This window comes from Podarcis vaucheri (assembly GCF_965113315.1).
Source record: "Podarcis vaucheri genome assembly, chromosome: 5".
In the NCBI taxonomy this organism is placed as follows: Eukaryota; Metazoa; Chordata; class Lepidosauria; order Squamata; family Lacertidae; genus Podarcis; species Podarcis vaucheri.
Window position 1 is genome coordinate 5,435,023 of NC_138763.1, and position 141,741 is coordinate 5,576,763.

The following is a 141,741-nucleotide window of genomic DNA, read 5'->3' on the forward strand; positions in this document are numbered from 1 at the left end:
GTTTGATTAAGCTCTGCTCTGGTGCCAAGCGCAAGTTGGCAGCCCTCCCTGCAGCGCCCTGGCTAATTGTTTTGCAGTCCTTGGCAAGGGGCCCCTGGTCCTGCCACCTGGCTGGGAACGAGGGACGCTGGGCGTAAGGCAAAGGGGGCTACTCATGCGCACGCAGAGATCCCTAATCCTTCCGAGGAGATGCTTCTGCAAAGTAAGGCAGAACCAAAGGGTGGAGCAATAGGACTGTCTCTTGCCAGAAGAGAAAATTCCCAGGACCTTCAACTCACATGCTGCCTGTGGCCCACAGCTGCATTTCACACGGCCCCCAGTGTCATCAGCTCCAGAGAAAGGAAGACCCTGCTTCCCCCCCCCCCCGAGAACTACTGCATGCACTGAGCTGTGGTCCTTCCCTGAAGAATCCACAGGGACATAGGAAGCTGCCTTGTACATACTGATGGAGTTATACCCCTGCGCCCCTTGTTGACCTTTGCCATCCACACAAAACTAAATGGGGCTTAGCACTATAATCTTTGGCACCGGCCTTTTTGCACATTCCTGCCTGGGTAGTGCTTGTCAGGTATTCTAAGATAGACTGCCTCTGTGTAGAGAGGTTCTGTTTAGTTACCAAATACCTTCAGATCAGGGATGCGGGTGGCACTGTGGGTTAAACCACAGAGCCTAGGACTTGCCGATCAGAAGGTCGGCGGTTCAAATCCCCGCGACAGGGTGAGCTCCTGTTGCTTGGTCCCTGCTCCTGCCCACCTAGCAGTTCAAAAGCACATCAAAGTGCAAGTAGATAAATAGGTACTGCTCCAGCGGGAAGGTAAATGGTGTTTCCGTGCACTGCTCTGGTTCGCCAGAAACGGCTTAGTCATGCTGGCCACATGACCCAGAGGCTGTACGCCGGCTCCCTCGGCCAATAAAGCGAGATGAGTGCCTCAACCCCAAAGTCTGCCACGACTGGACCTAATGGTCAGGGGTCCCTTTACCTTTTACCTTTTACCTTCAGATCACCTTCTGTGAACTTCCTGCTTTCCTAGACCAGAAGGGGTGGCTTTCAGGGACATCTCAGCCTTTTCGAATCAATCACTTGCCAGCCAGCTAACCTGCTGCCCTTCTTCTTCTTCTTCTTCCTTGTCGCTCAAGGTCATTACTGTTTTCACCTTGGTGGAGGTCGTCCTGAGGTCCGACACCGTCCCCTTGAAGTACAGTGCGGTGCTGAAGAGGCCTCGCGGCGAGGAGTGACCGGCTCCCACGTCCGGAGATGGATTGTGCCCAGCTGACACTGCCAAAGCAACATCCCAAAGGGCCTCATCCTACAGTGACTCTCTCTCCTGGGGAAAGTCGGGCTGTGGGCCTCTCGTTATCAATTTTTGCGAACGGGTTTTGTTTTATGTCTGGATTTTAACCCAAGCCAGCAGCCACGGGGACGGCAGCCCTCCAGGCATCCCCAGCTGCTGCAGGGACCCCTCGGCTCCTGGCTTTTTAGACCCTCCTTTTCTTAAACAAGCCCCTTGCAAAGGATACAGAGGAGCTGAGAGCAGCCCGTGGTGGGATTCCTGTGCCTTAAGGCATTCCTTGCTTCTGTGTTTGTGGCTGTGGCCATGCGGGCATAATAAAAAAAAAACCACCTTGGCCAACAACACCCGTGTGTGCGTCTGTGTGTGTGCAGGTTTCCGTCGTCCTGATTTCGCTGGCATTTTCTCATTTGACATTTCAACACGAGAGGAAGTTCCGAAACGGTTGTGAAGCAGCAACGGTGCTGTTATCTTCCTCTTTCAATTCCACACACCCATCTCCATCCTCTGCAAAAACAGCACCGTCGCTTGGGAGAGAAACGATGGGGACAAACAATAAATCTGGTTGTGTGTGTTTTAGCCAGTTGAATCAGGGCTGGTGAGTGTGGAAGGGGGACTAAAAGAAGACTGGGAATTTTGGAAGAGGGCTGGAACTCTCCCTACCACCACTGCCGCCCAGAGAAGAAAACCTGCTAGGAATTGGGGAAATCAGCAAATGGAGAAAACAAGTTCTTACATTTGGATGAAAGTAGAACTCATTGTCCCCAAAGTAAATAGAAAAGATTCAAAAATTTGGGGAAGTGGCAGAATTTAAATTAAATAGGAATAAAACCCAACTATTAGTCAAAAATTTGAAGGAAGAAGAAAAAAAAGGATTTAGAGCAAAATATTGAGATAGAAGTCCATAAAAAGGTTGAGTATTTAGGGATATGGCAAACATCAAGAAATCTCTTTTGGGGGAGGGGGGAGGGAAAAATGGGGGGGGGATGAAGATGATGTATTTTTGATAAATTGTTATTTTGAAACTCCTAATAAGAAAAATAATTTTTTAAAAAGAAAGCAGAACACGTTGTAGGAGGAGAACCTTCTGGGATCACAGACCCCATAGAACTGCAGACCTGGAAGGGACCCCAACGGTCATCTAGTCCAGCCCCCTGCAATGCAGGAATCGTTTTGCCCTACGTGGAGTTCGAACCCATGACCCCGAGAAGAAGCTAAATGCCAATGGGATGGGGGGGGGTGCAGTCAGCCAAGGGGCCACCATCACTTTGTATGCAGTAAAAAAAGCAGCGTAAACTGTTTGCAGTCGGAGGCAAGCGAAAACCGCACCTATTTTGTGTGAGAGGAAAGGCGGGGGTGTCCTGCTTGCTCAGTTCAAGGAATGTGCTTCATGCTTGCTGCAGAGATTAGGGTATAGTCAGGACACACTTCCCCACCTCAAATATTCTGAAAATATTGCAACACTTTTCTTACCCTTGGTTAAACTCATTTACTTTATCTGTATTAATTATGTCATCTGTGTTTTGATCCTGACTGGGACAGGTCACAGCTAGGGCTGGGCGACCCCTGGTTTTCAACAGTGTGATATATCACCAGCTAAACATTGTGGTATACCGATATCACCATGTCTGAAATAAGGATGGAGCTGGTGTGTGTGTCCGTGTGAAACTGCAGAAAAGCAGAATTTAGCTCCCTGTGCGTCAGCTGAGTTAAATCCTGCTTTTTGCAGGGTCTGGGGATGCCCAGTGCAAACTGGATTGGACTCCCTGTGCATTAGCTGGTGATCAATCCTCTACAGTCACGTCTCCACTTGCCAGGAGAAACATTATGGTTTCAAAACCAAGCCAATTTGCCCCCTTCTCAATTCCCCCTCCTTCTGCTTTAGTGGCTTAACATTCAGCCAAATGAAGAGTTCTGCTGGACTCAAAAGCTCGCTCCCTATTTTGTAACGTTTTTCTGGTTGCCCGTAATAATGAGACTTCAAAGTTTTTCAGGGTAGAAAGTGGCAGTTCAACTCTCCAGCTTGCATGCTGATGCCATCTTCCTCTTCCCCTGCTTAGCTTCTCTCTAAGAAAAACTTTATTCAGCTAGAAAACAGCACCCCAGGAGATGACGACGTTCCTGTTATGAAATATAAATGGTGGAGCTCCAGCCATACCCCTGGTCCTCAACCCAACGCACCTGGGAATATTGCTCCTTTAATTCTCCTCTGTCCTCTCTCCATAAGGCGCCCTGAGACAGCTCCCTGTCAGGCCTCAGTAGTAGCATTGCAGGATTTGCAGACTGTGAGTCTCCCTGCTTCCTAGCTGACACAAAGACATATGCAACCTAGAGGCTGTTTGTTTTTATTGACATCCCGTGGTGTTCACAGCTGGCACTGCCCGGGCACAGACTTGCTTTGCTTCAGCAAGAGGGCTGCAGGAGGTGCGTTCGGACCACACCCTGCACCGAGGAGACCATTGTTTGCAACAGCAGAAAGACTGGAATAAGCTGCCATCAAATTTGTGCAGCAACTTGCCACGATGACCTTCTCTGGGGAGCTGCCACTGCTTCTTGCTTCCTTCCTCAAAGTACAACCCAAGGAAAGTCCCATCCAGATACTGGTAATTGTGAGCCTGCCGGATTGGGTCAATAGCCCACCTAGTCCAGTATCCTGTTCTCACAGTGGCCAACCAGAAGTCTGCGAGAAACCAGGGAGCAGAACATGGGCACAGGAGTTCTCTCTCCCCTGCTGCGGTTTGGAAAGGAAATAACATCCCAACAAAAAGGAAATGGTTAAGTAAACTATGTGAGTATCTGGAGTCAGCAGAATTGACAGATGTAATAAGGCTTAAATCTATAATAATAATAATAATAATAATAATAATAATAATAATAATAATAATATATTATTTATACCCCGCCCATCTGGCTGAGTTTCCCCAGCCGCTCTGGGCGGCTCCCAATCAATGTTAAAAACAGTACAGCGTTACATATTAAAAACTTCCCTGAACAGGGCTGCCTTCGGATGTCTTCTGAATGTCAGGTAATTGTTTATCTCTTTGACATCTGATGGGAGGGCGTTCCACAGGGCGGGCGCCACTACCGAGAAGGCCCTCTGTCTGGTTCCCTGTAGCCTCACTTCTCACAATGAGGGAACCGCCAGAAGGCCCTCAGAGCTGGACCTCAGTGTCCAGGCTGAATAATGGGGGTGGAGACGCTCCTTCAGGTATACAGGACTGAGGCCGTTTAGGGCTTTAAAGGTCAGCACCAACACTTTGAATTGTGCTCGGAAACCTACTGGGAAACATACGTACAGAAACAATGGGAATGCTTAAATGAATATTTACACGAACGGATCAAACACGAAAATTTGGTTGTGCTTAGACTAACCTTGTGAAGAATACAAAGAATACAAAGATTAGTCGGACTATGAAAGAATTTAAGGAAAGGAAGTGACTGAAGAACAGATGTAAAGGTGCATTAGATAACCAAGAGACGTGTGGTGAATGTGGTGGAAGTCTTTTATAATATTTTAACTAGGATTTATATATCGTAATGTTTGAAGTACGAATTTGGAATAATTGATTATGAAAAGTATTTTTTTCTTCATTATTTTTCTTGTTTCTTTCTTTTATCTTTTGTCTTTCTTCTTTTCTAGTCTGCATTCTGGAAAATAGTGTAGATGAAGGTTTTAATGTATGGTTATGTATTGTTTCTATTTTTTCCTTTTCATTTTTTTGTAACATTTAATTAAATTTAAAAATAAAAATAAAAAAAGAATTTGCCTCATTATTTCTTAAAGCCAGTCCAACACGGCTTCCTGTGGGAGTGAGTTCCACAGTTTAACTATGCACTGTGTGAACTACAGCTCCCATCAACCCAAGCCAGTTGTCAGGGATGGGAGTTGTAGTCCAAAACAACTGCCGGGCACCACATTGGCTGCCTTTGGTGTGATGCATCTTACAGCCCCTTTAACCCCCTCAACTGTTCTTGGTTTCCAGACCTCCCCCAAACTGGCCGCCTCCAGATGTTTTGGACTACAATTCCCATCGGTCCCAGCTGGAACGGCTGATGGGAGTTGTAGTCCATTACATCTGGATGGGAGGCCAGCAGGTAGGTGATGCCTGGTTGAGATGGTGGAGGGAGGCTTTGCTTTACATTTCTGTTAGACTAAATCTGCCAAGCTGGTGCCCTGCAAATGTCAGCCCTCTCAAGCCCTGGACCAGCTACTTTCCAAGGCGGCTGCTCCCCCCCATCAGCTGCTGTCAACTACAACTCCCATGAGCTCCGGCCAGCATAGCTCTGCTAGATGGTGCTGGTGGGAATCGTAGTCTGAAGCATCTGGCAGGCACCAGCTGGGGGGCGGCTGATGCACTCTGGCAGGCAGAGGCCCCCCAGGGTCCCAGACTCTTTCCTGCCCCTCAGGAGATGCCAGGAATCAGACCCTGTGCATGCCAGGCGTGTGCATTTCACTGAGCTACATTCCACCCTGTACTTTGGACTTGTCTGGATTCCCCTTGACTTGTAAACTCCAATGTATTTGTATGTGTTTTTCAAATTCCATTGTTTGACATGCTCAGACACCGTTTTGCATTGCCCTTCTGATTTTAAGCGAGTAAATGCAACATTGGGCAGGAAGGGAACGTGCATCCTGGGCAATTTCCAGTCGTCAGCAGACCAGACCAGACCAGATCTTCCCAGTTCTATGGAAGGAAGCAGGACTCGGTTTTTCCATGCGTGTTGACTTCCCAAAGTGTCCTTGCCACTCAGTTCAGCGGAAGCAGCTAAGGAGGCAGGCATGAGCTTTGCAGTGACCTCTGGGGCAGCCTTTGTGTCCTAGAGGACCCTAACCGCCTGACTCTCCACTGGCCGGGCCCACAGGAGGAAGACTCCCTATCTCTTTGCAGAAACCTGCAAGTGGCTGCGTGGTCTCCTCAACAGGGCCATAGCCTTTGATTTCCTTCCGGAGCTGGTGTTCAGAAGAGGTGTCCGGGAGGAGCCCTGGAGCCTACAGATAGGCTGGCCGATTCAGCAGAAAAATGCTCTCCCCACCGCAGACTTGAAAGGCTGTGATGAAACTGTGTTGTGGGCAGATACCGGTACTTCTCTCGGGACAGGGGATGGGACGTCATCTTCATTTCCTTTCCCACCCCTCCCAGCCTTTTGGCCCCGTGCCCCCCTGGGTCCAAAGGTGAGAGGAGGAGCATAAAAACCCCAGAGCCTCAGAAGCTGCGGTCTTTCATCAGGGACTCTTTCCATCTTTGGCTTGGCTGCAGGATGAAGCCCCTGGCTACCCTCAGGATCCAGGTTTTCTTCTGCTTCTGTGCCTGCCTCTCTGCCACATCCTTAGGTGAGAAACAAAGCTATCTCTTGTTGTTTCACAGCTTGAGAGAGGGTCTTCTGGACCCAAATCGGCCACCAGCCCAAGTTTCTGGAAAAGAGGGTTGTTGTGTGTTTATTTGTGTGGGTTTTTTTTTTAGAGAGAGAGAGAGAGAGAATATAGGAAGCTGCCTTATACAATTTCAGATCTGTAGGTCCCTCTAGATCAGTGTTGTCGGCACTGACTGGCAGCAGCTTGCCAGGATTTCAGCCAGGGAGTCTTTCTCGACCCTACCTGGAGAAGCCAGGGATTGAACCTGCGACCTTCTACATGCAAGGCAGGCACTCTGCCACTGTGCTATGGCCCTCCTCTGCTTCACTTGGAGATAAACTTCACCTAAGTCAGTGGGTGCTTGATCTGACGAGAGCAGAGAGTCTTCTGTAGACATTCAAAGCCCAACCATGGAAAGGGCTGTACTGTAATGTAAGCATTCAAGCTGGCTTTGTTTTCTGCACAGCGGTGATGCTCTGGCTAGGACGGAGGGGAGTGTGCCATGTTCTGGGGAGCTGCATGCCTGCTTTTAGGGATCCTGACTTCTAACCCCCCGAGCAAAGGAACCAGCTTCTGCTTTCAATAACAGCCCAAGGAAAGTACCCTTCTGGGCTTGTGCAGAGTGTTTCCCCAGGAACTGCCTTCTCTTAAAAAATGAAGCAAGCTTAAGGGGTCCTAGCTGGTTTTATACAGCTTGTCCTGTTGCATTTGAATGTCTGAGGACTTGATGTTGTTTTTAATAGTGCTTATTACTGCTTTGCCGTTTGTACGCTTGGAAGGATTTGGGTCCTGCTCCCCAGGTAGCTGTTAGGGCAGGTCAGCCACTGGAAGAGCAGGATACCGTATGGGACGGGCCTCTGGCCTGATCCAGCTGCAAGGCTCACCTAGCATTCTTAAGGAAAGGTAGTGATGCTGCTTACGAGAAGAACGGGAGCACAGGTCCAAATTCAGAGGTACGACTTGATCTACACGGTTTCTTACTTTGCAGAAAGTCTGTGTCCCGCTTTGCTCTGTTGCCAACCTTTGCTAAGCAGGGAGGGTGAGGGCAGGCAAGTATTCTGAGCATCCTTCAAAACGGAGGAAAGTTGTGTTAGTCCAAATCATAAAGCAAGAATGTAAAACCCAGCCCATATAATCATCATCATCATAAAATGGGCTGAGATCAGCAGGTGAACTCACAAGGTTCTCCCCACTCTGGGTTTTACTTTTGCAGAATTTGTGCTGTTTCTTTCTCAGAGAAGTTGCATCAATGCACAGAGCGTGTCCTGGAAACAAATTGCCCACTTCCTTCCAGTTGGTATCTTATGGTCTGGTCTGGTCTTGCTTAAAGAGGATGTTGGGCAAGATTTGCAAGGCATTGCTGCTGCAGCCGAGAGCAGAGACTACCATTGTCACTCTCCCTGCACCTCCGCTGAGATGGCTTCTGTGTTATCTTCTGCAAATATCCACAAGAGGGTTGTGGAACAAACTGGGCCAAACGAGATTGTGCAGGAAATCAGTCAGTTGCTTCCAACACAATGCAAAGCTGCAAAGAACAGCTGACCCTCAAGAAAAGAAGTGTGTGGTGAGGGAACCAGCAGTCTGAGAGGACAACCCTGGTTGAGCCTCTTGCGCTTTGACCGAGGCTCAGTTTGGGGGAAGCAAAATGTCATGGATGTGCGATGAGTGGGATCCTTATGTCCTTATGCACGCTGATCTGCTTCAGGTTCTGGGGACGTTGGCACAAACAAGGTCACCCCAAAGTTGGTAGGTGGAAGTCAGAGGCAAAGAACTGGAGTTTGGGGGGCACCTGGCTGCATAGAAAAGGGATTGCGGGCAAGCAGAGCTTCCCTTGTTCATTCATGCTCCCCCCTTTGTTGTTGTTTAGTTGTGTCCGACTCTTCGTGACCCCCTGGACCAGAGCACGCCAGGCCCTCCTGTCTTCCACTGCCTCTTGCAGTTTGGTCAAACTCATGCTGATAGATTCGAGAACACTGTCCCACCATCTCGTCCTCTGTCGTCCCCTTCTCCTTGTGCCCTCCATCTTTCCCAACATCAGGATCTTTTCCAGGGAGTCTTCTCTTCTCATGACAGCAGGTGGCCAAAGTATTGGAGCCTCAGCTTCAGGATCTGTCCTTCCAGTGAGCACTCAGGGCTGATTTCCTTCAGAATGGAGAGGTTGGATCTTCTTGCAGTCCATGGGACTCTCAAGAGTCTCCTGCTCCACCATAGTTTGCCTGAGTGTTCTATGCCAGCTGCACCAGGAAAGTGGGCAGAGAAGCAGGACTTCCTGAGGGATCTGAAATCTGGTGTGTGTGTGTGTGTGTGTGTGTGTGTAGGAAAAGAAAGGGAAGGAATATGATTCTCTCTCTCCCCGCCCCCGAACTTTCTTTATGGATGATGAAGTTTTAATAACTGTCGTTTTAATTATTGGGTATTCAACATGGTTTTATTGCATTTTAGGCTGCTATCTGTCCTTCGGTGAGGGAGAATGGGACAGAAATTGTCATAAAAAATAAATAAGTTATGCCCACACTCCCCTCCCCTGGATGAATGAGTCTGTGCATATCAGGCAATTTTTATAAGCAACAAATGAGGATGCTCTGCCTATTTGATTCCTTTGCCAATCGCACAGCTCTCCTAAGCGAAGAGGCTCAGTCATTTAAAAGGCAAACCCCTGATCAACGGGTGATTAATGAGCATGCAAGGGTTGTGAATGGGCATGGTCTGTTTTGCTAGGGACCAGGCGGTTGTTGCCTGTGACCTTTGCTCCTTGTGAGGTCAGGTCCCAACTGGATCTGTTGATCCCATGCAGCCTTGCTGATAAGAATTCCCTGGGACGGGCAATTCACAAGCCCCCTGCCTCCAAACACAGGAAGCAAAGGCTGATGCGGCAATTTTAGAATCTCATTTCCTAAGGCTTCACAAGAACATCAGGTCACAAAGATGGTGGTAGCCGTCCTTCCTTCTGAGTTCCTGGCATCTGGTGGTAGACTGCCAACATCTGTGGAAGGTCGCTATCATACTCTAGCCACCGCTAGCTCACCGCTGTCCCAAGACTGGGTGAGGAATGTCAATTGGGGTGCTCTGGTCTTTGAAGAGGCCATTTCCTTTGGGGAAATTGCCTCAGGGGGCTTATCATGTCCTTGGCAAATGAGCTGCTCCTTCCCAAATGTATACACAGCTCCGAGCTTCAAAGTGGGAGAGCAGCAGCAGCAGCAGACTTTTGCAATCTTTTGTAATGTGACGCCCAGGAATCTTCTCAATTATGGATCTTCTCAGTTTTGTGCCTCCTGGGCTTCGCACTCTGGTGGTGGCATTGCCCTCGCCACCCTAAACCCAGTGCTGGGGGAGAGGGATATCCCTGGTGTCCCAGTGCCAAGGAGATAAGACTCATGGATGGTTGTTGAAGTGTGGGATTTGGGAAGCAAATACATGTGGGCAGGAGCTGGAGAGGAATAGAGACATTTCTGAAAGAGTCTTCCCTAAGAGCTCTTGCGCTTCTTCAGGTCCACTTTCAGCTTCAAAATTTCTTAAGAAATAATAAAATAATAATAATAATAATAATAATAATAATAATTTATTTAGACCCCACCCATCTGGCTGAGTTTCCCCAGCCACTCTGGGCAGCTCCCAATCGAGTGTTAATTCAGCATTCAAAATTAAAAACTTCCCTAAACAGGGCTGCCTTCAGATGTCTTTTAAAGATAAGATAGCTGCTTATTTCCTTCACATCTGGTGGGAGGGCATTCCACAGGGTAGGTGCCACCACCGAGAAGGCCCTCTGCCTGGTTCCCTGTAACCTTGGTTTCGCAATGAGGGAACTGCCAGAAGGCCCTCAGAGCTGGACCTCAGTGTCCAGGCTGAACAATGGGGATGGAGACGCCCCTTCAGATTCCACAGTTGAATGCCTTAGGCCAGGCCTGAGGAACCTGTGCCCAGATGTGAGGGGATCTATCTCAGCCAGAATGGCCAATGGCCAGGGGTGGTGGCAGCTGGAGTCCAAGAATATCTGGAGAGCCACAACGTGCTTCACCCCTGTGTTAGGCAGAAGCTGAGTTTTCACTCAGACCAGCCAACACAAAGGCATACAGAGCAGTAACTTTCTCCTCCCCTGGTTCTTCTAGAAGAGGAAAAGGACCCAGAATATTGGAACATGAAAGCCAAGCAGACCCTGGAATCAGCACTCAAGTTGACACCCATGAACCACCGAGCAAAGAACGTCATTCTCTTCCTAGGAGACGGTGAGTTTGCACATGGGTGTACAAGGCTGCGCACTCAGAGTGGGTCTGGGGGCAGATTTATAGGTGCACACAACTATGGGGCCTGGGTGGGTCTCCAAATCTGTGAAGCGAAAGCCAGTACAGTTAGAGTTATGGACTAAGACCCCGGAGACCAGGGTTCCAATCCCCGCTCGGCCATGAAGCTCCCTGAGTGATCTTTGCCTCCCTGAGTGATCTTTGCCGAATCACTGCCTCTCCCCTGAGCTGCTGTGAGGATAAAAGGGGGGGGGGAAGTGTGAATGCCACATGGAGCTCCTCAGAGGTGGGAGAGAAATGCAATACTAAGGCCCCCCTTTCACACAACTGTTAAGTTTGCAGGAGCCACATTCTAGTTTGCATCTGCCTACCAGAAACCCTCCAACATTTCTCTGATGAAAATAGGGATGTCCTATTCCATTAATAATAATTTTACTATTTATACCCCGTCCATCTGACAAGATGCTCCAGCCTCTGGGCAGCTTCCAACATATGTAAAAACATAACAGAACATTAAAAATAAAACAAAAAACTAAAACCCTTCCCTAAACAGGACTGCCTTCAGATGGTTTGGGGGTCAAATATCCTCCAATATTTATCCGATGACAATAGGGAAAAGCAGGATACTCTAGGATCAAACCAGAAACCAGGACCGCTTCTGTAAATCTGGGACTGTCCCTGGAAAATAGGACTCTTGGAGGGTCTGCTGCCACCCCAATTTCTCTCTCTCTCTCTCTCTCTCTCTCTCTCTCTCTCTCTCTCTCACACACACACACACACACACACACACACAAAATTCTACTGTATATTCTTCAAAGTTGTTTATCTGTTTGCTGTGCCCCTGGACACTTCTTTAGCTGTTGTAACCAAACTTTGTGCAACGCTCCCTGAGTTCAAGCAGCAAGTTTTCATCTCTGTTTGGACACAATTGGACCCCGCTTGAGTCAAAAAGGCGCACCGAACCTCTTGCTCAGCATTTGCCTTTGCATGCAGAAGATGCCCAGGTGGCATCTCCAGGTGGAGTTCGGAGAGACTCCCTGCCCGAAATCTCGGAGAGCTGCTGCCAGCCAGTGCAGACAATACTGAGCTAGATGGAGCAAGGGTCTGACTGGGTATAAGGCAGCCTCTTGTGTCCCTGTGATTCAAGACCCTGGCCCAGTGCTGGAGTTCCAAAGGGAGCATTTCCCTGGTCTCTGCTTCCTTTGGCTCCGCACTGCCAGCAAAGGTCTACCAGGCAGCAGTCCAGCCCTCTCTTCCTCCTCTCTAAGGTGAGGCCCAGCCTCCCTCCTGCCACTCTCCAGCTCCCCTTCATGAAGCTGATTTACACCCTTTGGCCGCTGCCTCTGGCGCCGTCAGAGAGCCGTCTCCGCATAACTCAACCCAGAGTTTGCGCAAAGTGGATTTTGGCAGGCGGAGGAGCAGCCGCAGACCTCGCCAAGACCCACTCATCATCATCCCTCGCAGGTGGGAGGCTCTCTGGGTCACTGCAGGCCATTGACTGCCAGGTCGTTCCGCCCTCTGGCAGCTTATCTTAGGGACTGGTGGCGGGATGGGGGAGACTTCTGGATCGGAGGAGGGAGGCGGGGAGAGCCAAGCGCTGCGGAGACCCAAAGCTCCCAGTGGCCGAAGCGCTTTTGTGCAGAAGCGAAAGGCTGTGCAGAGGGCACTGTTTCCTGCACATTTCTTGTAGGGAAGCATATAACCCCCAACTTCTTCTGCATGCCTCCAGGTTATCTGAGGCCATCTCAGGAGCATCCCAAGAGGAGGCTGGCCCCTCCAGAACCTCTTTTCCAGGGACAGTCCTGGATTTACAGAAGCCGTCCTGGTTTCTCTTTTGATCCCGGAATGTCCCGCTTTCCCTTAGGACGTCCCTTTTCTTATCGGAGTTATGCAACCCCTGAGCCAAGGAGATAAGTAACTATGCAACCTTTAGAAGACATAGGAAGACAGCCGTGTTTAGGGAAGCTTTTTAACGTGTAATGTTTTATAAGGTTTTTATATATGTTAGAAGCCACCCAGAGTGGCTGGGGCAACACAGTCAGATGGGGAGGGGCACAAATACTATTATTATTATTGTTATTATTATACAGTACATCCCTATTTTCATCAGAGAGATGTTGAAGGGTATTCCCCTCTACCCACGTTGGGGCTGGTGGGTGGAGAATGAGACATTTATTGAGCTGTTTAAAAAAAATATAAAAAAATAAAGTACAGATTTCAATGTCCAGCGGTTTGACAAAACTCTCAGCGACAAAAAGACACGTAGTGGATTTTCTTCAATTAAATGCACTAGCCGCGATGTTTTAAGACAGTTTTTACTTGCTGGAAAACCACAAAAGTGGAATCCACGGCGCTATAAATTGCACAGGCTTATTATAGAGGTGTTTCCTTGTCTTAGCTCTGCACGTACAGTAGAAATTAATCCCCGCAGTAAGGAAAAGGTAGCTAAGCAGCAGTGTTATCAGAAGAGCAACAGTAATATCAGTGACACAGGCTTTGAGGAGGAGTGAGGCCCTAGAGTCATCTGTCAGTGTCAGCAAATTCCTACAAACGTCTTGCCAGACATCTTGACTCTTACGACACCCTTGCAGCCAGGAGTCTCTTCACACTTATGTTTAATGCCCTGTGAGCTATCTTTCAATGTATTCAATCTGTAGGTTTATATGTCACAGCTGCCGATGGTGACCCTTAGTATTTCACAAAGGGATTCAAGGATTTCACATGTATTCTTGTAACCCTTAACACCAACCCTGTAATGTGGGCCAGGATTATCCCATTCACCCCCACATTTCTGCGATTGAGGGTTTCTTGCCTAAAGTCACCTAGCAGGTTCATAGCACAGGTGAGATCTGGAAAAGGAAACTGCTGATCCTTAGCTCAGCCCCTTAGTGGTGATGCTTTTATTTAAAAATAAATAAGAAACTGAGTCTGGCTCTCAATCCATTTACCCTTGCATTTAGCACAGTGCCTGGTTCTGCTAAAACCGATTCATTTTAATGCTTGGCACTCACTGCTACAAACCACATCAAAGTTACAAAAATCATAGAACTGTAGAGTTGGAAGGGACCCCAAGGGTCAGCTAGTCCAACCCCCCTGCAAGGCAAGAATCTCAGCTAAAGCGTCCCTGACAGATGGCCATCCAACCTCTGCTTAAAAACCTCCAAGGGAGTCAACTTCCTTCTGAAGGAGATAGTAAATAATGGACCAGCTAAGCAAGACCATGGTCTTGCTTAATGCAATAGTGTTTATTTATACCATCAGGGCTGCAAGCTTTAATTAGTAGATTAATCAACTTAAGTTGCAGTTGATTAACTGGCGGAGGCTAGTGTCATTAAGGAGGGTGAAAGTTAATGATGTGCTTCTGTAACAGGGGGAAATATGAAATATGTCCCTTTCTTTCCGGCAAGGACAAAGGCCACATTCGCTCCATACATTTAAAGCACCGTAGTACCATTTCTGCACCCTTAGCAAACTATAGCTCCCAGGATCCTTTGGGAGAAACCACGACTGCTTAAACGGGTACCAGAATAAATAAAAAAATTCTTTCCAGTAGCACCTTAAAGACCAACTGTGTTGGTCTTTAAGGTGCTACTGGAAGGAATTTTTTTATTTTGACTATGGCAGACCAACACGGCTACCTATCTGTAACGGGTACCAGAATAGTAGGAAGTAGGCCCTGTGGAAGAATGTGCCTCCTGTTGATCTCTCCAAAGGCAGGCGCTGAACCTGTTCCACCCGTTTGTTGAGCCCCTTGACAACTCTTCTAATGACCCTCCTTCTGCCCTTTCAGGCATGGGCGTGCCCACCATCACAGCCGCCCGAATCTACAAGGGCCAGCTGGCCGGAGGCTCCGGGGAAGAGAGCGTGCTGGCAATGGAGAGATTCCCCTACGTCGCCTTGTCCAAGGTGGGAGCCTGTGCCAAGGAAGAGAGTGCCGCTGCACGCTGCTGTGTTCGCCCTCACCCAGTTCAGGGATAGGAAGTTCCCAGCCTGCCTATTTCCCAAGGCTTCCCTCCCATCAAGCCTTTACCTGGGATTTTCTCCCAGGTAAGTGTGCCTAGGAATTGCAACCTTAACTCACATAATCATAGGGCTGCTGAGTTGGAAGGGACCCCATGGGTCATCTAGCCCAGCCCTCTGCAATGCAGGAATCTCAGCTCCAGCATCCCTGACAGATGGCTACCCAGCCTCTGCTTAAAAGCCTCCAAGGAAGGAGAGTCCACCTCCTTCCAAGGTCACACCTGGAGTGTGGCCACACCCTGACCACACCTGGAGTCCTGTGTCCAGTTCTGGGCTCCACAATTTAAAGAGGATGTTGATAAGCTTGAAGGTGTGCAGAGGAGGGTGACCAAGATGGTCAGGAAACCAAGCCTGATGAGGAACGGTTGAAGCAGCTGGGTATGTTTAGCCTGGAAAAGAGCAGACTGGGAGGAGATAGGATAGTCATCTTCAAATATCTAAGGAGCTGTCAGATGAAAGAAGGAAGGAGCTTGTTTTCTCCTGCTCCACAAGGTAGGACTCGAATCCATGGCTTCAAGTTACAAGAAAGGAGATTCTGACTAAACATCAGGAATAACCTTCTGACAGTAATACAGTGGTACCTACGGTTACATACGCTTCAGGTTACATACGCTTCAGGTTACATATGCTTCAGGTTACAGACTCCGCTAACTCAGAAATAGTGAGCCAACAGTGTGATGCGGCAGCTAAAAAAGCCAATGCAATTCTGGGCTGCATCAATAGGAGTATAGCATCTAGATCAAGGGAAGTAATAGTGCCACTGTATTCTGTTCTGGTCAGACCTCACCTGGAGTACTGTGTCCAGTTCTGGGCACCACAGTTCAAGAAGGACACTGACAAACTGGACGTGTCCAGAGGAGGGCAACCAAAATGGTCAAAGGCCTGGAAACGATGCCTTATGAGGAACGGCTAAGGGAGCTGGGCATGTATAGCCTGGAGAAGAGGAGGTTAAGGGGTGATATGATAGCCATGTTCAAATATATAAAAGGATGTCACATAGAGGAGGTAGAAAGGTTGTTTTCTGCTGCTCCAGAGAAGCGGACACGGAGCAATGGATCCAAACTACAAGAAAGAAGATTCCACCTAAACATTAGGAAGAACTTCCTGACAGTAAGAGCTGTTTGACAGTGGAATTTGCTGCCAAGGAGTGTGGTGGAGTCTCCTACTTTGGAGGTCTTTAAGCAGAGGCTTGACAACCATATGTCAGGAGTGCTCTGATGGTGTTTCCTGCTTGGCAGGGGGTTGGACTCGATGGCCCTTGTGGTCTCTTCCAACTCTATGATTCTATGATTCTAGTGCTTCAGGTTAAGTACTTTGCTTCAGCATGAGAACAGAAATTGTGCTCCGGCGGTGCGGCAGCAGCGGGAGGCCCCATTAGCTAAAGTAGGTTAAGAACAGTTTCAGGTTAAGTATAGACCTCCGGAACGAATTAAGTACTTAGCCCGAGGTACCACTGTAACTGTTCTACATTGGAAGAGACTCCCACAAGATCTGGTGGGTTTTCCTTCCTTGGCATTTTTAAAGCAGAGGTTGGATGGACACCTGTCATGTCCAATCTAGTTGAGATTCCTGCATTGCAGGGGGTTGGACTAGATGACCCTCAAGGTCCCTTCCCACTATGATTCTATGATCCAATGAACAGTCATGGAGCATCCTGGGAATTGTAGTTTGTTAAGGGTGCTGGCCTAATTGAGCTGCCATTCCCAGCATCCTTAACAAAGAAATATCCTCCCGGACAGCTGCTAAACATCCCTTTCCTGTAACATTTCTCAGGATGAGCTCCTGGCCCCTTGCTACACGGCCGCCTGCCAGTCTTGTGCCAGGCCTCCCTGAATCGCAGCATCTCTCCATTTCTATCGGCAGACGTACAATGTGGACCGGCAGGTGCCTGACAGCGCTGGAACCGCCACTGCCTACCTGTGCGGGGTGAAGGCCAATGCTAAAACCCTGGGCCTGAGTGCTCGTGCCACCTTGGGCCAATGCAACACCACCTTTGGCAACGAAGTCCACTCTGTGCTGCATCGGGCAACATTGTCAGGTAGGAGCTGAGGGAAAGAGGGAGACATTGTGGGTCAGATGGAGGAGCATTGACAAAGATCAGCCTTCCTCCAGGGCTGGAAGCTCCTTCTCCATGTAGAAGTTGTTGTTATTATTATTGTTATTGTTATTATTATTATTATTACCTGCCCATCTGGGGTAAAATAAAAGCCACTCTGTGCGGCTCCCAACAGAATATTCGAAACACCATAAAACATGGGGGAGAGAAATTTGATTTGATTTCCCAAATACAGGAACCAAAAAGCAACTGCCCGCTAAAACCTGCATTTCTCTGAATTTTGCAATGTACCATATTTTTCGTTCTATAGGACGCACATTTTCCCCTCCAAAAATTAAGGGGAAATGTGTGTGCATCCTATAGAGCGAATGCAGGCTGCGTCGCTAAGCCCAAAGCCAGAACAGGAAGACGGAGCACTGCGGAGCGCTCTGTCTCGCTGCTCTAGCTTGGGGACGGCTGCGCGCAAACCTCTGCAGGGCAGCGGGGCGCTGCGCTCCAAAGGCTTCAGGGATCTTTGAGGCTGGCAGTGGGGGAAAGCAGCGCATCCTCTCACCGCCAGCCCCACAAGCTCTGGTGAATGTACCTTGAACGCACCTTGTTTTAGAGGGGGAGAACAAGAAAAAATTTTTTCCCCCTGTTCTCCCCCTCCTATGGTCCGGTGTGTCCAATGGAGCGGAAAAATGCAGTAGCTCTTCACGCAAAAAAGCGTGTATATTATTGGAAAGCAGGCATAAACTCCTCCCCGCTGGAGTGCTGGTCCAACCCGCTGCTTATTTAGCTTTCCCATTTCCACGCCTTTCCCAATGACCCTCCTATGAAGGAGACAGATGACAAGTGTCTCTTTTAAAGGCATGTTGGGTCACATGGCAGGACTACTCCCTGCCACTTTAAACCCCTCAAAGGTTATCTCTCCTTGGTGTCTGACTGTCAGGAGTGCATGTAGGAGCCGGGCCCTGTGACCAGTAGGGCTTTGCAGGGCTGGGACCTTCCTAAGTTTGTTCTCTAGAGGCGAGATGCAGCTGCACAGGTGAGGCCAATTGGTTACTCACAGCACCTGGTGGCAAGAGCTGGGAAGCGATATAAGGTCAGCATTTCCCTTTGGCTCTTTGCCACAGCAACACATTTCCTGCCTTGCTGCGTTTGGCTCCTTGACTCCTTGCTTCCTGACCCTCGGACCCTTGGCTTCTTGACTCCTGGCTCTCTGACCCTCAGACTCTTGGCTTCCTGACTCCTGTTCCTGCTCCCACTCCACCATCTTGCCCTGGTCCTGATGTCCCCAGCCGGCAGTGGCGTAGCGTGGGGGGTGCAGGGGGGGCCGGCCGCACCGGGCGCAACATCTGGGGGGGGGCGCTCGCTCACACTCGCAGCTCTCTGCCCCTACCTGGCTCACTCACTCTCTCTCACTGCAGTGCTGGCTGTGCGAATCCGATCCGAGCCGCTGGGTCACCGCCCACTGTGGAGGGGGTGGGTGCCAGGCGTGCGATGCGGAGAGAGAGCGAGGGACTATCTGGGGGAGGGACAGTGCAGCGGCCGCCCAGCGCAGCGCTGAGCGCGGGAGAGAACCACACCAGACCAGACCAGGCAGCAGCAAGAAGAAGCTGGCAGCGGCGGCAGGTTAGGGGGCGCAAATTACTTGCCTTGCCCCGGGTGCTGACAACCCACGCTACGCCGCTGCCAGACGGGCCTTTGATCGCCCGTGAACCGGACCGTGACACTGACCCAGTGCATACTGGCATGCCAATGGATACATTGCTCTTTCCAAAATGGCAGTTTAGAAGTGTAAAATTGTAGAGTTGGAAGGGACCTGTAGAGTCATCTAGTCCAACCCCCTGCAATGTAGGAATCTCAGCTACGGCATCCATGGCAGATGGCCATCTGACCTCTGCTGATCAACCTCCAAGGAAGGAGAGTCCACCACCTCCCAAGGGAGACGGCTCTGCTGTTGAGGTGGGGTGAAGCGACTGCCTCAGGCGGCCGAAGCACAAGAGATGGGGGCCCAACCGGCAGCAGTGGGAATGGTGGGGAGGGTGGAGGGGGAGCCCCATTCCTATCCCCCTCTTTCCAATCCTGCCTCCCACATGCCCTCTCCTCCTCACAGGGAAGTCTGTGGGGATCGTGACCACCACCCGTGTGCAGCATGCCTCTCCGGCTGCCGCCTATGCCCACTCGGCCAGCCGCGAGTGGTACGGCGACGTCAACATGTCGAAGGAGGCCGCCAGCCAAGGCTGCAAGGACATCGCCTACCAGCTGGTGCACAACACAGACATCAACGTGAGTGGCTGCACAAGGCAGGGCGGGGAGACCCATTCAGGGGCCTGGCCGGAGGAATCATAGAATCATAGAATTGTAGAGCTGGAAGGGACCCTAAGGGTTCATGTAATAATAATAATAATAATTAATAAATATACTCGGAGTCGAGAGTGGATTTCATGCTCTTTATTCAGCTCATAGTGGTGAGGAGGAATGGAAGTTCCCCCAAAACATCTGCTTTATATACATTATTTACACAATGGGCCCCATGTGATTGGCTAATTCCGGGATTCTCCTGTAGGCCAATCAGGTTGTGGATTCACTTCCACCAGGAGCTGGATTGGGTGGCTCCTGTGGACCAATCAGACTGCTGCATTCTGGATCCTATTGTTTTAGGACCAATCAGACTGTTGCATTCTGAATCCTATTGTTCTAGGACCAATCAGACTGTTGCATTCTGAATCCTATTGTTCTGGGACCAATCAGACTGCTGCATTTTGGATCCTATTCAACCCAGTCACTCTGGGCGGCTTCCAACAAAGATTTAAAATACATCAAAATGTCACACATTAAAAACATCCCTGAACAGGGCTGCCTTCTAAATGCCAGGTAGTTGTTTATCTCTTTGACATCTGATGGGAGGGCGTTCCACAGGGCTGGTGCCACTACCGAGAAGGCCCTTCTCCAACCCCCTGCAATGCGGGATGAAAATTCTGAAGAAAAATAACTCTGTGACTATGAAATGCAGTAGAGGTATGAGGTGGTCAGAACCCTCCGAACTTGAAGCATGGGAAATCCCGTTAAAATTTTTATAATTTCGCAGATTATTTGGATTATTTTATATGTATAATTTGGAATATTTAATGTGATTTGATTGGATTGTTAGAATGGAAAATTTAATAAAAATGAATTTTAAAAAAAGAAAAAGAAAAATAACTGGCGAGGTGGCGATGCTCTCTGAACAGTGACGGTGCCTTATTCACATTGGCAGGTGATTCTCGGAGGAGGGCGGAAATTCATGCTGCCTAGGAACATGAGTGACCCAGAGCATCCGAAACAGAATGGGACCAGGAAGGATGGCCTGAACCTCATTGAAATGTGGTTGACCAACAGGATGGTAATGGGAATTGGGGAAGGGCTGGGAGTCCAGTGGGATGGAGTGGGGGGCAGGGGGAGGGGAGAAAACCCTGGTTGTGGCTTAGAGAAAACATTCACTCCTCCTCTACTTGAACTCTTTCCATTTCAAGCCTGTAACCCAGAACTACTGCCTGCTTTCTTCTTCCTCCCTCCCAATCTCGTTTTCCTTTTGTGCTGTTCCTTTTAGAGTTTAAGCCTGAAGGCAGAATCTGTCTTATTGCTGATCTTTGTAAGCCACTCTGGGAGCCTTTGTTGGGTTGAAGAATAGGGCAAACATGCTTTAAATGGTAATCCTAACAATGGAAATATATCCACTTATTGTACCTGTATAATGCAGCCTCCCTCGCCCTCTAGATGTTCTGGACTGCAGCTCATATCAGTGGGAGTTGTAATTCAAGACATTAAGAGGGCCCCTGGTGCGGGAAGGCTGGTGTAATGAATATGCTGTTGATTCCTGGCATTTATGAACCCCATATTTGTTTCTAGGGAGCTCAGTATGTCTGGAATAGAACAGGCCTGGCCTCCGTCAATGAAAACACTACCAACCATCTTATGGGTAAGAGTACTAGGGGGGTTTCCTGTTTCTCTCCTACTGGTCAGAGGAAGGGGGCTAACTTTTCCTGATTCCTGACACCCTGCAAGGGAATGTGAACTGTGCAGGGGGAGATTGTGTTTGGACACAGATAAACAGCAGACAAAATGAGCCACTAAGGTGGAATCTAGACACATATAAAAAAACGCTGGGAAAATGCTTTTTTAAAAAAAGTTTTGAAAAATACATTGAAGTTGCCGTTAGCTCACCATTGCCATCTAGTGTCACATTTGTATAATGCACATGAAACACACTTAAAATGTTATATTTGCAGCTGCATAGCTGAGTCCTAACTGAGTGTACTCTGCCTTTATTCAGCATTTTATGCCTGCTTGCCCCTTAGGAACATTACTTTTCAAATGTTTTTAATATCTGATGTTTTATTATGTTTTTATATGTGCTGGAAGCCTCCCAGAGTGGCTGTGGAATCCCAGCCAGGTGGGCAGGGTGTACAGTCGTACCTTGTTTTGCGACCGGGATTCGTTCCAGACCCCCGGCCACTAGCAGAAATGGATGCAGGGCAAAGTGCCGAGTCTGAGCAAGCGCGCAAAGTGGTTTGTGCTTCTGCGCATGCTCAAAGCGTGATTTAGCGCTTCTGCGCATGTGTGAGCGGCAAACCCGGAAGTAACCCGTTCCGGTACTTCTGGGTTTGCTGTGGACGCTTGCCAGAATGGGCGCTAGACAAGGCAGATGTTCGCGGAGGTATTACTGTAAATGATAATAATATTATTATCATTATTATTACTTTAGGGTTTCACACCCCCAAAATTATTTGTAAGAAAGAAAAGGTGAGTCATAGGAGAAATGATAGATAAAACTTTGCATGGTATGGAGAAAGTGGGGGAGCTTTTCTCCCTTCCCCATAATATGGGGACTCTTGGACAATGAAGCTGAATGTTGGAATTATTATTATTATTATTATTATTATTATTATTATTATTATTATATAACAAAACATTAAACATTAAAAACTTCCCTATACAGGGCTGCCTTCTGTGTAGTTCTTTATCTCCTTAACATCTGATAGGAGAGCGTTCTACAGGGCAGGCACCACCACCGAGAAGGCCTGGTTCCATGTAACTTCACCTCTCGCAGCGAGTGAATCGCCAGAAGGCCCTCGGAGCTGGACCTCAGTCCACAACCCATAGGGCTTGTCCACACTCCCACTTGTCCTGTGCTGAGAAAGCAGAGGTCCAGTGTTTCCCCTGGCCGTTTTCCTCTGGAAATCTTTAGCACTAAATCAAAACAAACACCAATCTGGAGAAAACCCAATTGGCATTTGCTACGATTCAGTGGTAAACAGCAGATTTTCCCGGGGGGTGGGGGGGAGTGGTGGGACAAGCTGAATCTTGATTGAGCCCATTGAACTATGGAACTCCCTGCCACAAGATGCAGTGATGCGGTAACTCAGATGGTTTCAAAAGCGGATTCGTCAGATTTATGCAGTGTAAGGCTATCAATGGCTACTAGCCACAAGGGAAATGTCCAAGCCCACTGTTGGAGGCAGAATCTGCCTGAATGTCAGGAGCTGGGAATCGCAAGGGTGGAGAGAATTGCTGTTTGTGCTCAGGTCCTGCCTGAAGGCTTCCCAAAGGCGTCCTTTCATTAATTTCCCACTCAATCAACATTAAACTGAAATTTCCTTGAGGCAGGGAATCATCTCTCTCTCTCTCTCTGCACTTGTTACTCTGCCTAATAAATGTCTCTCTGCAGCCGCCATCCCCATTAACACCCACTCTCAAAAAAGAACAAAAAACCGCAGAGCAATTTTTCCAACCTAATTCATGGGCATTAGTAGCCAGGGGTGAGGAGAAGCCATGGACCATCTCAAAGGGGCTGCCCCATCCCTAATGTAAAATAATAGCAATAGTATTATTATTATTAATATTAATAATAATTTGCATTTATTTTAATTTTATTAAATTTGCATACTACTCTCCATCTGAAAATCCCAGAGTGAAGGAGCCCAGGAAAGGAGTGCCAGCTTGGTCCCACGACGGTGGGTACCCAGGGCTGTGGGTGCCATGCAGAGTGCATGGCCCAGAAATTTGTGGGTGCTCGGCCCTTTCATGGGGAATTTTGTGGCAACCAGGACCCCAAGGAGTTGGCACCTATGGCCCAGGGTGACAAATGCACCATATATATATATTCTTAAAATGGTGAGCAACAATCACCTTCTCACAGCCCATGTTTGAAGGGTTTCCAGGAACATTGTCTTTCTCCCATCAAAATGCCTGGGTAAACAGGAATGTTTTTAGATTCCTCCCAAGACTCGATCATGAGAGGGACAGGTGCTCTTCACCCAGGGAAGGAAGTGCACAAACGGGGAGCCACCACCGAAAAGGCCCCGCCGGGATCAAATGCCAACTGGGCCCACGCCCCAATCTGAATAGCCAATGATAATGAAAACATAATCTTCCCTTATCTCGGTCAGGCTCCTGCCACAGCGACACTCACTTTCTCTGATCCAATCCGCTAGGTCTCTTTGAGCCGCACGACATGGCGTACGAGCTGGACCGAGACAACAACACGGACCCCTCCATTGTGGAGATGACGGAGAAGGCCATACGGATCCTGCGCAGGAACCCCAACGGCTTCTTCCTCTTTGTGGAAGATGAGTATCTTCGTTCTCCGTCTTGAAAGGGGCAGCAGAGAACCCCGGGGGATGATATGGCGACCGCTGTGCTCTGGGAGGGAACTGGCACTGGCTCCCGTCTGAACCGAGGAGGGACTGGCAGGCCTCGCGTTGGCTAGGGCAGTGAACCTGCGCAACTCTGGCTTGCAGCTTGAGGCTGACGTGACTGGGTGGTTCTCTGAACAAACAAAATGGTTCCCTCCGCTTAGAAAATGAGCACCTCAGGCAGGTTATGCTAGAGACAGGAGCTGCCAATCTGTGGGCACGTTTTTTGAATTTTGAGAGAGTGCTCGGGCAGGCAGTCACAAAATGGTTGTCACGGAGGGCCTGTGGAATAGTACAAAGTGGCAGCTGTGAGGCAGGGCAGAACTCAAGATGGTCGCCATGCAGAGCATGTGGTAGAACACAAGATGGCCGCCATATAGAGCAGGTGGCATAGCACAAGATGGCCGCCATATAGAGCAGGTGGCATAGCACAAGATGGCCGCCATGTGTCAGAACAGAAGATGGCAGCCATACAGAACTGAACATGGGGCAGAACACAAAACTAGAGAAACAACCAGCCTGGCCACCTTATGCTTACTATGGGATGTCAGATATTTCCTGCTGGTCCTGACATGCAGAGTTCACACCCTGCTGCTCCTGCTGCCTAATAGCAACGGGGAACATTGTTTGATACCAGGAAATATACCACACCGCTCTCATTCCACTTCGTAGGTTACCTGCACATTTTACCTCCTAACTTTCTTTCTGGGAGAGCTAGAGGATCACTTTTTGAAAATGAACGCTCAGAGACGGTGTTATGTACTGAGTTGAATAGGATCCAAACTGCAGCAGTATGATTGGTCCTAGAACAATAGGATTCAGAATGCAGCAGTCTGATTGGTCCAAGAACAATGCAGCAGTATGATTGGTTGGCAGGAACCACCCATTCATGCTCCAGATATAAGTGAATCCACAACCTGATTGGCTTACAGTAGAATTCCGGAATTAGCCAATCATGTGCAGCCCATTGTGTAAATAATGTATATAAAGCAGATACTGTGAGGGGACTTTCATTCATTCCTCCTCACCACTATGAGCTGAATAAAGAGCATGAAATCACTTTGTGACTCTGAGTATATTTCAGACCGGGTCACCTGCTCTGGGTGGGGCAGCACTGGAAGCCTTGACGGGTGCCAGGGTGCCCATGAGCGCTGGCTTGGCGACACCTGGGCTGGAACCTTTCTCCCTCACACCCTATTTTTCATGTTTGGGGGAATGTTTGGTCATGAGCTTGAAACAGTGTGGTTGGTGTCTCTTGCGGGGAGAAAAAGGTCTTGATCTGTTGCCTTTTTCTCCTTTACGAGGCAGGATTGACCACGGGCATCACAAGGGCAGAGCCAAGCTGGCCCTGAGCGAGACTGTGATGATGGACCGGGCCGTGGAGAGAGCCGTGGAGCTGACCGACGCCTCAGAGACTCTCATGGTGGTCACAGCTGACCACTCGCACGTCTTCACCTTAGGCGGCAACACACCACGGGGCAACAACATCTTTGGTGAGAATAAGTTCCCAGGCTCTTTGAAGAGCAAGATTTTGCTCCCTATCTCAGAGGCAAGGGGCAATGCAGAGAAGCTTTCCCACCTCTTCTGGAAGTCTTAGTCTCAAAATACTCTGAGCCACCAGGCTGAGAAGTCATAGAATTCAACGGATTGAGGTTGAATCCTTACAAGACAGAAGTACTGTTTTTGGGGGACAGGGGGTGGGCAGGTGTGGAGGACTCCCTGGTCCTGGATGGGGCAACTGTGCCCCTGAAGGACCAGGTGTGCAGCCTGGGAGTCATTTTGGACTCACAGCTGTCCATGGAGGCACAGGTCAGTTCTGTATCCAGGGCAGCTGTCTACCAGATCCACCTGGTACGCAGGATGAGACCCTCCCTGCCTGCATACTGTCTCCCCAGAGTGGTGCATGCTCTGATTATCTCCCGCTTGGACTACTGCAATGCGCTCTAAGTGGGGCTACCTTTGAAGGTGACTCAGAAACTGCAATTAATCCAGAATGCGGCAGCTAGACTGGTGACTGGGAGAGGCGACCGAGACCACATAACACAGGTCTTGAAAGACCTACATTGGCTCCCAGTACGTTTCTGAGCACAATTCAAAGTGTTGGTGCTGACCTTTAAAGCCCTAAACAGCCTCGGTCCTGTATACCTGAAGGAGCGTCTCCACCCGCATTGTTCTGCCTGGACACTGAGGTCCTCCTGCGAGGACCTTCTGGCGGTTCCCTCACTGCGAGAAGTGAGGTTACAGGGAACCAGGCAGAGGGCCTTCTCGGTGGTGGCGCCCACCCTGTGGAACGCCCTCTCAGCAGATGTCAAGGCAATAAACAACTATTTTACTTTTAAAAGACAACTGTAGGTGGCCCTGTTTAGGGAAGTTTTTAATGTTTGATGTTTTATTGTGTTTTTAATATTCAGTTGGAAGCTGCCCAGAGTGGCTGGGGAAACCCAGCCAGATGGGCAGGGTATAAATAATAAATTATTATTAATTATTATAGAATCGTACAACTGTAGAGTTGAAAGGGATCCCACGGTCATCTTGTCCAACCCCCTGCAATGCAAGAATTCTCGTTGGTGCGAACCGCACTAGGAATCGCATCGTTTCTGAGAAACAGAACTGCCCTTTTTAAAACTTGAAAGCAAATTTCTAGCCCATATGGTTTCCCAGGAGGGGAAAAAAATTCCCAGAACGGCACCGTTTCTGTTAAACCTTTTCAGCTAATGACTTGTGTAAGGGATTGAATTTTAGCACACAGATAAGAACGTAAGGAAGGAGGCGAAAGGCCCCTCCAGCACAATTCCCAGGGTAGTCTGAGAATCATAGAATCATAGAAGTGTAGGGGTCCCCAACGGTCATCTAGTCCAACCCCCTGCAATTCAGGAATCTCAACTAAAGTTTCCGTGACAGATGGCCATCCAACCTCCAAGGAAGGACAGTCTGCCACCTGCTATGGCAGTCTGTTCCATAGTTAAATGGCTTTTAGCATTAAAAAATTCTTCCTGGTGTTTAATCAGAATCTCCCTTCTCTAGAGCAGGAGAAAGCAATAAACCCCTCTTCACAGGGAACTTGGGAAATTGTAGCTCTATGAGGGGGAGTAGGGGTATCCTAACAACTGTTAGCACCCTTAATGAACTACAGGTCCCAGAATTCCATGGGGGAAGCCACCATGGCTGTTTAATGCGGTTCGAATCCTCACAACGGGGTAAGCTCCCGTTGCTCGGTCCCTGCTCCTGCCAACCTAGCAGTTCAAAAGCACATCAAAGTGCAAGTAGATAAATAGGTACCGCTCCGGCGGGAAGGTAAACGGCGTTTCCGTGCGCTGCTCTGGTTCTCCAGAAACGGCTTAGTCATGCTGGCCTCATGACCCGGAAGATGTCTGCGGACAAACGCCGGCTCCCTCGGCCAGTAAAGCGAGATGAGCGCCACAACCCCAGAGTCAACCGCAACTGGACCTAATGGTCAGGGGTCCCTTTACTTTTTCCTCAGATCTGGAAGCCTCTCCTTCTGAGGAAGGAGAGTTGACTAAGATTAGCTAAACCAGGACATTTGCATTTAAAAAAAAAATGGTGAGGGACAAACAGATAAATCAGGTGCCATCCAGGACTTTTGGATTACAACTCACATTAACCCAGCACCATACAGCTGTTGGTAATTGTAGTTGTTACCGGAAAAATCCGAGGGCTCCCTTGGACAAAAACAAAGACACCAACCAGGATAACTTGGAGCAAAACAGCAGCCTGTAGGCTTGGCCTTTATTGAACTGTCGCAACAGGGTGTTCCCCTCACTTGCAGGAGAGAGGAAAGACCCTGAAAGATGGTGTGCAAGCCCTTATAAAAACTTTTGAAATTCCCATCCTCTAGCTCAAGCCCACCCCCAGAAACATCATGCATACATCACAGAAAGGAGGGGCTGAGGGAGGAGTTGTGGTGGTAACCTGAGTGTCCTGTCCCCTGGCTGGTTCCTCCTTTCCCCCTCCCCATGAGTCACTTCCAGTAGACAAAGGGGAGTTGGCAGTTTCCTGCCCCCAGAGGGAAGATCTGATCATTGTCCTTTGTTTCAGTCCATGCTGATTCCACTCCCATATGCAAGTTCTTTGTGATCTTGATTGTCTTCTGTCTGGGATCATCAGGGTTGACATAGCAACTGGGCAGGGCTCCTGTGGATGTGCTGGGATGGTGAAGGGATTATGGCTGACCAGAACCAAGCCACCCCCCTTTGATAGTCCTTGTCAAATGGAGTAAAATAAAAATGGAACAGTGCAAATCCGATGTATGGTTGATTTTCTATGAATTTATAACAGAAGTGTGGCATATGTAGTGTGTGAGTGTGTGTGAAGTTTGTACAAACAGAATGATTGGGGTGGGGGGTGGGTTCCTGCTACATAGTTCAAAACATCTGGGGGCACCTGGTTTGGGGTGGGGGCTGAAATAAATGCACATTTATTTATCCGGCCAGCCTGAGACCCTCCTCCCATTGATTCCACTCTGCTGTAAGTGTGTCTGACTTTGGTCAGGTCAGAGCCAGCCCTGAGCATCGTCTGTGTTTCTCCACAGGCCTGGCACCCAAGCAAGCGAAAGACAAGCGGGCATTCACCAGTATCCTCTATGGGAACGGACCTGGATACAAGCTCAGGAATGGCAGCCGCCCAGATGTCAGCTCCGAGGCTATCGGTACGCAGAGCTTTTGGATGCGGAGCTCAGCAGAACCACCTCCGCTTATGGACTGAGGGGCTGCAAAAAGAGGGGGCAGCCTGGGAAGTGGGGTGCCGATGAAAGCAGGGGTGTGCAAGGCGGGTGTGCAAGGATAGGAAGGGTGGTAGTGTCATAGCAGGGCAGAAGCTGAAAAAGGTTTGTAGAAGTTAAGACGTGTGGGGCGGGGAAGATGCAACTGATTAACATGGGGGCGGTCTGTGTGCGAGGGGAGATGCGACAAAGGAGGGGGGAGAAGAGAAAACAAGTGCAGAATGGGAGAAGCTGGGACTCCTCCTTGACTGGGAAGACAAGAAAAGGGTTTGGTAGCAAGCTGAAAATGCAGGTGAAAGCAGATTCCGCCTGCCAGCATATACAGAGAAAACATGGATCCCACTACTGACACCAGTGTTTCAGAGGTTGCACGCCACCCCCAATCTCTGCTGAGCAGTGTACAAGATTCCAGGGGATTCCAGGTGTCTACCTGTGGTCGTGTTTCCATTGGGAATTCAGGCACGTCAGAGACTGTAGTGTTTTAAGATATATGGTTTATTTTACACCTATCTACACCTGGAGGGGGTGTGGAACATTATACCACAAGAGTGTCTCTCATTGCCCCTCTCATAGCTTCAGCAAGCTTGGGTCCAAAGCAGCAGTCAGTCATGGCTCCCGGTCTCTCGGTTCAGACTCTTCCACCCATGAAGTTCTGCTCACGTCCTTTTTTTTTTTTTGTTCCCAGAAACTCCTTTAGATTTCAAAAGGACACATTTTCCTGTGACAGAACCGGTGTGGGTGGGGGGGACAGTTCTTTGGCCCGTAATGCCTCAGTAACTGGCTTGCCATTGTTCCTTAATGGCTCTGCACTTCGCTAGCCTGGTCAGGCTGGTTTGCAGAAGCTAGTCCTGGGTTTCCCAAACTTAGCCCTCCAGCTGTTTTTGGACTACAACGCCCATCATCCCTAGCTAGCAGGACCAGTGTTATATCTGCATTTGCCAACACCATTTCTTGCATTGGCTGATTGTGGATTCAGACATGGATCATTCTATCGCACCTTCCCTCTGAGGACTGACCCACAGCCTGAGTTCCTGCATGCAACCATCCCTGCCCCACGGTGCTTTGCCCAGTGGCAGATTGTTCTCCAAGTTCCTTTGTCCTAGAGAGGCCATCATTGCTTACTGTTTTGAATTCCATTTGCGCTATTATTTTCCTTAGCGGGTCATTCAAAGAAAGCTTTTGATAGGGTAGGGGATGAGCTTATGCAACCCAGGGGCTGGTGGCCCACAGAGATGTGGGTGCCACTACAGTGGCGTAGCGTGGGGGTGTTGGAAGGCCATTGCCCTGTGTGCATTTTCGGGGGGGGGTGCAACGAGGCGCCCCCACTATAGCTCCCTCATCGAGGGAAGCCGCAGCCGGGCTGGCCTTCAGGGTTGGGGCATGGGCATGGCAGGTGCTCAGATGAATGAGCTCCATCAGCCCTGACCCCATGAAGTGTTGCGGCCAAGGGAGCTTGTTTCTCCTTTGGTGCATGGGGGTACTGCGGTGGGCTCCTTCACCCTCCATGCCCCACTCCCGGTAAGCCCCATCTCAGTGCCCCCTGGGCGCCACGGGCTCACACAGTGCCACCAAGGCACTGTCCAAAAGTCTAGACTGACCTCCTGCCTCTCGCCCATCCAGAGGACAAGGACTACCGGCAGCAGGCAGCTGTGCCCCTGGACATCGAGACCCACGGCGGAGAGGACGTGGCCATCATGGCACAGGGACCCTTGGCCCATCTCTTCCACGGCATCCAAGAGCAGAACTACATCGCCCATGTCCTGGCCTACGCAGGCTGCATCAAGCCATATGACAGGCACCCCGACTGCCCTGAGCAGGTCCGGACTGAAGGTTTTGGATCACCTGGACTGGGTGTCTCACATCGCCCCTCCTCGCTACCCCTCCTTGCACTCTGGGCCTGCCTTTTCTTGCTGATGATGTGACACTGAAAGACACACACACACACACACACACTCACTACTGGAAAGCTCGTCTTCAAAATACCTCTCTGGGCATCACCTGGGAGGTTGCTAGTGTTCCCGGACATTCCCAAAGGGACATCAGTCTTGTTCATTCATTTGTTTGGCTTCATTGCATACAACTGTATATTAATGGATGGTGATGCTCTCCTTAGCCTCAGCTTTCAAAGAATAAAGCATGATGTTGTTTTCTTTATACCTGTAATATTATCATTATTATTACCTTTATTGTCAAGGTTACCTGTGTACAAGGAAAATAACCGAGCCTCCCTCTCCCCCACACAAACACTCAATCTCATTGCACTCTGTGTGCTTGTTGCACTATATTATTTTCCGTTCAGCAGCCTAACAGCCCATGGATACAGTTACAGATAGGTAGCCGTGTTGGTCTGCCATAGTCAAAATAAAAAAATTCCTTCCAGTAGCACCTTAAAGACCAACTAAGTTAGTTCTTGGTATGAGCTTTCGTGTGCATGCACACTTCTTCAGATACACTGAAACAGAAGTTGCCAGATCCTTCTATATAGTGAGAAGGTGGGGAGGGGTATTACTCAGAAGGGTGGTGGGAATGGGAGATTAGACCTATTACAGACCTATTACAGTCGTTAAGAGTCGTCAACAGGCTCATCTCAGCTATCTGCCAATCTCCCATTCCCACCACCCTTCTGAGTAATACCCCTCCCCACCTTCTCACTATATAGAAGGATCTGGCAACTTCTGTTTCAGTGTATCTGAAGAAGTGTGCATGCACACCAAAGCTCATACCAAGAACTAACTTAGTTGGTCTTTAAGGTGCTACTGGAAGGAATTTTTTTATTTAGCCCATGGATAGAAACTGTTTTTTAACCTGTTGGTACTTCTATATCTCCTGCCCGAGGGTAGAAGATTAAAGGTTGTATAAGGTTGCAAGCTTTCACTTCCTGCAGTTCAGAGCTAAGGTGATGGAGCAGATGGAGCAAAGCCACAGCCTGAGACATTGGGCGGGGTGGGGGGTGGGGGGTGGGGGGAGTGCCAGAGGTCAGAGTTTACTTATCAGTAAGGATGGTGGAATCAGTTTGCATTTCAAGGAGAACTCACCAAATTTGCACTTTCCGAAGAATACATTAGGTGGAGCGCAACCTTGCTTTGAAATTCGCCCTCCTCCAAGGGGCCAAGGCAGTTCCATATTTGAGTGATGGATACAAGAATGCATAGGATGTTTAGCACAAAGTGTGCATACAAATGCATATATCAGTGAAGACAACAAACAGAAGCACTTTATATCTGGGGAAATGGCTTTGCAAAAATGTACAATTAGGGGAGATTTGTTCTAAAGTGCTGATGAATTTTTGAGGCCTATTTAAAAAAAAAAACCTGAAGGGAAGTTAGGATTGGAAAGAGAAACGGACAGATTCAAGCATCCCTCCAAAAGGACCGGCCCTTTTGCTGGGCATAGCAAGGGTGTCCATGGGTCCTTCTTCGGCCAGAAGACAGTCCTCTGTTGGAAGACATCCTCTACTGGAGGGGGCGCAACGGCCCTCTCTCTCTCTGGCATTGCTGCGCCAGCACACTGGTTCCCTTTCCCTCAGGTAAAATCCCTAATGGAGAATGAATCACGAGCGACAGTGGGTCTTTCTTTTGGGAAAACAGGTTGCAAACAAACTTTATTATAATAGAGGTAAACAAGGAGTTTTGGTTCTACTTCCACAGAAATGTAACAAACTGAGGTTATTCACGGCGCAGTGCTGTTGCTTTTTATTAAAACGTATACTGCCTCAAGTTATAGGCTGCATGCTGTTCAGGCTTAAGGTCAATTTCTTTTACACATTTTCCATAGATCAGACTTCTTCACACACACTTCAGGAACGTAGGATTTTAACTGGACTGTTTCCTTACAGACTCCCCAAATCCTCCTTGGCCTCGGAATCACTGAAGTGTAGGCGGGTCCCCACAAGGCAACAGCAAGAACGTATTGAACTACATGACTGGGAAACAGGGGCAAAGCAACTGCTTATATACATTCCTGGAAGCCCGGGCCACTCCCACTCCCAACATGATTGGCTGTCTAAACCAGTGTTTTTCAACCACTGTTCCGCGGCACACTAGTGTGCCGCGAGATGTTGCCTGGTGTGCCGTGGGAAAAATTGAAAAATTCGAAAGATTTTTTTTATTTAAAAAAGTCAAATTTTTGCCCACTAGGCGGGCGCCGGACTGTGTCCACCCTATTTTCCATCCGTCCTGGGTGGGGATCAGATCGGATGGGATCAGATGAGAGCGGACAGGCGGTGCGCTCTCATCCGATTCCCCATAGAGAGCAGCGGGGCTCTGACATCTCCCTCTCCGCACACAGTGGTGGTGTGCCTCGTGATTTTTTTCATGAAACAAGTGTGCCTTTGCCCAAAAAAAGTTGAAAAACACTGGTCTAAACTTTCGAGCTGCGAATCATGACTCCGAGTTCAAGGGCCAATGGCAGAGGCCCAAATCCTGAAATGTTCTGTGATTGGACATCATTTATCGAATCAGAACGCAGACACTCAGAATCCTTAGTCCAGACTCAAGCTCAGACAAACACTGACCACTGAATACATAACAATCACTACTGCCCTTCCCTGTCAGAGTACAGTAGTACCTCTGGTTGCGAACGGGATCCATTCCGGAGACCCGTTTGCAACCTGAAAAGAACGTAACATGTGTCTGCATTTGTGCGGGTCACAATTTGCTGCTTCTGCGCATGCGTGTGACGTCATTTTGCGTGTCTGCGCATTGCGCATACACAAGCAGCGAAACCTGGAAGTAACCTGTTCTGTTACTTCTGGGGCGCCGTGGGACGCAACCTGAAGCAAACGTAACATGAGGTATGACTGTATTCCCTCTGAGGATCCTTTTTCCTGTGAACACCGTGTGGGAGTGTGTCTTGACTATTTTTTAAAGGCGTTCTGCAATTCAGAACCTGAGAGCATATACTCTCGGTTCTCCTCAGCTCTACCAACTGTCAAAACGAACTCTCCTGACAGAAATCCCCCTCAGAGACCCCATGAATCGCTCTCATACAGTCACTCACTTCCCTTGTTATGTGCTGAGTTGAATCGGATCCAAAATGCAGCAGTCTGATTGGTCCTAGAACAATAGGATTCAGAATGCAGCAGTCTGATTGGTCCACAGGAGCCACCCAATCCAGCTCCAGGTAGAAGTGAATCCACAACCTGATTGGCCTACAGGAGAATCCCGGAAATAGCCAATCACATGGGGCCCATTGTGTAAATAATGTATATAAAGCAGACATTCTGGGGGAACTTCAATTCCTCCTCACCACTCTGAGCTGAATAAAGAGCATGAAATCCACTCTTGAGTATATTTCACCTCTCCAACTGCCTCCCTTGGAACTCTGGCCAATCAGGAGCTCTTGCTAGTTAACTGTTTGCTGGCGGGGGGGGGGGGACACACACTTGGTGACTCAACCTGCTCAGTAAACAAACTTTTCTGTTGGAGGGGGTGTCAAAGTCAATTTCAAAGATTAAAGAACCTTAAGAAGGGTAAGTGGGGGTGGGGCAAGGGAGAGGCTTGAAATGGCTGGCCCACCAGTACTGGCAAGACAAGATGGGGGAGAATCTTAAAAGTTTGGAAGGAGGAAAGACAAGTTACCTTGGCCAACAGGAGCTAATAGGAGATATTAAAGGTAAAGGTAAAGGGACCCCTGACCATTAGGTCCAGTCGTGACCGACTCTGGGGTTGCGGCGCTCATCTCGCTTTACTGGCCGAGGGAGCCAGCGTACAGCTTCCGGGTCATGTGGCCAGCGTGACTAAGCCGCTTCTGGCGAACCAGAGCGGCGCACGGAAACGCTGTTTACCTTCCTGCTGGAGCGGTACCTATTTATCTACTTGCACTTTGACGTGCTTTCGAACTGCTAGGTTCAAGATATTAGGAGCATCTATAACAGAAGGCACAGGAAGGAACCGGCCTGGGTGAAAGCAGGAAAGTTTAGGCAGAGCCCCAAAAGAGTGAGAACAAGACAATGAAAAGAAACAATGGAAGAGGAGAAACCGTTGGGGGCAGAGAGAAAGCACTCTTAAAAAGTGAGGACTGGAGACTTGAAACTGGTGTGGAGGTTGATCTTCTGCCAAAAGCCTTGGAACCGGCTTGATGACCGCACCATTGCACATTTCCTGTTGCCAGCAGCAGTTGTGAAATTCCCCAGGGTGGGGTCTGGTGAAGGGAGGAATCCGGGTGCCACTAATGATGGTTTGCAGCTGTCCAAGTGTCCAAAGGTCTCCCTGGGTTTAGTCTTATAAGTCACAGAGCTTCCTGAAATCTCTCCCGCTCGCCCTGAAACAGCTCCGCTCCATTTGCAGCAATGTGGCTCTCCGGACTGGCTCTCTGCCTGGGGCTGGCATTCGCCGGTGCCATCATCCCAGGTAATGTGGCAGGGTTGAGAGGCTTGCGTCTGCCCCTCATCCACTCTACTGGGTTGGTACCAGAGCTTAGGGAGATGGACATGGCTAGGGTGAAGAAAGATTAGGGTGCTCGGGTCATGCCCAGAGTCTCCAAAATGGCAAGGAGGAGGGCAACCAAAATGGTCAAAGGCCTGGAAACGATGCCTTATGAGGAACGGCTAAGGGAGCTGGGCATGTTTAGCCTGGAGAAGAGGAGGTTAAGGGGTGATATGATAGCCATGTTCAAATATATAAAAGGATGTCACATAGAGGAGGGAGAAAGGTTGTTTTCTGCTGCTCCAGAGAAGCGGACACGGAGCAATGGATCCAAACTACAAGAAAGAAGATTCCACCTAAACATTAGGAAGAACTTCCTGACAGTAAGAGCTGTTCGACAGTGGAATTTGCTGCCAAGGAGTGTGGTGGAGTCTCCTACTTTGGAGGTCTTTAAGCAGAGGCTTGACAACCATATGTCAGGAGTGCTCTGATGGTGTTTCCTGCTTGGCAGGGGGTTGGACTCGATGGCCCTTGTGGTCTCTTCCAACTCTATGATTCTATGATTCTATGATTCTATGATTCTATTCTCCTGGAGTGTCCTCAGAATGGGAAGGTTGGATGTATCAAGAGAAATCTCTCCACCTGGGATTTGTGAGGAAAGTTGCCCCAGCTGAATAATTGCCTGGTGTCTACTGTGAAGTTCAGGGGCGCTGAGCGACTTTGGAGTGGGTCTCTTTTGTAGATAAATTTTTAATGTTTTCATCATGTAGTTCTTTTTCCAACAATCCTTATTATCACATTATAATCCCTTTGACTCTGCCGAGTCCTGACTTCCTCCCAATCACTGGTATATACATCACATACTTTTTCTGTATATTATTATCATAACTCTACTGTTTTACATTGAAGGTGTTATTCCACTCCTGCTAGCGTCTTAATATTTTTGTTGTTCTCCTTTATATATTCAATAAATTTGTTCCAATTGTCATTGTATCTCTGGTCCTCTTGGTCCCCGATCCTTCCTGTCAATTTGGCAAGTTCTGCAAACTCTATCATCTTCACCTGCCACTCCTGGATGCTTGGTAAATCTTGTGTTTTCCATCTTTGGGCCAGTAAAGTTCTTGCGGCGACTGTGGCGTACATGTACAAATTCTGGTCTTTTATTTTAATTTCTCTTCCCACCAGTGGGTCTGTTTTGTTGCAGTTCCCATCTGCTATGGAAACCCCTGAAAGATGACCCAAAGTCATTGAAATACATCAGAGTGGACTCACCTTCCTTGTAGGTTTTTAAGCAGAGGTTGGATGTCCATCTGTCACGGATGCTTTAGCTGTGATTCCTGCATTGCAGGGGATTGGACACTGAGGTCCAGCTCCGAGGGCCTAGTGGCGGTTCCCTGCCTGCAAGAAGTGAGGTTACAGGGAACCGGGCAGAGGGCCTTCTCGGTGGTGGCGCCCGCCCTGTGGTGGCGCCCGCCCTGTGGAACGCCCTCCCATCAGATATCAAGGAAATAAACAACTATCTGAATTTTAGAAGAAATCTGAAGGCAGTCCTGTTTAGGGAAGTTCTTAATGTTTGATATTTTATTGTGTTTTGAAAATTCTGTTGGGAGCCACCTAGAATAGCTGGGGAAACCCAGTCAGATGGGCGGGGTACCACCACCAATAATAATAATAATAATAATAATAATAATAATAATAAAAAACAATCATTAGATGACCCTCTGGGTCCCAGGTCTACAATCCTGATTCAATGAACTTATGTAATCACTGTATACAGATCAGCATATTTCACCCCTTCCGATAAAACATAAAGGGTTCTCCGTTTTCTTAAAGTATTCTTCCATCGCTTCCCTTCCCCAATCAGTATGTGCAATGTCGTTTATCATGTCGTTTATCTGGTCGTTCATTAATAGTAGTGATACACTTGGCTTCTCTCCAATATGTTGCATATCAAGTTCCACTTGTCGAGGGTTTACAGATAAATAATTTCCTTATCCGATACTGGGATATTCTGCTGAATGTCTGTTGAAAAAGAGGATGGGTTGTAAAATTGAAGCAACAAGGTGTTTATCTATTGTAACATTTCATTTTCAACTTCAAACATTGCATTTTCAACTTCAAACCAATAAGTCTGTGTTACTGAGCATATCTATGGGAGCATGGGGGAAAAAACATATTTTATTTTAAACATTTCCATACTGCCCTCCAGTTGAGAAAGTCTCAGGGCGGTGTGCCAAAATATAATAATAGTGAAGATATTAACACTGCAAAATAAAACTGTGGAAGTACCTATTAAAATTGGTGGAGGGGACACTCTTGCGCCAATGGTTCTGACTCAGAACAAGACAGCTTCCTGTGTTTAAAAATATGTCTCTCTAATTATTACGCACAGCTAAATCAGCTTATGTGTCTACCTTTCTATCTAAGAGTTCTTACTTTGCAGTTATGCTCCCAGCCACAGAAATAACTGAGACAATTGCACATTCCTTCCTTGGTTTCTCCTGCCTCCCATCCCCTCAGGTGTATTGAATTTTGAATTGTAAGCTCCTTGGGGCAGGGGCCTCTTGTACTCTGCACCTTATAAGTGTCATGTGCACTGATTGCACTGGATAAGTGATAAAGAAAGCCAATTAAATTTCACTCTCTATAATCATCCTAAAATAGACACTTGTTTTGGCTGCCAGGCAAAACATCTTGAGTGTAATAAAATTTATCAAGGTTCAATAGTGATTGCCTGGATGAATCGGTCCAAAGTCTACGGCTCCATTTGGAGCAGGTGTTTGAAGTTGAAATAAGCAAGTTCTATACCTGGAGCAAGTTCTCCATTCACTGTGTTTGTTTTTAGTATTTGGTTGAAAGAAAAATGTAGGCATGGTAAAATAAAAAGGAGAATTCCCTGGTTGCCTAGATCAAGGCTAGGGGCAAGTACCCTTTGGTGAGAGAGCCCCAGCAGAAATTTAAAATCACAAAACAGGCAGCAAAGTAAAGCGTGGAAATGTAGGCTGCTCAACCTTTAAAATATCCCCTTCTAAAGTTGCTTCCAGAGTTCCTCTTCCCTTAGCATAGAAAGAGACCACACATTTGGTAAGTTAAAAATGGTTTACTTACAAACTCTTCAAAGGTCAGATTCATGTGCTTTTCCATACAGCAGCAAGAAAAGACAGGCGGTATAGCTTTGGTTCCAAAATGGTAAATGTTTCTCAATTATTTGTACAGAAACACAAAGATGGCTTGCTGAAGCCACACAGTCGAAGCTTGGAGCATCCAGCTTAGACCTCTTTACTGGTAGGGTTTGTATGGTGGAAGAGTAGGAAGTGGGAGAACAGAGTTTGGTAAACCAAGGTGAGGGGAAGCGATCAAGCTAAGCCTGGCAGGACAGCTTACTTTATGGTCTTAACCCCTTCATGCAATAATGAGACTTGAGCGTGTTGGTTATATGAGGCTGATTTATCCCACACACTGTTCATTCCTGGTTCTCCAGGCCTGACACTCCTCTTTTCCTGGGGATTTGATATGCAATCTCTCCCTCACCAGTTAATTGCAGGTTGCACGTGATTACTAAGTTTGCTTCCAGGCTGCCAGTATTTTGCAGGAGGAATACGAGCACATACTAGACATTAAGGTCTGTGCAGTTAAAGTGGCTCTGCTTTCCTAGGGCAACAAATCCACTTTTTAAACAACAGCAAACTTTTTGCAGTTTGGAAACTGACAAGCAAGCAGGTTGTGCTGAAAAGTGTGTGGTCAACAAACGTTGATCCAGTTCCGGGCACCCTAGTTCAAGAATGATATTGACAATCTGGAATGTGTGCAGAGGAGAGCAACCAAGATGATCAAGGATCTGGAAATCAAGCCATATGAAGAGCAGTTGAGGGAACTGGGTATGTTCTGTCCGGATATGAGGAGTCTGAGAGGAGATATGATAGCCATCTTCAAATATCTAAAGGGCTGTCACATGGAAGAAGGAGCAAGCTTGTTTCTGCGGCTCCAGAGGGTAGGACCCCAACCAATGGATTTAAATTGCGAAGAGGACAGTAAGAGCTGCTTGACAGTGGAACAGACCCCCTTGGAAGGTGGTGGACTCTCCTTTTTAAGCAGATGTTGGATGGCCATCTCTTGTGGATGATCTAGCTGGGATTACTGCATTGCAGGGGGTTGGATTAGATGACCCTCAGGAATCCCCTCCAATTCTATGATTCTATGCTTCTATGAATGGGAAGGTATATATCCTCCCTGCAGACAAATCAATACTAACCAATCTATCCTTCATATAGGCTTTGTGGAAGCAGATCAGGATGAAGTTCAATAAACCAGTCATCTGGGGGAGCCATAAGAAAGGTTTGCACTTCCTGTTTGCCAACCCTAATTCCTGGTTGTTGTTTTCTGTTCCTCAAGCTCAAGAGGAGAAGCCCTCCTTCTGGAATGAGCAGGCTCTCAAGGCCATTGAGCAAGCCCTGAACCTCCGTCCCCGGCACTACAAAGCTAAGAACCTCATCCTCTTCCTGGGAGATGGTAAGTGGGCAAAACGCTTGGGTTGCGCTCCCCTGTCTGTGTAACATGAGCGAGAATAAATTCTTCCTTCTGTGCATGCAGAACTAAGCGCACACAGAACAATGTGAGCCCCAGTGTAGAACCAAGTCAGCACTCCCAAGACGAGGCTTCCCCAACCTGATGCTTTGCTGATGTTGTTGGGCTCCAAAATGCCTGGAGGGGACCAGTTTGGGAACAGTGGTGTAGCATGGGTTGCCAGATCCCGGGGCAACACGGAAGGAGAGAAACAGACAGAGTACGCTTGCCCATTCAACTGCCTAATGCAGTGATTGCCAAACTTGGCCCTCCAGCTGTTTTGGGAATACACTTCCCATCATCCCTGACCACTGGTCCTGTTAGCTAGGGATGATGGGAAGCGTAGTCCCAAAACAGCTGGAGGGCCAAGTTTGGCTATCACTGGCCTAATGGCTTCTGTGTCACCCAGGAGATCATAGCCACAGAGATAAGAAAAGAAAAATCATTCCGTTGTCTGGAGAGGTCACTTCCTGGTTCTAGGAGAAGCTGTTTTCAACGGAGCCCAGTGACGGAAGCACGCAGCTGTATTGAGGCCGCACCAGGTGTTGGGATTTTGCGCCCCTAACAATTTTGTGCCCAGGGCAACTGCCCCGTGGCCTTCCCCCACATGTTACGCCACTGGTTGGGAAGGCTGCATAGTCAAACAAGCTCCTTTCCCTGAGCCTTGCGTTTCCAAGAACCGGCCCCAAGGATGCGGAAGCTTGCTTTCCTCTCCAGGTTGTGTTTGATGCTGATAAACTGATTTGGACAGGAGTCCTATATCAAGGGAAATGCTATCTGTGCATTAATGGCTCTCATTAACTGGCATTAAATGTTCAGAAGGTGTGTGCCATAATGATTTGCTGGTAGTGTTGTCAATAGTCTTCTTTGGACTCTTGACGTGCTTGACGTGCACAATTCAAGGAAACTCTGGTTCCAAAGTCAGGAAGGAAACAATTCCGGAGGCTGCGAAGATTATGGGAACTGGTGGTTATGCAAATTAAGTGAGATAAATTAATAACGTAAGAAGATCAGGCCAAAGTCCCACCTATTTCAACAATCATTTCTCACACTGGCCAACCTATGGCAAGCAGGCCATGAGTGCAACGTCAATGTGTCACTCTTTTTTTATAATAATAATTTTTATTAATTTTCAAGTACAATCCAATAATAGCCTCATTATAACAATACCAAAGTATAATACAATTACTAATACCAATCATTCAAATACTGAATTATATAATTTAGGTGCCGCCACCCCCACCCCCCCGCATGCTAGAATTGATAGTTTGATTATTTTCTTTATTTCTGCTTTCCAAAATCTTATTAATTTCAATTTCATATCGGTCAAAGTAATAATCTCTTATAGAACAACTGCAATATTAATATCTTCTATTCGTATTGACACATTAAGTGATGTATAGAACTACCAGTGAGGCACTCTAACTATAGCCTTGTTCTTCCTGTGTGTGGCAATTATTCTGTCCGTGGTGTTTCTTCCTGTCCTTGTAAAATGTTATGTCTATCTTTTCCTGTTTGTTGCTGTTATCTGTCATGCCTTGGGCGAAGCTGATATCCCATTATCGTTTCAGAAATTTCTCCGTTGCTCTGTCCCGTGCTTTGTTGTTTTGCAACTTTAACAACAGCTGCAAAAATCACTCTGTCCCAATAAATAGCCTGTCACTCACGTTCCCCAGCTTTGTTTCCCGTGAATTTGCTAAGGAGAGCCTGCAGGGTCAAGAAAAAAGTCCCATCTAGTACAGTATCTTGTTCTCACTATGGTCAGCCACACACTCCAATGGGGAGCCTGCAGTCAGAACCTGAGTGCAACCTCTTTGCCTCTGGTCAAAAACTGGGGTGCAAGCAGTGGTGGACCTACATTTGGGGCCTCCTGAACTGTCACAGGGGCCCCTTCACAGCCAGCAATGAGCTCTGGGTGACCTCTGTCATCTTCTTCAATTGGGTTGTTCCATGACAGATCTCCACAAATTTCCCACGAGTTTGCGTTTTTTGGGATCCACCTGAGGACTTGTGTGAACTCATCGTTATTCCTCTTTGTTATGACCTCTGTTTAAAAGGGGAGGGAAGCATCAGCCGCAGCAGAACAGCCAACTTAAACGCAACACTCCACCTTTACAACAGCTGTGCTTCTGACTCTGAAACCTTGTTGAAATATATACCAAAAACAAATTAATCAATTTGAGTCATGCAACTCAAATTGGGAACTCAGCTATGTAAAAAAACAAAAACAAAAAACCCCCAGCATTTTGAATGTGTTATAAATATGCAACAGCAGATGGCAATGAAGAGCAAAAAAAAAAAAAAAAAAAAATTCTTTGTGATTTTCCATAGTGGTTTTTTCCTTTTGTTATAAAGGTTTAATTTCTGGCTTATTTATAGCATTTTATTCCTGTGTATAGATCCACCCTGGGTCTACTAGACCCTACTTTTTTAAGCAATGTAGACTAAAGCCGTTTCTGGGGCCCTCTGGGATTGGGGGCCCTGGGGTATACGCGTCGTTAGTTTCATAGATGATCCAAAGCACCAATCCTTCTTTCAAACCATCTTTCCTTCTGCTGCCTTAAACTGGGTTATTTTTTGTTTTGGTGAAGTCAGGGAGTGTGAAATACCCTATTTTTTACTCCATAAGACGCACCTGACTGTAAGACGCACCTAGTTTTTAGAGGAGGAAAACAAGAAAAAAATATATTCTGAACAAAACAGTGGATGTGTGATTTTTGTGGTTCATGCTGTGGCCACACACATGTGATCTGACGGTGAATTTGGCTGACCCAATGCAAAAATCCTGAGGATCCATGTGGATCTGTGCTTTGTAACCATGTTTTTGCGCCATTGTGGCCCCAGGAAACAGTGGATGCGTGATTTTTTTGGTGCAGGCTGTAGCCATGGACATGCTATGTGATCTGATGGTGAATTTGGGGTGACCCAATGTAAAAATCCTGAGGATCCATGGGCTTTTACCTCCCCCCCTCCCAGGCAGCCTCCTCTAGGTCCCTTATCCCTCTTCCGATCCCACCGATCAGCTGTTTCCTTTCAACACTCCCTTCCCTCTTGTTTGCCTTAGTGGCAGTTTTTTGCTCCTCCTTTTCTTCTAATTTCTCTCCTTATTGCTTTAGTCTTCCTGTTTCCCCCCCTTTGCAAGTTTGCTGTCTTTACCTCCCCCCGCCCAGGTAGCCTCCTTTATCTCTAGCATCCCTTATCTCTCTCCCCAATTCATGCTTTTCACCCCTGGGCAATTTGGCTCCAGGGACCACGCATTCTCTCCATAAGGCACACAGACATTTCCCCATACTTTTTAGGAAGAAAAAAAGTGTGTCTTATGGAGCGAAAAATACAGTAGATGTTGTTTCTCTGGGAGGAAACTGCTCTGGGAACACTGTGGATTGAAAGGCATAAGAGGTGTTTGTGTCAGGATCCTGTGGGTTGCAAACCTTCTCACTCTGTCTCCCTGTCAGGCATGGGCCTCCCCACCATCACCGCCACCCGCATCCTGAAGGGAGAGATGATGAAGCAGCTGAGCCCCCAGTTGCCTCTGGCGATGGACGCCTTCCCTTACGTGGCTCTTTCCAAGGTGCCTTCCATCTGCGCTTGTCCCTGCAGTTCCGGGGGGGGGGGGGGCAAATGGCTTTCCGGGAATCGTGCCTTCCTTTCCGCTGAGAAGGTTCTTTTTCTCTATTTGAGGCCAATCAGGCAGTAATTCAGCAGGTGAAGCCTGTACTGACTGCACCTTCTTTGGGCGAGGCTCGTAGCTCAAGCTCACACCTTGCATGCATGCAACTGCCAAGTGCAGTCTTAACATAGCTGTCAACTTACAGATTTGAAAATAAGGGACCAGCAGCCTCGAAAATAAGGGATCAGGAGCCAAAATAAGGGATTTTCCAGGCACAGGTATGTTCAACTTCTGAGCCCCTCCGAGCCAAAGGCAGAAAGCCCAGCCAGCAGCCAAACGAAGCCTCAAGCGGTGGTTCCCACAGCGCAGCAACCCAGCAAAGGGGACGCAGCAAGGAAAACCACCGTCACCACTCTGCTGGGAAGCGTTGAACAAAGGCGAGTCCCCAGGCAACGCGGCCGATTTGATTGGCACAAGGCATGCAAGCTCCACCCCCAGTCGTTCTTAGACTCCTTATTGGGTGAGCAACGCAGCCAAGCAACACAGTTGGAGCCTCCCTCCTCCCTGGCCGGCAGGGAGGGAGGGAGAGGAGCTGCTTCCTTTGAAACCCGGGAAATTTAAGGGACATCATCAATAAGGGACAGCAGCAGGACACGGCGCTGGGATAAGGGACTTTCCCGCCAAATAAGAGACGGTTGACAGCTATGAGTCTTAAGCAAGTTGGTTTGGGGAGCATTGCTGGAAGAGAGCCATTAAAGGACCTGTGGCAGCTATATCACATTTTCCCATTCATTGGCCATGGAAAAGCATTACATGACTGAATTTTCACCTGCTGTCAAGTGTTGTCTGCAATGACTGGTAATCTCTCTCCAGGGGTTGAGAGAGGGGTTCTTTACTGGAGATGCTGAGGATGGAAGCTGGGACCTTCCTCCTCTCCTGCAAAGCAGATTCTCTGTCCCTGAGCTACAGCCTTAGTCAAGGTGTGGTTGAGGAACCACAGAGAACCCAAAATCAATGCAAGTGGGGCAAGTGTGGGAGACATTTCCCTTGGGTCTTCAAGTGCGGAGACTCACACCCAATTCCTAATTAGGTTGTATTCAGTAATGCATTACCAGACGGAGTCCTAAGAGTCTGCCAGAGCTTACCAGTGCACACACACTATACAGTGGTACCTCGGGTTAAGTACTTAATTCGTTCCGGAGGTCCATTCTTAACCTGAAACTGTTCTTAACCTGAAGCACCACTTTAGCTAATGGGGCCTCCTGCTGCTGCTGCGCTGCCAGAGCACGATTTCTGTTCTTATCCTGAAGCAAAGTTCTTAACCTGAAGCACTATTTCTGGGTTAGCGGAGTCTGTAACCTGAAGCATATGTAACCCGAGGTACCACTGGTAGTGGAAAAACATGTCACCTTGGCTGTCTCATCCTCTTCCAACCACCTTACGGCCACCCCATCACCCCACAATTTCTCATCCTTGGAAAACTTACTCAACCCACTTTTTCAAACTCTACGTGCAAAACCCTCCATGCACCTTACCTCAGTTGTTTTTCAATTTGATGGTCAGCTGTTAGCTTCCAGCCATGTGGTTTTGCCATGTTCTTGCGTACGTGACACTGTTCTCGCTGGCAGAAATGCCACAAGCAATTTTCTCACGTCCTGTTCACGGGCTGCGGGAAACGGCTGCCTATCGTTCCCTTACCCCAACGGTAGGGCCGGCCTCCCAACAGCTCAGTGGAGGGTGTGAGAGGGAAGCCTTTAAGCTTCTCCTTTGGTTTTGGCAGACGTACAACGTGGACCGGCAAGTGCCCGACAGTGCTGGCACCGCCACCGCCTACCTCTGTGGGGTGAAGGGCAACTACAAAACTATTGGGCTGAACGCCGCTGCCCGGGTTAGCCAGTGTAATACAACAGCTGGCAACGAAGTCGTGTCTGTGATGCAGAGAGCCCATGCAGCTGGTAAGATGGAGGGCACAGATGGAGAAACAGAGTCTCATTCGCACGAGGGGTGGGATTAAAGCACTTTTATTTCCTCACAAAGAACCCTGGGAACTGTAGCTACTAGCAGGCACTGGGAGTAAACTACAGTTCCCAGGATTCTTTGGGGGAAGCCATGTACCTTCAATGTATGTTGTGTCCAACACCCGGCCTGCTAGGTCTTCTTGATGCTTTAAGATAAATGTTTTGAGTCAGGATAAGGCCCCTGGGTCAGAGCCTTCTTGGGTCTGGAGGTGGAGCAGAGCAGTTTGTGGCAGATCTATTTGCCCAAGACGTACAGCTAAAAAGAACATCAGAGGATGTGGGGTTCAGGGGTTGATGGAATCAATTTGCCAGCCCATGGTGGTTGGCAACCATTTTTGTAGCCATCTGGGTGGTTTGTCTGACTAAAGCTCTCTGATGCTTGTAAGGAGTCACAACACCTCCAGGCCACCAGGGGGCAGCACCCCAACACTTGGTTACAGAAATGTTTTTGTGTGTGTGCCCCCCCCCAACTTAAAGTAAAGGGTAAAGGGACCCCTGACCATTAGGTCCAGTCGTGACCAACTCTGGGGTTGCGGCGCTCATCTCGCTTTGTTGTCCAAGGGAGCCGGCGTACAGCTTCCGGGTCATGTGGCCAGCATGACTAAGCTGCTTCTGGCGAACCAGAGCAGCGCACGGAAACGCCGTTTACCTTCCCACCGGAGTGGTACCTATTTATCTACTTGCACTTTGACATCCTTTTGAACTGCTAGGTGGGCAGGAACAGGGACTGTGCAACGGGAGCTCACCCTGCTGCAGGGATTTGAACCACCGACCTTCTGATTGGCAAGCCGTAGGCTCTGTGGTTTAACCCACAGCGCCACCCGCGTCCCTCCCCCCCAACTTAGTTACGTCTTATTGGGCTCAGGGCTTGCCCTCACACTTGCAAACCCTTAATCCCAGAGATGTAGATGGTAAGCATGGTCCTTTCATACTTAGGGGAGGCACTCAGTACATGCCCAGAAGCATTGTCTTCTCCTTCCTCCAAGTTTCTGATCAAAGATGAAACCCCAGTTCAATCTCTTGCCTGGCCCAGACAGTCCGTCTTGCAGACAATCTCTCTCTCTCTCTCTGCCTAATTTCAGGAAAGTCTGTGGGGATTGTGACCACCACACGAGTCCAGCATGCATCGCCCTCCGGGAATTATGCCCACGTGGTGAACCGGAACTGGTACTCGGATGCCGACATGCCCGCCTCAGCAATTTCAGAAGGCTGCAAGGACATCGCTCAGCAACTTGTTAAAAACGTCAACCTGACGGTGGGTTGTGGAGAGGGGCAGCAAACCTCCACCTTTCTGGGCCTGCAATCCACTCCTGCCCTCTCTGCTCTGTTATCCTGCTTAGGGTAAGCTGTGGGGCAGCTTTTGTCAACCTGGTGCCCTCTCCCCACTTGCGACTCCCTGCAGCTGTAACACTGCATTCTTCCTTCCTGCCTGGGTGTCTCCCTCTTCCCCATCACGCTTCCAAGCTGACCACACATTCTGAACTTACATTTTGTACTTTTGTAACTTAGATAGTAGTTATAAACCCGCCCTTCCATTTTTCTGCCATAACTGCTGCTTCAAGACCTAGGTTATGTAAGTAAATAGTACTTTTACTTCTTCACAAAACAATGTTGTTTTGAATGGGAGACACCAGGGAAACCCACCCTGTGTTAAAAAAAGCATCCTGGATTATTGCTTCCAGAAGGTTAAATCAACCTTGTTTTAGCTTCCAAGTTTAAGCTGCAAAACATGGTATTCTGTTGATCTCACCCACTTGAGCAAGGAAGGATAATAACTATATCATATATCCTCTCCCCGTGCCTGTATAAATCCATTCCTACAGTGCACCTCTCGAGGTGTCCTTGCCCTGAGTCCCTTCAAACCTGGGAAATCTCCAGCCAAGATGGCTCCCCTGAGTGCTTGTTTTCGCTTGTGTGCACATTCACACAACCCTTCGTACGACATGTGACTTTCTTGACAGGTGATCCTGGGTGGCGGTCGGAAGTACATGACTCCAGCGGGCACTCAGGACCCCGAGTACAACACCAACTCCAGCAAGGGCATTCGCCAGGATGGCAAGAACCTCATCACAGAGTGGCTTAACTCCTCGCCGGTAAGTTTATTGCACCAAAATGCTTTTGCTTTCAGAATTGTGGACTTGACACTAGGATGGTGTAATAAACAGAAATCTGCCCTTATTCCCTTATGGGGGACACAAGAGCCCTTATAGAGTCCTTTGTAGGTTCTCCATCAGTCGGAGAAAAGAACAGAGGCCAACCAGAGAATACTGAGAAGCAAAGCAGCTCATAAGCCTGATCTTTATTGAACTGTTGCAACAGGGTGCTCCCCTCACACGCAGGAAAGGAGGAGGACCCCGAACAAAGGTGTGCCCGCCCTTATGTAGACATTTTAAATTGCCTGCCTTGGAGTCCAAGACCACCCCCAGAAACATCATACCTACATCACAGAAGGGGTGTGGCTAGATCAACCCCCCGCCCAATCACATCATACCTACATCACAGAAAGGGCGGTCTACAGCAGAAATCTGAGTTGTTTATCTCCTGTCATTGTTTATCTCCTGTCTGGCAGGTTACCTGTTAATGCTTACCCTGGGGAGCCTGGCTAGTCCTTTGTAGTAACAAATACCCAGTTCCTGAGCCAGGCCACAGGCATTCCCCATTCATACACACCCCATTCATACACAGATATACCCTTAAGACAGGATTTGTGAAGGAAAAGACAATTTTCCTTTGACCTTGCAGAGAAAACATTTGGTCAGATTGGGAGCCAAAATGGCTCCAGGACTGCCCTCCTGCGCTGCTTCAGACATGTGGTTCACATATTTATGTACATGTTTGCTTGGTACATTTATGAACATTTATTATATACATAAGACCTTAATTTATTTATTTCAATGGGAAGCAGGTGTGTACGTGTTGTGCAACATCATTTGCAATGTACTTTGGCTGTGCACACATTGTACACCTCTGGAGCACGTTTCCCCTCGCAAAGATTTTCGGGCACCGTAGGGTTACAATTCTCAGCAGCCCTTATGAAATTGCAGCTCATGCAATTCTTTGAAGGATAAAATGTCTCTGATGTTTTAGCTGAGATTCCTGCGTTGAGGGGGTTGGACTAGATGACCCTCGAGGTCCCTTCCAACTATGATTCTTTGAGATAAGAGGTCAATGCTGGGTGTGTCCAAAGGGGGTCTTGTTATTTAGTCTGTGGGTCTCATTGGGCCACACAACCAGCCATCAGGGGAGGGACTGCAGCTCAGAAGAAGATTTGTGCTCATGCTTAAATTCTAAAGATGCCGGGTTCAAATCTTGGCACCTCCAGTTAAAAGGAGCACATGACAGAGAGCTCTTTCTGCTTCAGCGTTTGGAGAGCGGCTGCCAGTCATGTGGAGAGAATTTCCCCTTGTGGGTTCAAGTATGGAAGCTCACACCCAATTCCCAACTAGTCAGGCTTTATTCAGCAGTTCATTTCTGGACGGAGTTATAACACTCTGCGAGAGCTTGGAATACTCTCTGTGTAGGAAAAATATAGGAAAAATATCTGTGTAGGAAAGAGCCAGTGTGGTGTAGTGGTTAAGAGTGGTGGACTCGTAATCTGGGGGACCGGGTTCATGTCTCTGCTCCTCCAAATGCAGCTGCTGGGTGACCTTGGGCCAGTCACACTTCTTTGAAGTCTCTCAGCCCCACTCACCTCACAGAGTGTTTGTTGTAGGGGAGGAAGGGAAAGGAGAATGTTAGCTGCTTTGAGACTCCTTCGGGTAGTGATAAAGTGGGATATCAAATCCAAATATGCAATCTTTGCTATTTCATTCTCTCCCCATCCACCTTCTGCCACCCCGTCACCCCACAATCTCTTATCCAACCACAATCCTTGGAAACACTTACTCAGCTCAGTCTTTTTTACTGTATGCGCAGAGCCTTTCTTGTGCCTTATCTGGAGCTGTTTTTCACTTCAACAGCCAGCCGTTATGGAACTCCAAAAGTGGCTCTTACCAGTCTTCTGGTTAGGTCATGTTTCTGCATAAGTGATGCTGGCCTAACTGATAATGGGTTTAACAAAAACCCCACCTCATAGAGGGGACAGTATTGGTGTAGACAGGCAAATATTCTCCAAAAGGAAACACATTTTAATCTCTGGTGGATATGGCAAGCTACGTTGGGCCTGAGAGGCGTAGAAAATATCCCCTCAATTCTTTGTGTTTCTTCCTAGGGCACCAAGTACGTCTGGAACCGAACACAGCTCCTGAGTGCTGCAGACGACCCAGCTGTGAGCCGCCTCATGGGTAACGGGTTCAAATCCCCATTTGCCTCCCAGTTTCTTCATCCATGGTATCTTAGGCAGCTTACAGCTTTAAAGCACATTATTTCCCTCAAAGGGTTATGGGCAATGTAGTTCACCCCTCGCAGAGTGACAATTCCCAGCAACCCTTAACAAACTACAGTGCCCAGAATTCTTTGAGAAAAAGAATATGCTTTGAATGTGCTTCAAAGGCACACACAGCCTTATTCAGCCCTGTGTTGAAATGCATATCACTCACCGCACTTCCCAGTTACAGCGATTAGAAGCGTTTTTCTCAGAATGCGTTTAAGACCGGTTTATACACACAGGAGAATCAAGCAGAAATCCTGGACCGAACTGCTTTGGGCTGCAGATTTCCCTGTGTCTCTCTTCACGTGTGAATGTTTCCTCATGTAGGGAGTGAGGGACATGTGTAAAATTCCAGGAGTGAGAGTTTTGTGGCACAGCCTTCAGACCAGCACTTCTCTCCTCTCACGAGTCCCACCTGCACCCAAAATGGTGCCTTCTGGGAAAAGCTGTAACCCTGGGGTGGGGAGCCATTTTCAGCCCCGGAGACAAGCTGCTGGGACCTGTCAATCACCTGACAGCACGACAACTTCAGAGCTCCCGAGGGCTCCTTTGCAGCCATCTCTTTTCCTGCCCCACACCTGGCTTCACATATGATGCCCAGGTGGATGTAAAGGTACCCACCCTGCCCGTCAGGGCCAGTCGTGACCGACTCTAGGGTTGCACGCTCATCTCGCTCAAGAGGCCGGGAGCCGGCACTGTCCGAAGACACTTCCGGGTCATGTGGCCAGTGTGACGAAGCTGCATCTGGCAAGCCAGCACCAGCACCGCACACGGAAACGCCGTTTACCTTCCCGCTATAAAGTGGTCCCTATTTATCTACTTGCACTTTGATGTGCTTTCGAACTGCTAGATGGGACCGAACGACGGGAGGTCACCCCGCCGTGGGGATTCGAACCTCCGACCTTTCGATCAGCAAGTCCTAGGCTCTGTGATTTAACCCACAGCGCCACCCGCGTCCCCAGGTGGATGTAGCTTGGAGAAAATTGTTCCGCTGAGAGTCCATCAAGGCTGCGAACAGCGGGACTGCTGTGGCGTCCAGTCCGCTTCCACTGCGCCAACCTGCTTCTCCCGGCTACAGCAGAGAATCTTGCGCAGTGGTGTCCCTTTGTGGAAGGAATCTCAGCCATGCAGTAAAACTCTCGAACAATGGCTTCCTCTATTCTATGATGCGTTCATTGTACAGCAGCAAAATGACAACAGCCAGGGGAAAGCGAAGACACGATGCTTCTCCTGTCGCAGCCGAAACAGAAAGTAAAAATGTTCACATAATAAAGATGCGAACACACCCCAGTGACAGGACGCCATTTCCCTTGAGCTGTTAATCCTGTAAACTCTGGGTATCCTCACAAAAGCAGCCTCACAGGTCAAAACAGGACCCTGGATAGTTCTTATTTAAGCCAAGAGGCCAGAGGTTGCTCACCTCTGCTGTAGCACTTGGTTCTGCCAGATTGTGTGAACTGTGGCTTGGAGCGGGCTAGGAACGCATTCTTTCTTCTGACAAATCCTCTGTCTTGGGCTGGTTGGATGCAGAGGAATGGTGGGAGGAACCAGCTGGGGAATCCCCAGGGGAAGAAGACTCAGAACCCGGGGAGTGGTGGTGGGATGACACTGAGTGGACAGACGGAGAAGAGGGAGAGGAGTGGGAAGAAGAGGTGTCGGAAGCTGAAGAGGTAACAGGGCTCAGTGAGCTGGGAGAGTTTGTGGCAGAGAGCAGTCCAGAATCGGAGGCAGAGGCTGAAGCAGAAGAGGCCAAGAGGCAGAGATGAGTCAGGCTGCTGAAGGGTCCCAGGTGTCTCCTACTCGTCCTGTGACAAGCTCCCCTCTTGCCTGGTCTCCCAGAACTAGGAGAGGCATGAAAAGGGCGGAGGAGAAAATAGCGTCACACAGGTGAAGTCTCAGATTGCTTGGGGAAAACCCTGGAGAGGACTTAGACAACTGTAGGAAGGCAGGAGCCTTCAGTCTTGGCAACTGCTTCATGGGCCCCCAGACCCACGGGGATGAGCTGCTGTGCTCATTAGGCCTGACACTCAGCCAAGTCTGCAGAGATCATGTTACTGCTAATAAAGACATAACTCCAACTTTGAATGGTGCGATTTACTGCCAGCTGACTCTTGGTCTTCCTCTCACGCTTCACGCCTCAAAACAGTCCTTTCTCCCATGATGCACTTAGAACAGGCTGTTGTTCTCTCTGTCATCCCCAGGCCTCTTTGAACCTGGCGACATGAAATACGAGCTGGTCCGCAACAATCAGACTGACCCATCTCTGGCGGAGATGACTGAGGTCGCCTTAAAGATCCTCAGCCGCAACCCCAAGGGATTCTACCTCTTTGTTGAAGATAAGTTGGGGCATCTTCTGGGCTGCGTTGACCAGGGTTTGAGTAGAAAGCAGACTGGGATCTTGTAGTTAAAAATTTGTAAACATCTGAGTGAAAGGGGGATCCATTAGCTGGGGCGATTGCAGGTGTTTTCCCTGATCTCTCTCCTTCTAAGTTGCCCTTTTCTCCGCACGAGGCAAGATTGACCTGGGACACCACAACGGCATTGCCAAGCAGGCTCTCACTGAGGCAGTGGAGTTCGACAAAGCTGTCCAGCGGGCAGGGGAGCTGACGCAAGAAGCCGACACCTTGACCGTGGTGACCGCTGACCATTCCCACGTCTTTGGCTTTGGCGGCTACACGCTGAGAGGCTCCTCCATCTTCGGTATGGGGCTGGTGATGAACCCGTCGGTTCTGGTGGGCTCAGCTGGAAGTGGGGGGGGGGAGAGCCGTAGATCAGGGTTAGAACACCTGCCTTGAATGTAGAAGGTCCTGTAGGATCTTCACATAGGACTGAAGAAGCCCATTCTGAAGCCCTGGAGAGCCACTGCCTGCCAGTGCAGACAATGCAGAGCTACATGGACCGTTGGCCTGACTTAGGATTGTAGAATTGGAAGGGACCCTGAGAGTCATCTAGTCCAGCCCTCTGCCGTGGGGATATCTCAGCTAAAGCATCCACAACAGATGATCATCTAATCTCTGCTTTAAAAGGAAACAGAGCCCACAACCTCCCAAGGGAGTCGGCTAAGGAACGGCTAAGGGAGCTGGGCATGTTTAGCCTGGAGAAGAGGAGGTTAAGGGGTGATATGATAGCCATGTTCAAATATAGAAAAGAGGAGGGAGAAAGGTTGTTTTCTGCTGCTCCAGAGAAGCGGACACAGAGCAATGGATCCAAACTACAAGAAAGAAGATTCCACCTAAACATTAGGAAGAACTTCCTGACAGTAAGAGCTGTTTGACAGTGGAATTTGCTGCCAAGGAGTGTGGTGGAGTCTCCTCCTTTGGAGGTCTTTAAGCAGAGGCTTGACAACCATATGTCAGGAGTGCTCTGATGGTGTTTCCTGCTTGGCAGGGGGTTGGACTCGAGGGCCCTTGTGGTCTCTTCCAACTCTATGATTCTATGGTTCTATGAGTCTGTTCCACCATTGGTCCTCTCCTCATGTCTTCCTGATGTTTAGTTGGAATCTCCTTTCTTGTAACATGAAGGCCCTTGGTTCAAGTCCTACCCTCCAGAGCAGGAGAAAATAAGCTTGTTCCCTCTTCCACGTCACAGCCCTTGAGATATTTGAAGATGGCTCTCAGATCTCCTCTCAGTCTCCTCTCTTCCAGGCTAAACATAAGGCAGCTGTCTGTTTTCCAAAGGTCTTCAGAACTGTGGTCCAAACCTCAGCCGCTGGAAGAATGTGGTGGTAACAAGGCAGTGAGGATGCACAGCCTCTTGGGCTGCGTCCAGAAAGGTCATGGCTTAGAGAGCAAAGCCTGTGTTTCGCCTGCCAAAGGTCCCAGGTTCAATACCTGGCATCCCCAGTTAGAAAAAAGAAGATGTTTTCTAGTAGAGTTGAGAAATACTTCTGTAGATCTTGGAGCACCTCTGCTCGCTCAGAGTATTGAACTAGATGAACTAACAGGCTGAGTGGCCCTCCAGGGATAAAAGCATAGAATCGTCAAGTTGGAAGGGACCCCTGAGGGTCATCTAGCACAACCCCCTGCAATGCAGGAATCTTAGCTAAAGGATCCATGACAGACAGACCTCTGCTTTAAAACCTCCAGGGAAGGAGAGTCCACAAGCTCTGTCTGGCCCTCGTCACCACCCTCTCCTTGGGTCATGCCTTTCAGTGGCTTTGCTTCACACCATGGGTGTTTTTGCCCGGCTGGGATGTGCCCTTGAACTCAGACCATGCCTCTTGCTTGTCTGGATGGGGGTTAGGGAGGGGTGCGTGCGAGTGTGTGTAGAAAGCAGCCTCCCACACAAAGGCAGAATGGGCATGCCCTGCTCCGCCCACTTTTGCCATTGGCCCTTGGCCCCACTGGAATTCGGCCCTTGGGAGCTTGCCCAGAAAGGAAACCGGCCCTTGGCCTGGAAAGAAGATTCCTCACTGTCCACTATGCTCCCTCCACAGGCTTGGCCCCTGCATTAGCAGCAGACAGGAAGGCGTACACATCCATCGTGTATGGGAACGGGCCGGGCTACCAGATCACCAGCCAGGGCCGCCCCAATTTGACCGAAGAAGAGAGCGGTAAGAGGGATGGCGCTGCTGAATTGGGGAGGCCTGGGGAGGGGGTGGCTGGACAGGGCGTGTGGTCAACATTCAAGGCTAGTTTGACTCTATGGCAGGGATTCCAAGGCCACAGCAGACGTCACCCATGGGTGTTAATTGAGACGGCAGTGGTTGTGGTGTTTAACCCTCCCTATGCCATTTTCTGGGACGCGGGTGGCGCTGTGGGTTAAACCACAGAGCCTAGGACTTGCTGATCAGAAGGTCGGCGGTTCGAATCCCCGCAACAGGGTGAGCTCCCGTTGCTCGGTCCCTGCTCCTGCCAACCTAGCAGTTCGAAAAGACGTCAAAGTGCAAGTAGATAAATAGGTACCGCTCCAGCGGGAAGGTAAACGGTGTTTCTGTGCACTGCTCTGGTTCGCCAGAAGCGGCTGAGTCATGCTGGCCACATGACCCGGAAGCTGTACGCCGGCTCCCTTGGCCAATAAAGCAAGATGAGCTCCGCAACCCCAGAGTCGGTCACGACTGGACCTAATGGTCAGGGGTCCCTTTACCCTTACCTTTATGCCATTTTCCAGATCTGAGGTTCAAACGCCTCCACCCACTTATCGTTGCACCAATCCACATTAAAGCTTAACCCTCCACTCCATACTTGCTTTAAAGTAATACCCACCCATCCCCCAAAACTAAGGGAGATCCTGTTACTGATCTTCCACAATATGTGTGGCCTGGACCCTAAGCCTGTCCAGTGTCCTTCGCAGTCTTAGGCAGTAATACTTCTGAAAACCAGTTGCTGGAAGCCACAGGCATTTCCACCAGGCATCTGGCTGGCCTCTGTGAGGGGCCCCTGGCCTGATCATGCAGCCTCTTCTTATGTTCTTCCATTCCTCTCCGTAGAGCGTGACGACTACCACCAGCAAGCTGCGGTGCCCCTTGACTCGGAAACCCATGGGGGCGAGGACGTGGCCATCTTGGCAAAGGGCCCCATGGCTCACCTATTCCACGGGGTGCAGGAGCAGACGTTTGTTGCCCATGTCATGGCCTACGCTGCTGGCATAGAACCATACCAGGAGAATGGCCTGGACTTTAACTCTGCCAGGTTGACAAAACCCACCTTGGTGACTCTTCTCTTGGCCTCCTTGTTCCTTTGGGCCTGTTAATCCTCCCTTGGACAACAACTCGGGGATACATCTCTCTCCTCTTTCTCTCCTCTGGACAGTGCTTCCAACTCTGATGCCACATAGAATGCACCCTCTAGAGCTTTGCTTCTTAAGCTAAACAAGAGTTCTCCAACCTGCAGAAGGCTGAATCAATGAGTGTCTTCCATCTTGTTCCACCAAAAGTGGGGTTGGCAGTTCCAGTCATGGTGTGAACATGCAGGAGCACAAGCAGGGGGTATCCCTCATTTCAAGGAAACATGAATTCCACTTCTGACACCAGTGTTGCACACTACCCCCCAATCTCTGAGCAGTGTGAGATCCCAGTGATTCCAGGTGCTTAGGAGTCGGAATGAGGAACAGCGGAGACTGTGGTGCCTCAAAAGAGGGTGACGTGCTCAACTTCAGACCTGAGAGCTGCTCTCCTACCAAGACCTGAACGGTGGGTGGTAGTGCACCAAAAGCATGCTGCCATGAATGCCACAGGGAGGCCATGCCCAGCTTCTAGAATGCCAAGCAATGCTCAAACCCTGCCGTGCCCCAATCCTCCGTTTCTCGTAATCATTGTTACTAGCATTGATAGGTAGAGGCTGGAGCAGTGTGTGTGTGTGTGTGTGTGTGTGTGTGTGGTGCAGTTTGAAAGGAGAGGTTCCTTGGGCAGCTGACAGGCTCCTTCCCATCAGCTGATTCTTCACTCCATGCCAGTCATCATGGAGATGTGACGTGATGCTTCCTAACCCAACCATCACACTTCCACCTGGATTTGCCATGTCTGACTGGGAATGGTCTCTTAAATAACCACCTGTGCTCCAGATCAGGACTGCAAGGGAGCTGCCAGGGACCATAATGAGGAGGGCTGCACTGAGGAATATGGTGGGAGCTACCCTCTTGGTGTGGTGTAGTGGTTAAGAGCGGTGGACTCGTAATCTGGTGAACTGGGTTCGATTCCCCGCTCCTCCACATGCTGGCTGACCTTGGGCTAGTCACACTTCGCTGAAGTCTCTCAGCCCCACTCACCTCACAGAGTGTTTGTTGTGGGGGAGGAAGGGAAAGGAGATTGTGAGCCGCTTTGAGACTCCTTCAGGTAGTGATAAAGTGGGATATCAAATCCAAACTCTACTTCTTCTTCTTCTCTCCCCTTGATCCTGAATCTTCCCAGGAGCAGGAGGACAGTATAGATTTGGAACAGTGGTTTGCAGAGGGGCTTAGTTCAGAAGGCAGAAGCTGGGAAATACTGGATGGGGAACAGCTAGCAGAAGAAACACTAGAAGAGAGAGAGTTAACAGATTCATGGTCTCTGGATAGTATCCACCCCCTTCCCCCAAAGTCCTGGAGAGCTCAGAAAGTGTCAGAACAGAAAACACAGAGGCTCCAAGCTCAGATTACAAGACGTAGAAGTGATGTAGTTTAATAGGGACGGATCAGGGAGTGAACTTAATTGGGAGCACCACCATTCTAGTCAGATGCTTTTTTTTGTCCCTTGTTGTGTTTATTAAAGAAACTAACTGGTAAGAACTCTCTTTTGTTTGATCTGCTCATTTATGGCCACGGGGGGAGGAAGCGGATTCCCTGAAGCCTGACAGGAGCACAGAGATCGGCTGTTTTGGTTTCTGATTGGCTGCGCCTCCATCTTGGAATTCTTCCTCCCAGAGAATCTGAGACCAAGCATCTTCTGGAAGTGACATAAGTGATAAGGCTCTCCGTGGCCACTAACCTCAATGGCTGTGTTCTGTCTCCACTGTTGGAGGGAGCAATTTTTTGTATACAAGTTGCTGGAAACCAGAGGAGGGGAGAGTGCTATTGGGCTGATCCTGCGTGCACTTCTGATGTTTCTAATTTTAATTCAATTCTGCTGATTCATTAAATTAAATTAAAGGATGAGGTAGCATAGATAGCAGGTTGGCGTCTCCTCCAAGCCCTTGGGAAAGGGAGGGTTGCAAGAAGCCCAACGAATAAATCACACCCCTTTGCCCATGCAGACAAAACAGCTCTGGCCTTTTAATTCGACATGATCAGCAGCAGAAAAATACAGCGCGACATTTTCTGTACAAAGAGCCACTTAGCCCTACAGCCCAGACAGCGCCACCTGCTGGCTAGGAGTGTATGTGAAGGGTTTGGGAGATTGGGGTGGGGTGGGGGGTGCGGTTGGCCACACAGCTGACCATGCCAGCCTGCCTCCAGACTCTCACTGTTTTGCAGACAGGAGTCGATCGCGTATCGGCAAACTCAGGTTGCATTTGGGCTGGCCTCCTTCCACAATGAATCTGTCGCCACTTAAAAAATAGATTGACCTTTTTTTGCAGCAAGGAGAAATGTGCTGGAACGTATGGGATAGCAATTGCTTGACGCGATCCTGTATAACCTCCCTGCAAACAGATCAAAATAAAGGCTCGACGGAACGGGGGTGCCGTATAACCTCCCTGCGACTTTTGTGCAGGCAGTTCAGGATGAGTGCTTGCCTAGAAATCACTCTGGTCCTCCCCCTTCCCCAAATATCTACATGGCCTGCATTCCCTGGTGTGCTTTTGCGCAGGGGAGAAGGGGACAGGTGGCGCATGGCATGCCAGGGTGGGCAGCCTGGGGCAGGTGGGTGTCCCTGAGCCACAGCTGCCCCTTGCCAGACCTACTGACCATTTTAGAGAAGGCCCGGATCAATATTTCCAGCACCCAAGGAGAGTTTGGGAAGGAGCTGGGCTTGAGAGGAGATCTGGAGCTTTGAGGGGAAATTAGGAGGCACCTTGGTTTGGCCTCGTCCGCCATCTTGTTTTGTTTTGTTCTCCCAGATTTGGTTGGAGAAACAGGCCTCATGTTTGCCACCTCCATCTGGCTTGGCTGTAGTGTCCTCTCTTGGGTGGCCTTGCCTGAGTTTGGCTGTTCCTCTCCCAACAAGCAGCGACACAGGTGTGCACAGAGGTCTGTGTGAGGTCTTGGGGAGATTTCTGCAGGAGTCGGTCCATCCCCACCTCCCAAAATAATGGCCCTTGTCTGTCGGTGTGCATGTTGGTCCCTGAGAACGGGGCCAGCTCGGAGCAACAGGGTGTGTTTGTGTTTGTGAGTGTGTGTTCCCCTCATTTTTCTCTGTCCAGCCGGTGGGCAACGAGGTTTAGAGTGGTGGCGACTGAGCCCGGCGAGCGTTTCGGCAAACGCCAGGGGTGGGTTGGAGCGGGCGGCTCTTTCACCAGACGGAGCATTTGTGAGCCGGGTTCATGGGCGAGTTCTTGGGGCAGTGGAAGACCCGGCCGAACTCCTCGAACTGCGAGACGCTGCCCAGGACCCTACAGGGGAGAGGGAAAGAAGAGAGGAATGACGCTATGGCAGCCGCGAAAGCCTGAGAAGGATTGTTGTATAAAACGAGAAGCGTGGGACTGCACCTAAGATGCCTCCCCTGTTTTGCAACCCTTGATTCCTCACGTGGAGGCTGGCTGCAGGGGCTTGGTAGAAAGAGGGAAGCACTTTTCACATGCTCAGATTCACTCTTTGCTCCTTCTTCAGTGTGGTGTAGTGGTTAAGAGCGGTAGTCTCGTAATCTGGGGAACCGGGTTTGAGTCTCCGCTCCTCCACATGCAGCTGCTGGGTGACCTTGGGCCAGTCATACTTCTTTGAAGTCTCTCAGCCCCACTCACCTCACAGAGTGTTTGTTGTGGGGGAGGAAGGGAAAGGAGAATGTTAGCCGCTTTGAGACTCCTTAAAGGGAGTGAAAGGCGGGATATCAAATCCAAACTCCTCCTCCTCCTCCTTCTCAAGATCTGGTGGCTGCACCCTGACCGCTGAGAGGGAACTGTTTCAGATTTAAGTCCCTGGCAGCTCCAAAGGATTAGAATCATAGAATCAAAGAAGATTTGGAAGGGACCCAAAGGGCCATCTAATCTATCCTATCTAATCTAAATTTATCATTAATTTATTTCCATTTATTCTCCAGCTTCCATCTGACTCAGGTATGAAATCTCTCCTAGGCCTTCACCCCTCTCTGTGTGTGTCATTCCCCAAAGCAGTGCATCTCTCAAATCAGAATCCAAAACACGCCCATTTCCCTGGCTGAAGCTGCTGACCTGAAGGTTTCTCCTGCCTCGTTCAACATGCAAACACACCATGTCCCAAATTCGGATATTGGCCTGCCTGCTCTTAGAGCAGGCACCCCCAAACTTGGCCCTCCAGCTGTTTTGAGACTACAACTCCCATCATCCCTAGCTAACAGGACCAGTGGTCAGGGATGATGGGAATTGTAGTCCCAAAACAGCTGGAGGGCTGAGTTTGGGGATGCCTGTCTTAGAGGAAAGGCTGGTCTACCAGGGATGCCCCCAGCATGGCAGGGGAAATTTGCTGAGCAGTCAAGCAAGGAGACCACATAAGGCGACCGTCAACCGTGGGTTGGCAAGCAAGGCTCTCGGAACACGAGAGTGTCCATGTTTTATTTATTTTGTATCAACAATCTGTGCTCTACTTAATCTCAGCAATGTACAAGAGCCATAATACAGTAGGCATAAAAATGAGTCAAAACTACAAATTCAGAACTCAGTTTTTAAAAAGCCTGCTGGAGATGGAAAGAAGTAAAAGTCCCTAGAATGGCAGAACAAGTTGATGGACTATGCCGAAATAGCAAAAATGACCAGAAGACTCAGAAATCAGGAAGACCAGAATTTTAATACGGAATGGGGAAAATATATGATCTATCTTAAAAACCATTGTAAGCAGCTAAAATCGTTAGTGGGATTGGAATAACACCTGTAGTTTAATGGTGAATTTTGGACATAATGGAGATGCAAAAGATTTGGATTATTATAGAAGATGCAGGAGGAAATGATTAACAATAGGAGCCACAGAGGAGGAAAGCCCAGGAGATTCTGTGGAATCTTGTTTCTATATTGTAAATTGTTATGTTATTGTAAAATTTTCATTTGAAAACCCCAAATAAATAGATTTATTTTTTTAAAAGCCTGCTGGAATGAAATGAAAGTCTTTAGGGAGTGCCGGACGTTCAACAGAGAGGGGACTTGCCTGATCTCAACAAGAAGGGAGTTTCACAAAATTGGGCCCACAATACAAAACACAGAACTCCTGGTAGATATGACCCATTCATCCAAGCAGGGATTCCTGCAAAAACCTCAGAGGTCGAGCAGGAATATATGGGATGGGATGGTCCCTGGGTTGTTCTGGACCCTAGCTGTCAAGGACCTTGTAAATTACCACATTTTTCACCCCATAAGATGCACCTGACCATAAGACGCACCTAGTTTTTAGAAAATATTCTGCGCAGAGCATGTAAGTGGCTCTCGCTTTTCTTGCTTTAAAGCAAGCAAAGTGAGAGCTGCTTACATGGCTTCTCTCCTGCTTTGCACAGCTCTCACTTTCTTGCCCATCCCTCCTCCCGCCTCGCTGTAAAAGAGGAGGAGACACCGGGACAGGTGCTTTGCTTGCTTTACAGCGAGGAGGGAGGGATGGGCAAGAAAGTGAGAGCTGCACAAAGTAGGACAGAAGCCATGTAAGCGGCTCTTGCTTTGCTTGCTCCCGTCCGTCCCTCCTCCCACTTCACTGTGAAGCCAGCAGAGCAAGCTGCGCAGCTATCACTCTCGCTGAAGCCAGCAGTGCAAGAGCGATAGCTGCTGGCTTCACAGCAAGTGATGGACGGGAGCCATGGCTCCGGCTGTGGAGGCATCCCTCAGCTCATGACTGCAGTGGTAGCCAAGGGATCCCTCTGCTGCCCAGTGCATTCGCCCCATAAGACGCACAGACATCTCCCCTTACTTTTTAGGAGGAAAAAAGTGCGTCTTATGGAGTGAAAAATACGGTAATGAAAGCACCTTGAACCTGGTTCCATAGCTTATGGTCAGCCAGTGCAAGCCAAACCCAAACGGCATCCCTTAGCCGGCCCTTCTCCTTCCTGTCCCCTCCTCTTGCACACAAACACGTATACGCACACCCCCCCAGGTACCTGTAGTGTTCAGGGGCGTGTTTGTCGGTCAGCACCTGCAGGTAGATGGATTGCGAGCGCCGTTTGATGCACCAGTTCTGCAGGGAGAAGAAGCGAGAAGTGGGAGACTGAATCTGTCAGAGATTGGGGAGGGAAGGTCCAGTCTGTGGCTGCAAGGTGAGGCTGCCTGGGAGGGCCCAGGGCTCTTAGCCAGTGTCTCAAGCCTCTTTGCCTTAGAGACCAGGCAGCCCGCTCCAGCCCTCCACCGGAAACGCCTTTGTGTGGCACAATGGTGGCAGCAGCAAGGGTCTCTGGCCAATGTTAGGAAAGGCAGAAACAGGTACGCATGGATCGCTCCCCCCCCCCTTTGCTATGGAAATGATTTATTTTGTTCTTCATTTGTTAAAAAATGCATTTGCTTTTGATCCCTCTTCCCTTCCTGTCTTCCTTCTTAGCTTTTTGCTGCTGTCTGGGGCAATAGCAGAATTGGATGGCAGCCGTTTCACGTTGCCAGAATGACCTCAAGCTAAAGGTCATTAAAGCTCTCTCTCTCTCTCTCTCTCACACACACACACACACACACACACACACACACACACACACACCCCACTCCCATTTCAGTCTCCAGAGGCTGAAAACTAGAACAGTTAACTGTTTAAGCTCTTTGCAAAAGCTCTTTGCAAAAGCGCACTTTTCACTTTTGCAAAAGCTCTTTGCAAAAGTGCTCTTTGATGCAGCCTTCTCTCCTTTAAACATCACACCTGTCAAATTTGGCTCACAAGATTGATCCTGATAAGGATCTGGGCCACCCCTCCTGTAAGCTGCTGAGTATAACCTTTCCTTCACCAGCCTGGATCTCTGCCAGATGGCTTGGACTCCTGGCAGGGGCTGATGGGAGTTATAGTCCAGAGCATCTGCTTGGGAGCCAGGATGCTGAAGGGCGCATTAGTGAGTTGAGAATGCTTTGGAGACGCCTCAGTCTGATGAGACAGGGCAGCAGCGTTCGCTCAAGCCTTTGGGGTCTGATCCAGGAACCCCAAGGAATCATTCCCCGGGCACGCAGACCTTACCTGGGCAAAAGCAATGAAGAAAAGTTGTTCGTGGGTGTATTTGAGAGGGTGGAGAGGGTTCTCGGGACCGTTTTCCCGCACCCACTTCTGATAGGCCTGCAAGAGAAAGTCTTGCTCAGCTAAATGAGGTGGCCACTCCCCAACCCTCCCTGCAGGACCCTCCCCAAAGGTGAAATTGCTAAACGGCCTCGGTCCAGTATACCTGGAGCACCGTCTCCACCCCCATTGTTCTGCCCAGACACTGAGGTCCAGCACCAAGGGCCTTCTGGCGGTTCCCTCACTGCGAGAAGCCAAGTTACAGGGAACCAGGCAGAGGGCCTTCTGGGTAGTGGCACCCGCCCTGTGGAACGCCCTCCCATCAGATGTCAAAGAGAAAAACAACTACCAGGCTTTTAGAAGACATCTGAAGGCAGCCCTGTTTAGGGAAGCTTTTAATGTTTAATAGATTATTGTATTTTAATATTCTGTTGGAAGCAGCCCAGAGTGGCTGGGGTATAAATAAATTATTAATTATTAATTATTAATTATTATTATTATTATTATTATTATTATTATTATTATTATTATTATTAAAGTACCCAAAGGGCAGAGCTTTTGAGTCCTAGTTTCTCCCCCCTGTGTTTTTAAGGCATTCTTATTTGTTGTCTGTAAGACGCCTTGAGTCCCTGACAGGGGAAAAAGCAGGGTATAAAAATCTTAACAATTGTGTTTCTTATACAAACACGGACCTTCGGTGCCATCTGTATCTGCAAACGTCTGGCTCTTTTAAGACTCTTTGCTGTTATTTCTTATCCAGTATAATTTAGTAGCAATTTGCCATAATGGTTGAGAGTGAAATTCTGTTTCATAATTACCTGCCTAAGTTTTGAGAGTTAATTTTATTGCATACGTTTACATTCTAATGGACCATTGAGTATTCCTTCATTAGGTAGAAGTTGTTTTGTTTTATAGTCCTTTTTTTTACTATGGGTTATTTGTTTAGGATTGCTGGAAAATTTGCGATCTCTGTGTGCATTTTGCAGTTTCTTCAGCAATGCAGAAAGGCGGGATAAAAATCAAAAGTGAGATGAAACCGCGGTGGGGTGGAGTGCTGTGCATAGACTGCTCTCCCATGAATCATATAATTCTCTTTTAAAGCCCTCAAATTTGGTGGCCATCACAGCCTACTGTGGGAGGGAGTTCCACAGTTAACTAGGCACTGTGTGAAAAGCACTCTTGCACGGGTCTGTCAGCCAAACTGAGCTTGGGAAGATGTCAGGCAGACACCATGTTGGGTGGACTTTGCACATGTGACTGGGAACTCCTCTTCCCTCGGGGGGGGGGACTTACATAGTAGGCGAGCTTAAGTCCCCCCATATCAGCAATGTTCTCCCCAAGGGTATGCTTCCCATTCACCTGTAAGAGAGACAGACAGACAGACAGACAGACAGACAGACAGACAGACAGCTGAGTTAGGACTGGAAATGCTTCCTTTCCACCATCCCACAAAACCCCAGTATTGAGAACAGAGGTCCTCAAACTTGTTTCTCTGGGCAGCACCAATTTTTTATCGATAAGGAAAACACTGGGAAACAAGAAGAATCAAATTCTAGCAGTGCTTAATTGATAGCACAGAACGCAACTGCTTTATAATAGGATCATGAGACGCCCAGAAAGTATAAAACAATGCAGCAACATAAGAACACAAACTATTCCCAAAATATAATTCTTACATATGCACCTGAAATATGTACAGTCATACCTCATGTTACGTCCGCTTCACGTTACGTTCTTTCAGGTTATGTCCCGCGGTGACCCGGAAGTACTGGAAAGGGTTACTTCCGAGTTTCGCCGCTCGTGCATGTGCAGACGCGCAAAATGACGTCACACGCATGCGCAGAAGCGGCGAATCGCAACCCGCACGTGTGCAGATGCGCTGCTGCGGGTTGCGTTCTTTTCATGTTGCGAACGGGCCTCCAGAGCGGATCCCGTTCGCAACCAGAGGTAACACTGTATATGAACTCAATGGGAGGTGTGAGCTTGTCTTTGCTGGGTAATCTCGTTTATATCTGGTCTAATTTGAGACAAACAAACTCTCATCTCATCAACAGAAAGAAACCTTTCTCTTTCCTGGTCTTTCTCATTTGTCAGAGTTGAAAATCCCTGTTTCTTTGCCCTCGAATCTCCTCACCACTCTTGTCAACCTCTCCTGCCTCACCCTTTGAAAACGCCTCGCCCAACCCCTGTTCCTCCCTCCTTACACTTCACCCAACACTATGTGTTCATATAAAGGCTTGAGTGCCTCTGCGCAGGGCTTGAGTGTGCTCCCACACATCCCCAAAGTTGGATTGCCACCTTTTTAGTGCCTGGGGCTCCCCTGCCTTTAACAGCTGGGCGTTGGGCAAACATTCAATTGCCCCTTTCCAGGGCTGGCATCCAGTGCTGATTGCTGGGTGACCTAGATGTGACGTCTAGTTCAGCAGATGCAGCCACTTTGGAAATTAACAGCTGGCACCAAGATGCCAACTTCCAAATGCCATGGTAACTGTAGAACTTTGTTCTGCCACTGACACGGTACGATATGATACAATAATCTTTATTGTCATTGTCCCATACAGAACAACTGGGCATTTGCTTCTTACTCAAAAGCCTGTCTATATGATGTTGTTGTTGTTTAGTCGTTTAGTCGTGTCCGACTCTTTGTGACCCCCTGGACCAGAGCACGCCAGGCACTCCTGTCTTCCACTGCCTCCTGCAGTTTGGTCAGACTCATGCTGGTAGCTTCGAGAACACTGTCCAACCATCTCGTCCTCTGTCGTCCCCTTCTCCTTGTGCCCTCCATCTTTCCCAACATCAGGGTCTTTTCCAGGGAGTCTTCTCTTCTCATGAGGTGGCCAAAGTATTGGAGCCTCAGCTTCAGGATCTGTCCTTCCAGGGAGCACTCAGAATGGAGAGGTTTGATCTTCTTGCAGTCCATGGGATTCTCAAGAGTCTCCTCCAGCACCAGAATTCAAAAGCTTCAATTCTTCGGCGATCAGCCTTCTTTATGGTCCAGCTCTCACTTCCATACATCACTACTGGGAAAACCATGGCTTTAACTTATATGATAGTAGGCCAAAATACAGGTCTGCCCTCCTTCAGGGGTGGCGTAACCCTTCCTCTTGCCCATTGACTTATAATTTGCCACTGCCGCCTCCTATAGCCTGGCAAATAGAAGGAAGGTACTATGGGCACAATCCCTATTCATCTATTCTGTTGTCACTCCGCCTTTTCTCTAAGGTGCTGAGGGTGACTGGCATACGCACCTGTCTCCCCCCCTCCATCTTATCCTCACAACAACCCTGTGAGGTAGGCCAGACGGAGAGGTCCTGACGGGCCCAAGGTCATCCAGTTTAGCTCCATGGCTGAGTGGGGATTTGAACTCAGGTCTCCCAGGTTCTAGTCTGATATTGTAATCATTACAGGCTCTCCAGTGGACTCCAGACTTTTGACTCTCCCAAGAGGACACGCCTGGTTACAGCGATCAGAGCTGTAATAAATTTGTTCCTCGAATTCTCCTCTGCAAATTTTCATTATCATTAATTTAATTGATTGTATTAAAAATACAATTTTTAAGTGGGTCCCATCAAATTAAGTGGGTCCCATCAAATATTCTCTAGTTATGTGAACGCATGCCCAATATTTGTTGTTCATTTTCAGAATATTTGATATCCACCTACTGATAACATTATTTGATAGCCATGCTGTGATAGTATTGAATATCGAACTGGATTTGAGTGATGATGCACAACGCCATTCAGAATTTTGACAGCTTCTGGAGTGGGGGGGGGGGTGTTTCAGATTTGATGCCTGCCTTAAATAACAAGCCGATATTTGGATATTGTGGGGAAATGTCACAGTCAAAGGGCAAATGCAGATGCGAGGTCCCAAAATTTCATCTTTTAAAAACATGGACAGTGGAGCTGAAAATTTGGGCATTTCCCACATATTTGCAAACACTGGTTTCGGGTTCTACAGCAGACTCTTTGCAAAGGAGCTCTCCCCCTTTGCATGGCACACCCCGGCTCACCCTCTGGTTGTAGACCGTGAAGTTGTCGTACAAGTTAACGATGCATTCTGCCTTCTTAAGAAACTTGCTGTAGGATGAGTCGGTCCACCAGTGCATCAGGTTGCCATGGCGATCGTATTGGCCTCCTGCAAAGCGGGACAGATAAGGGTCAGTCACAAGGGTGACCTCAGAGATTTTGCTGCTATAGGGGGGAGAGGCTGCAGTTCTATTGCGGTTTGACTGCAGGAGTGTTCACATGTTATAAGCACTCCTGCGGGTTATCCACACGCAACGTTCAATGAGTGTATGCTTTGTGTGCCTGTGCACACGAGAGCCAAGCTGTGTGCATCCACAAAGTGTTCATTCTTTCAAAGAAAACCCTTGTACGTGTGTAGAGAGAGCTTGTACCTGGGTTCAGTGTAACGTGAGAACAAGCATCAAGAACACTCAAGTGTTTATGGAAATAATTCATTGATCGGCCGGGTGTTTGCCAAGGGAGGGGGAGCTCAGATAAGGCTTAGAACAGACCTAGCCATGGGACATAAACATATTTTTCAATATTAAGAATATAAGATGTCGTTGGGTCCAGGGGTCCATGATGGATGTATTCAAACTTAAGTTGAAAAAATGAGGAGGCAAGGATCAACAGCTACTTCATACAGGGCTCATATTTATGAGTGAGGGAAAGGGTTTTGTGTTTTGGGGGTGCATGCCTGTTCTGTGCCCCATTGTGCAGATGGAAGAATGAAAATGGATGGCCTCTGGTAAACATTTGCAGTCTCTGTGGGAGCAGCTGCAAGGCCTCCCTTCAAACCAGGCCAGGACCGGCCCTACTATGAGGCAAAGTGAAGCAACCGCCTCAGGTGGCTGATTATCAGGGGTGGGGGGCAGGCCGCATTGGCGAGGTGTTTCAAGGACAAACCTGTGGGTTTCCCACCATGATCCTTCTACGCCAGGGTTTCCCAAACTTGGGTCTCCAGCTGTTTTTGGACTACAACTCCCATCATCCCTAGCTAGCAGGACTAGTGGCCAGGGATGATGGGAGTTGTAGTTGTAGACCCAAGCTTGGGAAACCCTGTTCTAAGCTAACCTGCTTCCCTCAGGTGTGAGAGGATGGTGCCGACCCACCATTTATTAAAAATCATTTATGAAACCATTTAATGCTTTAAAAAATCTCTAGGAGGCCCACCAGCAATACTGAAGTAATATTAAGCCGCCCGTCTGCTTGGCTTCCATAAACTGAATTGAATTGGAAGCTGAACGTTTCTGCCTCAAGCAGCAAAATGTATCAGGCTGGCCTGGTTATTAGGTTTTGGGACGGTTCGGGGAGATGATTATCAGGCCCCGAAATAGGTTTGGGGAAGGGAGGGGGAAGGGGGAGCTCACCCCAGTCATCGTAACCGTGTGTCAGCTCATGTCCAATAATCGTTCCAATCCCGCCGTAATTCAGGGACCTGTAGGTGGGAGATAAAACGTCGGGGGCTATGGGGTGGCAGTGAAACAGGGGGTTGGAGGGTTGGGGAACAGGTGAGAGCCCAGATTCCACCAACAGATGGAGAATTTTAGGCTGGAAATCCGCGAGGGGCTAGAGGGGCATGATCCAGGTCAGCACTGTCTTCTGAATCTGCCCCAGGCTAATAATAATAATAATAATAATAATAATAATAATAATAATAATAATAAGTGACTCTGGGCAGCTTCCAACAAAACGTTAAAATACAGTGCTCTGTTAAACATTAAAAGCTTCCCTAAGCAGGGCTGCCTTCAGATGTCTTCCGAAAGTCTGGTAGTTGTTTTTCTCTTTGACATCTGGTGGGAGGGCGTTCCACAGGGTGGGTGCCACCACCGAGAAGGCCCTCTGCCTGGTTCCCTGTAACCTCACTTCTCGCAATGAGGGAACTGCCAGAAGGCCCTCGGCGCTGGATCTCAGTGTCCGGGCTGAACGATGGGGGTACTTTCTCTTCAGAACAAACGTGGCCACTTTCCAGCACATTTTTTCGAAGAGCACCTTTTTACAGTTCATTCACCCTCCCAGAAATGTGTGGTGAAATAAGCAGAGCCCCAGCGTTCCTATGAAGGAAGGGATTCCTTTCCAGGGACGGGCCATCATCTCCACAAAACGTGGCCTAAGAGAACAGAAGGGTTGGACTGAAACCCGCCAGCCCACAATTTTTCAGCCATGGGCTGCCTAGACGTTGTAGGACTACAAGTCCCATCATCCCTGACCACTGCTTAAGCTGGCAGGGGATGATGGGAGTTGTAGTCCAATGGAGTCTAGAGACACAGGGTTCAAGAGTGCTGCTCTAGCCTGAATCGCCACCAGCAGAACCACACACAAAGCGCCCATTTCCCTCCCAGAAGCCCATGGTGCGCTCCCAGTGTGCGGAAAAAGCACTTACTGTGGAAACTCTGGGTCATACAGTGTGGGCTGAAGAATTCCAGCTGGGAACACTGAGGAGAAATGAGACAAAGATGGTAAGGGAACAGAAATGCTCAGCAAATATGGAGCCTTCGAGAAGCTGCCCTGCAGAACGGCAGACGGCAAATATCTTGCGAGGGGAAAAGCTCTGCGTTGATGGTGACTGCATAGGTCATGTAGGTATGGAGCGACCTTGCCAAATAAGAGTAGGATTCCTAACCCCAGTGGAAAGCAAGATTTGTTGGCTGCTGTGCTGAGCTTTTGAGATTCAGTCTATAGCAGTCTAACTATGGAGCCTGCTTGGGTGGCATTTCAGGGGAACGGTGCTCATCAGTCCATAGCAGGGCCGTGGCAATGCAAATTCCTGGCTCTCGCGCCTGCAACAGGCGAAGGAAGGAGGGGGGATGAATGCCACTGTGCGACTTCCCTTTCCCATGAGCTATCCAATCCCACGAGAGATCCAGAAATGCAGATGTGTCTCTTCTCCTGGGCATTGTCGGCCAATTGGTGCCAAAGAAGGACAGAACTTTTTTATGTATGCTACAATAGCAGCAAGAATACTCATTGCAAAGTATTGGAAGACACAAGATCTACCCACTCTGGAAGAATGGCAGATGAAAGTGATGGACTACATGGAATTGGCGGAAATGACTGGTAGAATCCGGGACCAGGGAGAAGAGATGGTGAAAGAGGACTGGAAGAAATTTAAAGACTATTTACAGAAATATTGTAAAATTAATGAATGCTAGAAGGATGTTGGATAGAAACTAAGGGGTTTCCAGCTGTAATGCTTTAGGAGATACGAAAAAAAAAGGTTTACAAATGGGTAAAAGCTTAATGGTAAGGATTTGCTGAACTAACAAATTGAAGTGGAATACAAAGAAGGGAGGTATGAGGAGGTCTGGGGAAATAAGTGTAAGGAAGATATGTTATGGAAAATTATTTTTTTTAAACTGTTTTTATGTTGTAATTTGTATTTTGTTTCTTTTTATTTTTCATTTTCATTGTTATTTTTTAAAAAACTTTAATAAATATCTTTTGGGGAAAAACAAAAACAGAAATGCAGATGTGTCCATACCCATTTGGTTCTTGTTGGGAAGGTAGTAAGCGTTCAGTGCCTGGGGGGGCAGCAGCCACCTGCAACGAGAAAGCACACCTTGATCAAGAGAGGTCTGTTGCAGCACAAGGTGAGGCCAATAACTGTTAGATGCAGAAGACAACATCTGTCCGCACAGGAATGAGATGGGGTCTCTTATGTCCTCCAGAAGGCAGAGAACACACTGAATTTCTTTTCTATTACTAGAGGTGAGTCAAGGAAGGGGCAGGAAGTATCAGTGCTGGGGCTGCTAAGGGATGGGAGACTTGCCAGCCTCCAGATATTGTTGGACTCCAGTTCCCATCAGTCCCCACCAGCATGACCAGTGCTTGGGAATGGTGGGGCTTGTAATCCAACAACAGGTTCCCCAACCCTGTGCTAAGGGAGCAGGAAGCAGGTGCTCCAAGGGTTCCTGTAGCAGCTGTCGGAAACAGCTACAGGAATTCGGAGGCTTCTGCCCGCATGGAAATTCATGAACCAGTCCTCACAAAATCACTTCCTTCATTCTCAGAGCAGTGTTTCCCAAACATGGGTCTCCAGCTGTTTTTGGACTACAACTCCCATCATCCCTGACCACTGGTCCTGATTGCAAGGGGTGATGGGAGTTGTAGTCCAAAAACAGCTGGAGACCCAAGTTTGGGAAACCCTGTTCTCAGAGCAAGCCATCAATCTTGGAGGAACTCAACACCTGCTTGTATGTTGCGTGAAGAACACTGGCTGGTTCAAACATACTTTTCAACAGCGGGTTTGGTTCAAAGGAGGCAACATCCCTGCGCTGTTACTGCCAGCCACTAGAGGTTGCTCAAGCCTGGGGAAATGAACAGACAAAGAAAGGGAAGAAAGAGGAAGCAGGTTGGGGGAGACTGGGGTGTGTGTGACTCCCAGGCTGTCCCTGTTTCCAAGAGGGATTCCATCATCACGTACCAAGAAATTCCGATTGCACAATTGAGATGGATCTGACACTCCTGTGCAGCAAACACACTTCAAAAAAGAAAGAAAAGCCGGAAAGACAGAGATAGGAAAATACACAGAAAGTGTGGGATGATGCTTGATGCAACAGTGTCTGACCTCCCCACAAGCAATCAGTAGCTCAATCAGTAACAAATGTCTATGACATTGAAATGAATCGCAGGGGTTCTAGCAACAAGGTAAAATGTAAGATTGGATCAATAATAGATAAATTAACAGGATATGAATTTGCTGAATTAATTTGTAAAAGGGATACAAGAACGGGAGATGTGAGGAAGTCGGGAAAATAAGTTAACTGAAGATGAGAAATTAAGAAAGAGGGAAATTATGTTTCTTTTTACTATATGTGTTTTTTTCTTTTTTCGTGTTTAATGTTTGTATTTTTGTATTTTGTAATCTGTATGTTGTGATTTTGTATTTTCTCTGTTTTTGTATTGTTTCTGAATTTTCTTTTATTGTCAAAACTTAATAAAGTATTTATATATAAAAAAACAACAAATGTCTAACCTCCCTGCAAACAAATCAGGACCAATGCTGGAAGTACCACCAAATTCAGACCTCCACAGTAGCTTTCGTGAGAATTTATGTGCAATATTTCTAGGCTCTCCCTGCTTGGGATAACTCAGGGTGCAGGCTCTCCGCAAGCCGGCCTGAGCCACGCGCTTCCTTTCAAAAGGAGGGATACCTACGCCGACTTGTCCACTTCCTGCCGGATCTTCTTCACTGACAGCTTAATGCTGAATTTGATGCTGTTGAGGATGTTCTTGAAGTAGGTTTTCTCGTGGACCTCAAACTGTGGAAGGAGACAAGTGAAATTAGGCTCAAGGGTTTGGGGGAGGGTTGTAGCTCAGCGATACATGCCAAAAGGTCCCAGGTTCAAGACCCTTGTTGCAAACCCCAGAGAGAAGCAAGCTGCTCATGTAGGCAGGACTGAGCACGGTGGGGAACCACTCAAAAAAATAAAATAAAAAAGAGGGCACAAAAGTGCATAAAATGTGCATATGCTCACCTCCATGCACACATGAGTTTAGGACTAATTATTACGATTCAAATAGAAATACACCTCACCATAGCAGGAAAGGTTGTAACCAGGTGAGCTGTATTCACCTGCAAAGGGCTCGTCCACACTTGACCCATGCCTAGAAAGTATGATTCCAAGAGGTTTTCCATTTGTCTCATGTTTTCTAGGCATGGGTCTGAGAGGTTTTGCCACTTCCCCCTGGAAAGCCTGCTCTTTAGTGCTAAATCAAAACAAATGGCAATCCTCAAAAAGAAAAAGACTGCCGTTCATTCCAATTCAGCTTGCATTAATGTGGAATTTGTGGCAATGTTTCAAAGTTATTCACAGCTTTGCTTTTGGGAACGTAAAAGCAGCAACAATCTGATTGTAGGATATGGCTTCACAACCTATAACAATTATACTAAAAGCAATGATCCTTCAACGTCAGCTTCGTTGGACTGGTCATGTTGTGTGGATGCCTGATTATAGTCTTCCAAAGCAACTACTCTATTCTGAACTTAAAAATGGAAAGCGTAATGCTGGTGGTCAACAAAAGAGGTTTAAAGACTGTCTCAAGGCAAATCTTTAAAAATGTAGTATAAACACCAACAATTGGGAAACACTTGCCTGCAAGTGCTCCCATTGGAGAACAGCCTTTACCAAAGGTGTTGTGGGCTTTGAAGACACTCGAACTCAGGACGCAAGGGAGAAATGTGCTAAGACGAAGGTACGCTTGGCAAACCCTCACCGTGATCAACTCCCGCCCGGAAACCAATGTCCCCACTGTGGAAGGACGTGTGGATCCAGAATTGGCCTCCACAGTCACTTACGGACTCATTATTAAAACAGTGTTTATGGAAGACAATCTTACTTGGCTACGAGTGATCGCCAAAGAGGAAGAAGACTAAAAGCATAAAGGTTAAGCAGTGTTAGGTACACCGAATGATTAATGTTTCTAACTGTTTTATTCACAATAAATTTTGGCAAGTATCAGAGGGATGACTGAGTTTGCATTTTGCCAGTGAGTTGGCTAGTGCAGGTTTAGATGGTTGTCAGACATACAATAAAGATATTATTATTTTGATGAAGCAAACTTCATATTACCCTTGGCTCAACTGTTCACTAATCTTGGCAGCTGATCCAGTGCCAGTTTGCCACAAGCTGCTCGTACAGGGAGTTGTTTTTAGTGGGTATGTTGCAGGAACGCCCCCCCCCAATCATTCAGTTTGTACAAACTTCACACACACTCACACTCACACACTACATACGCTATGCTTCTGTTATAAATTCATAGAAAAGCAACCATACATCGGATTTGTACTGTTCCACTTTTATTTTACTCCATGAAGGAAGGAATACAAAATGGGGAAGGTTTGATACAGGCCACCATAATCCCTTGAGCATCCCAGCACATCCACAGGAGCCCTGCCCAGTTGCTATGCCAACCCTGATGGTCCTAGACAGAAGACAATCAAGATCACAAAGAACTTGCATATGGGAGTGGATTCAGCATGGACTGGAACAAAGGACAATGATCAGATCTTCCCTCTGGGGGCAGGAAACTGGAAACTCCCCTTTGTCACCTGGAAAGTACTCATGGGGAGGGGGAAAGGGGGAACCAGCCAGGTGACAGGACACTCAGGTTACCACCACAACTCCTCCCTCAACCCCTCCTTTCTGTGATGTATGCATGATGTTTCTGGGGGTGGTCTTGATCTACAGGGTGGGAAGTTTTTATAAGGCCTTGCACACCATTTTTCTGTGTCTTTCCTCTCTCCTGCAAATGAGGGGAGTACCCTGTTGCAACAGTTCAATGAAGGCCAAGCCTACAAGCTGCTGTTTTTACTCTGGCTGCTCCAATTTACTCTGGTTGGTGTCTTTACTTTTTGTCCAAGGGAGCCCTCGGATTTTTCCGTTAACAGCTATTACACCTTGCATCAGAAATGACCTGTAACAGTCACTGGAAACCACTGAGTTAAGGAGCAAAAATAACATTTACTTTGGGTTTACTTATATGGTAATGTTCATAAGTGTAGCAACCAAGCACGTACAAAGATCAGCACAGGAAGACCGACCTGGAACCATTTTGATTCCTAAACTGAGCAAATATTTTCTCTGCAAGGTCAAAGTGGGAAACCTCCCCACTGTCTCTTTCCTCACAAATCCTGTCTTAAGGGCACATTTAAGATATGAATAGGGTGTGAGCCTGTGACACCGCCCAGGAACTAAGTATTTATCATTACAAAAGACTGGCCAGGCTACCCAGGCAATCCAATCAAATAACCTGCCAGACAGGAGATAAACAAAGACAGGAGAAAAACAACATTCAAATTTCTGTTTTAAGACCGCCTTTTCTATGATGTAGGTGTGATGTATCTGAGGGGTGGTCTTAGGTTACACCCCTTCTGTGATGTATGTATGATGTTTCTGGGGGTGGTCTTGATCTACAGGGTGGCGATTCCCAAGTCTTTATAAGGCCTTGCACGCCATTGTTCTGGGTTCCTCCTCCTTTCCTGCGTGTGAGGGGAGCACCCTGTTGCAACAGATCAATAAAGATCAGGCTTACTAGCTGCTTTGCTTCTCAATATTCTCTGGTTGGCCTCTGTTATTCTCTCCTACCAATAGGGAACCTATGTAAGGACGCTATATGGGCTCTTGGATACCCCATAAGGGAAAAGGGCAATTTTTATTTACGACACCTGCAACCCATTGGCACAGGCTTTGTGACCCACTTGTGTTTTACAGGACTGTTTCCTGTAAAATAGGACACACAACCACATTACCTAGGCCAGGTGAGCTAATGTTGCAGCTCCCTGTTTTTATTTATTGCATGCTGCCCTTCAGTTTATAATTACAAAGGTGGCTTCATATGATGAGAACAACAAATCCATTACAAAACACACACACACACACAAAAACCATTAGAAAAATGCAAGGGGGGGGGGGACCCAGTAATCAACAAAACAGCAGGATAAATAGAAGCCGCTTCTTAAAACTCCTCTGATGTTAAAAGTCTAGGGAAATCAAAAAGGTCTTTGCCTAGTGCTGAAAACACATCAATGTAAGTGTTAGGTGATCTCCCTTGGGGAAAGAATTCCATAAACAGGAAGGCTCTTTCCTCACTTACCACCGGCTGTTATTTAAACACAGGTGATTAATCAACTGAAAACTCTTTAGTTGATTAATTGGTTGGGCTGCCACTCTCTACCCAGGGAGGTTCTCACCCCACCCCAGGAAGCGTGGGCATTGGGCTCCTGGCATACTTGCCTCGTATTCCTTGTCAATCGCTTCTGGGTTGAGCAGGAAGTCTGGGTAGCCGATCATCACCATCATGTGCTGCAACTGCAAGAGAAGCAGGACTCAGATACCTGAGAGGCAAGACAGCTTGAGTGGCCTGCACAAGACAATCCTCAAGAACCCGTGAGCCGGATCAGCAATGCTGGGGAACCCACTGCTACCTAAAAGCCAGTTCCCCAATGCACTTGCACCTTCAAAAGGCAGATCATAATAATAATAATAATAATTAATAATTTATTATTTATACCCCGCCCATCTGGCTGGGCCTCCCCAGCCACTCTGGGCGGCTTCCATAAAAACCAAAAATACAGTAAAATATCACACGTTAAAAACTTCCCTGAACAGGGCTGCCTTAAGATGTCTTCTGAATGTCAGGTAGTTGTTTATCGCTTTGACATCTGCTGGAAGGGCGTTCCACAGGGCGGGCGCCACTACCGAGAAGGCCCTCTGCCTGGTTCCCTGTAGCTTTGCTTCTCGCAATGAGGGAACCGCCAGAAGGCCCTCGGCGCTGGACCTCAGTGTCCGGGCAGAATGATGGGGGTGGAGACGCTCCTTCAGGTATACTGATCAGAGCTTAAAGTGAGGTCCCTAGAGATTCCACCTCTCTTCCTCCCTGGTGGTGGAGGACAATAGCCCAGACCTATTAAGAGTGGTGGACTAGGACCTGGGAGACCAGAGTCCAAATCTCCACTCAGCCATGAAGCTCGCTGGATGACCTTGACCCTCTGAACCATTCCTCATCAGGCTTGCTTCCCAGACCCTTGACCATCTTGGTCACCCTCCTCTGCACACCTTCCAGCTTGTCAACCTCCCTCTTAATCTGTGGTGCCCAGAACTGGACACAATATTCCAGCTGTGGTCTGACCAAGGCAGAATAGAGCAGTACTAGGACTTTCCTTGACCTGGACACTAGACTTCTGTTGATTCGCTTTTTTCACTGCTGCATTGCACTGTGGACTCCTGCTAAGCCTGTGGTCCACCAAGGCCCCTGGATCCTTTTCGCATGTACTGCTAGCGAGCCAGGTGTCCCCCATCTTACATTTGTGCATCTGGTTCTTCCCTTCCAACTGTACAATTCTATGATTCTAACCCGACCTATCTCACAGGGCTGCTGTGGGGATCAGTGAGTAGGAAGACCATGTATGCTCCTTGGAGAAAATGGTGGGACATAAATTCAATGAATAAATAAAAATAAGAGGGTTATAGGAGGTCTGGAGCTGAGTGGAGCATCTGTTTTGCATGCAGAAGGTTTCAGGTTCAATCCTCACCATCTCCTGATATGGCTGGGAGAGGAACCTTGCCTGAAGACCTGGAGAGCCACTGCCAGTCAGTGTAGACTAGCATGAAGCTAGATAGACAGACCCATGGGTGTGGCTCAGTAGAAGGCAGCTCCCAGAGTGCCTACAATTTGAGGCACACCGTGCCAAACGCATCCCCACGGCCATAGCCAGGTTGCTTGAAGGACCACCTTGTCTCTTACACACCGGCCAGATCATCGCCCGGAGAAGCCTTCCTGACTGTGATGGCCTGGGACTCGGACTCGGAACAAGAGGGTTCTCAGACTGCACCAGATCCTTTGCCTCAGGCATCATCTGAACTATGTCTGGGGCCTGATCCTGAAGAGCCCCAGTCTGCACAGGTTCCCCTGCAACAAACACCAGCTGGGCCGAGTCAGGGGCCTGAGCCTGCCCTGGCTCCAGATGTGGGGATGACCTCATTGCCTCCAGCTGGGCCATCACTTACATCTGCTCCACTACCGGTTGGGTCAGGGGAGGCTGAGGTGGCCTCTGGGTCTAGTCACCCACCGACGTCTCCCGAGCTGCAGAGACGAAGGTCTGAGAGAAGTAGAGACCTGAGTACTCGCAGGAGGAGTGCTCACCTTCAGGTGAAACAGGGAGGTGAGTCACCGGGGGATCAGGACTGGCCACTACCCCGACAAAGATGAAAGGCTGCTGGTCCCCGCCCCAGGTTGCGGGAGCAAGATTGCTATATGCTAGATCCTGCCTGAGATCCTGTACCTGTCCTTGCCTGGTTTCCTGCCTTGACCCTGTTGGACTGACTCCTAGCGGAACCCTTGGACCTGGACTGGACCTGGACTGCGTTTCTCAGGTTACCCCCGGGGCCAGCACACTGACTGCCCCAATGTCACATCATCTTCATTTCATTTCTAGGCACACCAAGGCTGCTTGGTGTGCAACACCACCAGTAATTTGGAGCACATTCCCAATGAGATCAAACAGGCACCTGCCATGTTGATATTCCGTCAACAGCCATGAAAATGTTTTCGTTCCACCAAGTGTTTTTAGGGAATTAATTTGAATCAGCGTCAGTTATTTGTTCTCCTTTGGTGATTTTATACTTGTATGCCCTTCTGATTATTCTATAGTACACTGCCATGATAATTTTTTTTTAATGAGCTGGAACTGGCAGTTCATAAATATTCTTAGAAATCATAGATGGATGGATGGATGGATAGATAGATGGATAAATAGTGCCTTCCTTTTGTGCCTCCTGGGTTGTGAGTGCAAAAGGTTTCTCAAAGTCATGGAATCCTAGAATCGCAGAGTTGGAAGGGGATCCCAAAGGTCATCTATCCCAACCCCTCTGCAATGCAGGAATCTCAGCTAAAGCACCCATGACATATGGCAATCCAACCTCTGCTTAAAAACGTCCAAGGAAGGAGAGTCCACCACCTTCTGAGGGAGACCGTTCCACTGTCAAACAACTCTTAACACCAGAAAGTTATTCCTGGTGTTTAGTTGGAATCTCCTGTATTGTCACGAATCCATTAGTTCAAGTCCTACCCTCCAGAGTAGAGGAAAACAAGCTTGCTCCCTCTTCCATGAGACAGTCCTTGAAGATGGCTATCATATCTCCTCTCAGTCTCCTCTTTTCCAGGCTAAACATACCCAGCTCCTTCAACCATTCCTCATCAGGCTTAGATTCTGGGCCCTTTATCATCTCACAAAGGAGCTGATATGCCTAGTCCAGGCATAGGCAAACTCTGGCCCTCCAGATGTTTAGGACTACAATTCCCATCATCCCTAGCTAACAAGACCAGTGGTCAGGGACAATGGGAATTGTAGTCCCAAACATCTGGAGGGCCGGAGTTTGCCTATGCCTGGCCTAGCCCTTTCTTGACCTCTAGGGCACAATGCTCAGTGTGTGGCTTCTGGGTCTGGGTAGATTCTTCTTCGGTTCCTCCCCACACAGTCCTGCCCCTCGCCGGCTGCCTACCTTGGCTCTAGCCGCCCGCCGTGTCTCCTCATCCATCCAGTCCAATTCTTCCAGTCGACGGTCCAGGATGTGTTTGATGTCTTCCACTAGCTGCTGCACCTGCTCAAAGGAAGTCGCCCAAGGTGGTATGAGTGAACATGGAAGACACATGCCGTTCTCCAAGCAATTCAGGGCAAAGAGATGTGGGGAAGACCCAGCAACCCAAGGCTAGCCCAAGATATTTTGCTGGGACGTCAAAGCATCGCAGAGGGGTTGCAATGAGCCCCACACAGTGCTTCAAAACCCCTGAGACTTCTGCTTTGGGCAATACAGGCCAACAAAATCTGCTTTCCTTCTGCCAAGGCACATTTACGAGAAAGGCAATAAAAAACAACAACAGATCAGTAACTACAGACCAATCAGTTTAATAGATAGCATTGTGTCTGAAGTGTATGCTAAGTTCCTTCTTTATCGATCAGAGGCTTAGGCCAAGGCAAACAATGTTTTTTTCCAGAAGAACAAGCAGGGCTTTGATCATGGCCTTTATTGACTTGAAAGCTGCCTTTGATTCTGCCGGCAAAGATGGATGGTAGGCCATGTTGTCAAGTTCCAATTTAGATCTCGAATGCCTACATCTCGTCGGAGCTCTTTATACTCTTACTGATGTCAAAGTTAGCACAGCATGCCCTCCAACATTCCTCCAACGAAAATAGAGACAGCCTATTCTATTATAATAATAATAATAATAATAATAATAATAATAATAATAATAATAGCAGCAGCAACTTATTGTACTTATACCCTGCCCATTTGATTGGGTTGCCCCAGCCAATTGAGGCAGCTTCCAGCACATAAAAAAACCTTAATAAAACATTAACCATTTAAAAACTTCTCCTTGACATCTGATGGGAGGGCGTTCCACAGGGTGGGCGCCACCACCAAGAAGGCCCTCTGCCTGGTTGTTCCCTGTAGCTTCACTTCTTGCAGTGAGGGAACCACCAGAAGGCCCTCAGAGCTGGACCTCAGTGTCCAGGCTGGATGATATGGGTGGAGACGCTCCTTCAGGTATACTGGACCGAGGCCATTTAGGGCTTTCAAGGTCAGCACCAACACTTTGAATTGTGCTCGGAAACATACTGGGATCCAATGAAGTTCCTTTAGGACTGGTGTTAAATGGTCCCGGGGGCTGATCCCAGTCACCAGTCTAGCTGCCGCATTCTGGATTAACTGCAGTTTCCGAGTCACCTTCAAAGGTAGCCCCGCGTAGAGCGCATTGTAGTAGTCCAAGGCGGAGATAACCAGGGCATGGCGCACTCTGGTGAGACAGTCTGCGGGCAGGTCATTGCTATGCCCTCTTTGGGCCCCAGCCCCACCTACCACTGAAAAGTGGCCCTCAGAAGGCTGAATACGGCCCTCAGGCTGGAAAAGGTTTCCCACCTCTGAAAACTCCCAGAATGCATTTCCCTCCACCCAATCTGAACCCTGCCTGCCCACCGCCCGCCATCTTGCGCTGGCTCCTACCTTGGCCTTGCTGGCAGAAGAGAAGTATTCCTCCACAAAGAGAGCGCCTAAAGCCATCCCAAAGTGTTTGTTGGCCTGGCTCAAGCACACTTTCCCCAGCTCCATCTGCTTCTCGGCCCCCTCCATCTCCTTGGCGAGCTCGTGGATGGCGTCTCGGAAGGGCGTTGAGAGATGCTCGCTGAGCACCACTGCAATGCGCCACAGCATGTAGTTGTGGAGGATCCTGCAGCAGAAGGAGCGCAAACCGGTTTAGGAGGGGGCTTGGACGCTGCATATCCTGGTCTGGTGGGGTGAGGGGAAGTAAGGAACCCATATATGCCTCATTTCCCTCTCTTTTCCTTAGAGGCCCATGCTTTCATATGCGGCAAAATCATTTTTCCGGCTGCAACACCTTAGTCGTCCACCAGCAGGACCACCTTGCATGTAGAAAGCTAGCGTACCAGGGAAATGAGTTCACATCATTTGGAGAACGGTGGGGAGCATTCAGACATGGAAAGCCACACCCTGGCAGTCTGAAGTGGCAGTGTGAGAAAAAAGGACTTATTGTTTTGTTTTTCTAAATGTATAATCTGGGTTTAGGAGAGCACACCAAATTGTGGAAGAAAGGTTGATGCTAAAGGGCAGTAACAGCCACTGTATTGAGGTTAAATGTCCAATTAAAACCAGCAAAAGGATTGGCCAGCAAGAACCACCACCAAACACCTTTTGCAAACTGGTGTGCTGTGGCGCACGGCATCCTGTATGCACGGGATCTTCTGCGCATAGCCTGAGGCAACTATTGTCTTCCTGGGACTCCAGAGATCCAGCGTGGAGGGAGAACTGGATCCATGCAGTTTTCTGTGGGCATCGAATTGCAGAAAGGAGACTTCCCAACCAGTTAGTTTTGCTCCTGTAGGTCGGCCTTACGACCAACAGTCCTGTGAGGAAGGCCAGGCTGAGAGATGGCAAGCCAGCTTCCTCTCGGCCACATCCTTACCTGATAGGTGTGGTGTGAATAAGCTCAGACACCCTCTGCATGTAGTCTGTGGCCAGCAGAACCACCTCCTCGTCCTCGGAAAAATTGTCATGGAATATTCTGTCAAGGAGCCTCTTCCATTTGAACTGGAGATTAAAAACAAGAGATTCCCAGAATGTATCCCATTTCTGTCCTTTTTATATATATACTGTTTTTATCTATTTTCAAGGTACGGAAGATAAATTTCGAGAAAACAATTGTTACAGCAGTAAACAACAAATAACTTCTGTCCTTTTGACCAGTTCTTTCTGAGTATCACTGGGTTTTGTTTTTGTTTTTTTACTGTTCATTCTGTGCATGACGGGGATGGTGAATGTAGTCCAGATATTGATGGACTACAATTCCCATCATTCCTGCTGGGAGCTGGAGTCCAGCAACACCTGGAGGGCCACAGATTCCCTATCACTGTCATATGAAACAGGCAGCAAGCTGCTGTAACCAAATCCAGCCATTTTGGAGTTGACAGAGAGAGGAGCAGAGCTAGGACCCAGGGGAGCCTGGGTTCCTGATTGACTAAGGGGCGGGGCTATGGCATGGTCTATAAAGACTGTGTCAAGGTGGGTTGAACCCTCCAGTTAAAGAAGTGGGAGCTTGATTGTATCAGTCATGGACCAGACCTCCATGGCGCATGGAGTGGAATGCATGACAAAATAGTGGAATGCATGGCCCATGTGTGGAATGCATTCCCTTTTGTGGAATGCACAGCCCATGTGTGTGGAATGCAGGACCCATGGGTGGAATGAACCACAAAACGCCTCTCATTTTTTCCAACTGCTCTCTCCCAAAGTGGCCCAATACAACTGCAAACCTACATGAGGTGTGATGCGCTGTAGTTCTCCCAGGGTCACCTTGTTGTACATGGAGTTGATGTCCCTGCGCAGGTCGTCGTACTCGGAGACCGTGATCTGAGAAATGGGAGAGGAAACAGGAGCGGTGGTTCTGTATCCTAACTTACCTCGCAGGGTTGTCATGAGGATAAAAGGGGGAGCAGGAAGAGCCACATACACTGTCTTGAGCTGCTTAGAGGGAAGGTGGGTATAAATGTAATAGGAAAGGAAAGAAACCAAAAAAAAGCCCACCCCCAAGAATCCTGGGAATGGCAGCTAGGTGAGAGTGATGTTAGAGATCTCAGTCCTCTCTTTAGGGAACTACGTTTCCCAGGATTCTCTAGGGAAAAGAGATGACAGCTAGGTAGTGCGCATGTGCTGGTTGGATTGCGTTTTAATCCAAACGCACACCCCAAACACCCTCAGAATTGTCAGCTAGAATCTCACATTTTAAATGCAGGTAATGAGATCTTCAGAGTTTCACAGCAAATCTGAAAACCTGTGAGATACAAACGACTCAGCATTTCACAGGAGATTGTTTAGGGCCGGCAGGTGGGAACTACAGGTGGACAGGTGTAGCAGCTCCCCTGGGACAATCAGCATCGCTCCAGGTGAGCTCTGTCCCTGCGACTCAGAACTAGGGGTGGATGAATCTGTCAATTTAACTCTCCATTTCTAACTTTTACGATCATAAGTTCAAGCTTGCCATGTTTCTGCATCGGTTTGTGACCTTACTTTTAAAAAATTCTCACGAAGATTTGTCAGCATGTCCCCTGACATTGCAAGCAATTCCCTCTGAAATAATGCATATCTCCGTGCACTATTTTCATGGATAAATGCACATTTTAGGCATACTCCCTGTTACCAGCTGTATTTTCCTGCACACTATTTGGCTGAAGAAGTGCGCTGCAAAATTCAGAAATGTGCAAATGCCAAAGGAATGCCATGTTCCAGTTTGCACATTGTGCAAATGATCGGCTAAGCTCTCACCGAAATGCAAACCAAAACGAATTCCTCCCCAATCTCTCCTCGGGACTATGAATTGCTCCAGAAGTTCACTGCTGGGGGTATGATCTGACACAGACCGCCTCTTCCAGGAATGGCCAGCCCTGGACCCCACCCCTCATTTATTTTTCCTCTCCAGCCCTGCCTCCACCTTCAGAAAGGAGAAGAGGAATGGTGGACTCACGTTGGCCAGCCTTTGCTCCAGCTGCAGAATCTCGCTGGCTTTCTGCTCCACGTTCTCAGCGCCCAGCAGACTCAACAGCCTCTCCATGAAGATGCGATAGGCAGCCAAGATCTGCGAAGGGACGAAGGAATTAGCAGGCTGGGTTTGGTCAAACGGTCCTTCTTGAAAAGGCATTTGACAAACTAAATGGGCAGAGCTCGAATGTCCATTTTCCTGAGATACAGCTGTTGAATGGTTTCTTTAAATGTAAAGGTTCATCATTGTTCCACTCCATGTGTATGTCTTTAAGGGGCCGGAGCAAGGGCCAGAGCAAGATAACGAGACCCAGCTTTACAGCTGTGAAACATAGCAGGTGCTGCTGAGTTGTATTTGATTAAGGTGTGTCAGCATCTGGGTAGAGTATATAAGGAGCAGCACCTAGCTCTCCCATTACCCTGGGGGATGGGTTGGTGGTTGGGTCTGGTTTGTTGATGTATTTAGTGTAAATGGAGTTTTTGTTTTTCTTATTAAAACCTTCTTTAAGTTATTTTTGAGTCCTTTCTTTTTAATGCATGGTCTCCCCAGCAAGCTCTCTGCAGCGCTACCATACTGCAAAAAAGCCAACAACAGCATGATTTTATTTCTTACGCAAATATTGAGGAACACTGCCATTCCATGCCACCAGTATATAATAATAATAATAATAATAATAATAATAATAATAATAATAATAATAAATTTTATTTATATCCCGCCCTCCCCAGCCGAAGCCGGGCTCAGGGCGGCTAACAACAATAAAAATAGTTCAACATTCTAAAACATTCATTATAACATTAATTAAATCAAATTAAAATCAAATTAATGGCAACCATCAAGCAAATTTTTGTGCAGATTGCCAGAGGAGGGGGTCAGGCTGCGCCCTGACAAAAGGCCTGGTGGAACAGCTCTGTCTTGCAGGCCCTGCGGAAGGATGCCAGGTCCTGCAGGGCTCTAGTCTCTTGTGACAGAGCGTTCCACCAGATTGGAGCCGCGGCCGAGAAGGCCCTGGCTCTAGTTGAGGCCAGCCTAACCTCTCTGAGGCCTGGGATCTTTAGGGTGTTTTTATTTGCAGACCGTAAATTTCTCTGTGGGACATACCAGGAGAGGCGGTCCCGTAGGTACGAGGGTCCTAGGCCGTATAGGGCTTTAAAGGTTAAAACCAGCACCTTAAACCTGATCCTGTACTCCACCGGGAGCCAGTGCAGCTGGTACAGCACCGGATGGATATGATCTCGCAGTGAAGACCCCGTAAGGAGTCTCGCTGCGGCATTCTGCACCCGCTGGAGTTTCTGGGTCAGTCTCAAGGGCAGCCCCACGTAGAGCGAGTTACAATAATCCAGTCTGGAGGTGACCGTCGCATGGATCACAGTGGCTAGGTCAGGGCGAGAGAGATAAGGAGCCAACTGCTTAGCCTGGCGGAGATGAAAAAATGCCGCCTTTGTTATAGCTGTAATCTGCGCCTCCATAGAGAGGGAGGTATCGAAGATTACACCCAAGCTCTTCACGGATGATGCTGGCACTAATTGCACCCCCGCAAGAGACGGGAGTTGCCCCCTCAATCCCATATCGCTCCGTCCCAGCCAGAGGACCTCTGTCTTCGAAGGATTTAACTTCAACCGGCTCCCACGTAACCATCCAGCCACAGCTTCCAGACATCTGGTCAGTGTATCTGGGGCCGAGTCAGGATGGCCATCCATCAACAGATAGAGTTGGGTGTCATCGGCATACTGATGGCAACCCAGCCCAAAACTCCGGACAAGCTGGGCGAGGGGGCGCATAAAGATGTTAAAAAGCATCGGGGAGAGAATCGCACCCTGAGGCACTCCACACACCAAGGAGTGGCGCGATGACAATTCCCCCCCAAGCGCCACCCTCTGTCCCCGACCGGAGAGAAACGAGCGCAGCCATTGAAGGACTGTGCCCTGGATCCCCACGTCGGCAAGGCGGCGGTCCAGGAGTTCGTGATCGACCATGTCAAAGGCTGCTGACAGGTCTAGAAGAATCAGCAGCCCCGACCCGCCTCGATCCAGCTGCCTGCGGAGATCATCTGTTAGGGCGACCAGAGCCGTCTCGGTCCCATGACCAGCGCGGAAGCCTGACTGGAATGGGTCGAGAGCAGATGTTTCATCCAGAAACCTACCAAGCTGTTCAGCAACCGCTCTCTCAATCACCTTACCCAGGAATGGAAGATTCGAAACCGGGCGGTAATTGGATAGATCTAAAGGATCTAATGATGTTTTCTTTAAGAGCGGACGCACCACTGCCTCCTTCAGTTCCCCTGGGAATATCCCAGTGCCAAGGGACAAATTGATGATATCACCCAGGGGGGCCCGCACCTCGTCTGGACACGCTCTAATCAGCCAGGACGGGCACGGGTCAAGAGGACAAGTGGTGGGCTTTCCAGCTTGGAGGAGTCTGTCCACATCAGCTGGGGATATCCGGTCAAAGTGGTCCAATACTGGACCCGAGGACAGTCGAGGGGCCTCCAGTTCCTTCATTGTATCCAAATTGGCAGGGAGGTCATGGCGGAGCAACAGGACCTTCTCCGCAAAAGAGCTCGCAAATGCCTCGCAGCTGTGTGCCGAATTGTTATTTAAATTTGGCTGTCCTTCGAGGGACGTTAAAGACCTAATTATACTAAATAATTGCGCCGGGCGAGAGCTAGCGGAGGCAATGGAGGCCGAGAAGTAGGACTTCTTAGCGGCCTTCACTGCCATCTCGTAGGTTTTCATAAAAACCCTATAAGATGTTCTTGAAGCTCCGTCACGGGCACCCCGCCATACTCGCTCTAGCCGTCTGAGGTCCCGCTTCATTTTCCGAAGCTCCTCGGTAAACCAGGGAGCCCGGTTTCTGCGGGGTCGCAGAGGGCGCCTAGGTGCGATCTCATCGATGGCTGCCAGGAGCTGGATATTCCAGCCCTCAACAAGCTCAGTCAATGAGTCGCCAGGGGGAGCAAGGTCCCGCAAGGCCTGACGGAATCTATCAGGGTCCATCAGCCTCCGCGGGCGAGCCCAAATTGGCTCGCCACCTAAGCAGGGTGGGGGTGGAAAATCAATCCTGGCTTTCAGTGCACAGTGATCAGACCATGGCACCTTCATCGAGGGAGACATGATCACATCTATACCGGCGCCAAAGATCAAATCCAGCGTGTGGCCTGCTTGATGTGTGGGGCCCGAAACAAACTGGGAGAGCCCTAGTGTCGCCATGGAAGACACCAGGTCCAGAGCCTGTGAGGAGGGAGTGGCATCAGCATGGATGTTAAAGTCCCCCAGTACCAATAGGTTGGGGAACTCCAAGGCCCAGCCGGCCACCGCCTCCAGCAGGCCTGACAGGGTGGCTGCTGGTGCGCTAGGTGGCCGGTACACCAGCCAGACAGCCAAGCTCTCCTCGGAGCCCCACACTAGGCCAACACATTCAATGCCGGGGATCGATGGCGATGGTAGAGCCGTGAAAGAACAGTCTTCTCGGATTAATAATGCCACCCCTCCCCCCCGGCCCACAGTCCGCGACTGGTGGAGGACGGAGAAACCCGGGGCGATGTCTGGCGATGTCTGGCTCCAGGTCACGGGTTCGAGTTTCACGTTGGGCAAAAGATTCCTGCCTCGCAAGGGGTTGGAGCAGATGATCCTACAGTGTGCAAGACCTGCAGTTTTGAACCCAGGCACCCAGCCAATTATTTTGTTCTTTACCCACACCTGTGGGTCCACAGGGATTCATATATTTTAAATTCCCCCAGCATAATATTTACCTGTGTGATCACACTTTTCACTCACCTTTTCGCTCTCCTCATCCTGTCCCAGGTAGAGGGTCCTCTCGGACAACGTCAGACCATCTTGATCAATCTGCCGAGATAGAGAGAAAATACATTAGGCACAGAGGAGTGAGGGGTCCTCTTTCTTCCCATCCTATGGCCATGCCCATGCAAATCTTGCAGCACATGTGGGGAACCTTTGGCCCTCTAGATATTGCTGAACTACAGTTCCCATCTTCCATTACCATTGACTGTTCTTGCTGAGGATGGCCGTGAGATGAATAGCATTGCTTCTGGCAGAAGGGGAACTGCAGCAATATGGAAATGGTGGTGCAGGCAAGGAAGAGAAAAGGATTCCTTATTTCGCCCCTAATTCATTCTGCCCAGGGCCGGTCCTACCCTTAGGCAGAGCGAGATGACTGCCTCAGGTGGCATATACTGGGAAGCGGCAGTGCCTCTCAGTTCTTCATCCTGAGTTCCTGGACCACAACTTTCAGTTGTGTGTCATGCAACTTGCACACCACTTTTATATCTACCCCATTACTAGCAGAAATAAAGAACCTTTTAATGAGGGTGAAAGAGGAGAGCACAAAATATGGTTTGAAGCTCAACACCAAAAAAACAAAGATCATGGCCACTGGTCCCATCACCTCCTGGCAAATAGAAGGGGAAGAAATGGAGGCAGTGAGAGATTTTACTTTCTTGGTCTCCATGATCACTGCAGATGGTGACAGCAGTCACGAAATTAAAAGACGCCTGCTTCTTGGGAGAAAAGCACTGACAAACCTAGACAGCATCTTAAAAAGCAGAGACAACACCTTGCCGACAAAGGTCTGTATAGTTAAAGATATGGTTTTCCCAGTAGTGATGTATGGAAGTGAGAGTTGGACCATAAAGAAGGCTGATCACCGAAGAATGGATGCTTTTGAATTATGGTGCTGGAGGAGACTCTTGAGAGTTCCATGGACTGCAAGAAGATCAAACCACTCCATTCTGAAGGAAACCAGCCCTGAGTGCTCACTGGAAGGACAGATCCTGAAGCTGAGGCTCCAAGACTTTGGCCATCACATGAGAAGAGAAGATTCCCTGGAAAAGACCCTGATGTTGGGAAAGATGGAGGGCACAAGGAGAAGGGGATGACAGAAGACGAGATGGTGGGACAGTGTTCTCGAAGCTACCAGCATGAGTTTGACCAAACTGCAGGAGGCAGTGGAAGACAGGAGTGCCTGGCGTGCTCTGGTCCAGGGGGTCATGAAGAGCCGGACACGACTAAACGACTAAACAACAACGAACACTTAAAGGTAAAGGTAAAGGTAAAGGTACCCCTGCCCGAACGGGCCAGTCTTGACAGACTGTGGGGTTTGTGCGCCCAACTCACATTTATTGGCCGGGGGCCAGCGCTGTCCGGGGACACTTCCGGGTCACGTGGCCAGCATGACATCGCTGCTCTGGCGAGCCAGAGCCGCACACGGAACGCCGTTTACCTTCCCGCTGGTAAGCGGTACCTATTTATCTACTTGCACCCGGGGGTGCTTTCGAACTGCTAGGTGGGCAGGCGCTGGGACCGAACAGCGGGAGCGCACCCCGCCGCGGGGATTCGAACCGCCGACCTTTCGATCGGCAAGCCCTAGGCGTTGAGGCTTTAGCCCACAGCGCCACCCGCGTCCCGCGTAACAACACTTACTAGCACTGAAATAGAATTTAGCAGTCAGTTCCGTTAGCCCAATCTCTGAGAAATGGGTGGGTGGGTGCCATTTTGTTCTTTGCCTCAGGCAGCAAAATGTCTTGGGCTGGCCTTGATCCTACCTCTTAACAGTGGAGGGAAGCATCTTCCACTGGGTCTGGTGACATCTGACCAGCCACACTTGGAGGCCCCTGAATCCAGTTCTTCTTCTGGCCAATTTTATCATATCTAGGTGCCTTTCCCACTCATCTCTGTGCCCTTTGCCCTCCTTTCTCTCCAAGATATTTTCATTTCCTGTGCTCCAGCCTCTCGCTCCTTCTCTGCTGGTTGCGGGAGGTGCTTCGTGAGAGATGCAGAGATGGCTGGCCGCTGATGCTTAGTTGCTGAAAGGAGAGGTGCTGGGGTCTAAGCCCCTTGTCCAGCCTGCACCCAAATCCCAGATTTAAATGTGCTCCTGTCCGTGCCCCACTTTATCCTCTCGAGGGCTCAAATAATGACCGTGAGAAATGAGACCTAATGATCACAGGCAGACGAGATTCTTAATAATCTGGTGGGAGAATGGATTACAGGATCGGGCTGCTGAGTTTTGGGACAGTACAATAGATGGCGGAATCATTTGCATAGGGGTGGGGAGCATCTAATCATTGTGCAGGAGAAGGCACTCTGCACATGCTCAGGGTTTACCATTTCTTTGTGCGTGTGTTTTAATTCAAATGCCTAGCGCCCTTGCCAGTTTTTAAAGGTGTAGCGGGTTGCATCTCATCAATGCACAGGGAAACGGCGCTCTGCAAATGTTCAGAGGCTACCAGTTTTTTGAGTATGCTGTAAAAATCTATGGCCAAATAGTTTTGCACATCAGGAAGTTACAACTATTTTTAAATTTTTATTTAGAAAGATTTATATACCACTTAAGCAAAATTATATCTAAGCAGTCTACTTAATGCATAGGGGAAAGCACTCTGTTCAAGCTCAGAAGCTACATCTTTTTTTTTTACTCTGTCTTTTTTCAAATTTTCATGATTGAAATTATATAGTTGTTTCATAATTTAGAAGGGTTCCATATGTTAAGTTTATTGTGGACTTGATGGTACTCGTGAATGCAATGCACTTTTTTTGTTTTTTGCAGTAGCCACAGGACATCATCCTGATGAGAATGCCACCCCAAATTCTTGTTTGTATTTTTAATGCCAGATTTGTCCATTGAAATGGTACATCTGGATTTAAATGGGAAACTGAAATGGGAAGACATTTTGATGAGGATCATGTTGCGTGGATGCTGTGGGAAAACTTCCATGCTGCAGCAAGTCCACAGTAAACACCCGTCAGGGCAATAAACACACTTATTCTATTCAGAGGATCACCTGCACCAGGAAGTCTTTCCCTCGAGTAAGGAACTCAAAAGGCGGATGTGTTTGCCTGCACACAAAGGATCTAGTGGGGATCTCAAGTCCAATATTCCTTGCCAGCTGACAAGCCCCACTGAGCCCCCTCCTCCCTCCCCACCTTCAAATCCTTCTTCCCCACCACGGGATGCTATTCAGACAAAAGCCTCCCCTCTCAAGAAACAATCAGCTAATGGTGGCGGCAGCTTGTTGCCAGGAAGAATCAATCACAAGACCAGTCAGATGCCCTGAAATAATTGATTTATTCAGATCACTTTGTTGGCCTCACTTGCTTTGAGCTCTGGGAAATGAGGTCCTGGGGACTGAGACGGGTCCTGGGTTCCTCTGGAGGGTTGGCGGTGAGAGACCCACCAAGTGTCCCTGTTTTCCAGGGACAAACCTAGATTTACAGGAGCCGTCCCGATTTCTGATTTGATCCTGGAGCGTCCTGGTTTTCCTTAGGGTGTTCCTATTTTCACTGGAGAAATGTTGGAGGGTATGCAGTTATCCAACCCCCGAGCCCTCCGAAGACAGCCTTGCTTAGGGAACGTTTTTAAAAAATTACAGTCGTACCTTGGAAGTTGAATGGAATTCGTTCCGGAAGTCCGTTCCACTTCCAAAACATTTGGAAACCAAAGCGCGGCTTCTGGTTGGCTGCAGGAATCATAGAATCATAGAATCGTAGAGTTGGAAGAGACCACAAGGGCCATCGAGTCCAACCCCCTGCCAAGCAGGAAACACCATCAGAGCACTCCTGACATATGGTTGTCAAGCCTCTGCTTAAAGACCTCCAAAGGAGGAGACTCCACCACACTCCTTGGCAGCAAATTCCACTGTCGAACAGCTCTTACTGTCAGGAAGTTCTTCCTAATGTTTAGGTGGAATCTTCTTTCTTGTAGTTTGGATCCATTGCTCCGTGTCCGCTTCTCCGGAGCAGCAGAAAACAACCTTTCTCCCTCCTCTATGTGACATCCTTTTATATATTTGAACATGGCTATCATATCACCCCTTAACCTCCTCTTCTCCAGGCTAAACATGCCCAGCTCCCTTAGCCGTTCCTCATAAGGCATCGTTTCCAGGCCTTTGACCATTTTGGTTGCCCTCCTCTGGACACGTTCCAGTTTGTCAGTGTCCTTCTTGAATTGTGGTGCCCAGAACTGGACACAGTACTCCAGGTGTGGTCTGACCAGAGCAGAATACAGTGGCACTATTACTTCCCTTGATCTAGATGCTATACTCCTATTGATGCAGCCCAGAATTGCATTGGCTTTTTTAGCTGCCGCGTCACACTGTTGGCTCATGTCAAGTTTGTGGTCAACCAAGACTCCTAGATCCTTTTCACATGTACTGCTCTCAAGCCAGGTGTCACCCATCTTGTATTTGTGCCTCTCATTTTTTTTGCCCAAGTGCAATACTTTACATTTCTCCCTGTTAAAATTCATCTTGTTTGTTTTGGCCCAGTTCTCTAATCTGTCAAGGTCGTTTTGAAGTGTGATCCTGTCCTCTGGGGTGTTAGCCACCCCTCCCAGTTTGGTGTCATCTGCAAATTTGATCAGGATGCCCTTGAGTCCATCATCCAAGTCGTTGATAAAGATGTTGAATAAGACCGGGCCCAAGACAGAACCCTGTGGCACCCCACTAGTCACTCTTCTCCAGGATGAAGAGGAACCATTGATGAGCACCCTTTGGGTTCGGTCAGTCAGCCAGTTACAAATCCACTGAGTGGTAGCATAGTCAAGACCGCATTTTACCAGCTTCTTTACAAGAATATCATGGGGCACCTTGTCAAATGCCTTGCTGAAATCAAGGTAGGCTACATCCACTGCGTTCCCTTCATCTACCAGGCTTGTAATTCTGTCAAAAAACGAGATCAGGTTAGTCTGACATGACTTATTTTTCAGAAATCCATGCTGGCTATTGGTGATCACAGCATTCCTTTCTAGGTGCTCACAGACTGTTTGCTTAATGATCTGCTCCAGAATCTTCCCTGCTATTGATGTCAGACTGACTGGGCGGTAAGCTCCTGCAGCCAATCGGAAGCCGGGGAAGACCTGTTGGACGTTCGGGTTCCAAATAACATTAGCAAACCGGAACACTCACTTCTGGGTTTGCAGCGTTCAGGAGCCAAAATGTCTGAGTACCAAGGCATTTGGGACCCAAGTTATGAGTGTATTGTGTTTTTATATGTGTTGGAAGCCGCTCAGAGTGGCTGGAGCGACCCAGTCAGATGGGTAAATTGGTAAAGTTATTGTTATAGAACAGGATGTCCCTATTTTCATCAGAGAAATGTTGTAGGGTATGCGGTGATTGTGCTTGCATGACCTTCACGGCCTAGGACCCTCGTACCTACGGGACCGCCTCTCCTGGTATGCCCCATGGGGGACCTCAAGGTCCATAAATAGCAACACCCTAGAGGTCCCGGGCCCTAAGGAAGTCAGATTAGCCTCAACCAGAGCCAGGGCCTTTTCAACACTGGCTCCAACCTGGTGGAACGCTCTGTCTCATGAGACCACGGCCCTGCAGGATCTGATTTCTTTCCGCAGGGCCTGTAAGACAAGAGTTGTTCCACCTGGCCTTTGGCTTGGAATCAACTTGATCCCCTCCCCCTCTTTCCTTTTTCCTTTCTCCTTCTGTGATAGAACTCCTATTTGGGGACTTCCTTGGCTTTTTTTCTGGCCCATGTAGGACCAGTCTGGATAGTTGGCCTTGGTGAAGATTTGACATTTTCATCCCCAAAAAGTTTTTGATTTGAGTTTCTACTGAAAGGAGGCTGCATTTTAATGTTGCATTTTAATCTTGTTTTTAAGTTGCATTTTAATCAATTGTTTTATACCTGGTGTTAGCCGCCCTGAGCCTGGTCTTGGCTGGGGAGGGTGGGGTATAAATTATTTTTTAAAAATTATTATTATTATTTATTACTGCAATTTGGGCCACATCACAGAACCATAGAATCGTAGAGCTAAAAGGCAAGGCTTTTGTGTTGTCGCTTCCAGTTCTCTGAGAGCTTCGGCTGGGTTAAGGCCCCCATCCACAGAGGTGCAGCTTGGGAGCACTGGACTCCATCCCTCAGAGAACAACAGGTTCCGAGACTCTAGAAACAAGTGGTTTTGTGTCAGTGTAGCCCAGAAGCCCCAGTTCTGAACATGGTTATTATCTACATGATATTTGAGAGAGGAGGGGGGGGGGGAGAAGCCAAGCCTGATGAGGAGCGGTTGAAGGAGCAGGGTATGTTTAGCCTGGACAAGAGGAGACTGAGAGGAGATAGGAGAGCCAAATATCTGAAAGGCTGTCCCAGGAAAGATGGAACAAGCTTGTTTTCTGGAGGGTAGGACTTGAACCAATGGCTTCAAGTTGCAACAAAGGAGATTCCAACTAAACATTGGGAAGAACTTTCTCTCAGTAAGAGCTGTCTGACAGAGGAACAGGAGGTTGTGGATTTTCCTTACTTGGAGGTTTTAAAGCAGAGGTTGGGTAGCCATCTGTCCTGGATGCTTTTGTTGATTCCTGCATTGAGAGGGTTGGACTAGATGACCCTTGGGGTCCCTTCCAATTCTGCAATTCTCTGATTCCCAGTAGCTCTCCACAAGTCTCGCCCTCCTCCTGCCCCCTAATATTTTCTTTTCTGTCAGAAATTTAGCATGTGGAACGAAGCTTGTCCCCTCAGCAGAATACCCCCCCCCCGTTACTTATTTTTTGGCCTGCACGTATTGTCGCACAGTACTGCATGTGCGTGTCAGGTCATGTGTTTAAGTTCTGGGTAGCAAAGGACAGGCAGATTTAGAAATTCGTGTCCATAGGTGTGTGTGACAAATTGCCGAGGGGTCATCCGGTTAGGCTGCAGTAGATTGCAATGGATGCTTTGAATTCATTTCGGCATCGGGTGTAGGGGGGAAATCGCCCACACCGCCCCCTCCGTCCTGCCCTGTATTTTGCTAGAACAAAGGTGGCAACCCAGGGCCTACGTCTAAAACAGGATGGGGTTGTGCAGGGTTGTTAAGGCAGCAGAGAGCATTGTTGGCTGCCCACTCTCCACCTTAGAGCAGATTTATGCCACAAGGTGCCATAGGAAGGCACTGGACATAGTCAAAGATCCATCGCATCCTGGTCACTGTCTCTTCGAGCTCTTGCCGTCGGGACGGAGATACAGGACGATGAAGACAAGAACGAGCCGTCTTAAGAACAGCTTCTTCTCCAAAGCGATCTCGGCCCTAATGGGAAGCCCAGACTTTGAAAGTCATCTAATCTCCCTTGCTGTATTATATTGTATTGTTTAAGTAGTGTTTTTATGGAGCAGTCAAGTAATTTCGTTGTCCCCGAAGGGGGCAATGACAATAGAAGAAGAAGAGTTTTGGATTTGATATCCCGCCTTTCACTCCCTTTAAGGAGTCTCAAAGCGGCTAACATTCTCCTTTCCCTTCCTCCCCCACAACAAACACTCTGTGAGGTGAGTGGGGCTGAGAGACTTCAGAGAAGTGTGACTATCCCAAGGTCACCCAGCAGCTGCAGGTGGAGGAGCGGAGACGCGAACCCGGTTCAGCAGATTACAAGTCCACCGCTCTTAACCACTAGACCACACTGGCTCTCATAAAGATATTCTTATTCTTATTCTTAAAAGAACAGAGCAAGGGACATGACTGCCAAACAGCGTGCACAAGGCTCCCCTCATTCTGAGGGGGGAGGAAAGTCCCCATGTCACTCATAGAAAGAAACTTTGGGCACTTCTCCTCTGCTCAGAATGGCCGGGGGGCTGAGTATCTGGTCCTGGCATCTCTGGAGCAGCGTGTCCAAGGAAGGAGAGGCTGAGCCAAGAGCAAACAGGAACTGAACAGGAAAAGCAAACCTGCGGGTTTCTGAAAGAATATGGAGACCTTTCCCAGGTACCCTAGCAGGTACCGGCAGGTATACTGCCCACCCCGTGGGCACCACGTTGACAACCCCTGCATGGGTTATTGTTGTTGTTGTTTTGCAGGCCAACCTTCTACTGCTTCTTGGTAGGACCTCCCCTTTTCCTCTTCTGCGTGACCCACACAGCTACAGCAGCCTTCCTCTTGCCAGGCTGGTAGCGTTACCCAGTGGGAAGGGTCGGTAGAAGTGCTCCCCGCTTCAGCATATGGCTGTCATAACCCTGACAGCTGCCTGCGTGTAATGGATGGTTTGATTCTCAGGCCCACTGCGAAACGTTGAATTCTCCGTGCAAGGTCAGAGGCACGAGCGCGGCTGACATCGCCGGGTAGGAAATGAGCCTGCAAGCTCCGACTTGGATCCCGTTCAAAATGTAAAAAGCTATGGAGGGGAGAGAACCAATATTATTCTACAAGGCTGTGATTAAGCCAGGAATGCTACAGAGACAGGGAGCAATCAGGACTGAGAGGCGTCCAGCCTGGAGAGGACAAAGGGGACACAGGTGAGGGAGAAAGGCAGAGAGTGATGGACGATCCCTGCAAAGTGAAAGAGGGTACAGATACCTGACAGGGGCTGACAGGGGAGCCTCCCCCCCAATTGTTTAATCTCAAATGAGAAATTAAATCAGAGAGGGTTCCCCATGCAGGGCTCTTTTAATTATCACTGTTTGAAATTATCTGGGTTCACAGTGCTTAAGAAATTCTATCTCAGTTGCAAGGAGGGGAAAAGTCACAGCAAGAGTGAACACTTTTTTGTACTTAAAATATTTCTCCTAATGCTTGACCAGGCCAATGACCCACTGGTCACCACTGCCTCCTGCGAGATTGAATCCCACAGTTTATTCACTTCATGAAGATATACTTTCTTTTATCTATCCTGACTCTTCCAGCATTCAGCTTCACTGATGTCCACAGGTTGTGGTGTTCTGAGAGCTGGGGGAAACTTTTCTCTATAGACTTTCTCCCTGGCATGACTTCCCTTTGCTCACCAATCACCCAGCAATACACCCCCTAAAACGTCCCCTCCCCACCCCATGCAACAACCAGGTTCGCTTGTCCCCTTGCCAGCCCCAAATTCCAGGATTGTAACATGGCACTACAAATCCTCCAATGGACCCTGCGTGATGACAGCCTTACATTTCTATGTATATAGGAAGATAGAGCAGGCTTCCTAGCTCACTTGGCACAGCATGAGACTCTTAATCTCAGGGTTGTGGGATCGGGCCCCACTTTGTTTGAAAGCTTCCTGCATTGCAGGGGGTTGGACTCAATGACCCTCGTGGTCCCTTCCAGTTCTGGAATTCTGTGATTCTCCAACCTGGAGAAGCTCACCAGCTCTTTTGGACTAGAGCTCCCAATACCCCCATCCAGCACAGCCTTGCATGTATCAATAGTTGTTTTGCATACATCATCTTGCTGAAATCCTTACGCCATCCCTATAAGGTGGGTGAGCATCATATTGCAGGCTAGGGGAGGGGAGAATGAAAGTCTGCTCTAAGGCTGCCTTGGGAGTCCATGCCAGAGGCAGAATCCAAAGCAGGCACCTTCCGATTCACAGCTCAGTCTCTTAACACTCCTGCCACACTGTCAGGCTTTAATAGTTGGTCACATCTCCCAGCTTAAGCAATTCAATGCCCTGCCCAGTAAAAGAAACCCCATGAAACACAGCAAAGCCGTGTGTCTGTCCATTATCGTCTCTAACAAAGGACTCTCCTTTTTCCTGTCCTGTGAATTGGAGTCAATTAATCTTGACATAAGGCTATTATGCCGTTTCAAGCAAAGCTGAGAAACCATCATCTAACAGCAACGATGATGGATCTCGCTGGCTGTGTGACTGCAGAGGCGCTCGGATCCAGACAGCCAGGAAGCTCACTCAAAAGCCTTCGGAGGAGAGATTTGGAAAAAGGTGTCTTGACAGAGGCAGTGTTTGCCCGTGTCAGTCTGTCAGCGTGTGACACCTCATAGGGACAATGCAACAGAGACGCAAGCAAAGCCTAATCTGTTTAAAGCTGGAGTTATTTGCTCTTGCAAAGCCCAGACCTATTTCCTGGATTGCCAGCTTATTTAAACTGCTCCAGCTCCTGTGCATTTAACAGAAGCCTGGGATGAAGAAGATTCCCCAGCAAGGGAACGGCTTCCTTGCTGAATGCCTGTGGGTTGTGCTGCCGTTAAAGGCAAAGGAGCTTATCACTTCATTCTTTCATTTACTAAATTTATATTTCACGCTTCCTCCCCAAGGAGCTCAGGGCAGCAAACATGAAAATTCAAAACAAGGGTAAGGAGAGAGGGAGACACCCAAAGTTACACCCAGTGGTCTGACCAAAGCCTTTGGTACCCGGTTGATGTTGGCTGCTCTAACCAGAGACTATGGCAGACCAACACGGCTACCTATCTGTAACTGGAACCATAGAAGGCACCACATTGAGCCGCATGAAATGGAAGTCCACCAACCTCACCAAGAAACTTGCACAGGTACAGACTGATATCTTCTTTCTTACTAAATGCAAGAACCTGGACATTATACCCAAGGGTCTTAGAATTAAGAACCCTCTACAATCCACGTATCCCGCTGAATATGCAAGAAAAGGGTCTGGCAACTTCTGTTTCAGTGTATCTGAAGAAGTGTGCATGCACACGAAAGCTCATACCAAGAACTAACTTAGTTGGTCTTTAAGGTGCTACTGGAAGGAATTTTTTTATTTTGACTATGGCAGACCAACACGGCTACTGTAACCAGAGACATCTGGTTGGCTTCTGCAGGGAACAGGATTCTGGATTGAATGGGCCAGCCAAAAGAGTGGGGTCATTTAGCGTCACCCTGCAGAACAGGAACAGCAACTCAATCTGTGATATCCTAGCTGTCTTCAAATATCTTAAGGGCTGTCTCATGGAAGATGGAGCAAGCTTGCTTTCTCCTGCTCTGGATGGTAAAACCCGAACCAATGCATTCACGTTCCAAGAAAGGAGATTCAGACGACCAAATGCTTAAGAGCTGTTTGACAGTGGAATAGAAGGCGGTGGTGACTCTCCCTCATCGGACGTCGTTAAGCAGAGGTTGGATGGCCATATCTGTCAGAGGGTTGGACTAGATGACCCTCGGGGTCCCTTCCAACTAGACAGCTCTGTAGTTCAATCTCTTAAGATCCCTTAATGTGATCCCTTAGTGTGGTGTAGTGGTTAAGAGCGGTAGTCACGTAATCTGGGAAACCGGGTTCGTGTCTCCGCTCCTCCACATGCAGCTGCTGGGTGACCTTGGGCCAGTCACACTTCTGTGAAGTCTCTCAGCCCCACTCACCTCACAGAGTGTTTGTTGTGGGGGGGAAGGGAAAGGAGAATGTTAGCCGCTTTGAGACTCCTTAAAGGGAGTGAAAGGCGGGATATCAAATCCAAACTCTTCTTCTTCTTCTTCTTCTTAATGGGTGAAATTGCAGGCTGGCCAACATATGCCCCTATGCACGCCTGCATTCACACACGCACTGAGCTGCTCTACTCCAGAGGCTTTTATCATAAGCGCCGTGATTTAAGGAACGTTTTAAAAATCCTGAGATGGGCAATAAATCCAAGAGAAATCCAGCTCTCCTGTAAACCCAATTTCGGTCCCCCTTGGTTGGGTGGCATGGAGCAGTATAACATGTTGACACGTGCTCAAGGGACGCGGAGCGGAAGCAAAGAACAACCCCACTTGCCGGCCCCGTAAATCTTTGGATTTATGGCCATTTGGGGGCAGGCAGCCCTCTGCTTCTCCTCCCGCACGTTAATGCAAACAATCCAGGCAAAAACCCCCGCAGGCGCAGAGCTGTCCCAGGACACAGCCTCTCCCCATTTCCACATACAGTGGTGCCTCGCAAGACGAAATTAATTCGTTCCGCAAGTTTTTTCTTCTTGCGAATTTTTCGTCTTACGAAGCACGGTTTCCCATAGGAATGCATTGAAAATCAATTAATGCGTTCCTATGGAAACCGCTTGCCAGGCTGGCGGTGCGGAGAAGGGCTTTTCTCCCCACCGCAAGCCTTCAGGACAGGTACGGGAACAGAGGAGAAGGGGCGCAGCGCTTCTCCTCTGTTCCCGGGGCTTGCGGTGGGAGGAGGGTTTTTCCTCCCCACCGCCAACATTCAGAACAGCATTCTGAATGTTGGCGGTGGGAAGGAAAACCCTCCTCCCACCGCAAGTCTTCAGGACAGCCATCCGAAGGCTGGTGCGGGGAGAAGGGCTTTCCGCCCCACCGCCAGCCTTCGGAGGAGCCTTCCAAAGGCTGGCGGTGGGGCAGAGAGCCCTCCTCCCGCCGCCAGGCTTCGGAGCATCCTTCCGAAGGCTGGCGGTGGGAGGAGGTCTTTCCGCCCCACCGCCAGGCTTTGGAGCAGGCTTCCGAAGGCTGGCGGCGGGAGGAGGTCTCTCCGCCCCACCGCCAGCCTTCGGAGGAGGTCCGAGGACAGTGGGGAAGACGCGCTGCGCTTCCCCGCTGTCCCGGAGATTTCCCTATGGGCTTTCGTCTTGCGAAGCAAGCCCATAGGGAAATTCGTTTTGCGAAGCGCCTCCAAAACGGAAAACCCTTTCGTCTAGCGGGTTTTCCGTCTTGCGAGGCGTTCGTCTTGCGGGGTACCACTGTACACATTTCTCATCACTTGGGGCCTGTCTGCACATCCATGGGAAGCCACTGGGCAAGACGTTGTGCATCCCTTAAACACGTCCACCCTCCTTCCACCTGGGAGGTGCCAGAGCGCTGCAGTGCACAGATGGCTGTGGACAGTTCTGTGACTGGGGAACCTGTTGCCCTGCAGATGACTCCAACTCCCATCAGCCCCGTCCAGCATGACCAGCGGTCTGGGATGATGGAAGTTGTAGTCCAGCAACATCCGGAGGACATCAGCTTGGCGGCTGCTACTCCTCTGGAGAATTTGTGGGCTCTGTCTGCCTTGAGAGACAATGGAGTGTGTCTGCAGAGGTGAAGCCAAACCCCTGAAGAATCACAATGCCTGCTGTGGCTGCAGAGGCCGGCAACTCGTAATTGCTGCCTCCCGTCTTGTTTTTTTTTTTTTTTTTTGCTGTATTAGCAGTGCCAAAGTGACCTCACCAGGGTGCAAGTCTGGGCAGTGTGTCTGGAGGTCCTGGGATGCCCAGAGGACAGGACCCGCCTCTTGGCCTCACTGATGGGTTCCAGAGGAAGGCAGAGCAAGACACTTGGCACCAGCTTTGCAGCAGGAGTTGCCAGAAGGAGGCGTACAAGACGCCATGCAACCACTTTGGATTTGCATAGGGTTACTCCTTAGCCTTCTCTTCTTCCTAAGATGTCCCACAAGGCAGAGGCCATATAACACCAGTCCTGAAAGACCTACATTGGATCCCAGTATGTTTCCTAGCACAATCCAAAGTGTTGGTGCTGACCTTTAAAGCCCCAAACAGCCTTGGCCCAGTAGACCTGAAGGAGTTTCTCAACTCCCATTGTCCAGAACGGACACTGAAGTCCAGCTCTGAGGGCCTTCTGGCGGTTCCCTCACTGTGAGAAGTGAAACCACAGAGAACCAGGCAGAGGGCCTTCTTGGTAGTGGCACCAGCCCTGTGGAACGCCTTCCTGTCAGATGTCAATGAGATAAACATCTGCCTTACTTTTAGAAGACATTTGAAGGCAGCCCTGTATCGGGGAATTTTTAATGTCTGATGTTTTACAAGTTTTTATATATGCTGTAAGCCACCCAGAGTGGCCGTGGGTGGAGTATAAATAATAAAATTGTTGTTGCTGTTGTTGTTGTTGTTGTTGTTGAGGATCAGGGAAGGACCTCAACAGTGGGTTGACATGACAAGAAAGGGGATTTGTGTGATGGCAGAACAGACCTTTTCTGTTGTCTTTGATTTAGCAAGCAGTTCAAGCTACGTCCTGAGTTCAAGACAACCTCCACTAGCCTGACCACAGCCACCAGCAGCTTCGGCCACCTTAGAAGATGTGCACTCATAAGAATGTAAGAAGAGCTTGCAGGATCAGGCCAGCGACCCATCTAGCACATCTCAGTGCCCAACAAGATGCCCTGTGTGGAGCCCAAAGCAGGACCTGAGCTCAACAGTGACTCTCGGCACCTGTGATTCCCAGAAAACCATACTCAGAGGTCCCAATGCCTTTGACAGCAGAAACAGGACATGGATCATTGTTGTCCATGAATTTATCTAATCCTCTTTTATAGCCGCAAAAGTTGGTGGCGATTCCCAGCAACTGGTATATTCAGAGGCGCAGTGCCTCCAACAGCAAGACTCCTGATTGATCAGGTTAATTGATCAGGTTAATTAAAATAAATAAGTAACCCACGTGCTAATCATGGGCTCCATCTGAGAAGCTGCCTTGCCCTGTTTCACACAGCGGGAGAAGCCTCTTCCAAAATAACGGCACCCATTGTGACCTGCGCCTGCCCCATTTGGAACCAAAGGAAGCATTCCCCTCCAAAACTACAGCTACGGTCGCATGCAAATGTCGCCGTCTAATCTAGGGTTCCCAGATGTTCCCGGGGACAGACCCCAGATTTGCAAATCTGTTCCTGGGAAACATGGCAGCGGCAGCCTCAGCAGCCCAGAGCCAGCCTGGTAGCGCAGTTGGCTGGCTTCAGGAGCTGCTTGCTGCTCGCTGCCACTGCTGAAGGTGAACCAGGGACGTCCAGCGGGACAGATCTCCTGCCCCCTTTATTTGACAGATTGGGGGAGGATCAGGAGTCACAGGTGGGTGGCTGTTGCCCTGGAGGGGTGCAAGGTGTGCGGTTTCTCTGCAGGCAAGGTGCAAAGTCCTTTCGCACCCTGCGAAAGATAAATACGGAGAATTTTTTTTAAAAAAACACCTGGGCAACGGCTGCCTGCCCGTGACTCCCAAGCCTCCCCCGATCTGTCAAAACAAAGGGGGAAGGGGGCAGGAGATCAGGGACGCCGTTGCCCAGTTTTTTTTTTAAAAAACTGCGCGTTTATGTTTCACAGGGTGCGAAAGAAGGGCGTTGCACCTTTATACAATATGCATGTGTGCCCAGGGTCTTTTGCCTCACCATCCCCACTACTGACTCCCTGTTGCTACTCAGCTTCCAAAAAAAAAAAAGTCTCCCCGGATTCATTGAAAAAAATCTGGTAACCACAGTCTAATCAATTAAAACTTGTTGGCTTAAGATTTCCTTAATTGAGTGGCAGCGGCTGTTAACGGCCTCGGGCAAGGAGCCATTTCCATGAGAAGATTGGCAGGCAGGGTGAGGGTGTGGAATAATTCTCCCTCTTGCGATCCCCTCCCGGCAGGTTCTAAGTGCGCCCAGGCAGAGGGGCCCTATGGTGCCGAGGACAAACTTTGGTTTGAAGGCTTCTGCCCAGCCCAAGCCTGGCGTACAGGTGAAGCACCCTAAGGAGGGAGGGCGTGGTGGCGCTTGAAGTAGCTGCCCATTCACAGTGGGCACCTGGGAAACAGAACGATCAGACACACCCAAGTCTCCTGGGCGCAGTCTTCAGACTAAACATCAGGAAGAACTTTCAGACAGCAAGAGCAGTTCAACGGTGGGATGGACTCCCTTCGGAGGTGACGGACTCTCCTTCCTTGGAGATTTTTAAGTAGAGGTTGGGTGACCATCTGTCAGGGATGCTTTAGCTGCAATTCCTGCATTGGGGTGGGGGCAGGCTGTTAGATTACATTTTAGAATCTACAGTTCTATACCTCAGTACTGCTTACACTGGCTGGCAACAACTCTCCAGGGAGTCTTTTTGCAAGCCCTACCCAGAATTGAACCCCCTCCGGGACCTTCTGCGTGCAAGGCAAGTGCTCTACCCACTGAGCAACAGCCCCCTGCATCAGGAGAGTCCTTCTGTTGCTGTCCTCCTGAACACATACATGGAGGCACCCTCCCTCCCTCCCTCCCTCTCCTCCTCCTCCTCCTCCTCCTGCCTTTGCGAATCCACCGCTAGTCTGGAAAATTGCCTGGTGCGCTGCTTTTGCTAAACACTGCAATTACGGGGAGGGAAATTGCTTGGCGAAGTTTCCCCTCCCGCCGAAGCCCCGTTAATTTGGGCATAAAAGAAGCGCCTCCGCCATGCAAATGAGGGCCCTGGCGCCGCACACCCGGCAGCACCTCGAGGGCCCGAGCAGGCAGTTGTTAGCGCTGGCGGCTGGTGGGAGAGCTGGCTGTGGCTCCCTCATTTTCCTCGCAAAGCCGTGCTTGGGCAACGGGCTGGAAGGCCAGACGGCAGTCTCCTTGTCCGTGTGGCAAATGTCAACACACACACACAAGTAAATAAAGAAATATGCCAGGCACTTCACCAGGGGAACAAATTGCCGGGGTAATGGAACAAACTGTGCATTAAACGTGTGCTCTTTGCATTGCTCACCAGCTTTGCACTTGAAAACCAGCTGGGTTCTTGGGGGGGTGGAGGAGAGGGGCTGGCAGAAGAGGAGGTCTCTGGCCGTCATGCCTACAGTCTTGGCCTTTCCAAGCTATCGATTAGCGCAGCCTTCGTTAGCCAGGCTCTGAAATCGTTCGTTTCATTTATTTTACTTTTCTGAGCATGCACTCCCTTCCTCCTGGTTCTGGCTCTGAGGCCTTTTCCTCGGGGAGCTTCAGAGGCAAGAGGAACGATGGGCACACGTTCCCGCATCCTCACGACGTGGCCCTGGTCGGCAGCTTTCTAGCCGCAACCCATTTCCTACCCACCTCCCTATAATTTGCCCGTTGCGGAGCTTTTAAAAGCTCACACGCCCCGTCGGAAAAATGAGAGGCAATAAGAGAACACAGGCAAAATAGTACAGGGCTGGTTTGCCAATGACCCAGGTTAAGAGAGGCTTTGGCAGGGGCAGGATAGCACCTTCCTGTTTTGGCTCAGGTGGTGAGCCAAAAGTGCTCCTGCAAAAGTGTTCTGTCTCTACTTCTTGTGGGAGTGAGTTCCACAGTATAACACTGCAATGTGTGAAAAAGTTCCTTTCTTTTATCTGCCCTGAATCTTCCAACATCCATCGACTTCTACTAGCATGTCCCATCTTCCCAAAACTTTTTTAAATCTACAAAAGCTATGAGAGGGGATCAAAGAGCTGGTGGCAGAGCGAGCACACCACCTGCAGAAAAAGCCCCCAGATTCAAGCTCTACAGTTAAAATGCAAAAAAAATGTGCAAAAACTCTTTCTGCATTGAGAGGGCCGTTGGGCCTCTTCAGACCTCCTCCTTATTGTGCATCCATGATGATTTGCACCCACGATGGAAGAGAGCCCATTATATGCAATTGGTTTGAACTCCCAATTCTGTTCACACATGCAGATGTTCAAGGACAGACACTCTGCTTCCTTTCCAACCTGCAAATTCCTGCTGAAACCCTGGGGTCCTCCGCACCACAAACATTGCAGAGTGTTAGATATAGGTAGCCGTGTTGGTCTGCCATAGTCAAAATAAAAAAATTTCCTCCAGTAGCACCTTAAAGACCAACTAAGTTAGTTCTTGGTATGAGCTTTCGTTTGCATGCACACTTCTTCAGATACACTTCTGAGTGTGCTTTTGTTGACCCGCTCTTATTGCTCTGTAGCGCAAGAGTGCCCCCCCCAACCAAGACACAACAATACGGCAACACTGGGGAAGTATTGCAGAACAACTACTAAAGTGGAACGTTGTGTTGTGGACAGCCTAGTACAAATCCGGCACTAACTCACTACTATTTCATTAGTGGCAAATGGCAAAACACATCTGCAAAGAAAGACGCCAGTCTGGGCTACAGTCAAATTAAGACAAGAAGGAGTTTCTGTGTTGCAAACTCGCCTCCCAATTAACTGATGGCTTGCTCAGATTTCCCGTTCTGCCTGGAAAGTAACCCAAAGTCAGGTTCCTCATTTGCAAATACACGTCGCTAATTGCCGCGGGAAAGCATCGACCCAGCCGCTGATTGTGATGCATTAATTACAAATCTGAAACCTCCTTTTCTTAAATTGGAGTGTTCTCCTGTGGTAGATACTGTAAGGTGATTTCTTGATTACTGCTGCAAATGTAAATTTTGGGGGAGGGTGGGGTGGCATATCCTTGCTTCCTGACAATATAGGTAAAGGGACCCCTGACCATTAGGTCCAGTCGCAGACAACTCTGGGGTTGCGGCGCTCATCTCGCTTTACTGGCCGAGGGAGCCGGTGTACAGCTTCCAGGTCATGTGGCCAGCAGGACTAAGCCGCTTCTGCCGAAACCAGAGCAGAGCATAGAAACGCCATTTACCTTCCCGCCGGAGCAGTACCTATTTATCTACTTGCACTTTCACATGCTTTTGAACTGCTAGGTGGGCAGGAGCCGGGACCGAGCAACGGGAGCTCACCCTGTCGCGGGGATTAGAACCGCCGACCTTCTGATCGGCAAGCCCTAGGCTCTGTGGTTTAACCCACAGCATCACCCACATCCCATCCTCACAATATAGCCTCACAATATTACCAGGAGCTTAAGATGCTGTAATAATCATTTGAACCGATTGACAGCCCTTTTTAAAAAAACAGAACCCTCCCAGTATTCTGCTCCGGGGGGCTGGAAGAACCCCCCCACAAGAGGGGTGCCAATGTGAATAAAATATGGGGGCAGGTAAGCTCTGCCCCACATAATTGATCACAAGACAGGGTGTGTACACACACCATTTAAATGGCAATGCCCTTCAACTTTGGGGTCCCCGGTCCCCTCAAATATTTTATGGGGGGGAGGGACCTTGGCCCTTAGGAACTGGCTCCTGTGCCCCAGGAACAGTGCAATGGGGAGAAGAAGGGAAATGGTTCTGTCCAGCAAGCAGAAATACTTGCAGTGATGGAACAATCATAATAGCACGATGGCAGATTCCCTCCAGATCTTCAATAATTGTTGGGAAAACTTTGGCCAGGGAAAGAGTGGCACGTACACAAAACAACTTCTTTCTTACCAGAGTGAAAGACTACGGAATAAATGTCACCCTCTGGTTTTCCGTCCACATTGGCTGACCCACTCACTTGTCTTCGCTGCAATCAAAGCCAATTGCATAATCTTATGTCCATTTGTACAGGGCAGTAGCTGTGGGGGGACTGCAGCCACTTTCCTCCTGCTGGCCACATTTGAGGGGCTGGATGAGGCCGCCCACTTGCCCATCACCTGACATCACGATGATGATGTTGGAGTCCAGCTCATAAGAACCTAAAACAGAGCTCGGCTGCTGGATCAGACCAGTGTCCCATCTAGTCCAGCATCCTCACAGTGGCCAAGCAGAGGCCTCCATGGGAAGCCTACAAGCAGGACCAGAATGCAACAGCCCACTTGCGGTTCCCAGTGTGCTACCTCTGAGAGTGGAGGGAGAACCTCATAGCACGCCTCATAGCCTCTGGTGGCCTTATAACCCTCCAATCCCCGTTAAAAGCCACCCAAGTTGGTGGTTGCCATCCCTGTGTCTTGCAGAAGTGCATTCCGTCGTTTAACTTTGCGCTGTGTAAAGAAGTTCTTCCTTTTGCTGGTCCTGAATCTTCCACTGTTCAGGTTCACTGTTCTGGATGTTCCAGAGTTTTATGAGAGAGAAACCATCCCTGTCTCCACTTTCTCCATGCTGAGCATTGTTATCAAGCAACTCTGTCACGTCCCTGCTTCCTTGACTCTTTTCTAGACTGATACACACCCAAAATGTTGAAGGCTTCTTGCAGTGGCCAGCCAGACGTCCCAGGTTGCCCGCAAGCAAGACCTGGGCATGGCAGTCCTCTCCTCACCTGTGTTTCCTGGCAGCTGGTATTCAGAGGCACATTCTGCCTCCGGCCGTGGAGGGAGAGCCTGGCCGGAGAACTCCTAGCCGTCAGCATGGACAATTGCTGGTGGAAGTTGCAATGCAGAGGACCGCATCCGCCCTGCCCTTGTTTCTCCTGCCATCTGGTCAAGGAATAAGGCTCGCCTACACAGAGCTTCTCCTGCACAAGCCCCCTGGGGTGAACCCCACAAACTACGTTTGACCAGAGCCTTGCCTGCCTTGCCCACCTCATCCCACTGCAAGATGGCGGCAATGCAGGGTCCGCCTCGTCTTTCAGAGATGGAACTGGGAGCAGGAGTTGCCCACCCCCATTCTGATGCACCCCTCTCCGTTCCACCAGGCTCCCTCCACCAAAGTTATTGCACATTTAGGAGAGAAAGAGCTGGTTGCCTGAATTCATGTGAACCGTTCATTGTTGTGAGGTTAATTTGAACATGGACAGAAGTAACTGTTTTGAGCAAAGTACACAGACAGTACACAGATGGTTCCAGTGCAAATATGCCCTTAACCCAAAAGGAGTGCACAGGGCAGTCCATTTTTTGTTTCGACCTGTTTCTCATTTTTTTCCCCAAGCTTAAAAGTCCAGTTCTCCACATTTCCAGATTTTACATTTTATTTTACTTTATTGAAGCCCTCGCAGAAAACTGCCAGCATTTTAGTGTACTGCCTTTTTCTATGCAATTTGTCCAACATATGCAATTTTTTTGCAAGCAGTCTTCTTTAATATAAAAGCATTTTTGAATGTTACTTCTGCAAATGTATGCATTTTTAAAAAACAAACACATTCCCCTAATATGTATAGCTTTGTGCATATTATTTGCTTGGAGAACTGCATGACAAAATTTGGAGAGAAGTGCGGAATTTGAAGGATGGCTGTGCTACAGCTCGATGGTGTGTGGATGAAGTGGATTCTCTCCAAAAGGGGATAGGAACTGAATTTCACCTCTGTCCCTATAACCCCCATGCAGGTAATTCTGTCAAGTCTGAAGGACAGGACATGCATCACACAACACACACACACACACACACACACACACACACACACACACACTGCAACCCAAGAGCTTTACGTGATTGCCGCACATGCATCTTGATGTTTTCTCTTCTATGAAAGTACCATACTGATAGATGGGTAACCAATGGCAGGGGAGCTCTGCGCTGGTGGCCTGTGACTCTTATTGACCTGCCTGCACCCCAAGATCAGCAGATGAGGCCTTGGGGGTGCCTAGCCTGGATGAAGAACATGGGTGCTGTGAGCCTAGGAAAGGGTCTTTTCAGTGGTGGCTCCTCATAAGTTGAACTGAGGTGCCTCTGACCCCACCTCACTTCTCCTACCTAGGCAGTTATCTTTCCACAAGCGCCAACACTGATGCCGAAATCCAGCATCGCCTGAGCTCTGCGAGTGCGGCTTTCTCCCGACTGAAGTGCAGAGTGTTTGAGGACCGGGACATACGCAGGGAAACCAAAATGCTTGCTTACAAAGCTATTGTCCTACCAACCTTACTATATGCTTGTGAAACATGGACCACCTATAAACGCCATCTCCAACTCCTCAAAAGATTCCATCAATGGTGTCTCCAAATTTTTTTACACATCACTTGGGAAGACAGGCAAACTAATATCAGTGTACTGGAAGAAGCAAAGATCACCAGTGTTGAAGCAATGATTCTTCAACATCAACTTTGTTGGACTGGTCATGTTGTGCGGATGCCTGATGATCGTCTTCCAAAGCAACTATTCTATTCCGAACTTAAAAATGGAAAGTGTAATGCTGGTGGTCAACAAAAGAGGTTTAAAGATGGTCTCAAGGCAAATCTAAAAAAATGTAGTATAAACACTGACAACTGGGAAACACTGGCCTGCGAGCGCTCCAGTTGGAGAACAGCCTTTACCAAAGGTGTCATGGACTTTGAAGACACTCAAACTTAGAATGCAAGAGAGAAATGTGCTAAGAGGAAGGCATGCTTGGCAAATCCACACAGTGATTAACTCCCGCCCGGAAACCAATGTCCCCACTGTGGAAGGACGTGTGGATCCAGAATTGGCCTCCACAGTCACTTATGTACTCACTGTTAAAACCATGTTTATGGAAGACAATCTTACTTGGCTATGAATGATCGCCAGAGAAGAAGAAGTAGTAGTTTTAGTCGACTGGTTCTGATGCATCTGTTTTGGCAGGAATTTGGAGGAGGAGGAGAGACCTGGTGGCCGCTGCCACTATTAGGAACTGCCCTTTTGTGATTTATTAAATGTTTTTCAGGACTGCATTATTTTATGGATTTTTGAAATCCCATTTGTCTGCTGCAAACTGCCCAGTGGCTTGTGTAGCAGCAGATGGCATTTAAATTACATATATATATATATGCACAAGCAGTGTGTGTGTGTGTGTGTGTGTGTAGTGTCCTACATGCTTCTATGGCTGACCTTTAGCCCATACACCTTGCATGCATTGCTCAATTGGTAGAGCATGAGACTCTTAATCTTGAGGTTGTGGGTTCAAGGCCCATGTTAGGCAAAAGAGTCCTGCATTTCAGAGGGTTGGACTAAATGACCCTCGTGGTCCCTTCCAACTCTACAGTTCTATGATTCTGTGCCTGCTTCGTTTTCACAACAGCCCTGCAAGGTCGCTTGCATGATTCCCTTTCCACGGGCTTTTGGAACAAAGGCTGAGAGATAAGAGTTTTGCATTATCATTGCAATGCATTCATTTGCTACCCTGAACTGCTTTGGGAAGAAGGACAGGAGATAAATTGGAATGATAACAATAGCACACATCAGGTGCTGTAAGATAAAGGGTCTGGGGGAGGGAGTGTCACCTGAAATCAAATCCATGTGCTTCTATTAATCTCTTACTTGGTTTTCATGAGGAGGTGTGGACAGTTTAGTATCTCTTAACGGCTAGAAAAACCATCGGTTGCCTAATGGCACAAACTGCCTGTACCTGAACACGACAGAATCTGGGGAATTGCTGGTACAGAACCATAGAATTGTAGCATTGGAAGGGGCCCCAAGAGCAGAATATGGCAACCCTTAAGCTGAAGACAGGCTTTTTGTTGTCGTTCTTTTCAGACATCGGAAGCTGCCTTATGATACTGAGTCAGTCCACTGGTTCATCTATAATGACTGGCAGCAGCTGTCCAAGTTTTCAGAGTTTTGGGCAGGAAGACTTTCAACCCATCGCTACCTAGAGATGCTGTCAGGGATTGAACCTGGGACCTTCTGCACTCCAAGCAGATCTCCTACCAGGAAGGTACACTCCTTCCACAAGGTAGCACGGAAATCTTCCTGCAGCAACTTACCCCAGTCTCTCTTATGCTCAACAGGCATAGCAGGTGTCTGTATTGCTGCAGAAACCCATTTGTCTAGAGCTGAGAGCGGGGCAGAAGAAATTGGTGTGTGGGTGTGCCTTGCCAGAGGAAGCACATCCTCTCGCAAGCCACTTTTGGCTGCCTCAGAAACGATTGTCTGACTTCAGCCTTGCTGAATATGTATGACAGAGGGAGCGGATAATGAACACTATGAAAGGGACGTCTTCCTTTTGTTAACTCTTGGAAGATGAGGTGCAATACGGCTGTAAGTGCATATAATAATAGTTGAATTATGCGCCTGAGTCCCTCCCCACCCTCCTCCCTGCGATCTGATGTTTCCACTGAAAATGCGCGGCTACAAAGCGGATAAAAGAATAGCAATGAATCCCAAAAGTACACTTGCGCAGCAAAAGTGCACCTCTTGCAGCAAGGACAACAAAAGTGCCCAGCGATGCACACACAAAGGCGGGGCGGACGGGGATATGTGAGGTTGCAAAAGGAACAAGCCCGCATGAAAACATGAACCACACATGCATCCGATCAGAGGCAGTGAACCAGATTCAGCCACTAGGGGTTGACAAAGCCGCACATGTAAATGGCTCCGGGCACACCCTGGAACAACGCTGAGACCAAAGGACCAGTGGTCCAATTCTGGTACGAAACAGCACTCCATGGCCCCTCCTGTGTGATGACACTCAGTTGGTTGACCATGAGACTTTTAAATGTCAGGGTTGTGGGTTTGAGCTCCACGTTGGGCAAAAGATTGCTGCATCGCAGGAGGTTGGACTAGATGACCCTCGTGGTCCCCTCCAGCTCTGCAGTTCTATCATTCTATAATCCGGCTTAAACCCAGAGGCTCAACCCAGTGTTGAATTTAGGGCCATTCCCCTGCACAGGCCACTGAGCCAAGGGGGCACCACGTTGAGAAGATCCATCATTGAGAAGATCCATTTGGGGGCACCAAATGTTGGCCTGCCTGAGGGAGCTAGGATACCAAAGATGACCCAAGTCTGCCCCCACTCAGTCTCATTTCCCACGAACAGCGGGGTCCGACTTACCCGGATAACGTAGCGCGAGGAGTTCTTGTCGTCCAAGTTGACCGTGAGGGAGAAGAAGACGGCCGTGCTGTAGACCCCCTGCGTCTTGTACAGGAGCTCGTTGAAGTCCCATCGCGCCTGCCTGGCCGTGGCGGCGGCCATGTCCCAGCCGCCACAGTCCTCGAGGACATCCAGCATGGGCCGGGCACCCTGGTGGTCAATCTCCGCCATGTCCAGGCAGGAGCGGAAGAATTCCTTGACCTTCCGCTCGGCCGAGGCCTGGTAGGGCCTTCGGATGGGCCTCAGCAGCAGGCGCCGCAGCTTCTCCTCGTTCTGCTCGCCGATGGCGGCGATGATGCCGTAGATGAGCTTGTCCTCTGGGATGGCATGCCGCCGCAGCCAGCCGCCGCAGGCGAAGGAGTAGAAGTCCTTGCAGGGGTCAATGGTGTGGTCGATGTTGCCAGCGACGAAGCGGGACACCTTGACCAGGGCCTTGCGCTCCTGGCATCCCTTGAGGCAGTAGGCGTCATATTCGAGGGCCACGTATTTCAGAACCAGGATGCAGCCGAGGATGACGCAGAGCCCCGCTGCGAAGACCAGGCCCGAGAGGAGGCAGATCTCGCGCCGGCTCCAGCGGGGAAGGCCGCAGCGAGGCTTCTTGGGCACCGTTGCGCCCAGCTGAAGGTTGAACCCGTTGGGCAGGGTGCCGCTGCTGCTGTACTTGCTGACATACCTCACCTCCTGGAACTCGTCGTAGTGCGCCGTCAGAGAGTACGTCTTCTCCATCTTCGCGGCAGCGGATGTTGGGCTCTCAAAGTTAGGAGGCGCCCTGTGCGATGCTAAAAGCCAGCACTCCTGCCTCTCGTGCTTCGTTCTACGGCATGGTTGCGGTGCAGCCAAAACAGTTGCGCTACCCTAAAACCGTCTCCGCTGGCGGGCCAGAGGGGAGCTTGGCAGGCTAGCTGGGGACAGGGGTACAGAGGTCACCGGGTGGCCATGATGGCGCTGCTGCAGGAGATTCCAGCAGGGGGCGTTTAAGGCAAGCGACCAGGCAGGCAGCAGCAGCAGCAGCAGCAACAAAAGTTCCTGATTTGGAAGCACCTCAGTCCAGGGAATCCCTCGCGGGACGGGGGCATCCACGCGCGCGGGGAACAGGTGGAGCCGCTTATTTTCCGCGTGAAGAGGCGGGGGCTGCTCTACAAAAAATATATATAAAAAACAGCAACACACATACAGTGAGATGTTTTAATTAGCGGGAGGGAAGAGAGGCGCCTCCACATTTTATAGCATCCTCGGGCGCGCAATAAGAGCCTCGTCGGGAATCGTTCCCCGTCCGCACAGGGAACTGGTGGGGCAGGGAGCGGGGAGAGGAGCCTGGTCTCACGCCCACCTCCCCGATCCAGCCCCGCCAAACTCTCCCCATCCTTCCTAAACTGCAAACTCCCTTCCCTGCTAAGGCCCATGAGATTACGCGCCCGACAAAAGTACCCCCCCCTCTCCGGGAGAAAAAGAGCATTTTTAGCGGGACAGACTCCAAGGAGAGGCATTGCCTGGGGCTGCAAGGAGAATAGCAGCCCCCCCCCAGCTCCCGGCGGGAAGAGACGCGCGCCTCTTTGGAGACGGGCGGGGGGGGGGCGCTTGAAATTGGGACCAGTTCATCGGGAGCCCCCTTGCCTTTGAATCATTTCTCCCTTCCAACTAGAAGATGATCCGTTGGGGGTTTTTGTCTTTCGAGGAATGGGTCTCGCTATGGATGATCTAAGGGGGTGTGTGGAGGCGATGCGCGCCCCCTCCCCATCTCTAAGACTCGCCGGCTTACAAAGACTCTCTTTCCATCGCGGCACAAGGGGAAGGAGGCAGCGGGCGGAGGGGTCCGACCAGCCCTGCTACATCTAACTTCCCTGCAGCTCGGGTCGCCCCCATCCCATAACTTGAAGTGGGGGGGGGGGCGATACATAGATCTCCCTTCTGGGGTTTGGGCACCGCCGATCGTCTCTCTTCGCCTCTTCTGTGAAGGCTTTTCCGCCCTGCTTGTCTTTCTTGCGCGGCTTCTCAGCGGGAGAGGCAGAGCGGGAGTCCCAATCTTCCGGGACCAGCGCCAGAAGCAATGGGGGGTTTTTTTGAGGGGGGGGCGTCTGGGACCTCCAGCTTGCCAGGGCTTTCCCTCGCCTTCTCCTCCTCCCAGGCAGATTAGCAGCCGAACCCAAAGGAGGAGTCGGGGGGGGGGAAGCTAGCGGGACCCCACGACGCCCGGCCAGCCATGAGAATTGGGGGTGGGGTGGGGGCACGCCGGTGGAAGGCGTGCCGGGTCCGCGCAGGGAAGGGAGCGATCCTCCAAGCCTCGCCAACTTTCCAGCTCCTCTTCCTCCAGAATAAATGGGGGGGGGCGTTTAATTCGCGGGGCCCCCTCCGACGTGCCCCCTTCTTGGGGATAAGCGTCTGCGCCCACTCACGGTGGGAGGGGGGTGGAGGAAGAAGGTGGTGTGTGCCCCCCCCCCGGTCCCATTGTTCTTGGCCACCTTCCCCCAGAGCGCAGCGGCTTCTTCTTGGCACAGCTTTGGGGGGCTCAACAGCTCCCCGTCCCTCGAACCGACCCCGACCCCCCCACACACACTTTGGGACATGCCCGAGCACCGCTGCCCACCCCTCCCCGTCCGGCCGCCTCTCCGGTCTGGATCTGTTGCGCTCTCCACGGCGCAAAGAAAGCAAGCCCGGAAAGTTGCAGGAGCAGATCCGGATCGGGATAGCAGGGGGTCGGCGGGGGGCACGTCTTCCTTTCTTGAGACCCCCACCCTCTCAGAAAGAAAGCTTACCTCCCCCCAAAAGAAACCAAGTTGCGCGGAGCAGAACCGGTGCGCCCCGGACCTCGCTGCCCAGTGACGGTCGCGCAGTGGCTGTGCCGGGAGGCAGAGCTGGGCGGGGGGGGGGCGTCTCTCTCCTCTCCCCCCTCCCGGGTCCGACCCCCCCTCCCCAAGTACCTGTAGTCAGAGCCTCGGGTCGCCTGGCTTAGAGCTGCCGCCTGCCTGCCTGCCGGAGGAGCCAGCGGTGAGGAGGGGGGTGTCTTCGCCTCAGCCCCTCTTTCCGGGCTCCTCCAGCCCGACCATCCCCTCCCCCCTTGGAAGTGCGGGAGAGAGAGAGAGAGAGAGAGAGAGAGAGAGAAACCCGCTCGATGATTATTATGCAAATAGCCCGGCGGTGCCTGAGCTCCGAAGTCTTACCTCATCCCTGCCAGGGCTGGGAGAGGGAGGCAGGGGGAGCTGGCGGGGGGGGGAGAGAAGGGGACCACCTCCTCGCCCCTCCCTCCAGTGGGAGAGACCCCTGGGAGTGGGGAGGGGAACCCCCTGATTACTTGCAGGAGGGGTCAAGAGAGACCCCCCTTCTATAAGAGCTGGTTGAGGACAAGCCCTGGTGAGTGTGAAGCGGGCGGGGGTCATCGCCCCTGGACCTGGGCAAGGGAATGAGAACGGGTAAAAAAAGGGACCCCCCCCAAAAAAAGAATCTCACTTATAGACTCCTCTCGCTGCAAAGCGGAGAGAAGCCCTTTTCCTGCCTCTGGAGGGACTGGAGAGTTTCCCTTCACAGATGTGGTTGGAGGAAGCGCCAGATGTTCGTTTTTTGTGGCGGGGGCAATTTCGACCCAGACTGGGCGGGGGCGCGCGGTTCAGCTGGCTTCCTCCAAGCACCTGAAGAACCTGGCCCGCAGCTGGGGCTCTCTGCTTGGGTGTTTGGCCAGGTGCAAGGGGTGGTCCCTCCCCTCAGGCTTGGCTGCGGGGTGGACCCGATGTCCTCTGGGTTCCTTGCCGCTACAGAACGGCATTCTTCAGAGCTCTCTCTCTGTGGTTCCACAGGGGGTGTTTGCTGGGGGGGGGGGAGAGCTGTGTGTGTGGCAGTTCCGTGCCTTTGCTGAGTGTGTGTCTGCCAGGAAAAGTAGAGATGGGCGTGGATAGGAGGGGTTGTATCGTCCCTCCCTCCCTCTCCCCCCACCCCACTTCCAATATCCAGATTGAATCCAATCGGGAACATAACGCTGCATTGCAGATGAATCCCCACCATAAGTCCGCCCTCCACAGCGGGTGTCGCCGGTGGAGATTTATAGCCCATCAATTACAGCGGGTGTCACTCTGATCTGGGTAAATCAAAAGGGTTTGAATATTTATAGGGGGCACATGATGCCACACACCTGCGGCTACGTTGGCCCTGCTGGCATGCCGCAGAGGGTACCACGGCGGGCAGCCCCCTCCCTGAGGCCTGTTGGCTTGGTCTGGGAGGCATCTTGCTGGGACAATTGACCACCTGTGGCTGCACTCGCCTGCAGGCCAAGCCGTTCTGCCTAAAAATCTTACCTGCAAGGCACTCGCTTGGCATCTTAGAGCGTCCCAGGGTGCATTGTTCCAAAGATTCATGATCTCCAACCCCTTGATCATTTTGGGTGTCCATTTCTGAGCTCTCGCCAGCTCTTCCAATATCCCCTTTGAAGTGCAGGGAGGAGAGACAACGCAGAGCAGCTCTAGGATGGGGAACCTGGTGGCCTTCCATAACTTGGTGAACTCCTACTCCCATCAGCCAGCATGGCCAATGGCCAATGATGGGATTTGTAGTCCATCAATATATAGAGGACCACAGGTCCCTTGTCCCTGTTGCATAGGAGCATCGGAAACAACCTTCTACAGCTGTGGGGGCAGAGTCAGGGAGAAGTGGCCTGGCAAGTTTGGGGCGGAGGCACGGTTTGAAGGAGGAAATCCCTGGCTCATCGCCCAGTCTTTGCACTCGTGGGGTCCAAATGTGCTCCTCCAAGTCTCTCTGCCATTGGAGCTCTCGCCATATCATACACACACACCCACACCGCCAGGTCATGAGCTGGGATAGCTCAGTCGGCAGAGCATGAGACTCTTAATCACAGGGTCGTGCGTTGGAGCCCCATGTTGACTGAAAGATTTCTGCATTGCAGGGGGTTGGACTAGATGACCCTCGGCGTCCCTTCCAACTCTACCATTCTATGGTTCTATGCTCCTGCTCTGCATTCTCCTTTACTGCTTTGGCCAAGCTGAAACGTCTCCTGAAACTCAGTTAATGCCTTCTTCTTGGCTGGAGGGAAGACAGAGACTGGAGGGAAGGCAGAGGCGGATTTAGGGCAGTGCAAATGGTTCCCTCGCACTGGGTACTGAGCTATGATGTAGTGCATATGCAGAACAGGAGGCAAGGGGCAGGGGGTGTGTGTGCCAAATTTTGGCCTTGCACAGGGCACTGCTGAAATTTGAAAGACCAAATTCTACCCTTGGTGTGTTTGTGTGCGTGTAGAAACTTTTTTTAAAAAGGAAAACATAAAGGACCCCTAGACGGTTAAGTCCAGTCAAAGGCGACTATGGGATGTGGCACTCATCTTGCTTCAGGACAAGGGAACCGGCATTTGTCCACAGACAGATTTCCAGGTCATGTGGCCAGCATGACAACCACTTCTGGTGCAACGGGACACCGTGACGGAAGCCAGAGCGCACAGAAATGCTGTTTACCTTGCCGCCAGAGTGGTACTTATTTATCTACTTGTACTGGTGTGGTTTCGAACTGCTAGGTTGGCAGGAGCTGAGACAGAGCAATGGGAGCTCACCCTGTCACGGGGATTCAAACTGCCGACTTTCCATTTGGCAAGCCCAAGAGGCTCAGTGGTTTAGACCACAGCGCCACCTGCATCCCAGTGTAGAAACTAGCCACTGTACAAAGATAACCTTTACTTCTCCCACTTGGGAATGTTTTGCAACCTTTCTTCGATACAGACTTATCTCCAGCCCCTTGATCATTTTGGGTGTCCATTTCTGAGCTCTCGCCAGCTCTTCCAATATCTGCTTTGAGGTGCAGGGAGGAGAGACAACGCAGAGCAGCTCTTGGATGGGGAACCTGGTGGTCTTCCATAACTTGGTGAACTCCTACTCCCATCAGTCAGCATGGCCAATGGCCAATGATGGGATTTGTAGTCCATCAATATATAGAGGACCACAGGTCCCTTGTCCCTGTGTAGCTTGTTGCATAGGAGCATCGAAAACAACCTTCTACAGAGTTGGACCAATGGTCCAACTGCCTCTGGGTTAGCTCAGTGTTGTCCTATGACCATGAAAAATAGAGTCCCTTGGACCACTCACCTTCTCTTCCCCAAAGCCAAGGATGTTTCAAGGACAAAATGGGATTCTCCACAGTAGGGGATGGGTGGTGCCTCTGGTGGGCGACACGTTGTCATCCTTCTGGGGTTGTTTGTCCTCCTTTGGTGCCCACTCTCACCTGTGGCTCCTGTGGGATGTGAAGCACAAGAGCAGTCAAGTACAACATTCCTAGAGTGGACATGTTTACACATGGGGAGGAATGTTTGTCCAGCCAGCAGGTAAACTTCCTGTTTCCTTCTGGGCTGGGACAGACTTCCTCTGCATGTGACTAGAGGTGGGCATGGCCTCACCTGTGCAGGTAACATCAAAAGCACAGGGCAGGGCAGCTATCTCTCTCTTTGACTACATGCATTGAAGAAGCAACATCTGCTGTCTTCTTATGAGATAGTTTCCAGGTATGTGTTACTTTTTTAAGCTAAGTCTGCCTTCTGGGATCCGATTGTGAACAGAATGTGAGTAAACTTTTTTATACTTTTATAGAAGACTGTGTCGTGTCTTATCTTTTATGAGGGAATAAAGGGAAAATACTAGAACAGTTATTATATAGGCTTTAGTGACCCTGAGCAAACACATCTGCTGCAAATTTAAAAAGGGGGGTGTTACTCTGCTAAATTGTGAACCTGTTAACACAAGTTGGAAAGCCTATTATCAGACAATATATCCTCTCCTGCATCCCTGAACATTCCCACAGCTCCTGGAAGCTGTCAACATGCAACAGTGGCTACACCCTGGGAACGGCTTCAACTGGTCGGCTAAGCCAGGTGAGGGGAACTGATGGGTCTCAAATCCTTGGGGAGTTAGGGATGTTCCCCTGAGTGTGCAGACAGGCTCTGGAGGATTGAGCAGACCAGACCAAGAGTGGGTCCAATGGTCAAGAAGGCAGTTCCTGCACATGCTGGAGAGGGGAGTGACGGCCAGATGGGGCGCATCAGTCTGGGAAAGGAGCCCATCTAGGAGAAGGAAAACTCCGGTCCTAAATCCCAGCTGCCTTGAGGGATATCTTCAGGAGAAGAAAAGGCTAGGGAGTAAATCCTACACAAATCTGGAGTGGAGTCCCCAAGACAGTTGGATGGAGCCTTGTACGCCTCCTTCTGGCAACTCCTGCAGCCAAGCTAGTGCCAAATATCTTGATCTGCTTTCCTTTGGACCACATCAATGAAGCTGGGAGGGGAGTCTTGTTGTCTGGTCAGCCCAGGACCTCCAGATACACAGCCCACGCTTGCACAAATTAATGCAGCAGTTTGATGTAGCACACTCCATTGTCTCTTGAGGCAGATGGATACCAACCAAGTATGTATTTGAACCTGCTGTGTGAATTCTCATCCATGGAATTTGTGTAGTGGTGATCAAGAGTTCCTCTTAGCACGTGCAGAGTTTTCTTCTTCTTCTTCTTCTTCTTCTTCTTCTTCTTCTTCTTCTTCTTCTTCTTCTTCTTCTCCTCCTCCTCCTCCTCCTCCTCCTCCTCCTCCTCCTCCTCCTTCTTGAATTACTACCACTGGCTTCCCAAGTGAGTTTGTCCCTGCCACTCTCTTTAAGTGGGCCTTGAAGAGAGCCGTGAAGGGGGAAGCCGGCTGATTAATTAGAGGGAGGGGGGGGGCTTCTGCTAGCCAGAAGACAGAGGGGAAAGCGTGGGAGAAAAGCCAGAGAGCTTTCACAGAGGGCTAAGGGTGAGTGAAAAAATGGGGTTGATGGAAGGCGGCACACTCAGGAAGAGACGGGGCTCAGTGGCAGAGCATCAGCTGCCAGCCAGTGTAGGCACCACTGAACTCAAAGAACTTCATGGTGAGTTTTTCCGGCACCTATTTTCCTTTGGGGCGGGGGGAGTGCTGCCTCCTAATCAGATTTAATTGTGCCACCTGAATTTGTCACTATGTGACAGAATCCCACCCGAAAAGAGGAGAAAAGATTCCAGCAGTTGGTTTCTGTCTTGAATGTAAACTTTCTCAGGCCAGCCCTGCTAAGGCAACCCTCCTCCTCCTCCTCCTCCTCCCTGGGTTTGGAGCGCAACAAAAATCCCTCTAGGAACTTGTGATGGGGAGAACAGTGGGTTGGGCTTTTCATAGTTCCACCCCAGGAATGATCTACCCCGAGTCAGAACACACAGATCCCTCCTACGCTATTAATGGTGGTAGCCGCTTGCTCGCACAGGGTAGTAAAAATTACAGGCTGCACAGAGTGGCTGAAATAATAAATCCCAGCCTTTTGCTAAGCACTACACAATCTTATTATTCTTTTTTCTGCAGGACTATGAGAGGGTTGGGTTTTAAGTAAGGACGCAGTTTCCTACAGGGCTGCTGCAGAGAGCTACTGAGAGAGTCACACATGGCTCCTGGCTAGGAGACCGAGGTCTGTGAGCCACCAAGTCTCCCTTGCCTCTGGCATAATAATAAAGGAACAATAAATATTTATAAACACCTTTTTTATTAAAAAAAAAAGCACCCTGAAACCCAGTACAGTATGAAACACAGAATGAACAATGATGGGAAACCTGCAGGGTAGCAATCTAAAGAAACAGACACACAACAAGGATGGAGAGAAAGAAGAGGGGGAAATTGAGGAAAGATTTTGGAGGAAGAGAGGCAAGGGGAAATAAAAATTGCCAGCAGAACAGAAGGCAGCCTTAATAAAGCCTCTGTCGCTTTCTCTCAGCCTCAGTCTCCCACCTGCAAAATGGGCGTAGTATGACTCACCTACCTTGCAATGGTGTTGGGAGGAGTTAATGCATGTGAACTGCTTTAAACAAGAAATGGGGTGGCCCTCCAAACGGGAGAACCAAACAAACCTGGATATTACCCTAGATGTTTTCCGTAAGGTTGGAAGTTCTTAAGTTATTTTTCCTAACCAGTCCGAGGACAAGACGTGGGCGAAGTGCCTGCTCACCTCCTCGCAGGGTATCTGCTTGCCCCCAGCCAGGCCACTCCAATGCAAAGGAACAGAATCCTCTTAGAGTCATTGAACTATAGCATCTAGTCCAACCGTCTGCAATGCAGGAATCTCAACACAAGGTCCCGCACAAACCATACCAGACCCTGCTTAGCTTTGCAAATGTGTTCACCGTTTTATTCTGCGGGGGGGGCTGGGTAGGGTGCACCTCCTTATTGGAGACCAGCGATCCTCCTTGGATCAGGCCCCCGGAAGGCTGCAATGCGGCCCCTGGTCTGTAAAATCTCCCCCACCGCTGCCCACTACCCACCAATCTAACCCAGTCCCTCCTGATCAGAAGGGTCTCCTGCTTTCTCCAGGATTTTCCCCCCGCCCACCAGCCTGCATGCCCACAGATTAGGCTGTAAGTCTTCTCATTTTCCTTTCTGCAGGGGCCTACTGCGAAAGAGCGTCGCTCCTCTCCGGTGGGACACGTCATCTGTCACTAGCGAGACAACGGAGCATTTGTCTCTGGCAGCCGCCGCGATGGAGTGAAGGGAGCAGCCCTCGAAAGGGTCCCCAGGTTATTGACGCGCCATGTTCGGAGCTGCTTTGAATTCCAGCAGCGGGACGGAGCCATGCTTGCAGGCCTCACCCTGGCAATCCCCTTGCCAGGCGCTGCCTGGGACGCGCAGGATGCCAAAGAGAGATCTGGAAAGCCCAGCTTAACAAAAAGAGTCATTTTGAAAGATGAGGGAAGGTGGAGGAGGACAAAGCTGCCACATTGCGGCTTAGGGCCCCTGTATTTATGGGACTGCCTCTCCTGGTCTGCCCCACAGAGGACCTTAAGGTCCATGAATAGCCATAGTTTAGAGGTCCCGGGCTCTAAGGAAGTCAGACTATCCTCCACCAGGGCCAGGGCCTTTTCAGTGATGGCTCCAACTTGGTGGAATGCTCTGTCCCATGAGACCAGGGCCCTTCAGGATTTAACCTCCTTCCGTAGGGCCTGTAAGACAGAGCTATTCCGCCTGGCCTTTAATTTGAATTCAGCCTGATCTTTTATTTCCCTTCTCTTCCCTCCCCCTCCCCTTTTATAAAGCTTACCCACTCTGGGTAAAGTTAAAGGTAAAAGGACCCCTGATCATTAGGTCCAGTCACGGAAGACTCTGGGGTTGCGGTGCTCATCTCGCTTTACTGGCCAAGGGAGCTTCCGGGTCATGTGGCCAGCATGATTAAGCCACTCCTGGCGAACCAGAACAGCGCACGGAAACGCCGTTTACCTTCCCACCGGAGTGGTACCTATTTATCTACTTGCACTTTGACATGCTTTTGAACTGCTAGGTGGGCAGGAGCAGGGACCAAGCAACGGGAGCTCAACCCATCGCAGGGATTCGAACTGCCGACCTTCTGATCAGCAAGCCCTAGGCTCTGTGGTTTAACCCACAGCACCACCTGCGTCCCCACTCTGGGACCCCACAGCTAAGTCTCCCCCGGCCTCCTCGCTGGCCCAAGCAGGACTAATTCAGCCAGCTAGCCCTGATGACTAGCTAATGTTTATTGGATGGATTTTCCCCAAATTGATTTTTGAACTTTGAATTTTATTGTCATTCATGCTTTTATACTGTATTTTTATGCTGCTTCTATGTTGTATTACAATTAAGTGTTTTAAATTTGTTGTTAGCCGCCCTGAGCCTAGTTTTCTGAACTGGAAAGGGCAGGGTATAAATTAAAAAAATTATTATTTATTTATTAAAGGAGCAGTAAAGAGGAGAGTGAGAGGTAATAAGACAGCCGTCTTCACATATCTGAAAGGGCTGTCACATGAAAGATGCAGTAAGCTTGTTTTATGCTGCTACGGAGGCTAGGACTCGAAACCAGTGCTTTTTTTCTCCTAAAGAAATGTTTAGGGGTACTCTCATTTTCCTACTCATATTGAAATACTGCCCCTCAGTGAGGCCAAACTTAGATTCACAAAATGTTTAGGGGTATGCATACCCCTGCGCACCCCCCAGAAAAAAGCACTGACTCAAACCAATGGACATTGGCCGACGTGGGTACTATGCTGCGCTGTGCAAGACCAAAATTTGGCAACCCCAGCTCCCCAGCCCTTCTGCTGCCTTCCCAAATGTGGGTAAGGAGGTGCCCAACTTTGAGAAAGAGGTGTGAGGCTCTGGCAGGTGGTAATAATAATAATAATAATAATAATAATAATAATAATAATAATAATAGTTGTTTATTTATACCCCGTCCATGTGGCTGGGCTTCCCCAGCCACTCTGGGCAGCTTCCAACAAAATATTAAAATACAGTAATGCATTAAACATTAAAAGCTTCCAAGAGCTCTCTGTCTCCTCCCCAGAGCTGGGAAAGCATTGGGAAGGAACCGAGAAAATTCTAGGGCCTCGTCAGAGCCTCGTGCCTCCTTCCTACAACCCAACGCCCCCTCGGATCAGCACCCACCACTTGCACTGCAATGAATTCAAATTCCAGGAAAGGAGATTCCTTGGACGTTTCTAAGCAGAGGTCGGGTGGCCATCTGTCATGGATGCTTGAGCTGAGATTCCCGCATTGCAGGGGGTTGGACTAGATGACCCTCGGGGTCCCTCCCCGTTCTATGATTCTATGACAGAAGGCTCCTGGCCCAAATCGTAGCTGGTCCTGAGAGGCGAAGAAGGAGAGCAAGCCTTCGTGTGCAGCTAAATGACAGCCTCCGACCAGAAGCATTTTGCAGCCGACTTCATTGCGAGAACTCGGAGTGTGCATGTTTGTGGCTCGGCAGTTTGTCGTTACATATTAAGTTAGGGAAGATCTGCAGGCGTCGGCAAGGAAACAAATGGTCCCACGCCACCAAAGAGAACAACAAATACACCAATTCCGAATTAGATCACTGGATCTCCTGCTCGTCTCTGTTCCTTCTTCATGCTAGCGTTTCGGGCACTGCGTCAAAATTCTGGAGCTCATTCAGTGTTGGGACCAGCTACTTTCAGCTGCCAGCGTTAGGAACGGCTCTACCATTAGGTAAAGTGGAGAGGCTGCCTCAGGTGGCAGATCCTGGGAGGCGGGTGGCAGAGAGGTGTTGGAGAAGAGACCTGTCTGTGCCACACAAACTGCCCTGTGTCCTTGACTAAGTCAGCTTCCTGGCTTCATTTGGGGTGGATGACACTGACCTCCCTGGTCAGACATCATGTTCTCACAGTGATCAACCAGATGTCTATGGGAGCAGGATCCAAGCAACACTCTTCCCTCCTGCAGACCCTCTAAATGTTTCTGTTTTCCAGGGACGTCCTTGACTTAGAGAAGCTGTCCCCATTTCTGATTCAATCCTGGAATGTCTCACTTTCCTTTAGGATGTCCCTATTTTCATTGGAGAAATGTTGGAGGGTATGGAGTTATCTGACCCCCTTAGCTGTCCAAAGGCAATCCTGTGTAGGGAAAGGGTTTTTAAAAAATGTTTAATGTTTTATTATGTTTTTATATCTGTTGGAAGCTGCCCAGAGTGGCTGGGGAAACCCAGTCAGATGTGAGGGATATGGGATCTCAAAAGATTCCACCAACAGTGTCTCTGAAAAATTTTACACATCACTTGGGAAGACAGGTGAACTAATATCAGTATACTGGAAGAAGCAAAGATCACCAGTGTTGAAGCAATGATTCTTCAACATCAGCTTCGTTAGACTGGTCATGTTGTGAAGATGCCTGATCATTGTCTTCCAAAGCAACTACTCTATTCCGAACTTAAAAATGGAAAGTGTAATGCTGGTGGTCAACAAAAGAGGCTTAAAGACTGTCTCAAGGCAAATCTTTAAAAATGTAGTATAAAAACTGACAACTGGGAAACACTGGCCTGCGAGTGCTCCAGTTGGAGAACAGCCTTGAGCAAAGGTATCATGGGCTTTAAAGACACTCGAATTCAGGACGCAAGGGAGAAACGTGCCAAGAGGAAGGCACACGTGGCAAACCCTCACCGTGATCAGCTCCCGCCCGGAAACCAATGTCCCCACTGTGGAAGGACATGTGGATCCATAATTGGCCTCCACAGTCACTTACGGACTCATTGTTAAAACCATGTTTATGGAAGACAATCTTATTCGGCTATGAGTGATTACCAAAGAAGAAGAGGAAGAAATAGTAAAATTACCATTATGAAATGGGAGGTCCCTATTTTCATCGGAGAAGTGGTAGAGGATATGCTCCTGTGGTTTCCAGAACTGGTATTCAGAAGCATTGATGGAGGCAGAGCATAGCCAAATGCCTAGTAGCCACCAATAGCTTTATCCTCTGTGTAAGAAAGTAGGTGAGGCCTGACTGGAGCGAGACAGCACATCACACTGAGCAAGCTGCAGTTAACTCTTTATTAGCCAAACAGGATCTGCGCAGGAGCGTCAGTCCCAATGAGCACAGCAACTCAGGTTCTCTCCTTCCTTGGAGGTTTCTAAGAAGAGGTCGGATGGCCTACTGTCATGGATGCTCTAGCTGAGATTCCTGCATTGCAGGGGGTTGGACTAGATCACACTTGGCGGTCCCTTCCAACTCTATGATTTTAGGCATTGCTTCCATGAAGCAATTCCCAAGACAAAAGGTCCTTGATTCCCCACAACCAGCTATGTCTCCTCTCCAAGGTTTTCCAAGGATTTGCGTCTGTGTCTTTGCTCCTCCCTCTTCATGTCTCTTCTGGTTCTGGGAGACAAGTGGGGAGGGGAGCTTGTCGCAGCAGGAGGGGGAGACACTCATACCTCTTCGGAAGCCTGACCCATCTGGGGAGAGTGAAGTTCCTTGCCTCTCTTTTTTGTTGTTGTTTAGTTGTTTAGTCGTGTCCAACTCTTTGTGACCCCCTGGACCAGAGCACGCCAGGCACTCCTGTCTTCCACTGCCTCCCGCAGTTTGGTCAAACTCATGCTGGTAGCTTCGAGAACACTGTCCCACCATCTCGTCCTCTGTCGTCCCCTTCTCCTTGTGCCCTCCATCTTTCCCAACATCAGGGTCTTTTCCAGGGAGTCTTCTCTTCTCATGAGGTGGCCAAAGTCTTGGAGCCTCAGCTTCAGGATCTGTCCTTCCAGTGAGCACTCAGGGCTGATTTCCTTCAGAATGGAGAGCTTTGATCTTCTTGCAGTCCAGGGGACTCCCAAGAGTCTCCTCCAGCACCATAAGTCAAAAGCATCCATTCTTTGGCGATCAGCCTTCTTTATGGTCCAGCTCTCACTTCCATACATCAGTACTGGGAAAACCATAGCTTTTACTCTACAGCTGCCTAAGTCCCCTCCTCAGGAGGACTTTCCCCAAGCAACAGGAGATTGCACCTACATGCAACCAACCTCTCCTCTGCTCTTTTTATGCCTCTTCTGGTCCTGGCAGACAAGCGGGGAAGGGAGCTTGTCGCAGCAGGAGGGGGAGACACTCGTGCCTCTTCACAACCCTGACCCATCTCTGCCTCTTGGTCTTCCTCCTCTCCTGCTTCTGCTTCTGACTCTGAATCTGAACTTCTCTCTGCCACAGCCTCTTCCTGCTCACTAAGCCTTGTTTCCTCTTCAACTTCCGACACTCATCTTCCCAATCTTCTCCCTCTGACCACTCGTCATCGTTCCCCGCCCCCCCCAGCTTCTGAGCCTTCTTCCCTCAGGGCTTCCCCAGTTGGTTCCTCCAACCATTCCTCTCTGCATCCAACCAGTCCAGGATAGGCAATGCCTGTTTCGTCCTGCCGCATCTGCCTCCACCAAACCAAGCCCCATTGGACGACTCCTCCTAGCCAGCTACAAAACCCAGACTTCTCTCTTTATCCGGAACCATCTCTACCATAGCTCAAATTTAACCAGGTTTCCTTGGCCTGGAACAAATCCTCCATCAGACTTTCTGATCCCAGATTTACCTCTGTGGCCCACCCACCCACCCACCCCCACCTCTGAGCATAGCTGCTCCTTTTTATTTCTCCAACCTGCCGATGTATTCATGCCTCAACAGCAGGTGACAAATAGGATTTTTCCACTTGTATGATCAACACGGCGTGATTTTGCAATTGAAAATGCAAAGCCAGCGCAGCTCATCCTCGCGCACCGGGGCTGCCGGCGCCGATGCTCGCCGGCTATTTATCCAAGCAATGGGCGAATTAATTGTCCGGCAACAAAAGTCTCTCCCCTCCCCACTGAGCTTTCTCAATTTGCAGCTGGAGGAGCCCTCTTGACTGCCCCAGCCGTTTCTGTAATGGCACAAGCCCAGATCTTGCCTTGGGATGGAGGGGAGAGGCTGGGGAGGGTCTCTGCACGGCAGCAAAGGCCAGATCAAGACCCTAAACTCTGCAAAGATTATTGTGCCCCCTCCATGTAAAATATAATTTTAGTTTTCCTAAACTTGTGTGTGGGACGCGGGTGGCACTGTGGGTTAAACCACAGAGCCTAGGACTTGCCGACCAGAAGGTCGGCAGTTCAAATCCCCACGACGGGGTGAGCTTCCGTTGCTCGGTCCCTGCTCCTGCCCACCTAGCAGTTCGAAAACACATCAAAGTGCAAGTAGATACAGTGGTACCTCGCAAGAGGAATGCCTCGCAAGACAAAAAACTCGCTAGATGAAAGGGTTGTTTGTTTTTTGAGCTGCTTCGCAAGACGATTTTCCCTATGGGCTTGCTTCACAAGACGGAAACGTCTTGTTTCCTTTTTCTTAACACCGTTAATACAGTTGCGACTTGACTTCGCGGAGCAACTCATAGAACGCGGTGTGGTAGCCTTTTTTGAGGTTTTTGAAGACTGGTGATTTTTGAAGCTTTTCCAAAACTTTTCCGACACCGTGCTTCGCAAGACAAAAAAAATCGCAAGGCGACAAAATTCGCGGAACGAATTAATTTCGTCTTGCGAGGCACCACTGTAAATAGGTACCGCTCCAGCGGGAAGGTAAACGGCGTTTCCGTGCGCTGCTCTGGTTCGCCAGAAGCGGCTTAGTCATGCTGGCCACATGACCTTGGAAGCTGTACGCCAGCTCCCTCAGCCAATAAAGCGAGATGAGCGCTGCAACCCCAGAGTCGGCCACGACTGGACCTAATGGTCAGGGGTCCCTTTACCTTTTAAACTTGTGTGCATGCTGAAATGCATACGCGTGCATGTCATGTGTGACACATGACAGCATCTGATTTCCTTGCATTATGTTTTATCTACCTTAGTAGGGTGCTCCCCTGGTTTAGGTGGGGATAAGTAATAAAAAGAGAGCAGGAAATTGGGGGGGGGGCAAGTACAGAGTGCAAGGAAGTTTAACTAAGTGTTGATTTCCCCTCTGATGACTGCATCAATGTTCCTTCTCCTCCTCTGGGCACCACAATTCAAGAAGGACACTGACAAACTGGAACGTGTCCAGAGGAGGGCAACCAAAATGGTCAAAGGCCTGGAAACGATGCCTTATGAGGAACGGCTAAGGGAGCTGGGCATGTTTAGCCTGGAGAAGAAAAGGTTAAGGGGTGATATGATAAAGGTAAAGGTAAAGGTACCCCTGCCCGAACGGGCCAGTCTTGACAGACTGTGGGGTTTGTGCGCCCATCTCACATTTATTGGCCGGGGGCCAGCGCTGTCCGGGGACACTTCCGGGTCACGTGGCCAGCGTGACATCGCTGCTCTGGCGAGCCAGAGCCGCACACGGAACGCCGTTTACCTTCCCGCTGGTAAGCGGTACCTATTTATCTACTTGCACCCGGAGGTGCTTTCGAACTGCTAGGTGGGCAGGCGCTGGGACCGAACAGCGGGAGCGCACCCCGCCGCGGGGATTCGAACCGCCGACCTTTCGATCGGCAAGCCCTAGGCGTTGAGGCTTTAGCCCACAGCGCCACCCGCCATGTTCAAATATATAAAAGGATGTCACCTAGAGGAGGGAGAAAGGTTGTTTTCTGCTGCTCCAGAGAAGCGGACACGGAGCAATGGATCCAAACTACAAGAAAGAAGATTCCACCTAAACATTAGGAAGAACTTCCTGACAGTAAGAGCTGTTCGACAGTGGAATTTGCTGCCAAGGAGTGTGGTGGAGTCTCCTACTTTGGAGGTCTTTAAGCAGAGGCTTGACAACCATATGTCAGGAGTGCTCTGATGGTGTTTCCTGCTTGGCAGGGGGTTGGACTCGATGGCCCTTGTGGTCTCTTCCAACTCTATGATTCTATGATTCTTCTTCTGGAAATATCAAATGTTAGACTCTTTCAAATAATAATAATAATCCTTTTTTGTGTGCCGCTGCTCTGTTGGTCCTCTAAGAAGTAGCCGAGTCTGCCGCTTGGGGAGTTGGCTCAGTCAGTAGAGCATGAGGCTCTTAATTTCAGGGTTGTGGGTTCGAGCCCCAGATTGGTCAAAAGATTCCTACATTGCAAGAGGGTTGAGATAGATGACCCTCATGGTCCCTCTGCCAACTCCCATTCCACGAATCCAGCGCTGACTGTCTCTGGGGATCCACAGGCAAACCAGCCTCAAAGCCTGCCTCTTCCAAGCCCTCCAGATGTTTTGGACTAAAACCCCAATCCACCCCAGCCTTCTTCTTTTTTTTAAAGATATTTATTAAAGTTTTTAAAGTATAACAGTAAAAATAACAAATAAAAAAACCATACAAAATAAAAACAGTTAAAAACACACACATTGATTTTCCATAACATATCTTCCTTACACTTATTTCCCCGGACCTCCTCGTACCTCCCTTTTTTGTATTCCACTTCAGTTTGTTAGTTCAGCAAATCCTTACCATTAAGCTTTTACCCATTTATAAACCTTTTTTTCATATCTCTTAAAGCATTGCAGCTGGAAACCACTTGGTTTCTATCCAACATCCTTCTAGCATTCATTAATTTTACAATATTTCTGTAAATAGTCTTTAAATTTCTTCCAGTCTCCTTCCACCGACTCTTCTCCCTGGTCTCGAATTCTGCCAGTCATTTCTGCCAATTCCATGTAATCAATCACCTTCATCTGCCATTCTTCCAGAGTGGGTAAATCTTGTGTCTTCCCCACCCCAGCCTTCTGAGGGCACCAGCTTGGCAAAGCCTGTTACAGATCGCAACTGATTTCCACCCACCGGGAAAAGAGAGATCCCTGCTTCATTCAGCTGTCCCCAGAGCCCAGAAATAAGTCTGGCGGGTCGTAACCATAAAGTTGTGTCCGTTTGTTTTTCACCTAATTAACTCAGACACATCCTCCGAAATGCCAGGCCGCGTCAGGGGGAAGCGAAACACACACACACCCCTCGTATTTGATATATTTGCCATACAGCAGCTGTTCCATAAACACGTTTTATAGGCTATTAATAATCTGAGATCTAATAGAGATTTTCCTGTAAAGACCTGACCTGCAATTAAACTGTGTTTAAAGGCTTCGGTCCCCTGGGAGATTCTTGGGAACAAAAAGCTTCGCATCCCAAGTGTTTATCTTCTCAGCAGGTCGGCAAAATGAACCGGCAGGTAAATGAATAAGCACAGCCTCCCCCTGGGCCCATTGCCTCTCCAGGTCTCTCAGAGAGCATCCCCCCCAAATGTCCTGATTCCCCAGGGACAGTTCTGGAATTGCAAAAGCCATTCCAGCTTCTGATTTGATTAGGGTTGCCGTTTTTCAAAAAGTAGTTTTGGCCGAAGCTTTATCTGCAAATCTCAACCAAAAAAAGAGAGGTTTTTTTTAGCTATTTCTTATGAAAATCGCCAAACTGGTCTGCCATTCAGTTGGGTGGGGAGAAATGTTCCTAATTTCATCTGAGGAAAGTTGGAGGCTGTGTATTATGCACACCACAAGCAGACGTGGATGTGGTGCTGAGCATGAGAGTTTATCAGCCTCCCCATCCCATATTGGTCCCCTCCCCTCAAGTCCAGCCCAACTGAATGAGTCTTACTCCCAGGTAGAGCACTGCAACCTTAATTCCCTGCCGCTTCAAATGATTTCTTCCGTCTGCTGCAGCCTGAATTTGGAGTCTAGCCCTTTATTTTTGTTTTACTTTGTTTATTCAAGCCCTCAGTCGGAGATTCACCTTGTTCTCCACCGCTTCTGCTTCATTTATCTTCGACTTCAATTAGCTTAAGTAGGCTGATTAGTTTGTTCAAAAGTGGACTAATTGAAGTCAAATGTTGCGCAAGCTAAGCAAATTAACAACATCAAATCAAACCAAACACTGTTTTCCACCGCTGGTAATTATTCTGGGCCACTGGAAGACGGGGTCTTCCTCAGCCTTCAGTCTCAGTTAAACTATCACTGGTGGGGGGGATTTTGGGGGGAGGGCGAAGCTCAGAAAGCATGATGAGGCAACAACCACCCCCTTAAGCACTTGTTTTCCAGAACCACCATACCACCTTTCCTTCTCTGTCTCTGCAATCCTAGTCCAGCCTTTGCCCAGCCTGAAACTTCCAGAAGTTTGGGACTACAATTTCCATCAGCCCCTGCCAATGAGTTGTAGTCCTGAGCATCAGAAGGGGAGTATTAAATGTTTAATGTTTTACTGTAGTTTTATAATTTGTTGGAAGCTGCCCAGAGTGGCTGGAGCAACCCAATCAGATGAGTGCATATAAATAATAATAATTTTTTATTTATACCCCACCCTTCCTGGTTCAGAAAACTGGGTGGCTCAGGGTGGCTAACAACAAATTTAAAACACTTAATTGATGCAACAAAAAACCAGCATAAAATACAATATGAAACGTGAATAACAATAAATTCAGAATTCAAAAATCAATTTAGGGAGAAAATCCCTTCAATAAACACTAGATGATCACCAGGGTAAGCTGGCTAAATTAGCCCTATTTGGGCCAGCGAGGAGACCAGGGGAGAATTAGCTGTGGGATCTCAGAGTGGGTAGTCTTCATAAAAAGGGGAGGGGAGGGGAGGAAGGGGAATAAAGATCAGGCTAAGTTCAAATTGAAAGCCAGGCAGAATAGCTCTGTCTTACAGGCCGTGCGGAAGGAAGTGAAATCCTGCAGGGCCCTGGTCTCATGGGACAGAACATTCCAACAGGTCGGAGCCACCACTGAGAAGGCCCTGGCCCTGGTGGAGGATAATAATTCTTTATCATCATCATCACCATCATCATCATCTTGCAGGGGTCTGTCCTAAGACAACCACAGATAATTCTATGCGTGGAATGATCTCATGTCACTACATGACCAATTAGATTCAGCTATATAGGGCCATCACTGAGGGGCAAACAAAGCAACCCTGCCCACGCTCGGAGCAGAGAGGAACAAAGGCATCCCTCTGGTAACTGCAGAGTTGGCATCAGCAGCTGGCATATCTGGGCAGTGCCAAGGGGCATGGCATCTTGGGATGCCCACCGCTGATGCCTACCTGGGGCTCCCTGTCCCCCACAGACCAATGTGCTGAGCAGCACCAGCAGGGCCGGCACACCCATGAGGCAAGGTAAGGCAACAGCCTCAGGTGGCAGCAGATCCTGATGTAGAGCTTTAGTCTCCCACTAATTCACTAGGGCTTCAGAGGGTCAGTCTGGATGGCATCAGTGGGCCCCTTCCAGTCCCACGATTCTGTATCCAGTGAGGTTTAGAATCTAAGAGGCCGCTGCGAGATGACTGCCTTAGCTGGCCAGCTAAGTACTGCCATTTATATATCTAAAGACTTTTCCCTGTTGCCATAGAGACAAATGGATTGGCCCACCTCCTCTGGCTGAATGCCATATCATCATTAGGCTGGGGGAGGGGGGCAAGTGAATGAGTTTGGGCTGGACGCAGAAGCTTGCCTTGCTCTGTATTGGACCCCTATCAGAAGGGAACCAGCAGTGAATCACACTGTGCAAGCTGGAATTAACATACACAATCTCTAAGGACCTGGCAGAGTGTTAGACCCAGTGAGCACAGCAACTTAGTTCTGGTTGGTCTTGCTCCCATGAAGCAGTTACGGAGACTGAAAGTCCCCTCCTGCCCAGGGCTTTCCCCAAGCAATCGAAGACTGAACCTGTGTGAAGCCAACCTTTCCTTCGCCCTCTTCATGCCTCTTCTGGTTCTGGGAGACCAGGGGTGATGGGGAGCTTATTGCAGCAGGAGAAGGAGACAACAGTGATTCTTCAGCAGCCTGACTCATCTCTGCCTCTTGGCCTCTCCTCAGCTGCTTCCTCCCACCATTCTTCTGCGCCCAGCCAGTCCACGACAACCCCAAACTGTATCTTGGGGATCTCTCTGGGAACCTCCCGGGCAGGCAAGATCTGTTGGTGTGTCAGTCCATCCTAAGCTCAGCTTGCGCATATCGATAAATCAAACCGCATTTCCCAAAGACACCACCATCTCCACTGACGTCCATTCCAATGAAATTGAACCCTGGGTAAATGCAGGAACCCCCTGGAGTCACTCGCTGCTCGGAGATTGGGGAGTGTGTAAGAAGGGCCAATCTCGATTTGCCCCTAGCCCCCCCCCTGTCTGTCTTCTTACGTGCAATGGGGTGACTCTGCCTGACCCTGGCTCTGGCTTCTTCCCCACCAGTCCCAATATGCGTGTAACAGTCACACAGCTTGTGCACATGGAACAATTCGTGCACTCCTGCCTTGCACATGGAAAGATGGCTCTCTTAGACAAACACACTCATTTCTGCCAAGCAGACCTTTGCAGATTCGATTTGCTTTCCTAATTTTTGTATGCCGTGGAGAGATCATTTGGCATTATTATTATTATTACAATAACCACTTAGACTGTGAGTGGAACACCCGGCAGTTGCTATTTTTCCTCTCTCCGCTCATGCCAACTGCAACTGCAAACTACCGGCTGAATTCGGATACCATGCAATCAAAGCGTCGTCTGACTTAGCCATAGATTACCCAGCCCAAACCACAGGTTTCCAAATGTGTAGGCAGACAAGCAAGCCACGGTTTACAGACGCCTGCCTGTTTTATTTCTCCATCTATATTTAGTGCGGAACAGCCACCACCACCATGGTTTGTCAATTCACTTATTGCCCCAAACTATCGTTAAGCTTCCCAAACCATGACTTGGCATGATGTTGAACTCACTACTCTGTGTGACCGAGATATATATATTTGATCATAGAAGATCAGTACTGCACTGAAATCTATCCGCTGCCCCTACAGAAGAGACTTTCATTTTTGCATCATTTTCTTGCACTTTGGAATTCCTTTAAAGTTTCAGTGGGTTTTTGAGGTCACCTTATCCTTGCAAAGTGTGCGGTTTTTGGTTTCCATTAAACTAGGGATGGGGAATCATTTTTTTAAAAAAATACTGTTTTTCTTTATTTTCATGGTACAGAGTATAAATTTTGAGAAAACGATTGTTACAACAGTACACAACAAATAACTCATTCTGATCCAATTACAGACTTTTATTATGCCACGTGTTAAATTTCCCTTTGATTACTCTAAGAGATCACACCACATTTTCCAGTGTTGGGTGGAGGGCCACATTATTTTCCAAATAACCTTCTGGGGGCCACAGGCTTCAGCTGAAGGAGGGGCACCTGGGGAGGCAGAAGAGTTCAGGCTACTGGTGGAATGATTGGTGGAATGAAAGAAAGGAAGACTAGCCCTAAGTTGCCCTTGGCTACCTCGAAAACCCTGAGACCCACCTGTGACAATTTCATAAAAGGTTCTCTTTCCTCTTTGATCAAGTGCAATTTCTTAAGAACACAAGAAGAGGCTGCTGGATTAGGCCAATGGGCCATCTAGGTCACTATCCAGTTTTGACAGCAGACAACCAGATGCCTGTGGGAAACCCGTAAGCAGGATCTGCTCCTGTGGCTTCCAGCCACTGGCCTTCAGAAGTATTCCTGCCTCCTGTGGCGTTCGTACGGAGCCCCTGGTCATCTCACGGACTATTGACCCACACACCACTAATCCGCTGTCACCAACCAGGTCCTCCCCGGCAAATCACTTAGTCTCAGTCAGGTTCTTACGTTAACAAAGAAGAGTGTCGTTTATTGCAAACACAGATAAACTTTAACTGCATTCCAAACTGTTATGTACTGAAGTTCTCACCCTGGGCCAGCAGAGGGATCCTGTAGATAGTTCTCACTCAGGTCCACATATGCAAATAAGGGATTGAAAGTGACGTTCAGTGATTGGATAGTTACAGAAAGTTGTTGCTGTTGCCTTGTAGTGGAGTTCTATATGAGCAGGTTGGCAGAACCCTTCAGCGCAGTTCTGTTCCGGCTTGTGAATAAACAAGAGCTGTCTGAAGAATTGCTGTGTCGTCTGATATGTTCACCCACAACTTAACACAAACGTTGTTACTCTTTACCTTCTTAGACTTTATTTTATCCTGTCTCTAACCTCCCCTCACACAAGAACCAACTGCACTAACCGTCTCTCTGTCTGCCAACTGCCTTTCCCAGCCAACCAACCAACTAAAACCAACCAACCCAAACCTCAGGCTAAGCCCTTTTATAAACAGGTAGCCTCCGCCTCTGGCTTTTCTAGTGGTCTACCTATTAACTCTTTCTCTCCCCCTATACAGATATTTTCAAACGAACGGGCAAACGCCACACCTCCAGCTGTGGAAGCAGAGCAGAGTTAGCCATCAATAACCCTCTCCTCCGTGAATTTAAAGCCATCCAAGCTGGTGGTCATCATTGCCTCCTCCTGTGGGATGGAGTTCCAAAGATTAACTATGCACTGTGTAAAGAAGTACTTCCTTTCATGCATCCCAGACCTTCCTACATTCATCTTCTTTTCTCATTAATTAATAGAGAACGGTATGGAAAACATGCAGGAGGGGTTGTTGTTTTTGGTATAGCACCATAGAAGATGCCCAGGTATGACAGCGCTGCCCTGAGAAAAACTCTTGTTTTGTTAGTCACTGAAATAAACATACGGTTTCAGTGTTCAAATGCATCCTTCCGGGATCCGGAGCAAACTTGTTTGAAGCGCTGTTTGATGCTTTTAAAAGCATCTCTCTCCGGTACGAACGCATTTGCTGCAAACTAAAATCACTTTTCAATACAAATTGAGGTAAAAATACCAGCAACAACAAAACTACAGTATGTAGGCCAACATCAATTATAGCAGGGCTGGAATATCCAAGTTTCGAAGACCCATTTAAAAGGAGCCAGGCAGGGAACCAGGTGAGGCAAGTGATCTTAGGACCCAGACGAGGTTCATACAGGGCTAGTGGTGCTGCAGGTAACCTGCTTCCAAAGTGTTTAGGGCTTTAAAGATAATCGCCAGCACTTTATTGAAATTCACTGCATGTTATTCTTTGAAGGAGAATTACCTGGAAATGATTTATAGATGGTCTTTAACTCCGAGTAGACTTGCTAAAACGTATAAGTCTGAATCAAAGAAGTGCGGGAGATGTAATGAGGTTGAGGGTACATTTTATCCTATGTGGTGGACTTGTAAAAGGGTAAAAGAATATTGGGAAACGATATATAATGAATTGAAAAAAATGTTTAAAAGTGCCTTTCCAAAAAAAACAACAGAGTCCTTTTTGTTGAGGACAATTCAGAGGGGAATTCCCAGGTATCAAAAAAAGACTGTTTATGTATGCCACTACTGCAGTCCGTGTTTTGTTAGCCCCTAAATGGAAAACGAGCGAGGTCCCAACCAAAGAAGAATGGCAACTTAAACTCATGGAATACGTGCAACTTGCAGACTTAACATATAGAATAAGAGAACAAGAAGAATGTACGTTTAAAGAAGACTGGAAAATGTTTACTGAATATATGGGTGAAATTTGTGTTTACAGTGGTGCCTCGCAAGACGAAAAGAATCCGTTTTGTGATTCTCTTCGTCTAGCGGTTTTTTTGTCCTGCAAAGCAAGCCCATTGACAGATTAGCGGATTAGTGCTATTAGCGCTAATAGCAGCTTTTAGCGGCTTTTAGCGGCTTATCGGATCAGCTGATAAGCGGCTTAGCGGCTTAGAAAAAGGGGGGGAGGAAAAAAAACCTGCAGGAACTCAGAAGACATTTTCGTCTTGCGAAGCAAGCCCATAGGAGATTCGTTTTGCGAAGCACCTCCAAAACGGAAAACTCTTTCGTCTAGCGAGTTTTCTGTCTTGCGAGGCATTCGTCTTGCGGGGCACCACTGTATTTAAAAACGCTGGTACATTAAGATAAATTCAACAGTGTAAATAAGTTTTGATGGATGTAACAATGGTTTACTGAATGGTTTTAGTTCATGTAAAATACGCAGGGTTGTATGGTATGCAGAATGAACCATGGAACGAGAAGAAGGGAAGCCATTGATTTAAGGCTGTTTAAACGAATATTTTGAAATGTAAATTAGAAAATGTAATAAAAATTACATGTATAAAAAATAAAGATAATCACCAGCACTTCACTTCAAACTGGACCCAGAAGCACATTGGCAATTGGTGGAGGCAGGACCTATGAGATCACCTTAATCCAGATACACCCACTTGACCACTTTGATTGCGGGAACTGAGGCCATTACAGCTGCCATATAATACCTGCTCCATGTTTGTAAGAACTTGATATTTTAGTGTAGCAGCACCTACACATCAGACAGGGGTCTTCACAATACTCTCTTCAGTGCCTGCTAAAAACAGTCTTTGGTTTAGCCAAGCTTACCCAAATGGTTAGCAAGGTGATGCAAGTTCCAATCTGTTTTTAATCTACTATTATTTTTACTTCTTGACCGTCTTAAATTATTGTTGTTGATTTTTCTCATTGATCATGTTATTTCTTTATCTTTTTTTGTTATCCGCTTTAAGGCTTTTTGCATGATCAAGCAGTGTATTGAACTGTAGGAAATAGATAATATAGTTAGTAAACAAATAGGACAAAATTGGTGTTCTGAAGCATTCAAACAATCTTCAAAGGCAGGCCCACGAAGAGCATGTTACAGTTGTCTAGCTCAAGTGCAACCTGGGTATTTATTATTACTTTATTATTTGTTAAATTCCTATGCCGCCCTTCACCCAAAGACCATAGGGAGGTTTACAACAGAAAAGCACAAAAAGACATACCATAATAACAAATAAAAATAACACCTCCCAGTTGTTATTATTGATTATGAATAACTGTTGAGAGGTCCCCTTTCTCTGGGTTGGGGCACAGCAAGTCAATAACACCCCACCCCAGAGGCACCTGCCCCAGGATAACCCCCAGGCTGTGATCGTATCCCTTCTGGGGGAAACACAACTCACCCAATGTCAGTCACACAGCCCCATCGAAAATTCTCCCCAGAAATGTCTCTTAGCTACTGACTGAGATCTTTGCAAATTGAGATTGAACCCAGAGCTTTTGTCCCCCCCCCCCCAATTTTTAAAAAATCAATTTTATAACACAAATAAACAACACAAACAGAAAAACAAACAATACAAACAAATTATTGTCTTGTCCTTATTTTTTCTAAACATTGTTTAGAAAAAAACATTGTATAACAATGTTTTGAACCCAGAGCTTTTGGCATGTAAGCCAGTTGAGCTAAAGTTTGCTCCAAAGGGCTTGGGATAGCAGGCGTGAGGTTCCTGCAGCCACTGACATCACTTTGTTTATTAATTTCCAACATCCATCACCCTGCTTTACGCCATAGATGGGCACAGAGCAGATCACAGAACAATCAATAAAAGACTTGTCAGTCAGAATAATACAGAATCGAAAACAGACAAGCAACAGCAGCAACACATAAAAACATGGGTTCAATACACAGGCAGGCATAAAACAACATGCTTAAAATGCCTGCTGAAAGAGAATCAGTTTTGCAGAGTTGGAAGGGACCCTGAACATCATCTAGTCCAACCCCATTCGTCAAGCCCCTGAAGTTCAAGAGTTGTCTCAGTTTGGAGGGCCCATGGCATAAATACACAGCTCCTAGTGGATAGGAACAGCACACATTAGCTTGGGAGTGGGGGGGAAGGACAGCAACAGCTCTAGGGCCGGCCTGGCTGGGGCTTTGCCCTCCTTGCGCAAGCTGTTTCAGAAGAGCCAAACTGTTTCTGGCGGGCTCCAGGCCTCCCTTCACACCTCAGCCAGGGTGGAGTAGCCAGCCTAAGCATTGCCAGTTTGGGAAGCCTAAATGCCAAGCTGTTGTGGGTTGCCATGGCAGCCGCAACTGGGATGTGAGCAAGGCAGCAACCATCCTTCAGCAATATCAGAGCATCCTTTGGCCCGGCGACCACAAAGTAGAGCAGGTGGGATGGAAAGGAATGTCTAAAGTGGCGTACAGGTGTCATCTCTTTTCGGGTGTCGCTGCTTAGGAGACCAGGACAGGTGTTTAGAAAATGGGAAAAGTTCTCAGAAGTACAGATTCCCCCTCTTTGGAAGGGCCAAAGCCCCTCTTGCTTTGCATGCAGAAGGTCCCAGATTCAACCCTCAATATTTCCAGGTAGGAATGTATTCCAGGTGTGGTCTGACCAAGGCAGAATAGAGCAGTACTATTACTTCCTGTGTTCAGCTGGTCTGAAACTAGACAAATGTTGGGAGGAACTGGTTGGGGAACCCCGAAGGGAAGAAGGCTCAGAGCCTGGGGACTGGATGACGATGAGTGGACAGAGGGAGAAGATTGGGAAGATGAGTGTCAGAAGCTGAAGAGGTAATAGGGTTTAGTGAGCAGGAAGAGGCTGTGGCAGAGAGAAGTCTAGAATCAGAGTCAGAAGCAGAAGCAAGAGAGGAGGAAGACCAAGAGGCAGAGATGGGTCAGGGTTGTGAAGAGGCACGAGTGTCTCCCCCTCCTGCTGCGACAAGCTCCCTTCCCCACTTGCCTGCCAGGACCAGAAGAGGCATAAAAAGAGCAGAGGAGAGGTTGGTTGCATGTAGGTGCAATCTCCTGTTGCTTGGGGAAAGTCCTCCTGAGGAGGGGACTTAGGCAGCTGTAGAGTAAAAGCTATGGTTTTCCCAGTACTGATGTATGGAAGTGAGAGCTGGACCATAAAGAAGGCTGATCGCCAAAGAATGGATGCTTTTGAATTATGGTGCTGGAGGAGACTCTTGGGAGTCCCCTGGACTGCAAGAAGATCAAACCTCTCCATTCTGAAGAAAATCAGCCCTGAGTGCTCACTGGAAGGACAGATCCTGAAGCTGAGGCTCCAAGACTTTGGCCACCTCATGAGAAGAGAAGACTCCCTGGAAAAGACCCTGATGCTGGGAAAGATGGAGGGCACAAGGAGAAGGGGACGATAGAGGACGAGATGGTGGGACAGTGTTCTCGAAGCTACCAGCATGAGTCTGACCAAATTGTGGGAGGCAGTGGAAGACAAGAGTGTCTGGCGTGCTCTGGTCCAGGGGGTCACGAAGAGGCAGACATGACTTAACAACTAAACAACAACAACAATGTTTAGTTGGAATCTTGTTTCTTATCATTTGACTCCCATCGGTTTGGGTCCTACCTGCCGGAGCAGGAGGCAGTGGAAGACAGGAGTGCCCGGCGTGATCTGGGCCTTGGGGTTACGAAGAGTCAGACACAACTAAATGACTCAACAACAACAACAAAGAGAGGCAAGGAACTTCACTCTCCCCAGCTGATTCAAGACCCACCAGAGAAGACTTGCTGTGCTCATTGGGCCCAACACTCCTGTGCAGCTCCTGTTCTTGCTAATAAAAGGTTAACTCCAACTTGCACAGTGTGATTTGCTGCTGGCTGGCTCCTGACTGCCCTGCCCTCCCATTGAGAGGCAGGTCTGGCTGCAAAGGCCCCTCCATGGCATTATCCTTGCTAAGCAACAGGATGCTGCAAATTGAGCCATCAACATTACAGGCTGATGAGATGCAAAGTCTCTCGGGAGGGAGGTAGCTCTAGTTCCAGAACGGGGTCTCAGGGGACAGTGCTGGGGGGGTGCGTGTGAGGAAGGGGTCTTTCCCTGGCCCCTCCTTGCTCCTGAGAGCCGTCTCATATTCTAATATCTCTCTCTCTCTCTCTCTCTCTCTCTCTCTCTCTCTCTCTCTCTGCAAAATTAATCTGAGGTGGAGAGGCAGCATTATGTAAAGTGTGGTTATTGCAGATCGTCGGGGGGGAGCACGGCTGATGGCAAAGTGCCTCTTTGTATTTTTAATATGCATTTTCCCCTTCTCCCTCTCTCTCTCCCTAGCAGTGCATTTTCGGGTGTGTAATTTGCTGCCTTTTCAGGGCCCGATTGGTATCATTTCTCCAGCAATGACAGCTTTTATTTGCTCCAAAATGAATGCTGTGAAATTTCCAAGAAATAGCCAAGCGCCGGCTATTGTCTCCTGGCTCCCTGGAACTAGGCGGGGGGGGGGGGTTGGGTCTTCTTTGCCGCCACGAGAAAATGCCCCGAGCCATCACTCTGGCGGCCAGCCGGCCAGCCCTCCCGTTCCGTTCCCATCACTTGCCCATCATCACAAATTGCCATTATTATTTGATCATATCTGCAGCGATTCTGATGTGCACCGTATTTTGGAGTCCCTAGCTCAGTTGGTAGAGCATGAGACTCTCTATCTCAGAGTCACTGGTGCAAGCCCCATGTTGGGCAAAAGATTCCTGCATTGCAGGGGGTTGGGCTGGATGACTCGCATGGTCCCTTCCAACTCTACAGTTCTATGGCGCAATGTCCGCTTCAGTTTCACAACAGCTCTGCAATGTTGCTTGCATGACTCCCTGGGCTGCATCAATAGGAGTATAGCATCTAGATCAAGGGAAGTAATAGTGCCACTGTATTCTGCTCTGGTCAGACCTCACCTGGAGTACTGTGTCCAGTTCTGGGCACTACAGTTCAAGAAGGACACTGACAAACTGGACGTGTCCAGAGGAGGGCAACCAAAATGGTCAAAGGCCTGGAAACGATGCCTTATGAGGAACGGCTAAGGGAGCTGGGCATGTTTAGCCTGGAGAAGAGGAGGTTAAGGGGTGATATGATAGCCATGTTCAAATATATAAAAGGATGTCACATAGAGGAGGGAGAAAGGTTGTTTTCTGCTGCTCCAGAGAAGCGGACACGGAGCAATGGATCCAAACTACAAGAAAGAAGATTCCACCTAAACATTAGGAAGAACTTCCTGACAGTAAGAGCTGTTTGACAGTGGAATTTGCTGCCAAGGAGTGTGGTGGCGTCTCCTTCTTTGGAGGTCTTTAAGCAGAGGCTTGACAACCATATGTCAGGAGTGCTCTGATGGTGTTTCCTGCTTGGCAGGGGGTTGGACTCGATGGCCCTTGTGGTCTCTTCCAACTCTAGGATTCTATGATTCCACAGGCTTTTGGAAAGAAGGCAGAGGCAGAAGAACTTAAGCCAGAGACTCATCTGGTCCAGCATCCTGTTCTCACAGTGGCCGACCAGATGCCTGTGGAAAAACAGCAAGCAGGATCCGACCACAAGAGTCCTCCCCCCTCTTGTGGTTTCTTGCAGCTGCCATTCGGAAGCATTGCTATCCTGGCTAGTAGCCATTAATAGCTCTCTCCTCCTCCATGAATTTGTCTTTTCCTCTCTTAAAGCTATCCAAGCTAGTGGTCATTACTGCCTTCAGTGGGAGGGAGTTCCATAGTTTATGTGCTGCACGAAGATGTACTTTCTTTTATCTGTCCTGAATCTTCCAGCATTCAGCTTCATCGATGTCCACAAGTTGTGGTGTTATGATTGCTGGGGAGAAACTTTTCTCTCTCCACTTTCTCCATCTGCTCACCAGTCACCCAGCCATTGACCCCCTAAAACGTCCCCTCCCCACCCCATGCAACTGCCAGGCTCTCTTGTCCCCTTGCCAGCCCCAAATTCCAGGATTGTAACATGGCACTACAAACCCTCCAATGGACCCTGCGTGATGACAGCCTTACATTTCTATGTATATAGGAAGATAGAGCAGGCTTCTCTGTTCAGCTTCACTGCATGTCCACAAGTTCTAATGTTATATGAGGGGGGGAAACCTTGGAACTGTTTAGCCATCCAGTCCTGGTGCCTCTGCAGACTTCATGCCTTCTCTATGTCACTTTTACAGGCAGAACCTAGAATTGGCAATGCATCTTAAGACATTTTGAACTGTGTGTTTCCTTTCACCTTGCTCTGCTTTTGGGGACCTCTGCTACGCCAGCCGTTGTTGGGGTGGGTTTGTAACGGCTGTATAAAATAGCTGCATGACAACTTCCTCCGGCTCTTATGTAGGAACATAAAACGAGTCTGACTCCTGGATCAGGCCCATCTAGTCTAGCATCCTGCTTCCACAAAATTGCACACAAACATGTGTTTACGCAGGTGGCACTGTGGTTTAAACCACAGAGCCTAGGGCTTGCAGATCAGAAGGTCGGTGGTTCAAATCCCTGCAATGGGGTGAGCTCCTGTTGCTCGGTCCCTGCCCACCTAGCAGTTCGAAAGCACATCAAAGTGCAAGTAGATGAATAGGTACCGCTCCAGCGGGAAGGTAAATGGCGTTTCCGTGCGCTGCTCTGGTTTTGCCAGAAGCGGCTTAGTCATGCTGGCCACATGACCCAGAAAAACTGTCTGTGGACAAACGCCGGCTCCCTTGTCCAATAAAGCAAGATGAGCGCTGCAACCCCAGAGTCGTCCACCACTGGACTTAACGGTCAGGGGTCCCTTTACCTTTTTATGCACTAAAATGCTGGTGCATTTTATTAT

The 141,741-nt window shown here is 49.0% G+C and overlaps 4 protein-coding genes and 1 long non-coding RNA gene across 8 annotated transcripts in view; 4 read left to right on the forward strand and 1 right to left on the reverse strand.

Moving 5' to 3' along the window:
• Nucleotides 1-1,634, forward strand: part of DIS3L2 (DIS3 like 3'-5' exoribonuclease 2) — a 203,649-nt gene extending 202,015 nt beyond the window's left edge. For all 4 annotated transcript variants that reach the window (XM_082223950.1, XM_082223951.1, XM_082223952.1 and 1 more), the window contains one exon: nucleotides 1,138-1,634. In XM_082223950.1, the coding sequence (XP_082080076.1) occupies nucleotides 1,138-1,236 (99 nt within the window). In that variant the 3' untranslated portion in view covers nucleotides 1,237-1,634. The remainder of the gene's footprint in view (nucleotides 1-1,137) is intronic.
• Nucleotides 1,635-6,151: 4,517 nt separating this feature from the next.
• Nucleotides 6,152-30,507, forward strand: LOC309533137 (alkaline phosphatase-like). Its single transcript, XM_082224317.1, has 11 exons — nucleotides 6,152-6,621; nucleotides 10,749-10,865; nucleotides 14,671-14,786; nucleotides 16,764-16,938; nucleotides 19,055-19,227; nucleotides 20,198-20,323; nucleotides 20,830-20,899; nucleotides 23,415-23,549; nucleotides 24,917-25,108; nucleotides 28,165-28,281; nucleotides 29,974-30,507. Exons 1-11 carry the CDS (start codon nucleotides 6,549-6,551, stop codon nucleotides 30,273-30,275), a joined length of 1,596 nt encoding a protein of 531 aa, XP_082080443.1. The 5' UTR covers nucleotides 6,152-6,548; the 3' UTR covers nucleotides 30,276-30,507.
• Nucleotides 30,508-34,219: 3,712 nt separating this feature from the next.
• LOC309533144 (intestinal-type alkaline phosphatase-like) lies at nucleotides 34,220-56,622 on the forward strand. Its single transcript, XM_082224324.1, has 11 exons — nucleotides 34,220-34,703; nucleotides 39,111-39,227; nucleotides 42,737-42,852; nucleotides 44,672-44,846; nucleotides 45,992-46,164; nucleotides 46,871-47,002; nucleotides 49,120-49,192; nucleotides 51,480-51,614; nucleotides 51,787-51,978; nucleotides 53,714-53,830; nucleotides 54,707-56,622. Exons 1-11 carry the CDS (start codon nucleotides 34,643-34,645, stop codon nucleotides 54,967-54,969), a joined length of 1,554 nt encoding a protein of 517 aa, XP_082080450.1. The 5' UTR covers nucleotides 34,220-34,642; the 3' UTR covers nucleotides 54,970-56,622.
• Nucleotides 49,210-50,529, forward strand: LOC309533418. The gene is made up of 2 exons (XR_014220231.1): nucleotides 49,210-49,879; nucleotides 50,241-50,529. It is a non-coding gene; the product is annotated as an uncharacterized lncRNA (long non-coding RNA).
• A 1,105-nt stretch (nucleotides 56,623-57,727) lies between the features above and the next one.
• ECEL1 (endothelin converting enzyme like 1) lies at nucleotides 57,728-111,520 on the reverse strand. The gene is made up of 17 exons (XM_082224121.1): nucleotides 110,335-111,520; nucleotides 86,312-86,380; nucleotides 82,521-82,631; nucleotides 81,317-81,409; nucleotides 80,466-80,590; nucleotides 79,490-79,712; nucleotides 77,990-78,088; nucleotides 74,723-74,797; nucleotides 71,145-71,248; nucleotides 69,469-69,527; nucleotides 68,371-68,422; nucleotides 67,358-67,425; nucleotides 65,993-66,117; nucleotides 63,274-63,339; nucleotides 61,945-62,040; nucleotides 60,896-60,972; nucleotides 57,728-58,241 (listed from the first exon to the last, which is right to left on the reverse strand). Exons 1-17 carry the CDS (start codon nucleotides 111,097-111,099, stop codon nucleotides 58,142-58,144), a joined length of 2,307 nt encoding a protein of 768 aa, XP_082080247.1. The 5' UTR covers nucleotides 111,100-111,520; the 3' UTR covers nucleotides 57,728-58,141.
• Nucleotides 111,521-141,741: the final 30,221 nt, after the last annotated feature.

What these genes read in the sequence shown, in the direction of transcription:
- LOC309533137 (XM_082224317.1), top strand. Translation starts at nt 6,549, where the DNA reads ATGAAGCCCCTGGCTACCCTCAGGATCCAGGTTTTCTTCTGCTTCTGT. An exon ending in GCATCGGGCAACATTGTCAG is followed by an intron (nt 16,939 to 19,054) that starts GTAGGAGCTGAG and finishes TCCTCCTCACAG; the next exon opens with GGAAGTCTGTGGGGATCGTG. An exon ending in CACTACCAACCATCTTATGG is followed by an intron (nt 20,900 to 23,414) that starts GTAAGAGTACTA and finishes CCAATCCGCTAG; the next exon opens with GTCTCTTTGAGCCGCACGAC.
- LOC309533144 (XM_082224324.1), top strand. Translation starts at nt 34,643, where the DNA reads ATGTGGCTCTCCGGACTGGCTCTCTGCCTGGGGCTGGCATTCGCCGGT. An exon ending in CGCCGGTGCCATCATCCCAG is followed by an intron (nt 34,704 to 39,110) that starts GTAATGTGGCAG and finishes CTGTTCCTCAAG; the next exon opens with CTCAAGAGGAGAAGCCCTCC. An exon ending in CATCCTCTTCCTGGGAGATG is followed by an intron (nt 39,228 to 42,736) that starts GTAAGTGGGCAA and finishes TCTCCCTGTCAG; the next exon opens with GCATGGGCCTCCCCACCATC.
- ECEL1 (XM_082224121.1), bottom strand. Translation starts at nt 111,099, where the DNA reads ATGGAGAAGACGTACTCTCTGACGGCGCACTACGACGAGTTCCAGGAG. An exon ending in ACACGGTTACGATGACTGGG is followed by an intron (nt 66,118 to 67,357) that starts GTGAGCTCCCCC and finishes CCCGCTTTGCAG; the next exon opens with GAGGCCAATACGATCGCCAT. An exon ending in GACTTAAGCTCGCCTACTAT is followed by an intron (nt 62,041 to 63,273) that starts GTAAGTCCCCCC and finishes TTTCTCTTGCAG; the next exon opens with GCCTATCAGAAGTGGGTGCG.